We start from the raw sequence: 144,179 nt of genomic DNA on the forward strand, positions 1-144,179 counted from the left end.
CTGACTTAATTCTGACCTTAATTAGGTATTTACCAACTTTCCAACTGCAAGATTTTCTTTTAATGCAGTTTTCTGTATAATAAACCATGTACCTACTTAATTGATTTTGATACAAGAGAACAACTGATAAATTAGAAGCAGAGAGTCATGAAAAGCCCATGGCATACAAGTTGTGATGACTGCTATAGCATCTGCCATAGTTTTCAGGTCTGAATTGCCCTTTAGTAACATTAGTTTCCCAATGTGTGACTGTTTTTCCAGGCACTTTCTGAGATTGGCCATTGTATAAGTAGCTTAAACTTTTTTCATACAGACCCTTTTCAAAATCTCATTACTGAAAACAGGAACAGTTCAACTGATGTGGATTGAAATTCTTGGACTTTGCAAGTATATAATATTTCTGAATGCATAAAGTGACAACTCAGCAGGTACTTAGGTATGTGCATACTAATTGCATACTAATAGTATTTTTTATATCAGTGGAATTGACAATGTTTTTGAAACGGATCATCCACATACCCATAATGCCAAGTACGAGATCACACTAAACTCAGAGAAAAAAAGGGACACAAAAGGCCAGAAATATGATAAGTAATGGATATGTTAATATCTAACAGGCATTGCAAAAAAAAAAAAGAAAGGAGACAGAAGAATATTAGTAAGTGGTCATGACAACAGTTCAAGAACACATATTCAAGATGTACATAAAACCTTTAGAAAGATTTTCATTCTCTTTTGCCCCAAAGACTCAGCAAGAACTGTTGTGCTTTTTGAATTGGTAGCTTAGTGGCAGATGGGGATCTTGCCTTTAAAGCAATTTATTAGTTAATTAATTAATTAGAGAGCAATTCAGTATCAGATCACACTCCTGAATGAAGTTGAAAGCAGTCAAAGAGAGGATCTGGGATATGCCTTTTGCTTTTTTGTTCAGGAGGAATAGTGCAGCATTTAACCCATGTTCCTTACTGGACAATCTCATGGGAAAGAGAGTTCCAGTTCACACAGCAAAACCACAGCTGAAATCATTCTGACCAATGACGGAGCAAATGCATCAATATAATCTGTTGCATAAATGTTGGGACCAAGCCTGCAAAACCTCATTCTGTGAATAATCCCATCAATACAGAGTCTAGATTAAAGGATACACATCAAACCCCAGCAGAGTTAAGGTTTTAAGCTCAGCATTTTAGAGATAATGTTCATATAAACATCCAAACATCTGGGACATTCATTAGAATCCAAGTGCAAAGCTCTCAGGCTCTGACCATTGACATGCTGGCGCACAGCAATCTCTGTGAGGCAATCAAGCTCTTTTTCAGAATTATATGATCATCTCTATGTATACCCCACTTTTTAAATTTTTCAAAAGCTTTCTAGCTTTTGATTTACTACTTTTCTTCTGGGGTTTATCAACTGCTTTTAGCTTCCTGGCACACTCCCAAACTCATCTGGGTAGTAGCATGAACCCAGTGATCTTGGCATCTAGAATTCTATCTTTAAAAGACCAAATACCTTTGTTAGTGTCAGGGTAGGTTCAAGCTTTCAATACACAAACCTGCTCTCTCCTGCAGAGCACACACACAGAAATAACCATGCTCCCAATGCAGCCCACACACCGACAACCCAATTGCTTTGTGGTTGCTGTGTCACACTTAACCTCACTGTTTTAAACCTATGTTTCCTATATACAATGGTAATTGGAAATGGCCTTCAACAGCATCTCAAGAACACAATTATACAATATAATGACGTTTGAGAATTAGCACGACGCTATACCACCCTGTTTATCCATAAGTAACAGGGTATGATGAATGAGAAAACCTGATCCTAGCTAATGCCTTTCTGACCACCAAAATTCACTAAATGGATGATTCTAATTGCTTTCCAGTGCTTCTGAAATAACGCATTTGCTAAACTTTCCTCTTATAATCTATATAGATAGTCCTACTTAAAATAAAATCTACCTGTGTATGCTTTAGGCCCTACTTTAATGAAAGTCTACCCTTATTGTAGATATGGCCACACAGAAACCATGGAAGTGACATTACAGACCAGGATGTTCACTTATGTAAAATGCTTTTTTAATGAAAAACTGACATTTTGCTAAAGTAATCAGCCCTGAACTTATCAATAGGTAAAACACTAATCTCTCCTTTGCGAAACCCTGGGGATTGCACAACTGTTTAATCTTGCGTAAGTTTTCATTGAACTATTTTTTAGGTGATTCAAAATATTCACAAGCCTTATTTAACACAGGACACATTTTCACCTTTCTCTGTTAGACTTTATTTGGGGGCCCCCAAAAAAATGAATGCTTTCCCATCCCAAAATCATAGCATGGATTGAGTTGGAATGAACTTTAAAGACTATCCAATTCTAACCCCTGCTATGGGAAGGGACATCTTCCACTAGACCAGGTTGCTTCAACCCCTGTCCAACCTGGCCTTGGACACTTCCAAGGATGGGGCAGCCACAGCTTCTCTGGGCAACCTGTGCCAGCACCTCACCACCCTCACTGGGAACAATTCTAATCTAAACTTACTTACTCCCTTCTCAGTATGTGCATACAATTGGTAGCTAAGATCCATGCTAAAAGGCACTATAAACACTGATTTTTTAATTCCTTTAACTGATAGAGAAACTGAATGTCTTGAGGTTTCCCAGTTCTGATGAGCTCTCCTGTGCCCAGTATTCAGGTCCCAAACCAACTTCCCCTAAACAGCAGCTGGCACAGGTACAATGGTGCATGGACACAGAAGCACCAGTTTCCATGAAGATGGTCCATGTTAGTAAATACACTGCCCTGGTCATTTTGCTACTCAACCTGGTTTTCCCTGCAAGGGTAAAGTCTGCTCCGCTCCTCTGCCTTGAGGACACGTGGATCTACAACTCTGCTGCATAATGAAAGTGCCTGTTGCTGCCAAGATTTGGAAAATGTTTGGGCACAGGTGTCAGTCCCTTGTCAGCCTCCAGGGCTAATAAACAGGGTCTCTGCAATGTAAAATGAGACAATACATTCACAAAGTAATCATGTTTTCCCAGAACATGCTAAGCTCCAAAATAAATGCATTTCAAACATTATAACATTCCTGTATTCATAAGGCTCATTACTGTTTTTAATTTTGCTTGCTGCTTATTTACTGTTTACTCTCTTGCTTTACTACCCTGGTGAAATTGCTGTTAATTGATACCCCAAATGGAAAAAAAAAAAAAAAAAAAAGAACACAATTCCAGAAATGCTTGGTCCCTAACTAATCCTGCCATAGACTCGCTACTGCCAAGATGGCACGGTATTAAAAGGTTAAAAGAACGTCTTCCAAAATTTCTGTATCCTCTCTAATGTCTCTTGTCAATCTTTTAAAGTGGCTTTTTGGCAGTGAAAGTAGCCCTCTCTATTCTATGACAAAACACTTTCAACAGAAGATGACCTTACAAGCAAACGTCTCTCTGATGACTGCAGCTGTCTTAGCAGGATTTTCACAGAAACAAAGTCCCTCTGAAGAATGAGAAGTACTACAACATTTCCCTACAAAAAGATTCTATATCCCTCAAAAAGGTAGGATTCCCAGCAGACTCTCACACTTTAGCTTTTCAGGGAGCCTTCCCCACAATTGGCTAATAATTTTTGAATAGCATTCCCCAGGGACACACAGCCCCACTCCCCACATGCGGCACAGGCACTTGGTCTGGTTTTGTTCTGGTTAATGAATCGTATTCTACTTAGATGGAAAAATTTCTGTTGTCCCTTGAAAATCCCCCTGACTGTCCCTCAAGCTGCTTGCCTACCCCAGTGCCACCTGTATCTGCCTCCATTGATAATGGTGCCACTTTACATCTATCCAGCTACACAGATGCCAGTTTGCTCTTCAACAAAGCCAGTCTGTTCCATGCATAATTTCATGAGGCTGAACCCCTATATCTTATGATGGCTTAAAAACTGCTTATCTAGGCAGTTCTCTGCAAATTCTCATAGGCTTTTGTGCATGCCGCATTGTGAACATTTAATGTTTGCACTCATTTTAGTTCAGACTCATTCCACTGCACAGTATTTGCAAAAACCCCTTTCTGACTGGGAAAATTGTGCAGTAAAACAAGTAAAATCAGCTGATAACAATAAAGAATAGTGCACAGTTGCTCATTTCCTTAGCAAAAAACCAATCAATTTAGCAAAGCAACAAAATCAATTAAATATCAGCTATTCCCCAAAGCTACTGCTTGCTTTCTTCCATCTGAACTCTGGAGCCTTTCTTTCTGTGATGGCATAAATGACAACAGGAAGATTGGAAACAATGGTCATGGTGTTCCTTCACCTTTCTCTCAGGAGCAAGACCAGCAGAAAGGATTTTCTAGGGAAAATATCATGCAAAAAAAACTCTTCTGTCTGAGGGAAATTTACATTTGAACCTTATTGATAAGAAGAAGGAATGATTAATTTCTTCTGTAAATCGTGCACAATAGCTTGGGGTTTGGTACCGTATTTATCCACAGAGAGTGGGATAAAACTATCACTGTGTGCTCTACCAGGCAGCAATCTGATACCATCAGTGTAACTCACAATACTTCATATTGCATATGAAATAATAATTGACTGCTCCATTATGACAACATTTTTAGCTTTATGATTAAAAACATGAAGTTCTAAGTTGCAAAACTGATTTCTTTTGCCTGTCTAAAAAAAAAAATGCTCTATTAAGCCCAAAACAGATATTTATTAAAGAGGTATGCATAAATACTCATAGTCCAAGTGTGTGAAGTACAGTACTTCATCTTGACCACAAGCATCCTTGTATAATTTGCTAGGTTATATCTTAAAAAAAGAGCTAAATCTACTGACAGGTACCACATACCTTTATCCAAGATGCATCAGGATTACTGCACCCTGAAACTCCTGTTATTTTTCAGTCTGCACTATAATCATACCATAATTATCAATCATTATTTTTATGGCTAATAACAATTATGAATATAATTTAATACAACAGTAATTTATATCAACATCAAATAAATGGAAATTAATAGATTTACCTTTTTCTGAAAATTTTCCCGTTGATGTAAGTTATGATGAAGTCAGTACATTTTTTTAAAAATACACCAGTGATATGACTAGTAAAACTTATTTTTGCAGTTCTTTTACAGTAATTTTCTATCCAAAAAATCCCATCTTTTAGTAATAATCACCACCAGCTAACTACGTTTTATGAATGCCTTATTTCTAAGTATTAATACTCTATTCATTTTTTCAATTGGCTTTTAACGCTATAGCTTTAAGTGAAAAATCTTTCAGATTAGCTGACAAAAATAACAACCTTTTACAAGATTAACCCATTCCTTTGGAACCTTCCAAGTTAGTGAGATATGTTCCTTGAGAAATAAAATGCAAAAGCCTTTGACATGAAGACTTGCTATGCAAACTGATTGTTCACAGGGCTCAATCCTGCTCCATTAAAGCTCACAGAAATTATTCCTCAGCTGCAATGTGACTGTGATATTGAAGCATTTAGGGCAGCTTTCTAAAACATTTTTTATAAAAGGGTTTAAGCATGAAACTGAAAAATTCACATCAATGCTTTCTGTGAATCCTTTTAAATTGACAAAAATCACACACTAAGCTACTAAGAACAGTCTGAGAGTGTGAGGCAGCAAATGCAATGCTTTTTAACAACACATTTTCAGTTATTACTATAAAATTGTAATTAGATAGTAAATTACAATGTTAATATTCACTTTGAACAAATAAGTGTTTGTAGTTGTAGAACTGGGCATTATTATGGTAGCACAGGGACCTATTCACCAAGTAAGACATAGACTTTCTTCATAAAAGTTATTCTATTCTGTAGTTTTTCCTTATGAACTTGCGGGAAATGCTGGCTTTTTATGTGCACTATTTGCTGTAGTCATCTTCGCCAACAACAAAATCTGTATTTCTCTTTGGGGAAGTGCCAAAACAAGCATTTCTCTCATCTGGTTCCACTACTATCCAAATAATATAAAGACATGAAGGAATCATTCCTCCCTGCACAGAAAAATTATTGACACGCTTTAACCAGTTTTACAGGAACTGTAATGTTGCTCTCTCCGTTGTGAAAACAAAGTTACTCCTATAATGTTTACATTATATACTAAAAGATACTAAAATATCTAAAAACATACATAATATATGAAATTAAACACATTACATAAATATTTGTGATAAAAATAATAACAAAAACAGACTATATTATACTCTAATAGATGTGAATATGTATAATATGTATTATACCTAGAATATCAATAACAGTTAAAAATAGAAAATTCCTACTGTATTTTAATTATTTTTACTGACTTTTTCCCTCACCTTTTCTTTTTTTTCCAGTTAAGGAAGTTGTTTTGAAACACATACAAAGTTTTCTTTTCCCAGTTTGCATACAAAGAGAGATTGAAGAAACATTTTATTTATTATGTTAAACCATTTGCAATATATTTTGAATAACCACTGTTTATACAAGTTGAAATTTGATTTTAGAAAAGTCTCTGAAAGCATGGTAGAGCACAGCTCAGTGATAAACTTCTGCAAATTATGTCACAGGCATGTAAAATACAATTTAAACTATGATCCACAAGAAAGGATTCATTACACACAGAACTAGCTAGCTCCAGAGTAGGCACGCACGGAGATGTCTCATTCCATGTGTATAATAAATACCTTGCAGGAAAAGTGTGAGAAAGCAAAGTTTGCATCCCTTTGGAATGTCAGGAATCACCATGTTCCACGAGCAAAAAGCCAGTGACCATACAATGACCACAGAACTTCTGCACAGAAACCTGTGAGGACTGAAGCTGAACAAGGCAAATCTCCACTGGGCAAAAAGGGGACAAAACATTTCTAAGAGAATTTGATTTTAAAATTTCAGTGATTTATTGACTCTGCTCATCGGTTTCTCCATAAGTCCCAGGAGAGATGGATGAGTGAGCAGAGAGGAGGTAAAACTGCCAAAAGGTGCATGATAAGTACATTTATCACGTGGGTTTGCAATTTATCTTATATGTCTCAAATTTTTCATAGAGCCCCCATTTGTAATCACCATGTGAAAAATTAGGGAGGCATATGATAAATTAAGCCGTGAATTGTGATTTCTAATAAGTTAATTATTTATCCATGCAATTTAAATTTAACTTCTAATCACATCTAGTCTTTCAGGACACAAAAGACCAAACAGAGGAAAACACACAAGAAAGACCAAAATGAGACAAAGTAAAGACAGAAAATGTTTCATCAATGTAAATGCATTTTCATAACCTAGTTTCTGATCCAGTATTTCTGAAAACAATAATTTCAACTTGTCAACTGAAAAGATTCCAGAATCTCAGACCACATGAGGAACTTTGTGACCAAAAATGAAGTATCTCTTAAACCAAACTGCCTTTAGGTAGTACTATCACATTACTGGCCCATTAATCCTTTTCCTCAGGACTTAACACATTCCAAAATGTCTTAGCCATTTCATTTTAAGATCCCATCCAACAAAAAGCTTCTTTTTTTTTTTTTTTTTCTTAACCACAGCTATCCTGGAATCCTTAAGAATATATCCATCTACCTATCTCAATTAATCTTGTTCTTAAATTTATACACTGGTACTAATTGCACTCTAGCCACCCAGTATGTAGCTGAAACTATTGTACCAAAAACAAAACAACAACAAAAAAATAAGCTAAGTATTTAACTAGTTTGGATAAAATCCATTATTTTCATTAATGGGTCTCATTTTTATTTTATTGAGGTTTTTTACTATCCAGATTAAAAGCACATTTTTTATTGTTTTTCCTAATGCAATTCTGTGTGATGCGCTCAGAATGAATGGAATAGTTATTGGGTTTTTTTTTTGTCCTTCTTGCTTTTTTATCCTGGTCCTATTCCTATTATTTACTACTTTTCACGTTAGCATTATACCATATACTGTGTACACAAGTGCACATACACTGAATATGCCTATGTACAAACACCTTTACACATATATATGTGTACATATATATACACACACACATATGTGCTCTTAGAAATCTCTTGTAACCTGCATCCTTTCTACTGTTGGAAAGAAGTAGAGTAGCTCTAAACAATAAACTGTTACTAAACAGATATAAGCTTTTGCAGTATTTAAAAATTTTAAACTATCTTTCCCCACCCTAAATAATTTAGCCAATTTCCTCAATGAAATTAGGCAAACTCGTATTCCAAATCGCAATAAGAATTTGAACTCTATCCGATACTTAAAAGACTGTAAAATATTAAAACCACTTGTTTAAATATTTGGGTCATGTAAATTCCAGGAGACCTAAGTGTAGAGTTTCCAACATAAATAGTCATGACTGTCATTCTTGTAGGTGAAAGTAACGTGTGGGATGACAGAGAGAAAAAATCTTTAGAGCCAGGGTCTGCTCTTGATTCCAATGTAATTTTTATGTGAGTATTGCCATTCATTTCTGTGGAAAGATTCAAACATAAGACCTATAAGGTGTAATGGATATTAATGTAATTCTTTGCGTAGTCAAGTAGTTGTTTATGGAATATGAAAGTTTCCTATAATCCTTCTCTGTTGCACCTCCAAAAAGAGTGGGTTTTGAGCCTGATACCCAGGTACAGTTGTAAATTGTGCAGACAATCACTAGTACATAGAGAAAAAACATCTGTGGGGAAAAAAAAATCTCAAATTACTGTCTACAAGGGCAAAAATCTAGGCTTCAGGAAAGTGACTATAATTGCACACAAAACATGGAGCAGGACCAGTCTATGCCAATTAAACATTTGGTCTAAGTTGCTTACAGTAACTTTCCCATGACTACAGTTTATATTTCTCTCGTCATTGTAACTAATTGAGAGCAATACTTTGCATTCCACAGAGGTTAAAAAAAACCTCTTAGTGGAAGTAAAAGTTATTATTCGCAGCTAATAGAATACTCAGTATCACTAAAGATTAATTACTGCTATTTTGAGGGCTTCTGAAAGACCAAGAAAATGATATGCACTGAGCACATACAAGGAAAACAAAGAATTAAAGACAGAATCCACATATTTACAGGTATTGTGACTCTTCCTATGAAATAGACAAATAATCTCAATTATACCATTGTTTTCTATACAACAGACTCATAATGCTTTTCAAAGTTTAACTCTCATGAATTGCTGATAGATCTTTACTTACAGTATGCAAGGTATAAACAAGCAGGAAAAAGCAAATTGTTAGTTGTACTTACAGATTGACCACTTTGATAACATGGTGAATGCACTGTTACTTAAGCTAACAGAAGGTTTGGCCTTTTCCCAAAATTTCAGCCTGTATCAGACTGCACACAGTTGCATCACAATATATCATGATTAGTCTTCCAGTATCTGACCTGCCAAAAGAGGTGAGCTGCGGAGCTGTTTAAACAGTAGCCCTCACCCTGCTAGTTTTGTCACCTCAAGGCATCACTTTTTAAAGCATGGCTCTTTTCCTTAGAGAAGCCAGGCTAGAAACTGAGCCTACCACTTGGCTTGCCACAAGGTATTATCTGGAATTTCTTTTCTGGACTTGATAGTAGGCAACTCAACCTCCAAAGCTGAACAGTTCTACTTACAAGCTCAGCTTACTGCTCATGTCTGTGAAGCTTGATTTATTTTTACCACATCCCAACCTACCAAAACATGGATTGTTTATTTGACAGAAAGAATAAGGCACTTGCTGTCTGTTCCTGTGCTTCTCAGAAGTTGCAAGCAACGCCATCTGGAGCAGACTATTAGTTGGAAGGGTTCCAAAAGGTACTCCATTAGTTTCTAGGGAAAGTGGTCTTGAGTTGTGCACAAGATGTTTTGGCTGTATGGCAACCCATGAAATAAGATCTTATGAAGCCATGAAGTCCTAAAATAAATGACAGTAGGATTTAAAAAAAAAAAAACAAATAAATGCACTATTTACCTGTTTGTCCACTAAAGACAAAGGGACTTTTATGAGTCACACTATTTTGGCTAATATTGTGTGCATCTTGAAAATCTCACCTAAAAGACTTTATTGTACACTTTTGACAAAACTTAGAATAGAAACAATATTTTGAAGCTCAATTACATCTTTCCTGTTACAAACTGGCAATGGAAACAGGTTTCTTAATATGCTCTGGCTGTAGGAAATCATGATCAGATTTCAACCCACAAAAGTGGTTAAGGCAAAAGGTTTCAAAAGAGGAGAAATCCTAAATCAGCATATCATGCTGGTATGGTGATAGATGCTATAGGAAATGCACAGGTTACGATGTAGATTCAAGTTTTTCTTGCTAAATGAAGAGAGAAATCTTTCCCCCTAATTTTGGAGATGTAATACAAACCCTATGTGGTTTATCCCTTACCTGAAAACCCAGATTGTCTTTATGGACTATTTATCTCTCTCTGAAAATCTCATTTCAGACTCTTTGGCAAGTTTGGGAGCTGTTTTCCAATAGGATCATACTACACATAGAGTCAATCCAGACCTATCTGCAGAGCTGTCCCATAAAACATTCCAGTTCCAAGGAATGACCCCGCTCGAGCAACATTGGTTTCCATAACAGGAGACAAAATACCAGTAACGCTTGTGTTGAAAGTAAAAGGTTGCAGAAATATAGAATTAGTATCTTTATCACTTTCTATGTCATGGAAAGGGTTAATCTCTGGCAAAGCTGAGAGCTCAGGGAGGTGTGTCACTCTGGCCAGAAAATTCCAGATACTTTTTCTTTTTTTTTTCCTTCTTGATTTTTAATCTGAGGGGAAAAAAATGTTCAGTGAGAGGTGGTATATTTTTCTTTACCATTGTCTACACAGGAAATAAAAGAAAAATTTCCTTAGTGTTTGTAAGAATTAATGACAGAAGAAATTTGATTTACTTTCTCTTATGAGCAAAGCATAAGCATTAAAAAGCAGAAGATAACTCTGTGGATTTATGCAGCAAAAATATGATGTGGGACAATCCTGGTGAATGTACAGATGCTCTATAGGTCTGTACAGGTCTGAATATTCTTGCTGTGGACTGATCCTCAGTTCTGGACTGCCAGATGATTCAAGACTGGCAGAAGTTTAATCAGTTTCCTTTACTTGAAAAAAGGAAATTAAAATCACCATGTCTGGTGCTTGGCATGTGGATCTTCTAGCTTTAGGAAGCAGTGACACCAAATCAATTTTACCTTAACTATTAATACATAACTCAGTCAAAACCCTACATATGAATGATGGCACCACTTCCATTAAAAACAAAAACCACCACCATCAAAAAAACCAAACCAAAGTAAACAAAACCAACCAAAACAAAACCTGAGTTCATAGTAAGATAATGTTAAGGTGGAAAATCCAAGCCTTCAGAAATCAGGAGATACCAGGATTTAGCTTACACGTGTTGTCTTGCTTCAACTTGATACGTTTGGATACAGCCTTTTATTTTGTGATCTCATGATACTCTTCCATGCTGTAGAGTGCCCAGGAGGTTGGTTTTATACCAAGTTTGTTATGTGCAATGTACACATATTACATCCTCATGTTCTACATATTTAATAGCAGTTCTCATCTTCTAAGACATACTCATGGCTGAGTTGTTCATTAAGCAATTTTTAAAGAGTTTTATGGCCCTGTGAACAATAATTTTTTGTGGAAGCAGACTAAATTGTAGGCTGTGATAATTACACCAAACTAATTGTAGGCAAAATTAGCGAGGGGTCGGACCAATTTAGTTTCACAAGAAAATATATTCTTTGCTTACACCTTAAATGATCTTTAGAAAATTAATCATGTAAAACTGAATCTCCTTAAATCAACATATATAATTTTCTGTACCTTTGCTGTGAAACAGGAAGTCTTAACATTGCTTTAAAAAATGCAACTGACTAAATGTTTTTTTGATTACCATTTTTGTTTAAATTACCAATTAACTTTACCCTAGAGAATCAAGCAACGCAAGTCTTTTACACTCTATCGGTACATTAAAACCATACCTAAACACAGCATGTAAGGAAGAAACATCAATAATACAAGTACTTTTTCCAAATCTCTTTTACTACCAGCTATAACATCAGCCCAATAATTGTCTCTAATATCATGATACTCACATATAATTTCCTTCAATTTCCTGTCTCCAGACAACGTGAAGTCCATTGTGGAGCTCTTACACAGAAGCCTTTGATGTTTCAAGCATGTCATTCGGACAGTGTGGGAGAGTTGTAGCTGCCATTTCAGTCACCAGTGGTACAGCCTGACTCCCTAGCTCTGCTCCAGAGGTTTAGTTCATCCCTAAGACTCTGTGACACTGACCTAACATCCAAGCAGGTGGACTGCACTCTCACTGGGCAAAATTTCACACGTAATGAGCAATATACTCCTCATTTTCCTTGTTTGAGATAATTTCTGGCACTATCCTTACTGATACAAATTTGTACTAATTTGAAAGTTTTATCATTTATAAATGGTATTTTATGACTTTACAGAATAACACTTTGTAGAGTCAGTGACATAATTTACATCAGTGGTTGCTAAAGAGCTGGGAAACTACTCAATAACTAGCTATTCAATTATTTCAATTGAAAAAATGGAACTGCAATTGTTACAAAACAACGATTCTTTTATTTCCTAGTAAAATATTATCCCACCAAAAAAAAATCATGTGAAAATATTGTTTCTTTAGCAAAATTACTCTGATTCAAATAGTTTTAGATTTTGTAGCATGTAAAACATTGAGTTGCACATGTAATACTAACACTCACTAATTGTAATACTTAGAATGCACTGGAAGGACTTGAAACAACTTTGCCAAAACAAAATCGTTGAAGCCAATTATTTGGATGCAGTGTTCCAGCAACATGTTAACTGAATTTAAGTTTTTCCCATAACAAAACTATACATTTGAATTTTTCAGTAAAAAAATTATTCCGTCAGCTGCTTTTGATCAGCTACAGCAAACACCAGATTTTCCCTAAAGTATTTGAAAGGTACTTCCTTTTTAACTTGAGGACTTAAAAGATTATACAGCAGAGTTTGTATTTTTTGCTGGCATAAAGTATTCCTTGCATTTAAAAACTGTTTTAGCACAACTGTCTACAAGTAAAAGTACCAAAAACGTCGTATTTACAGTGACCTTGCTGAGGATTACATAATTCTTGTCTGTTTCATCACTTTTCAGTGATTTTGGAGCTAAAGCTTTTTTGCCATTCATGAAGCCAACTTTTTTCTGCAAAAGACAGCAATGCCAATCCAATCTACGCTGTCTTTTGCTCTTTTATGGATGCTTGCATGCATATATAGATTCCTGAGGAAGATTATAGAGATTCCTGAGGAAGATAAGAGCTGGTCTGTGGGATACGGGAGTCAGGAAACTTTACATGATCTTGAGTGCATGCCTGCTGAGGGTTTTTTCCTTCCCCTTATCCCAAGAAGGAAAAAACTCTTTTTAATGAATAATTCTGGGAAGTGCCATTTAACATTTGTGACTGTCAGTGAGGTGTACAGGAGACTAAGAGCAGCTCTGTGAAGTGAACTGTCCTGGTGAAGAAGTCACACAGGTGGGAGACAGCACAACCCTCAGCACAGCCACTCTCATCTGCTGTGACAGAGGAGAAACAGGTGGAATTACTTTGCATTGAGGCAAAAAGCAGGTACCTCCTCACTGGAAAGGTCTGAACACATGGATGATAACCACTTAACACTCCTGCTTATTAAGGTCCACACACTCATAACATGGATAATACATTACATCAGCTTGAAATAAAAATGAATCATGGGCAAGGAATATATAGACACAGACCCTGCACATCAAAACACGCCACTAAAGTTTAAGGAGCAAAGATGATGGAACAAAGACACAAAGCATTTATAAAATCTTTAAACATTAGCTTCAGCAAAGTAGCTACAAGAAATGCCCTCAGAGATAGAATATCTAAGAAAAATAGTACTGGCATCTAATTACAGCAGTAGAGTTTGCTGCTTTTATCTGTAATTGGACTGTATAGTCTTTCATTCTAATTTACTTTACATCCAAACTGTGATAATCAAGACAAGCAGAACAGAATGGCTTGTAACTGGCTATACCACCGACACCAGTTAATGCCTAATTATAACAACTAAATTAAAGAGGGGACTGTAAGGAGGTTGAGTATCAGTTTGAAGCATTTAATTCTGTGGAAAGAAATAGAGATTTTAAATCCTTAGTAAAAAAATCAATATTATGGCTCATTATATTGGTATTGCTAAACAGATTAATGAAATTAAGTATTTTGTTTTTTAAAGAAAAGTTTTATCATGATGTAAAGATAGCTTTTAATGAAAGACCACACTAGAGAAGGAAATTCACATTCCAGACCAATTTATAAACCAATCTAATCTAGAAAAAAACAGTAGGTAGAATTGACTTTCCCAGGATATCTCTAAGAGTTGCAGGACATGTTACATGGTGGTGGAATAACTGCAGCATTCTGAAAAAGTGTACACACAGTACAAAACAGCAATAAAACCCAGGATCCCAGGAAACATTTTGAAATAAATCTAATTTTTAGTTAATTTTTTTCTGAATGCTCTAAATATGAATTAATTATCTTTAAAAGACAGGTTAACCAAAATGAATATTGTTTCCTTTCAGAACCCATGCAAGTAAAGAAAAGGAATCTGGGAATGCTGAGCACTGCTGAGCCATAGCTAGCGTAAATTCTAAACACACTGTTTTAGGAATTACAACAAATTGGTCATCTACATCTTGAACTGACTGCACAAGAATTCATCTTCAGGGATTTGAAATAGGAGCAAGGGGAATAAAAATGGTGTCTGTTAACGATCTTGCTAAATTGACCCATAATATTCCAATGGCAGGTGGATAAAGAACTAGTTGGCATTCATGGGGCATGTAGCATAATTTGCTCCATTCAGTATCTTCGATAGAAGGCAGTAGAAAATATTGAGAAAAATTAAAATATTCACATTGTTAAGCTTATAAACTCAAAGAAAGTAGAATCTGCTTTCACATGACACTCATAATTATCTTGAGTCTTCATCATCTATAGATGAACCCACAGCTGGTGATTCTGAAGTTCTAAAACACTTAAAGACTAAATATGCTCATCAAATGACTCCTCTGTCCCTTCACTATAGCAGAATCCAGGTTGGGGAGGGGGATGCAATGATCATTTTATCAGATGTAAAATGAATATAATGGAAATTTCTTTCTAAAGTTTTAGAAATATTTCACTACTTCCTAAACTCTCTAAGGCTGAAACCACCCTCCTTAAGAAAGCAAGGCCTCTGCAACCACCTCTGCCCATCTTTGATGTGCCACTGACCACTGCACCTTTGGCCTATTTCAACCAAATTTGTAAAGTAGTAGAAGCCCTTCTCATTCCAGCTCTCACAGAAATGAAATTCAGCATATTTTAAGAGGAGGATGACTTCTCTGGGTGTCCTCATGAACCCGAGGTAATTCTAGCTGACAAATCAACCCACATGCCAGACAACAACTTGCAAGTCATTCCAGATTGCTCACGGCATTGTCTCCTGGAGCTTCCTACAGGGCTGATTGCCAGGACAGGCACAACACACATATTGTGTACAGGGCACAAAACCAGGGGCTCCAACAGCCACGCTTTGGCACAGAGGTGCTATCTGACTGGAGAAGGATATGCATTTCTGAAATTAAAGGCATTATAACCACAAACTAAACAATTTCACAAAGCAGAAAATGAAATGTTCTTCTCATTGTTATTTCTGCAAGTAGGGAACCGAACAAAAGTAAGGTACCTGATCTTCAGGACTGCTCCAGATTACTGAATCTTGCTTTAAACAGAGGAGCTTAGATTCTGATTATTTTGGTTACCAACAGGCGGATGAGATCTTTCCGTTATCTACTCTTTTTTGGAATATAATGTACATAAATTACAGAAGTAATGAAGCAGAATTCCCAGAATTTTACATGCTTGTGAAATATAAATGACAAAAAGATGGATACTCTAAAACTGTACATCCCAGTTCTGAACCACAGCCTGCATTTTCAAGTTTGAGCTAATCTCTATTGCATTTAATTACTCTCAACAGAGGAAAAAGAATATTCACTTTTGATGTTGTCTGAGCCTGTTGAAAGCCTAGTTTTGGTGCTGTAGTAGGAACATTGAACAATCAGACAAAGTGATATGTCAGAATGTTAAAAACTAAAGGGAAAAACCTTTTACTATGAAGTTAGACATTCTTTTTTCCTCCTCTTCCCTCCCAATTTCACCTTTGACTGCACCTGCAGAATTCTGTATCAAGCACAGATGAAAAGACTGAATGGAATTTCATCCAAATTTATTAATGAAGATTGTTCCCAGGTGAATGGTAATATTATCCATCTTTTACAGGCAGGCAGATACAACAATTTAAATTACTCAGAAAGAGTGGTTTAAAGACTCTTCTGGATTAAAGGTTTGTTAGATTGTGATATAGACCTGGATGTAAGTGCCAACCATTTCACACACCTGAAAAAGCACATGTTTAAGTACTTCCATAAATTTGGTAAGCAACTTCCTTTCCTTTGTGCCCAAACAAAACAAAAAAGATTCACCACTGAACTCTGAAGACCCAAGATATTTGCACCAACACTTTCAAACTTTAAAGAGCTCGTAAACACGCCCCCTACTACACCCTTTGAAGAGAAAGATTTCCTTGAGAGGAACGGAAGCAGGCTGAAATACAGGATTCCTTCCAAATGTCCAGAAATGTATTTGAAACTTAAATCACCTGAAAGACAAAAGTGTTTCTAGCAGTAGATGAAACATGAATGACATTTCCTGAATCATCACTCCTGCTGTAAGATTGAAACTCTAAGTGTATGAACCTCACAAATCCTCTGCTCATTTAAGCCCAGAGCCCTAAACCTTTTGCACATATCCAGGACTAGAATATTAATGAAAGGGAATAGCTTTTTTCTGTTTGAAAACAAAGCAAAAATTGCTAGACGATCAGCTTTGAAGATTCAACCTCTTAAAATCTACAATGTAGAGAAAGCACATGCTCCACAGCAGAGGAGTGTGGTGCTTACTGGGCATTCCTTCAAGCATGTGAAGAGGGCTGAAGGCCTGCAAAGGCAGACTCTGAGTTACGAACAAGCTGCCTCTTCAATACCCAAAGTAATAAAACATCTAAGGAATTCAAACAAGAATTATTATAGAAGAAAAAAACCAATCACTCGTATGCTTTTTCATTACTGTTTCAATGTGGATCAGAAAAGTGTGGAAAGGAAAGAACAAAGTCACATCACCATTTTCCTCCCCACATATTGTGAATAAATCCACTTTGTTTGACCCAAACATTAATACTACCCAAATCCTAATATCAGACAAATGTAAATTATCCATTTAATACCACTAGCAATTGAAACAAATACAAGTTGAAAGCACTAAGAAATCCATCACTTGTTTTCAGTTAAACTATTGACAAAAAAGCTACTAATATTTGCTGCTTCAGACCATTTTCCCACATCAAGCATTATGAGGATGATTTCAGATCCATTTCTTGTGATCTTAACAGGCCAGTTTGGGGACAGTCTGCCACCCACCTCCTTTGTGACAAGAAAGAGATGGAAACATGCTTTGGAAGTTTTACAGTGCCTGTCTTCTGTCACCGAGCAATGCATGGACCTACCAGGACTCAGTAGTTGGGTGACTGCATGTAGATGTGTGCAAGCAATAGAAAAGATATAGAAGAATGCAAATTGACACTTGGGCATAAATAAAAGCTTCCTATTTTCTAGCAGCATTTTACCACAGCCTTTGTTGTCAATATACGACTCTTAAAATAACAGATCATCAGATAAACTTTAGAATTAGTAGAACTTGATAAATAAACTGTTTTTAGACAATCATACATTATTATCTGTGGCCAAGCAGCCCCAAGCTAAACAAAACTGAGCTCCTCCAGGGAGTAAAACACAAAGCCTAATACAGAAGAAAAGGATTTACTATGTTATATTGCAAAGGATATACCTGCAAGCTCAAATTTTAGGTAAAATGCACACATACACACAGAGTGTTCTACAAGGATTCACCTTTTGAGGTTTTGCAGATATATTGATCTCCCAAGTCCCAGAGTGATCCTGTCCACCCCTAGGACTGTGCTACTTAGCAATCATCAGCTAAGGCCATGTATCTCAGCTTTGCTTCCTCAGTGGAGAGCACTATCTAGCCAGGAATAAGAAATAAAAGCAGTTTTGACTGCATCGTGTTGGTAGATCTCAACACCTTCCACACAGACACCTGCTATGGCAATATTTAAGGACCAAGGTCTCTGCAAGACTCATTAATTTCTGCCTATTTCTGTACATGCAGCTTGAGCAGGGTACTGCTACAGCCAGCTCTGTTCAGGTTCTCCCAGGCTTCCAACAGGCTCCTCAGATCCTGTCAGGGACAACACACCCCGAGCCCCTGAACCACTCTGGCTCCAGATGGAGTCCAAAGCACAGGCTCCTGAGGACTGGACATTGCTAAAACTGGAAGATATGCCATTCAGGATTAAAGACTTTCTGCTTCTGTTGTAACCTGTAGAGCAATTTCACACTCGGATTAACATATAAGACTCAACCAGATATTCCAGCAAGGCTCCTGGATACCAGACCCAGAGGATTCACCACTGCATTGCACCTCTACAACTGCTGAAGAAGGGGATTCTGCTGGGAAGAGGTTTCATGGCAGCATGTGGAAGAGGTAATATTGGCACAACACAAATGCACTCTGCAAAGGACCTTCTGGTAGTCACAGCACCACAGAGCAGCAAGAGGCTGCAGGAAGAACCTTGTAGAAAACCCACGACATCACTTACCTTTACCCAGTGTAGGAACTTTTCTGTAGCTTTAGAAACACAAAATACAATGTTTGACATGCCAAACAATGCCACTGTCCAACACCTTTCCCAAGAGATTTTTTTTATATCAGATGTACCCATAAAAAGATTTCCCAAGCAGATGTCAGTCTGGATTAACTTTATGTTGCAGAGGGAATTCCAGATAATTCCAGGTGTCAGCTTTTTTCTTTCTTGACTTTTCTTTTTTTTTTACTTTTTTCCCCTTAATTTACATGCTTGAAGAAAATAAATTGCCATGTCTCAGTTTATTCATCAAATGCAGTCTGCCAAGATCTTTAGCTATGTTCTTTGAGGCCCTTAGTTCAAATTAAACAACACGAATGTCAATACTTTCAAATTTCATGAACCATGCAGCAACTTTTGGGAAAACTACGTCAGTGAAAGTAATGCCAGTAATTTAAACCTGTGGCATCCAAATGGTGGGCTGGAAATCTCTACATTAGAACCTAACACACCTAAACTCTGCTTGCCAAAACATGTCTGGGTTTTGACAGCCACAATACTCTGGCTTCTTGGAAATCAGCTGACGTTATCATCATCATTTCACTTAACTCACCTTTAGCAGGGAAATGCCTTTACTTGAGCTGTTGTGATTTCTTCTGCATTCACTAGCAACAAGAAAATAAATATTAAATTGTTGCTTAGACTGATGTGATTTTCTATTATGTATATTTTTACTGACTACAATTTCTCACACAATCTACTGCTTATCAAAAATTCACCAGGAAGCTTTGTGTGAAAACACAAAATAAATAAATATAATTAGTTTCCAGATTACACTGCTCAGGTTTCCATAAAATACTTCACTGACTCCAAGTGTGCTCAGAACATCAGCACAGGTTTTTGCAAATATTCCAACATTTGTTTATGTTTGTATTCCTCCAAACCAGGAATTTTCTCAAGTTCTTGGGAAATAAAATAATTCTAGGGATTCAGGAATACTAATGGACAGCTTGCTAGCTCTGAGCAAAAGCAAAATAAAATGTATCTTATTAGCTTGAAAGGCTTTTTTTTATTAGAGACTGTCTCTTGTTAGGGATCCGTAAAGCTGATGAAAATGGGATTTTTTCCCAGTTTTCTGCATGAAAAACAATTTTGTACATGCATTAAATAGAACTAAGGTGTGGCAGCAGGGGTTGACACTGCTAAATAATCCAACACTAAACCATAAGCAAAGTAAAACATAAAGAAAAACCATGACAGCTGGCAAGAAAACATTAAAATCCAATGCAATAGAGATCTACACATTCACAGCTAGATAAATTGAGTTATATTGTGCCAGATATTTTTGCAAGAAAAAACATGTCTTTTTTGTGTATATTATGTAAAACATAATACATGTAACACAGGTACTATAGAAGAATATAAAACAGTACATACAAAAAAGTCACTCACATATCCCTAAACCAGGACATTTCAGCTGAGGCAAAAAAATATCAGATTGCAAAGGAGAGGAAAGCCAATGTGAAAAAGCATCAATCCCATTTTCTTTTCCTATATAGTTATGATGTTTATACAAAAGACACACAGCTCCCTTTGACACTGTGGATTGCCACAAGCAAAATGACAAAAACAACGAGCTTTTAACTTGTGTAATATAACAACACAATCCTTTTGATGACAAAATTTGCAACAAAAATAATTCTAAAAAGGCAGCATACATGTAATCCACTTAAAAGTGTTAACAAGGTGTAGCAGAGTCTTAGTTGTATTTCCAAACTCTGTTGTTAAATATAACCAGAACATAACAGTAAAAATTAACCTAAAGCTTAACGGCTTATGTAAGAGTGCTTTAATAAAAAAATCCTACTGAGGTTATTGAACTGTACAATTAAACCCCTCCCACTAAATACTTTTCAGTGCAATTTCCATCTAAAGCTTATTCAGCAAACCAAATGCCAATGCATTTCTTCAATTTCCACTTCTTTGAACCTGCTAATGTATGAATAAAAAAAGATTTATTTGTGTTATTAGCCACATATAACCCTCTTGTCTAAAAAGTAGATTTAAACACAAAATTTCTGAGATACACATGAAACTACAAAATATCTAAAGGATCATTTTGATTTTTTTTCTGCAAGCTATGTTTGATTTACATCAATTAGATCTTTCACATAAGGTATCATATAACAGGAAGGCTAATAACCCAGAAATAACCTCATTAAAAAAGACAGCATATCGGTCTAAGCAGAACGAACTCTAAGCAGAAAAATTAGTGACCTGGAAAGTAGCAGGAAGAGGTAATAGCAATACAGAGAAAAAATACATTCCCATTAGCTAGTCAAAAGTAGAAATCACCAGCAATAAAGTAAAAATACAATAGAAGCATAAAGAGAACACTTAAAAATATTTTTATCTTTTGAAATTCTGCAACAGAAAACATATTTCCCCAAACTAAGATGCTGTCTAAAATTATTTTATTACTATGGATTGGTCTGTGCTTTCCTTTTTTTTTTTTTTTCAGATGCTTAAACAGTCCTTGGCAGACTATTATTAGCAAGTCTAATACATTTATATTAAATTATCAGTGTATGATTCCAGTGTCTGTGGATTCATCTATTTTAAGATTAATGGTTAATAATGGAAACTCAAGTTGGATTTACATAGTCTTTATGTAGCCCTTGTCTAATGTTAGCTGCTTAGATTCAAAGTCTAGCCAAACCTTTTAAAATAATTCTTATTAGTGTATTGACAATATTTTCAGAAAGTAATTTTTAGGTTTGATTAAATGACACTTTCTTTAATTTTTTGAGAAATGTTTTGTTAAATATATAGGTCCTCCTACCTAATCCAGCTCAAATTTGCCAGTATAAATGAGGATAAAAAGTATTTAAATCACCATTAAATTGCAAAGTTTCTCTTGATTTTATTTGAAAAACTACCTTTAGTTTACTTTAATTTCCAAAGCAAATTAATTCAAATCAAACTATTGGGTACTGCACATAGAGTAGATTTCAGTGGTTTTCTTTGCTTTTCAGTTTAACGGGTTTGAAGTCTGATGAGAAGAGGAAAAAAAAAATCCCAGCATACATAAAGAAATCTTAATTATAGGCAAACCTCCATTTTTTATTTTCTTTTACTTTACTTCATAATTTTTAATCCAGGAAAATAAACCCTTTTTTAGACACTCATCTTTGGATCAATGATTCAGCTGCACAAAGACTTAATTAAACCATTTGGAATATTCTACTCCCCAAGTCTGTAGATTGTTTTAGGCCATGATTGCTCATTTTTAGCTCATTGCCTACAGAACTACAGCAATTTTATTTCTATACTGTGGCCCCGTTTCCAGCAGCTACTGCCATCACCAAGGGTAAAGCATTCAGTGATGGCAGGGGAGCCACGAAAAACCTGAAGCCTCTCTGAGATTGTGGAGCTGGGTTTACTCAGACTTAGCCCAGAACATGAGGGACTCTGGCCTGGTGCTTTCCATCCTTTCTCTGCAACATAATTCCACAATTTATACCAGAAGACAGTGATGCAAACAGACACGGGACTGTGGGGCAGAAAATTCATCAGTGGAGAAAGGGAACAAAACATTCATGATTTTTATAGCTTTTTACTTTATTTCCTAAAGCAAACAGATACCACCCCTGAACATAACTGGGATGGCCTTTCACGTTTTAGACACCTGGAAGAAACCAGGGTGCCACCTTCTACTACAGACTTGTCCAAAACTGCTTCCCCTCTCTTTTTGATAACACTGCCTGGCTCCACTACAAACCAGGTAAGAAACTGGGAATTTGTGGCTTGGCTAGAACACTTTTAAGCATCATCATTGCCCAGACTTTCCTTTTCTTTACCCAAGGCTGATTTCCCTATTTCACACTGGTAGGAGAGGCTGGCCCATGGAATGTGTGGCTACAGAGCACTTGAAAATGCACTAGTAAGAAACAATAGACATATCATGATCCAAAACAAGCATATTTACAGTCAAAGAAAATAAAATCACTAGTTCTGGGGTAATGGATAATTGCTCAAAGGCACACAGTATGTGACCAGACAAGCAGGAAGTTACACCTCTCTGCTCTCACACAGCCACCTCCAATGGCAAAGCCAGTACCAGGAAAGGGAAAGCAGGTTTTGAATGTCAACATGAAAAAACACCACAGTGTCAGGCATGGGCACATCACCAAACAATGACCCTCTCTGGGACAAAAAGAGTGTAACATAGCAAATTTCTTGCTCCTAAAATCAAAATACCCTCTCAACCACTAGTTTTGGAGGCATCTGTGAGAAATCTTCTGCAGATTTTCTCAGGCATCATCAAAAGTTAATGGGAGCTGGGCACTTAATTCCCCTTTATGATTCTTAAAAAAGATGTGGCCAGCTACTTTTAATTTATTAGGGAGCAGATTTGTAAAGACTCTTTTATTATAGAAGCAGTAAGGGGAGCTATTTTTCCATAAAATATATGTAAATATGATTTATGAAAGACAGAAGTATTACTGAAGTGAGAGATAAACTGTTTCAAAACTTCATGTTCATAAAAGCTAGGTAAAAGTACCTATTGCTTCAATATTTTTTCCCTCGTACACATTGGTATCTCTCCCAGGTAACTCAAAGGTGTATTCTCTGTATTCTGTTCACCTTACACTTGTAAGTACAATATCTTTACTGAAGACATCAGCTATGAAATTACAAAAGGAAACGAGGCTGAAGCACTTACTACTGCACAGTTACTGATCAGGCTGCTGCTTGAAGATTAAAAAAAAAGTATTACCACTGGAAATCAGATTTGCAAACCTTAAAGGAGAATTTACTCCTGAAACCACCAAATCGGAATACAACTATCATATGTAAGTGATTTCTGAAAGATTTATTAATTTGCTAAATAAAATGTTTCCTAGGAATAGCATTGCAGAAATAAATGTAATTTGGAATCTGTTAAGTGTAAAACAATTTACTTGAAATAGTCCTTTCCCAGTTTTTTCCTTTTTCTCTCTCTAGACTGACAGGAAACAGATGAAATTTTACTATTAAGATCAAAGGGTATGCAAAAAGAGAAGTTTGAAAAAGAGAATAATGCCTTTCTCTCCCTGAACATTTTTGACCACAATGCCAATGAACTCTGACAGCTCATGGTATCAGCTGTACATCAAAATCCAGCAAGAGACAAGACTGAGCATCTCAGCTCAGATATTCCAAGGGATTTCACTTAAGTACCTAACCCCTCATTTTAAAAGTCTCATTTTAATAGCTTGGTCAAAGATTATGATGAAATCACCTTAAACTCCTCCCAGGTTCCTTCAGTTGAATCCAACATTTACACTTTGAATTACACCTATTAGGAGGAAAGCAGATACATCTATGATATGGCTCATATCTACTGGGCTTTGCTCTATGGTTCTTATGGTACAAGTTCCAAGAGACAACCAAGACTCTTCACATGAATGAGAACTCAACACTCATTTTATCTCAAAAAGGCTCTGCCAAACAACACTGGTCTTGGGAAGTGCTGAAAGCAACTTGATGGGTTAATTAGTGACCTACAGTATCCCAGTTTGAATCACACTAAAGAGTTTGACTGAAAGGTTTTGACTAAAAAGCTCAAAAATCCAGAAATGTTCATGTATGTATCTCAAAACTAAAAGTCTTCAAATACATTGACAAAACTGATGCAAAAGGCAGCAAAAAGACTCAGCACAGGCATGATTATCTGCATAAAAAAGTATACTAGGTTTAAAAAAAAAATACTCAAGAGAAGACAGTGAGTCCTTTTTCTGGATACACGAGACTGCACAATGATGAGCTAAATGACCAACAAACATCTTCAGTCAGAATTGGACTTGAGAGCTTAATACATGCTGGCCACCCTTGGGCCCTTACATTCACTCTGTATGAGCTCTGAAATAATTAAACTGTGACGAACACTTTTGAAAAGCCAGTTGAAAATCCACAGCAGAAACTCACAATAGAAAATTTTCAATTGTTCAGTAAAGCAAACAAGAACATGGCCATTATTTTGCAGCCAGCACTTTGCTTTCACAAGGATTTATTTTGCAGAAGACTCTATGAGACTGCTCTCCACACTTGCCATGCAGATGAGCTGCTGGATGTTTACACAGAGGGAATGGGGTCTCTCTAATAAAAAGCACTATGTGCTGCAGTAGCTCCATTAATCTCCCATCACAGTCTTACATAAAACTGTAAAATCTGAGCCCTTACAGTGCTCAGTGAAAGCAGAGCCTTTCTTCTCCTTTCAGGGAACCAAGCTGTGCCCATCCATCTAGGCACTGGAATTGGGCAGTGGCTACTGGGACTGCACAGGGCTGGGGGTACAGGGATGGACAATTCCCCTGGTTAAGTGGTTGTGCACACAGCAGCCCAGCTGCTGACCTCAGAGTATTTTTCACGTGTATTGTCTTGCGTAGAACAAGGCTTGATCACCAACCTGAAGTGTTCACGTCTGCTGTTTATGCAGCAAAACAGTTCCTTCAAACACAGGCAGAGTTGTATTATTTAAAAAAACAAAAGAAAAAGACTTTGGTGTGACTGGTGACAGCAGATGATGGAGCACTTTCTAACCATGACCTGGTACGTCTAAAGAAGATTTAAGAATATTTTTCTCACAATTGGCCAATGAGATATTTGGAACAGAGAGGAAAGGAAGGAGAAGGGGTGAAATGTCAACTGTCTAGTATGTCACACATGACAGTCAAATGTCACCAGAACTCAATCCTAGAGAAATATGGACTTCACAGTAAAGGTTGCTTAAAACAAAAGCCCATTTATCTGAATACTGAAGACATTTAATCAATTTACATGAAGGATTTCAAAATTAGTCAGACTGTAATGAACTATGAAATACTGATTAATGAATTTTTGCAATGTTTGATTAGAAACTTAACATGTATGCTAGCACATTTTGCTATCATTACATTTATAAGCTAATATTTGTTTCTTGAAACTGCCAGAGTATAAATAGCCCCTGGGCTATGGAACTGAGCATGTTTACTATTAACCAAGTATTTTATTTCAAAAGTTGTGAGAATTTTTAAATTACTAAAATCTCTTCCTAAGTTCAATAAATAACAAAAGGATACTTTCATATTTGCCTCTCTTTTTTCCTTTCTTGTGCTAGACTCTTTACTACAACCTCTCAGATCTTCCTAACAGCACATTAAGCAATCTCTCACCTGCCATTTAGGAACCCTTTTCTTACCTCCTACCCAGAGTGAGCAAAAAGTCAAGTTGCATGTAATTAATAGCACTAAATATAACTTGTATAGAGTATATCTAGTACTTGTATGAAGTATATCTAATACTTGAATGAAATATATAGTGTTTAAACTTTTGCAGAAATGCATTGACCAAAAATTTTACTGCCTATAAAGCAACCCAGGAAAACTGGGACAGTGGAGTGTGTCACAGTCAGTGGGAATTTTACTACTCATTTCACAGGGAGCCAAGAACAAACAAGAAGTAACAGACACACCTCAAGACCATTTAATTCTATTGCCAAAACAGAGCTTCAACAGGGTATCATTAAAATACCCTGCTTTCATATCTGTAGTGACAAGGTTCACATAGGTAGGAAACATGTTGAGACACTTAAGCGCATATGAAGAAATTAGCCGTATGCAAAACGGCCCCTTCTATGAAAATTAAGAAATTGCTTCTGCATATTTGTCTTTATTATTGTCATTATCACTTCTGTGATACTAATTAACAAGTCAGACTGACACCACTTTTTGCCATTACACAGCAAGTCCCCATTAAAGAAGAGACCCAGAGAGTCCCGGCCTCACTGTGGTTTTTTGGCTAATTAGCCAAAGTGGTCTGGGACTCCTAAATGCTAACAAGTGAGACATCGAGTAAGTTCTAGGTATTGGTTCAGACCCCATTTTTTAAATTGCAGGTACTTCTGAAGAGACATTAATCACTCATTCCCCAGTTGTTACTTTTTGAAGGGCCATTTTTATATCACTTTAAAGTTTACTGTCAAAATACATTTCTTTTACTTGAATCACATGTACCAGCCACCAGGTAAATTATGTTCTGAGTCCATCTTAATTTTATTTTTTCTTATACTTTCTTAGAATAGCCTTAATCTCATTAATTAAGAGTCTCATAATCTGAGCAAGATATAACAAAAAAGAAAAAAAGCCTCCCTTTCATGACAGTATTATTCTAACTAGAAATTATAATTGGTAACAAAGTTAACAACCTAGAATTAGATCACATACTTCAGGAGGTCATCAACAAGTGTAACAGAATGTCAGTGAATGATTTTTATAAAGTATTAGTATAACAATCTGGTTTCATAATTGGTGAGCTGCAGCTTCTTTTATTGCATGTAAAATGAAGAGATCCCTTCATCCACAGTGAAAAATGGAAAATCATTCAGTTTGGGGCTTTTGGTTGCTAGTAGCAACAAATACTGGAATATTGCCATCTGGCCTCTTGTTTTAAATGAGATTTGAATAATCAATTTAATAATGGATAGAGTACATACTTAAAGAAATAATCACTTGTCATATCTTAAGAAAACTTTGGTATAAAAAAATCCATTGTATGAATTAATGCAGAGCACATAACAATCAAAAGAGATGAGGTAATTTTTATTTTTGTTACTGTTGCCTCAAAACCTTAAGCTTACAAGGTTCTAAATATCACATCAAATATCTAATAATGAGGGGAAACTACTAAGAGCAATTGGTTTGTTACAAGAACTCAAATCCAGTAATGACCAGAGAGATTAAACCATATAGAATGGCATTTTGAACACACTTGTAAGTCATATGGTGCCAACAATAAAAGGGATAAAACTAAACACAGCAGAGAAAAAAAGACAAAATAGGTAAAATATTCATGTTACTACTGCTGCTTCAGACAAGATGAAATGAGAGTTCGGAATATGGGAGCCCCAAGTTACAAGTGTTTTCTTCACTTATAAGATGTTTATATAGCTGGCAAAGAGTTCCTACACACCATGGTGAGACCAGGAACAGGCTCTGGGTGTTGGTTCTGTCCTGGAAACCCTGGACTCACAAAGACACTCTTTTTTTCTGAATTTGCATGTCAAACTGCCATCACAGGAGAAATCAACAGGAATCAGATGCTCAACCATGGCAAATTAGGAAAAGATACCACTCCGGAACAAACAAGATAAACCTTAATCGCAGATTTTACCAATGTTGATTTTGACTGGAAATCAAGGTAACTGTTTTCAACTATGTTTGTGTGAGTTAAGCTCATCCCTCTGATGAGAAATGATTCTGTTGGCAAGCCTCACCCTTGAACTGTGAATTTGTTGTAATAAATGCAATCTGTGCATAGAAGCACTTCCATAGCAGTAAATAGAGACGGACTCCATTTACACTTCTTCTGGAAAGAAGGTGCTTCAAGACAAACTGGTACCAACTTCCCTTCCCAAGTACCACACACTTCCGGGTACAAATACAAAAAAATGCCTGGATATGAAGTACAGTCTGGGAGTTGTTCAATTTTATAGATTACAGGCTTATAAGCAAAATAGACTTTACATTACTCATGGTGCCAACGATATCATCATTCCAGCTCTACTCTCACTGGTAACCTGCCAGCTGACACCAACACTGCCACTCCAGTGACAGGCTCTGTATTCCATGCAGGGCTCCACCGACTGGCAGGTGGCATTTACCACTTTCATTATCTGTGGACTAATTATGACTTTCTCCTACAAATGGTGAGTATATTTTGATAATGAATGATGTCAACATTATAACAAATGTATTGATATCATTTGAGCCACTGTATGGTGATACATATTTTTAAATTAAGTGAAAATATAGAAATGCCAGGTGGTTAGAAAATAATCTCAGCTCTATACATGAGCTCTTTAGCTTGGTCAGGTAGGTCCACAAGTTGTAGTTTCACCGGGAGTGAAATCACAAGAGGAAACTGGGAGAATTGTTTAAGTCTTTATTACAATACTTATTACTGTTTTCAGCAGTTCCTTGTGACCGGTTATCTCTGACATTTATAAAATACTAATCACCATGGAAATGCCTAGTATACATCCCAAGCAAGAAAGACAGAAAGTCACTGTCTCCTTTATTGTGTCTTTTACCACAGAACTAATATCTGTAGGTGGCTTTTCCATGCAATATTCTATTTTAATATAAGCTTCTCCCAGGAGCTAAACAGATTTTTAAAATCTTTAAATATGGAAAAGGACAGACTGTTAATTAACTTCCCCTAACATGCTTTTATATCATGGGAGGAAAAAAGAGCTGATAATGGTCTTTCAACAATCAAAAGGAGAAGGAATTTTCAACCAGGAAACATATAGGAGAAACCACTCTGCCAAGGAACTTGAGAAAAGAGTCCTGCTCACCCAGACAAGTTTTTAACGTATAAATCCATAAGCTCCTAAGGAAAACAGACACTAAATTTCAAACTTAACACATCTTATACTACTGAATTAAATAAAGTTTTCCATCTGAGGGAAACATGGTGTCCCAACAATTCTCAAAAAAGCCCACTACAAGAATAACACAGCTTATCAAAGAAAAAAAAATTAAAAGGTATCCAACAAAAGAGTACATGATTTCTAGGATATGATTTCCAGCTTATATCTGGGCTGGGAATTAAATGAAAGCTCACAGAGTGGGCTACTACAGAGCCAGGAATCCAGGACTACCTAACTCCAAGATTTATCATCTCTCAGCCACCTGGGTCTTATTTTCAAGGCCTGTAACTCTGCCATACAGATTGTCTTGTGCCCCAAGAGAAGGCACATCACAGAAAGGAATTCTCTAGAAGAGCAGGTAGCATTTCTCCTCACCAGATGTGACAGATATCAATCACAATAAAACCAAACACTAAAGATAAATCCTCAAAGAATAAGAAAGAGCTTTCTCTGTGTGACTCCAGTGCTGGTGCTTTTTGTGCCAGGCTGAGGTGCAGCAGTGAGCACAGGGTTCTGTGCTGGGTTTTACCAGGCAGAGCAGCTCATTCTGCTCCAACTCTTGCCAGCTCCCACGACCAGACACAGAAGTCAGACAGAGACCCCAAGGAGGCTTATTAGGAAGTTTACTTGCACCACACAAGTGGGATCATTGTCAAGCCTTCTTTTTAAAAATGCCACTTTCAATTTTCCATTGAATTTTCCATTCAAATAGCATGAATGAAATACAACCTATTTCTTAAGAAATTAGGTTTTCTTTCCCGTTGCTGAAGTTTGTATCTTTGGGTTACTAGCATTTAGGAAGGTACTCAATAACTTCTATAGGGGCATATCCTCACAAAGCCCTTTCATAGACAAAGTGCCTCAAAGAAAATACTTTTTTTTCTTTTTCTTCATTTTAGGAAGACAAGAAGCATAACATTACAATCAGAGAGAAAAGCTCTCTTTATTCTCTGACAATCATAACATTAGCAAGCCAGATGTTGCTTTCACCTGCACCCAGAGCAATCTATTTCTACCTCATTTAATAAAACCACAATTGGAATTGTGGCTCAGAAAGTGCTGGGAAAATACAAAAATGCAAAACAGATGTGAAAGGACAGTTATAGATGTGTGGACACAGTAAAACTCTTGATTTCATAAGTCTTCTTGTGATCTGCAAGCTTATCATGCTATTTAAAGCCAAGCACCATTCTGAATAATTTTTTGTCCCCAAAAATTCATATAAACAGAGTTCACCAAAAACATATGCTTACAAAGTGTTCTGAAACTCTTTCTCTAAAGTCAAAAGAATGGATAGTTTTCACCAGAGACTACTTCACTGAAATCTTCTGAGAATTAATGGAACATGAGATTATCAACACTGAAACCAACATTCACGGGAAAGTATTTGCATGGTAAACAGTAGTAAGGACACAAGAGTAAAGAAAAGTAAACTTTTTTTAAAAGCAACACAACTCCTCAAAGATGAGGGCCTGAGGGCTGACCCTGCACGGCTGAACATTACCCAGTGATGCCTCTCTGCATAGTACTTAGAAAAGGAAAGTACATGGAAAGAAAGGTATCCTCAAAATCCAGCCTGCATAATGGAGAGATGCTCAACACAGCAAATACAAAGCATTGCAGAAAAGTTGCAGTGATTTTGTCCGGTTAGGAATGCTGTGAAACTATTCACTAGCTTGATTTTATGTATCACTCTTTCAAATGAGTAAGTTTATGAAACCTTCAAACCACCAGAGCCGCTCCACACGATGCCGTCGCCTAGAGCAGAGCTGTGCAAACCCCATGAAGCAAAAATGCAAGGCTTTTTTCAAAAATGAGTACAAACAGACTTTACATTTAGATTTTTTTTCTTTTGGCACTCTTGTCACTTTGTTAACTTGAATGACAAACTTTACTAAAAATTTGCTATTCAGTCTAGTAATTCGCTCAGTATGTTTCCTGGTGCACATTCAAATGGTCCAGGGACGACGTTACAGAGTAAAGGACTTTGCATGGCAAACACTTAGTGACTCAGATCTTTAAAAAGGAATCTGGAAAACATCCCATGCAATGCATCTGCTCATCTACCATAAAATTCTGAGGCTAAGGTTTCCTAAGTAGGAGGGAAATATGATTATGTACTTGGCATCAATGCGAACTATACCACATTCATTTTCTTCTGTGGAAAAACAGAGGGAGATGTGACCCTTCTGATTCTCCCACATAACTCTAATAAACTACAAAATATATGGCCTGTTCTAATAGGACAAGATCTGTAAAACTCCATGTGAGCTGTTGCTGATCCAGAGGCCATGCTGCTCGTGTCTGAAACATGGGACATAAGAACATGGAATAAAAATTCATGGGAAACAGGCCTGAACAAATGACATGCAAGAGGGAATGCAGAGTGTGAATGCAAGCAGGGAATAAAGGCTGCAGGCTGAAGGGAAGGTGGAGTGGGAGTTTCAAAGCAAACAGGTGAGGAAGGTTCATCTTTTTTTTCCAAAGCTCCATCTTTGGATTCATCACTGACAAGTCTGTGGAAGTCTGAGGTGTTTCCAGATGTTTTCATTATGGCTTTTTGTAACAGTCCCATGGGCTTATCTTGGCACACCTTGACAGCACATGTTTTAAGTCTGCAGGAAAACGGAGACTTACCTTCATGGACTTCTCCCAGCAAGTATGCTCCGTAACTTCTTTCTGGAAAATAAGGAGGAAATCCTTAAGAAGCTTTTTCTTTTACTCCCTTCAGTGAAGTACGGAAAGTTTTGGGTCATGAGGGCCATTTTCTCAGGTTCTCATTTGTTAATCACAATATTCTCCTGCATTACATTATGTAAAATATTAAAATTCACTGTTATTAACATCCTAAACCCTCTTTTTGAGACACAAAGTAGACCAAGATGCTCTGCCCATCATGCAAAGTTAGTTTGTGACAAAGAGAATAATCTGATGGGTTTCCTCTCAGTTTACCATCGAAGGACTGCAAACAGCCCATTTGGGATGTTCTGTGGCTGGGCAGCAAAGGAACGCTGCGTAATTGCCCTGTTCCAGAGCTTTACATGCTCACTGAACCCTGTGCAGAAGCAAGGCAGGAAGCTTGTCCTGCCCTTGGAGAGCTGAGCTTCAGCCCTGCCCACGGGAACAGCCAGAGCAGGACACTGGGGACAGCAGGGGCATAACTTGCAGCAAAAGCCAGACTGGAAGTTTCCAGAAAAAAGAAGGGATATGCCAACTTCATGGATCCAAGCTTTGGAGATGAGGAAAAAAAAAAGAAATTTTCTAGAAATCAGAGAGACTCTGTGAAGTTCAGTTTAATCCAGACGCCACTGAGTCAATGGACTGAAGAGCAAAATAAGAGGACTATCTCTTTGCCAGCCTCTAGCAGGCAGGAGTAATTTATTTTAATCCCATTTTGTGGGGGTTTTCCATCATTCAGCAGTTCTGTTTGCGCCTTGTTACAGACTTACTTTGCTTCACATGATTATTAGTGCATTTTGATTAATACAGCTTAAAAAATGGGAAGCATTTTGGCTTGCTGATTTTAAAGGAAAGGAAAGGGCCAGATTCACCACTGGTAGTCCTATATTCCAGCTCATACTGGTTCTGCTGATAAAACCCAGCAATTAAATACAGCAGCTGGGCCTGTGTTTCAGCTATACTATAGAAACAGTGAAGGTATGGATCCAACACCTGACACGAAGCAGCAGTGTTTTAAGTCTATCATGAACAGAAGTGCACGAAACAGGTCTTGAATTTTCCATAACCAAAAATACTGTTTGGGACCTCAGAACAGAAGCATAAATTCAGAAGCACTGAGACAGAACCATGCCTGCCCAGATAATCCCCGCCCCATGCCAGAATTACTGATCCAGCAGTTTTCTCTTGAGGCATGTTTTCATAGAAAAAGCAATATATATTTGGGAACTACTAAGATAACAAAATAGCCTTTCTTCCAATTCTTTTACTTGTTAAATATGTCAGTCAGCAAACAGGACACAAGATAATGAAAGAAAATCCACTACACTGCAGGTGCAAGTCTTTTTAAGGTAATAGAATAACTAGAAGTCTCTGGCAAACTAGTATTTTCTTCCTACAATAATCACTATCCAAAATAATGGATTATGATTTCCAAGCAACAGCAAACATCAGGGCTTGATTCCTTTAGAAGGAGCAGAAGTCTAGGGCACACGAGAGATGGCTGAATTTGAGTAGTAAGGGCCAGCCAGTCTATTAATAAAGAGCAGAGCTAGGAGAAGCTTTAATGTTTCATGTATGCATACATGTGTTTATAGAGACGGGACAGGTCGATACACTCAGAGAAGCCACGATGAGGAAATGAAGAATATACTGCAGATAGAATTAGTACCTATTTGTATCTTAAATGCAATATGCAGAATACTTTTATAAGAAAAGTATTATGACACAGTAATTTGGCCATGAGAGGGTAATTGACTTAAGATATTCTGATAAAGATCGATTGCTAGGGTTTGGAATTATGACACCAACAAAGTTACAATGACATTAGCACAAAGAGAGAGACACAAATCCATTATAAAGATACAATCAAATATTCAAAAATGCCTGGCATGCTCATTACTTATTCATGCTAATACAAGTATATTAAGAAATCTAAACAGTGTTAGCATTCAATCACTCACAAACCAAATGAGGTTTTGCATTTATCAGCCACCAGTCATCAAGAATGTAACTTTAGCTGTACAAAGGTGGTAATGTGACATAACTGGAGATATTTATATCAGCCTACACAGACTGAGAGATACAGTAGGATTTATTAAAGTGAGTAATGCCTTCACATTCAGCACAGCAATAAAAGAAATAGCTGTGCAGAAGTCATTTCCCCAGACAATAAGATTTACCTTCATAATCACTTAAAGAAGTTGTGTATGCTTTTAAGGGTCCAAAACAATCTTCTCACCATTAATAAATAATTTGGAGCTTAAGTTTGCAAATACAGAATTGAGTGCTGAAATTTTTAAAACATACCCCCAAAATCAGGTGAGTAGTCAGGGTGTCTGTCTAGCTGAGGGTTTAGCACTTTTTTTTTTCTTAGGCTGGTTAAAAAACCACCAAGGTTAATTTAGGCTCAAATGGATGTATAGGTTTAATAAAACTCCCCCCATATTGCCCTCGAATGTCACACAGTTTCATCACCTGCTGGCCCCAACACCTTCAACTTTTCCAGTTGTCTATTTCAATACATTCCACTGCATATTTCTGCACATTGCACCTAATGCCTTTGCTTTTCTCACCAAGAGTTCAATCGTTAACATTTTTGGTGTTGGGTGAGAAGCAGAAATCAAACTCTGATCACCAACACAACAACACTGAAACAATTCCAGAACTAAACAAAATGCTGAGGGTTGCTATGTGGTGCACGACACAGCTCCTAAGGTAAGGACACTGCATCTGCAGGGATGTTTACACTTGCTTTACAGCAGCACTTGAGCAAGGCATTGCTCCGGTTTGATGCTGATGACATGCCATTTATAAACTGTGACTGATAAACCTAATGCCTCTGAAATCAGATAAAACTTTGATAAATGACTTCTTAGTGAGCAGGCTGCAATAGCCACTTCTGTCCACATTTAGCCACCCTGCTGCAATCAGCACCATTTTGTTTAATCAAGGGTTCAGACAACAACACATTTGAAAGCTATCACACCATTAAGAGATATGAAGATAATGTATTCTTCAGGAAAAGAGTAAGAGAGAAAACTACAAAAACTAAACTCTGTTACAGTTTTTATAGCATGAGTACTTGCTAGAAAACCCATGGAATTTAAGGATGACGTTTATTCCGACGGTTATTCCCATATTCTGCGGTGACAAGACTTGAGAGAGAGACCCTGTAGCAGAATCAAACACACACAGTAACACAGTCATTTTCTCCTTCACAGGTAAACTAAAAGACCACTGATGCTTTAACAAAAAGAACATATTATGCAAGAGTGACTTAAATACCAAAATGATAAAAGGAGCCCCAGAACTACAGCAGCATAGGAAAAATATAATATTACAGTTAATACAAAATAAAATTGTGCCAGGGCTGCCAAAGCCGTGCCACTTCTTTTCTACAGCTTCCATAAAAATACAATATGAATTTATGGTGATGTCAAAAAGCATGAGGTGCAGAAGATCAAGTAGACACTGATCTGTTTATACCCTGAGCACATCAGCCTGCTGGGCAGAATAAGCTAACAATTCATAGATCCTAAACACTGCCTATTTACACCTTCCCTCTGGATTGTGTACACAGGGCACGTGTGACTGAGTGCAGAAGGATAATATTGTTCATTTGATCTTCACCCAGTGGGACCAAATTTCCAGATTAGCATGTGATTTTTGAAACCGACGGGTAGCATTTTGTTTGTTACTTTCTGAAGCTGGTTAGCAGCCATGTGAGGTAAATTATTTCATTTTAAGTAGAAATATTATTCATATGTCAGGTTTTTTAATATAACTCTGATCCCAAACAAGGGAGCAGAACAGAGTTACAAGGCTTCCAGAGCTGACAAAGACAGAAGAAAAATCAACAATTAGGAAGGGGGTGGGTGAGCAATTACTTATCAAACATATAGCTCTCAATTATTCCAGGAGACCAGTTTACATCTCCAAACACAGAGCAGATATGTGTTCAACCATGTTTTGGAAGGAAATAGCTTGACCATCCTCAGTGAAGGAGGAAGCTGCTAAGCTAAGCAGTACCAGTATCTAGTAGCACTAATGAAATAATCTAGTGCAGGCACTGCTTTAGTAGTGATTTTCTTACAACCAGGAGACTTAAGGGAAAGCATTTTTTAAAGAAGCTGAAGGATAGGATAAGGATTTTAATGAATGGTGACAAAATCCCATTTCTCAGCTCTTAACATCCTCTGTGAGAAGAGGGCAGAAGGACTGACAGTGAACTGTGAAGCAACTGGACTGTGCAGCAAAAAGTCACAATTAAAATTAAAATCGTGATAATCAGAGTTCCCAGGTAAGGCAAATTAATGAAGCCAAGATCTACATCGCCCTACCTTGCCTTTCTCTTTACCTATGGTAAAAAACTGCCAAGCACAGAATAATGCAAAATCACTGGGTACAACTATCATCCTCAAAGACAACCTCCACTTTGTCTTTGGAAATTAAACAGGAAGCAGAATTATCCAGATAAAGATGATTTGGGTTGATCTAAATGAGCAACTTTTACCTTGTCAAAACAAATGACAAAATGACAAACTTCTCCAAAATGCAGGTATACAACTAAATCCTGCTATCGAATGAAAGAATTGGGACTAACACATGCAACATCACTCCAATCACTGTGTGCCTGCCTGGTGACCATTAATCTTTCTTTGCCCAGTTTCCACCTCATCTTAGAATGAGAACAAAATGATAAAGAGATAAATCTACCTAGTACAGTACACAAAATAATATTGTTTAACCCTTCCCTTATTGTTTTATGCTTTTCAGTATTTCCAGAGTACTGCAAATACAAATGGTTAAGATACTAAGTGACTGAACAGCTGGTTGAGAGTGGTAACTTTAAGCAGACCTTTCACCTTTTTTTGACATTTACCCTCAGAGCACCATTAAGACCCACCCTAAAAACACTGGGACAGCCCTACCACTGATCTCCACAGATCCAGCAGATAATGATTTGACATTAGGGCTCCAGGAGTTTCTTAGGGAAGAGTTCAGACTACTGCCTATCAACAAGACCTTTGGTTACTGAGCAGCTATGTACATTAGAATTTGGAAACTGAGCTAGACATGCCTGAGCTGCTCCTAAAACTCAGTCTGACTTTTGCTTCACACTTGTCAAAAAAAGAACAGGAAAGAGTAGAAAGCACTGGAAGCAATAAAATCAACTAGAGAGCAATATTTAATGCCAACTTTTTTTTCCCTGAGAAACTATAGAGTGAAATATGAGATTTCTTCTCCTCTCCTACAGACTTCTTGACCTAAGACTTCAGCCTCAGCTAAACAGATCTGCTTTAGTACAGCACACATTGTCCTGTATGTACATCCAAGGGAAGGATTGTGCACAGGAAAAGTGTGAGCCAACAGTGCTGGGAGCAAAAAGAGAGGAGGCATGAACTTACTGTTCTGTCTTGTTCAAGAAATCCAGGCCTGAATCATCCTGGTAAAGGAAAAGAAGTCAGGGACAGGATAAACTCTCCTTCAGCTTTAACTTCATTATGTTATATCTTATAAAATGATGATTTAATTTGAAACTTTTTGAATTCTCCAGACATATTCAGAATGCGGAGGGAGGGTAGGTGGGGATGGGGCATGTTAAAGGTCTGCTTTGTACCAGAGCTTCATAAACCTTTCTGGTTTGAATTCATGAGATGTCTTGATATTGACAGCCACAAGTCAGCACAGCTTTGCTTTGAATTCTGAAAAACTCCATAAATCATGGGAAAGCCATGATCTCCACCCAAAAAAATTTATGTTTCTTATCATTCTATCTACTTTCTTCCGTAATCTGCAAACTTCCCTTTTAAATTGCCTCTTCCTGTCTTCATCTCTCTCATGAATCCTACATGACACCTCTCTTTCTCAAATCTGCTTATGAAAGGACAGCTCTCCTTCACGCAGTTACTCTGAGAATCTCCTTAGTAGTTCTCATTTCAACACAAACTTCTGGTTGGACTCTTACATTCCAAATGAGTATTTCTCACCAGAATCTGTAGGCTTAATGCAACATGATCAGGAGAACAAAGTCACTGAAACTCATGTGTCAAGAACTATGCAAAGAAAATACTATTAAAAGGAAATAAAGGCATTAAAAGGCAACTGGGTATTTCTGAGTATTTTCTTTGCTTTTATCCTATCTCCTGATATAGTACAGAAAATTTTGGCAAACAACACAGATTTAATATAAATCAATTCATTGAGAAGCCAGAGTTTATGACTGCAAAAGATCTGTTCTGTACAGAAGTGGCTTTTTCCTGGAGAGGAAAGCCAAGATGAAACTGGCAAAAGTTTAACATGTTACGTTCTATCAACTGTTATTTTTATTTCATAGTACAAAAGGGTATTAAGCCCTTTCTAAAGACACAGGACCATCTCAGCTGAATGTCAGATATGCTCCATTTAGAGTCACTGAAAAGATGTCCATCAGTGTTAGTGATACTCCCAGGTGCGTTCTGATTGTCCATGGCAGCTGAGAAAACTGGGAGAAATACAATACTGGTCATAGAACCAGCACAGAGGAGCTGGTTTCACAAGTTCTGAAACATGCTAATATTTTAACTAATGTTAATGAAATCCTGAGACAGACTAGGGAAGCTTAAGATGTAGAACATACGTTATCCAAGTTCAAAAGAATAAACACTAAAACGTCTGGAATTTGGGGAAGCAAATTTTCTGCCTAAAGGAATCAGCTTTCGATTAAGCAATTGACTTTTGTAGTAAATAACATTAAAATAAAGCACTTGAATTTCATCAATATTATAACATTAAAATACAAAACCCACTAAGTGCCATAGACAAATGTTTGCCATTATATTTTAAGAGAATAAGGGGTGGGTTCTATGGGAATTTGGCATTTATCATTCAATCGAGAAGAGATCCCGTGAATCTCAAATAACACAGCTAAGAGCAAGTTAAGTGATTTTTTTTCTCTCACAGATGAAATAATGCTGCATCTTCCTACAGCCCATCCTGTATTCTGTTTCAGCTGTGTAACGACATGCAGAGGTTTTGGGAGAAATGTGGAAAGCAGAAAACCTGCTGTCCTCCTGAAATCCTCGTAGCAGACACCCCATAAACCTGCATAGTGGAGTGTCACTTACTCCCAGCTGACTCACACATCTTATGGCAAAAATAAAGGAGTGTCTCCGTCCTCTACACACAGGCTCCCCATGTTTTATCGGGCAGTGCTGCCTGTCTCAAGTTCAGATTTCAGTATTTTCATAAAATATGACTTAAGTGCACTCATATTTCATGAATAACTTCCAACTGAAACTAACCTACGGTTGTCAAAATAAGTAAATGAAGTATCTTTACTTAGTAACATGATAAACATTTTACTAGAGGTCTGCTAGTTCTTAATTACAAAATTCTTCAGCCTCTAGATAATCCAGCTGAATGAGCATACCTTGTACCCTTTAAGACAATTTAACACACAAACCATAGTACCCCCATGATTTCAGCCTCTGTAAATGCTTTTACACCTACTTACAGCAAGTGCTGTGCCTCTGTTATACAAGATTGCAAAATAAAAGTGTCTCTTATTACAAGCAATTAAATAAGACAGGTATCATTTAAATTTCTCTTCACACTTCTTAGCTGTAAAGACATAGGATTGATCCAAATTGGTCTGAGCCACATTACTGCAAGGTTTCTAGCTCAGTAGTCATTTTTTCCTTGACATTTTTCATTCATACCATCATACAACCTTCATACAGGGGATTATCAGAGATACTTTAATTAAGAACCACCATTTTCAAGATTCTCTCCTTTGACAGAACCTTTTTCCCCCTTGATTCCTGAAGGCATATGAAAATTCCTGCACACCACATATATGCAACGATCAACTAAAAGTTGGTAAACAGAAAATTAGATGGTTGCTCCAGGATTACTTTCATTTGCTCCTTGGATTTGTTCTTTCTCAGGTCTGACCATACCCAAGACAGTCACTGCAGAGGAGCAGTCCTGTGAAAACTGAAAATCATTACACAAGACTGGCAGAAAATTCAAGTCATGGAGTCAATAGAGCCATTTAAAAGATTCCTGCATCAAGAGAGTCTGGAAATAAGTGGTTTTTATATGGTTCTACCGATGTGTTAGAGTTATCATTGAAAACAGAAACTGAGGGCAACTGAAAAAGATAAGGAAGTTTTCATAGCTTAAGGAAAATAATATCCTCTTCCACTTTGCTTTGAATTATTGCCTAATTTGGAAGCTAATTTTCACAAATTTATAAAGTAAAACCATTGTCATAACAGAAAAGCACATCCACTGGAAGTACCAGGTCCTTTTTCCTGTGTGGAACACTCAGAAGAGAACCTTTCTTGACTAGAGCCAACCTACTGAACACACACAGACCTATTTGTCAATCAAAAGATTTTAAAATAACTAAATAGGATGATTAAAAGGACGAGATTATAAGATGAAGCTATACAAAGACACCTGACAAATTCCAGTCCTAGCCAAGGGAAAATGTACAAAAAGCATTCTAAAGTCAAAGCATTTTAAAGTGACCTTTGCTAGTCAGCTAAACGTATTCAAAATATTTCTTTTCTTGTAAAATAAAGACTTACTTTCAATTTTACTTTTTTGTTTAAATAATTCAAGCAACTAGGAATGATTTTCAATTAAAAAAAAAATCTATGTTTGTATTTGCCAAAAAAATTATAGTATCAAATACATAAAGAACACTGGACACCTCAGTGATATCTCAACTATTATGCTTTCCTGCAAATCACTAATCAACTAAGTTGGCACAATTACTTGGTCTGCTATTTAACCTAATCTGTAAAAAGTTCCTTATTTAATGGTAAAAATCAGATTAGAATTGAAACCAAGCCTTTTTATTTTTAGAAAACCCAAGGTATAAACTTTTAACAGGTTTATTTAAAAAACAATATAATAGCTAAATGATCTATGTTTTACCTGAACATGCATTCTCATTAAAAGCAAAGTAAATATCTTTGAATACAGACACATTCTATGCCGTTCTCTTTATTACCTAATTTCTCAGGTATCTCAGCATGATCTGAATAAATTATGCTGACAATACAACAGTATAAATGATAAATCAACAACACAATTTTAGTGATATATAGCATGAAAAGTAAATAATAACCAGCACTGCTAATTGGCTCACTACCTGGCAACAAATCAGTGAGCAAGCGACGCTGCTGGTAAAGCTTCAGCTGTGCACCACCCTGATCATTAAGCGTTTCTAGCTATTCTAAGCTATTTCTTCTGGTTTTTATACAAAACTCTACTGTAGCATAAAAATAATGCCTGAAACCCTTGTTGAAAAATTTTTAAAAACCCACAAACTTGCACATTGACAACACCTGGCTGTTATGAACCCACTCCTGCTACACTCTGTGGCACAAACATTCGTCAAGTCAGAATGTGTTTTATTTGAAAAGCTAAAATAGGACATTTAGAGACTGAAGTTATCTACCAGAAGAGTCTGTAGTCTTTACTTTGAGACTTTATTTATTGGCCCAACACAAAAGATGAATATGTAAGTGTAAATCCTACTTTCCATCAAAGGCTGAAGATTCCCCAAGCTCTGATGGGGAGAAGAAAATCCTCCTTCAGCACAAGACTTCACAGAGCTCCTTAGCTCTTGAGAGCAGGAGGGCAGGGCCAGCCTGCGATACTCTAGGACTCTGAGCAGCCTCTCTGCCTCCCCTAACCTGCACCCCCATGGCAGCCCCAGGCACTGGAGGGGGAAGTTGCACAAAGCACACAAGTGTGTGACCTTAATTCAGCATCCCACCCCATGACCTATAACAAACAGGTTCCAGGTTTTTTGAAAAAAACCAAAATCATCACTATCCCAAAGGGAGACTCAGAAAATGTTGTCGAAGAATAAGTATTACCTTGTCCTTTCTTACTTTATTTCATTGCATCTCTGAGAATTGCCTTACAAACATAGATGTCCGGTTTTGTTTTGTTTTCTAATCCTGTCACACTTTTCACTCCAAAGATTTCCTTCAGCTCTAGGTCCCATCCTGCAAAACATCAAAACCTCCTCCTTATCAATTTTCAATTTGTTGGCACATTTCTCTGTTTTCACTATGGGACAGAGCCAAGAAAGAAATTAGATTTACCTTGTGTAAATCATTCCTTTCCTACAAAACCTTACTTATCTTCTCATTCACTTAACCTAAGCTCCCCTATTTTTACTCTTTGCATGTAAAATTCTCTATGCTTCTGGATACTTTTTATGACTATTGCTTTACTCTGTTTATGATGTACATTTTCAAGCAGAAAGGTATGAATTCAGCAGCGTATTCAAGGCAAGAGGATATCACTGATAGGTATCATAATATTTGCAGTATTATTTTCCAACCCATTCTTTATTCACCCAACCATTTTGCTGGCTGCTCAGACCACCGCTGTGAACTGAGCAGCTTTTTCTATTGAGCTGTCTGCAGTAATGATGATTGTGGGGAAACTCTATCCCCATTGAAAGAAAAGGCAAAACTCCCAGAGACTTCAGTAGGATCTGAATTTCACTGAAGTTCTTTCTATCAAGTAGTTATAGCTAATTTAGCATTCAATCCATGGTTATGAATACCGCAAATAATTCTACACAATTTGCATTGCAGGAAATTTGTCAAAACAGTATATTTGGATTTCTGCTCCCTAGTTTCCTAAATCAGTTAGATCTCCAGAATACCTCAGAAGCTCCTGTGTACTTGACTAAGCAAAAATTGTTGTCATCTGTATTTTTGCCTTTTATTTTGCATTCCATACACCCCTCCACTGGAGTCTTTACAATGCAAATAAATCCAATAAATATACTGACTGCATCACTGTTAATCCTGAGTCTCTGGGAGCCCTGTTAACTTGTACCTGTACTCAACACTGGCCAGTTCTCCGTTCTCTGTTATTTTTCCGAGGGTCCAAATGCATTTCATTAAGCATTTTTTTTTCCTGTAGCTGCCCTTTCCTCAGCAAATACTTCTAGTTGCCTAAGAGGTACCATTTATGATGATTTCCCCATTCTTGCTGTATGTGCCCTCTTATAAGTATTTTTTAATTGTTGCTAGTGTTTTAAATCCAGATATCTTTTTCCCCATTTCTGCAGAATCTAAATTCAAAAATTGATGAAGATTTTCTGTTCCAGAAATGGAACAGAGAACAAAAGCTAAATTGACAGCTAGAAAACTGGAGGTTGCAGTCCTCACTGCATATCTAGAAGTGCATAGCTACAATTTACAAAGCTGCTCTATGGCACAGTCCCATACAGTGTATTTAAGTTAATTTGAAAATACCATTCGTTTGCAGAAGTCTCTACCATCTGCTGCTTATCCAACCATCAATTTCAGAATTAAGCAACGTAGGCAAAGGAGCAGAACACAATCTCTATTCCAAACCCTTAATAACGTTTCAACCTTTGGTAGCATTACCCAGAGCACTTCTTGAAGGACCACAGTGAAGGTTTACACTGACCCAGCCCCATTAGTGTGGGCCTCATTCAGGGCACACAGTTTTCAGGGCATTGATTGGTTTTGGATGCTTCTGCACAGTATCACATCAAAGCTACCACCTTGGTAGCAAATAATCTGGGATTTTCCCCCTGCGTTACAGTGCAGACACTAGGCAGGAAATCTGCACGTTGGTGTGTGCCTAAGTAAACAGGGAGCTGTGAGCCCTTGAAGCAGCTAGCTGAGTTATTCAGTATGGATCTTCCTTAGCCCTCTCATCCTATGGGGGGGGCTCTTCATTTCTTAAGCCTTCAATTTAATAAATCCACCAAAATTAACAAATCAGTAATTAATAAGGAATTAATAGGGTTCAGGCATTTTTAAAGTTAAATAAGCACTTAAGTGTTTTACTAATCAGGAGGTTAAGACAATACATACTACTTTATTTCCTCTAGGTCATGCTCCAAGTTTCAAATTGCTGAGGTGGCACTGGTACCCAAACTCAAACTCTGACCAGCCACAAATACAGGATGAAACATGTCTTTGGTGTTTAAAATATCCTTTGCTGTGACAGTAACTCAGCAAGACAGCTGGGTCCCTGGCAGTGATAAGGTCCTATCTAGTGAGGTAACAATAATACAAATATCGTGAAACATGATGCGATTATTTCCTAAAAAAATTAAAAATAATAATAATAAAAAATCCCTAAGCAATTAAAAAAAACCAACAAACAAACAAAAAAAACCCACTCAAAGTATAAAATTGTTTCTTCATGAACCTAGTGCACTGTGGCTGTGGTATCATAATTTCTCTATAAAAGACAAAATACAGTTGTGGTGCTACTTCTTTCAATTCATTTTCCAGAGGAGAATGAAACGTGTATTTGAAGCCAGAGGGAAGTTATGTCACTGTAAGTGGGTGGATGCAGAAACTGCTGTTACCTTCTTTGCAAATGAAGTGGCAAAGTTCTCACACACCTCTGCTCTCCCAGTCACACTTCCTTGCTTGAAGACATGCAAATATTCAGGAATGCACACAATACCTAGAAGCATATATGTTCTATGATTTCAATGACAACAGGTTTAATCTTGTTTAAAATTTTTAATTGAAGTCAAAATGTTTCTGCATTTGGCATAAGCTGGCAGCAAATAAAATGATCCTGACGAATAGCATAAAACTATTAATTATGTTTTGTTTGCTCTATTCTTACTGTAGTGCTTGTGTGGTTAAAAATTAACTCTATGATCTTATTTAAAACAATATATGTGTCATTTCAGACATTCCTAAAAAGGATGCTTTGTAATAATAAATAGGCGTGCTTGTCAAGAGAAATTTGCTAACAAAGTGAATTCAAGCATCTTAAACAGATAAAAGAAAGCAACTATAAATTACAGCAGGATAATATTTTGTTTTATTTCTTAAAGATTCCCCTCTCTGTTTTTACTCATTGATGAATTTTAGATATGCAGATAAAGACAATAAATGTTTAATGATTATTATGAGCATTCCAGAATCCCCAGACAACCTTAAATATTTCAATGTCTGGGAGAAGTGTCAGATTCTATCGTACCATCTCCATTGTAAACACTGATAGTATTGATAAGGATAACTTGAATGATTTTAAAGTAAAACTGTCTAAGTTATTCTTAATCCATTTAAACACACATCAGCATTTACTCTGAGGCTGACAGAGCACTGGAACAGCTGCTCAGGGAGGGTGTGGAGTCTCCCTCTCTGGAGACATCCCAAACCCACCCAGGCATGGTGCTGTGTCACCTGCTGCAGGTGACCCTGCCTTGACTCAATGGATGGACTCAATGATCTTCAGAGATCCCTTCCAGCCACAACCATCCTGTGACTCTCATCCTCACGTGCAACAGAAACAAACAGGACCGCGGAATTCAAATCTGTAGCACATCTGCATTTTTCATTCATATCTTTAAACAAGTAAATGTGCAAATGACTTAGGTAAATGTACAGTCACCCACTGTAAGTGATACAAATGCAAGTTTATATGGGTTTCAAGTAAAAATTGCCTGCACAGCCTCAAAAAACATTTTAATATCTGGCCTTTTGAACTCACCTCTGCAGCAATGTCAATGAGGTTCTCCATGAGTGCACATACTTTCCTGGGGACAATGTATCTTATTAATCCCCTGATCTAAAGAGATAATATATTTGTCAAAAAATATGTATGCTTTATCAGGATGAATTTGCTTTAACCTAACATTCACTATCTTTTCCCAAGCCAGACAAAATAACCTGCACAAACCCACAAAAGTACTGCCTTTTTTTTTTTTTTGGGGGGGGGGTGGGGGGGAGAGTTTTTGTATTGTTTTCTAGCAGTTTAAGAAATGTATTTAGGTTTCATTTTCATCGAGTATTTTTTTCCCACCCCATGTTTTTTTTCTTCTTCTTCTTTAGAAACAAACCTACATTCAAAAAATTCACAAACATTTCACGTTTCCCCAAAAGCCATTTGGGAGAAACAAGAAGAGAAAAGGTCAACCCCAGTCCCAAAAAACAAAAACAAAACAAAACAAAACAAACAAAAAAAAACACCCCAACACCCTATCTTCAGCTGGTGATAAGACCTAGAACTGGAAGGTGGCTGTGAAGGAGTGGCTGCCTCAGAGGAGATTCCCAACATGCTCCAAGTCAGTAGGTGCTGCATGACCCAGATCCCCAGCACGGTGTAGAAACATCTGTCCTCCAACACAAAGATTTGCCACAGCAGCCACGAGCAGCAAAGCTCTCAGAGGCAATGTCTGGGCTGACACTGCATCTACAGGAAAATGTAAAATCTGCTTAGGCACGGCCAGGAAAGCTGTCACTGAATTGAGCAATGTGTTTGGAGGTGTTTGGGAGCTACATTATGTGCAGAAAATTTGTGATGCTTTTGTGATGCTCATATGAAAAGGCTTGACTAGAAATTAATTTCCCTTTGGAAATTACAACTATTTATACATCGCATGTAATCCTAAAATTCTTAACAACATCCCTTTTAGCTACTTCAGGTTTCAGTCTACGTTTCCCTAATGATGGGTTGCTACACTCTTTCCATACAGGCAAACAACTGCCTACCAAGAACTTGCCACGAGTCTGTGCATGGACAACAAAAAGGAAATAAAGCTGTGTGTCCAGAGGGCAATCAATTCACTTTTCTAAGATTTTGCACCAGCATAAACATTGTTGCCTGAATTTCTGATGTGATGTGGCAAGTGGGCAAAAATATTGGCAAAGGGGAGCAGGCAAGCATTCAGTGAGACCGCCTGGCAATACTAGAAACACCTTCTCCAGGCCTCAGTGCACACAGAAGCTTTACAGGACAGTGCCTTTTATGTGAATTATATATAAATGCCTTCAGAAGTTGCAGGAAAAGCCTGGAGTTTTCTCTTTTTTCTTTTTAAACAGCACAACTACTTTCATCACCTTTTTGTAAATCCTTAATAGTGTGTTATCATGCTGTTTATGTGGGAAGACAGTGCTGTGGCAAAACTTGTTACTGATCATGGTTTAAATTGTCTGAGGAATTCTCTCTAAAACTTATGAAAGAACACTCTTTTGTGCATAATATCCTTTTATTTTCCCACTTCATTTATTTTGGTAACCGAAATGTGTGTTTACATCTAACTACATAATGTTTTAGCACCTTTGAACTATTTCTAACAATCTTTTTGATCCATATATAGACACAGGAATGTTGGGAATGTAAGATATATATATAATTTTAGACTACAACCACATCAGCCTAGTAAGTTAAATGTCTTGTATGCCCTAGAAAGTCAGATTTGAAAGAGAAACCATATTTAAGAACCTCTGATCTACCCAATGATTCCTTGAAGTATAAACATGTCATTTTACATATCCAAACTGAAGTACACACCAGCAAATATGAATTGAAAGCCTGGGGAATGTGATGGTTTACCTCAGAAACTCTTAAAATAAAAAACAAAACATACAGCCACATAAAGAAAGAATAAGCTGCTTAAATTTAATAAACAGGTATTTTTACTGTGGCTTTTGTTTAGAATTATTGATCCTGATGAAATTATGTCACCCTTCAAAGATACAAGAGCAGTTTTTGCTTTAGCTCTGAAGTCATACTTACAGCTATCATTGGTATTCAGGCACAGGTCTGAAGAACTGGCTTAAAAATTACCTCCTGCTTTTCTGTGGTTTGAAAACACAACTGCATTATCTTGTCTGGATATGGTGATGAGTTTGATCTGCACTAACTACTACAATGGCATTTTGCACATCAATAAAGAAATGTGATAATCCTCAAGCAAAAATTAATTTATTAATGAATGAATAATTAAATCCGCTGAAAAACACATTTGCAGGAAGTTAAGCAAAGGTGTTTTGAATAAGAATAGGGCTTTTTCTTAAATCTATAAGTACAATAGACTTGCTAAAGTAAATAACCCCATGAGTTACTTACCTCATAATGTATTTAGTTATAATATTAAATGGATAAAGTACTTGATCATCTCCCAAGATAATAAAGCTGGTGGTATGGAGAAAAGCCTCCATGGGATTAAGAGAGAGTTAAAACATTTCAAATATGCAATTAAAGGCATTCTAGCATGCCTGTGATCTCTGCTCTGGTTTCCTATTTACAGAGAAGGAAAACTGGCTCAGACCTCCTAGACTAAGACAAGGAAGTATGCAAAATCGAGCAGTCTCTGTGCCAGCTCTTGCTAATCCTTTTCAGTATGGTTTGCTGCTAATTTGTCATGGCACATATTTGCCTTATGTCTAATTAGCATCAAATTGCAAACTGCTATTTGCTAACAATTTGTTGCATCAATCTGCTTGAAAATCTATAGTTTAGGACTGGATTGCAGCTTATTCTGTCTATCAAAATTCTATTTCATACACATCACTGTAAACTATTTCCCTCTAAAAAAACATTGCAGTGCACTTCTGTACAAAGAAACATACATTTTAAAAGAAAGACTATGCAAAGTGGTAGTTTTTGTTCCTTTGTTTCACCCTCCATTTATATTTTGTTATAACTTGCTTATAACCGGAATTAAATAAAAAACAGCTTGCTCTTTGTTTAGTGTTAAATCTAGCTACAACTGCCTCACCCTTATAACAGAATAGGTACATACAAAATTATCATCCATACTTTGGAGAATACAGACAAGACCTTTACAACAAGAATTTGTGCTGGAACTGGCTCTCAAAACACAGGAAAAATTTCAGCCAAGGAATTTGCCAGGTTTAGGAACTGGCTAATCTATTCTGTTCGACATTCACAGGTATTATAGTAAACAAATGGCTAAAAATCTTTGTCACAAATACTGTTGCAGAGATGTTCTTCAATGGAATCGTAAGTGATGTGGGAGATGTTTATGCATAAGATTTCCTCCCCCGCTATGCCTCATTAGAAACAGATGGAATACTGCTGCCACATGCATTGCAGGGGATGGATGGAAATGTGTCAGTGCAGGGCCTGGGCTGTGGAATTCACTCCAAAGTGGCACAAAATGTTCTAAGCAGTCTCCTCCACTGTATTCCAGGGATGGCACAAGGTCATCAAACCAGCACAGCCACATGCCGCTTCTCCGGAAGTGGAACTTCAGCCCACATAAGATGAGGCTTCATGTCTAGATGTGGTACAGATGGAAATGAAATGAGTTTTGTTTCTTCCAAGCCACAAAACATTTGAAATTTCAAAAGTATTTCACCTGAAGAAAGCTGAATTTGTAGGGCTGACAGAGAGATGGTGTGAGTAAACAAGAAAATGAGATGAGAAATCCAAATAGCCAACATCCATACAAAAACTCTGGGCCTCAAACTGCAGTTACTTCTGCATTTTCCTTTGTCATTTTGATCCAAAAATCCATACTGGGTGCTAGACATGTTTTCCTCCTCAAGTCTCAACAAAATCAGTATAGTGTTTGCCTTTCTGTGAGTTGGTGTTTGCTATAGCAAACAAATGTAGCCAAATTATCTGCCCACTTCTATGTAAAGTTTGCATACTTTTTCCTTGTGAGAAGATGAGCCAAGCTCAGTATAAAATGTTGTCAAACAAAATGAAAGCTTTCAGAGCTGAGTAAGACGACAAGTCTGTCTTTGCTGTATCTGTACCCAACAAAAACACTTCGAAGGTTACAGGGAATTGAATGCAACCTTCTCGGGCAGATTAGACAGACATTTGTGCAGTGCTCACCATTAAGATGAACCCAGCTCCCCACAGCTTCAGTGAATGTAGAGTTAGAACCAGGTTCAGAGTATTAGACCGCTTAAATAAGAACAGTCATAAACACCAACAGACCAGCGTGAGCTGGAGGCTGACCGAGGTGACCTCCTGCTCCCCACCTGAATTATCCTAAGAACTGCCATCTTATTTGATCCCTTTTTACTAATTCAGGGGGTTTTTTCCTGTATTCTTCATTCCTTTCTAATCAGAGCAAAGTCCAACACAGATGGATACTGGTGGTCACTGCTGCCTGCAAAAGCACACTGAAGGGCCTCAGGAAAAAATTGCTACAAGTGGTGGAAACAGAATTAAGAGAACTCCCTGTTTCTGTTATCATGGGACATCCCCTTTATTTGTACCACAAGCAATAATAACAATAATTACACCTAAGGAGAAGCTTTGCCTTTCCTTCAAAAGTTGGCAATGTGTTACGGGGCTCACATTTCCCTGAAACCAGAAAAAAAACTCCACAGAAACATAACAATGAACAGGCCATTGTGAGAAGACACCGCTTTAAGCAATGGACATCATCCATGTCACAAATACGGGGAGAAATTCCCACTATGGAAAAGGGCTCCTGCTTTTTATGGATTGTACCAAAAGACTGCCCATATGAGCTGGACATGAACGGCAAAGTGAGAATACTCACTGAAGGAATACAACTTTTCCTGAATTTGTTTTATGATTATTAACATGTCATACTTATTTGCAAATGTGTTAATTTCCCAAATTTTATAGAACTTCTCTTTAAATGTATCCCTAATGGGCAATATTTTAGAGACTGCATTAATTTCTCTCTGTTTCAAAATGATATAAATATAGTAAGGGCCAATTTTGTGCATAGAAGTGGGAATGCAATCTGGGGAGCTAAGCACCTCTTAATCTTCCAATCTGGAGAGCAGAATTCAGGCTTTTTCATCTTGGCTGAAGGGAAACCAGTCTGCCTGTCCTGAATTCTCTCCAGATTTTATGGACATGGAATCAGCAGTATGTCCCATCAGTAGCCAAAAGAGCTCCATATCATTCTGCAAGTTGGTACACCTTCAGTGGGAAATTCAGGAATATTTTTTCACAGCTTCCTAAACTGAGAGTGATTTGAGGTCAGCAGAGCTCATGCATTCTACGAGCAAGGAAGAAAAAAGGATTCATTCATTGTCTTCTGTATAACAATGCTGGTTTTCCTGAACAACCGACGTGCTGTTTTTCCACTTATACATAAGTTTTTCATAGTTTCTATAAAATATAACCAAGATTTACCTATGTTAGGAGAGTAAGGGTCAGACACCTTACGACCCTATAACATAAAGAAAAACATAGCAAAATCACTTTCCCCTCACCCCCCAATTAAAAGGAAATAGAATAAATGTATTGGCAAAAAAAAAAAAAAAAAAGAAATGAAGCATGTAAAAGTGTGCAGCCTTGACATAATTAGATCTACCACATTTAGGTCAGCTGAGGATGCAGGATTCACACAGCAATTATTTATTCAAAACTTTAGAACACTGCATTTCGAGTGACAGCTCCTAGCTGTGACTCCTCCAAGAACTAGTAGAGCCACCATGCTACACACACACACACAGAGGGCTCCGGAAAACAGATCTCCACCTCATTTGAAAAACTCCAAAGGCATTGGATATAAAGCAGGGAATGCCATAATCACCACTTATTAGTGGCAGGTCTGCAGTTGAAAACAGTCCTGGGATTTCATTGGTTGTGGCACCAGAGAGGAGGACTATCCATGAACAGACTGAAAAACTTAGGTCTAAACTCACTAGGGAAGGAAGGGGTGGAGAAGGAGTGGCACTGTGTGTGTGAAACTGAAAGCTTCTTTCTGCCAACAGGAGACTGAATGACAACCTCCAGGGACTGCACAAATGAAAGGTGGCTTCGCCAGCCTCCCAAAACACCACCCCTGCCATAAAGTGCTTTGGGTTTAAAACCCCCAGAATTTAGAGTAACGTGGAAACAGAGCCCAAAGGTGAGGGACTGACATACTGTTAAGTGTATTCATATCAGTACTCTTGGAAATGTCTGGCACATACCACATTGCATATTTCATCTTATGCTTTTGTATAAAGCTTGTAAAATATGTTTTGCAGCACATGAAAGGGCTAATCCAAGTGCAGGGTAAAAGTCACTGCTGCCAGATAACAGACTTCCTCCCTTGGCACAAACAAGCACTACAGAGCTGTGTTTAGGTTCCCAAATTCAAACCATACTGATGCCTCAATGACAGACGTTTTCTACACTTCTTATTTTCTTCTTGAAGTAAAGACAATTGCATATCCAGCTGAGTAGCTAAAAAAAAACTATTGGAAATGCTAAGAAAATGTTCTAAGTCAGAACTAAGATTTGGGAGCTATTAATGGAAATGAATTTGCTTCGAAAAAAAAAATCAAACCCTACAGTTCTTGACAGTGTACAAGGCTCAAAATGTCACTGTAAATACATTTTAATCCTGATCCAATGACACGGTATATTCAATATACAAGGGGACCTATGTGCTTCTTTTCTAGTCCTCTAGAATGCCAAACAACAGTATACTTAAACATAAAACATGTTGCTCTTGGTTACATACCATAAATTGCTGTATATCCCTTCCCTCTTCTCATTCAGATTCTAATGAATGCTGCTCTGCTGGTCAACTATAACACAAGACAGAGAGTACTTTTCTCCTTGTCAAATAGCACTCTATAAAAAATACTATTGTCCTCCTGATTTAGGATACATACACATGGCTAGTAAGGAAAAAACAGCAGAGAATGGCAAATACAGTCTTGAGTGGGAATTTTCTCCCACAGCTACCAGAGAAGATAAATGAAATTTTCAGACACAGCCCTATCAAACTCCACAATACAGCATGTGTGGGGTTCATGTACAATAAAAGGAGGAACCTGAGAAGAAAGTTGTTTTTGCAACCTCAGTAATGAGAGCGAGCCTTGAAATGCTGGCAGTGGAGGAAGCATTTTCATTAGGTGTGTTTCACTTTCTTCCTCAGTGCAGCAATCCACTTACAGAAGCTGTGTGTTGTTACATGACACATTTCCACTTTCTTACAGAAGTGCCTGTGATTTTTTGAATGCTGTTTGTTGTTACTGCCTTTCTTCTCCGACACAATGCACCAATTTTTAACCTTTTCAGTAACCTGGTGACACCTCTGGGATATTACAGTATTCCTGTCAAAATGTCTGGTCTACAACAATAAACTTTACATTGATGTCTTGCTTTTTGGGAATAATTACACTGTTCCTTAAATGTTACCCTATTTACTATTTGTGCACAAAGATGACAATAAAATCAATGGAACACAATTCCCAAATGTGCATCAAAGTCTTTTGCAATGTTAATGGATTAGTGTGTCTACAGAGGTGTAAGATCATTTTGTCTTGATGCTTGGACTTGCACACGATATGCACTTACTCAAAGATAAACTTATTAACCCTTATCTGCTGAGCTCATCCCTTCAAAAAGTTAGTTTAATCTCCCCACATTTGTCAGAATTCCTTTTTTCTTTTTCTTTCTCCTTTTTTTTTTTTTCCCCTCTTCTTTTTAAGCCAAGCCTGGGAATGCTGCCCATCGATCAATAGGTGTATGATGAAGGAACTTCGTCCTGCTCCCTCTGACCAGCGGCGATGTTTTTTCAATGATTCCGCAGGAGTCAAAAACTCAACAAAGCGAATCGCGGATGCTGTAAAGGGAGCATGCTGCTCATGTCTGTGACCACTGTATGCAAAGCTTGGCATTAGTCACCGCCAGGCCGCCTCTGACAGCCCTGAAGTGAGGGAGATTAATGTGAGGCAGGGGCACTTTATTATTGTCATTCTGTTCTTTCACACTCTGCCTCTGACTTTCAATTTTGCTCCAGAATTAATTGTCTGCTCCCTACAGTATGACTGATGTAGAAGGATACAAGTAACATAGGCACCTGGTTCTGGCCTTGACAATCTGACTCGTTGTTGCAGGATGTATTGTGTAGAGTCAAAGTCAGGGACAGACGGGCATCTTTCAAAGAAATCAGCCAATGTTTCTTTTGACTTCAATCAGATTTGACTGTAGATTATCCTTCCCTAAGAACAATTTTTTTCTTGTAGATATGCTAACAAAATGCCAGTGCCATTATTAAGTACCACTACATGATACTATTGCTCTGCTCTATGCAGCCTCATGTGAGGCCTTTCTCTCCAAGCTTTGCTTTTTATGTTGTAAGGCAGTAAATTAGTCATGGAGCAGTGTTTAATCCCTACCCTCTCAGAGTAAAGCATTGTTGTGAGAACATTATATATGGTATCTTAGACAATAAAAATACATGGCTGTGTAAGTCAGTATCATTTACTATTTATTGGACTAACAGTTCCAAAGCAAATTACACATAAAGTAAGACAAATAGTTAAAGATCTTGTATCTAATAGAATATCTGACTGTATATCAGACTTAAAATGAACTGCTGTACTAAGAGATCAAGGAACATCTTTACTAGAGCATAGAGGATGCGAAAAAAAGAATCACTTTTCGGATGGAAAAAATCATACAGAATCAGTCTTTGCACATGCACCCCTATCTATCAGTCTGCTTTTTCTCACTTTAACATCTGATGGTGACAAATGTACAGGCATTCCTACACTGCAGCAAAACAAGGAGCTTCACCCTTTATCTTTAAACAGTAAGCATTTGCTGGTAGTCACAGACATTGCTACAGAAACACAGGCAATAATATCAACATTCAATGCTTCAAAAGTATGGGGAACTGTGGCATATTTGCTCAAGGCTTAGTTTTTGAGCCAAATACTCTCAGTGCCTGCTAACCCTTTCAGTTGGATTTTATCATTTTTGGTCAGACTTTGATCAGATAAGCTTTTCAGAGCTACACAACTGAGAAATTATCAGATGTATACAAAATGCATAGAAATAAGCAACACTAAATGTTCCATTGTTTACTGTTTGCCCTTTGGTACATGGGTGGGACTCCTCAAGATGATCTCAGGAATTTCGTCCCAAATACCCTCTATGAATAGAACGTGCAATAAATTATCGTGGCTTTAACTCATCTACTCCTTAAATTTGACCATGATATTATGTTAAAGGGTACCAAAATATACAATATGCTGAATTGTCTTTATCCTGGATACCAGAAGGAAAATTACCACCATTCAGTGAGGATGATCCCACCTCATTAAATTACTGATTTACCACAATGATTAAAATACAAAAAATATCTACCTGCATTTATGAAGGAAGCAGCTTTTCCCACTTGCTCCAGTTTTCCCAGACCTCTGGGCAAAGTAAATTTCAGGATGCATTTCAACTTCCTTGAAAGACACAAAAAGCAATGAGAAACTCTGCCTCTTTAAAAAGGTGTGCTAGTAAATGTTGTAATATCCTTCAAACCTGACATTAAGTATTTAAATGTTACTTAAGCAAAGTGTGAGCAATTAAATTAATCAATCTTCCCAGCCATGTACTGAACAGATGTTCAATAAATCCTGTCTGCTTACAGTGTGGGAGAAAGAAAGTCCACTTTTAGCTGTCCTTCAGTGATGACATCCCTCAGCCCGTCCTTTCTCTGGGCCTCATGGGCCACTGCCAGGCAGTTCTGCTGTGTTGTTTCTTTATTATAAATAACAACAGACCACCTGGACTACCTGCAGTACCTGGAAGCTGAGGTTTAATGATCCTTCAGGCTACATCCTCAGCTCTCTCCTGATCCCAGATAATGGGACTGATGGGAATGGCAGAGGAGTGACGGATGGCAGTGACGAATGACTCCAGACAAACATGTGCTGACAACTAGTGAATATGGGGCAGCCTTGCAGAAAGGTCAAGATAAAAGTATTTACTTGACTTTCAAAGTTTCTCCATGAAAAAACACTCAGAATCCTCAGATTTCTCACCACCAGGTAACTTTGCCAAGCAGATGTGTACAGCGTGCTATCAGAGTGTCACAAATCTGGCAAGCAGCACTGCAAGCAGGAGCAAACACCATCTTTTAGTGAAAATAAACTATCTGCAAAGCTAGAACAGTGAAATTCCATAGACATGCAAGAACCCGGATATTTGCAATTTTCAGTGCTAAGATTGCCAACAGCTGCAGACACAGCCTCTTGTTTTTTTAAGGTATCTATTCTGTTCTGACCAGGTTCCCACCCCAGCCACAATCCCACTCTCTCACTGCCCCTCCAGCACCAGGAAAGGCCACTGAACCACCCCATCTTTCTGCCCAATTAAGCAGTGAGGTCTTTTCTTAGCAGGACTTATAAAGTTTGCCTGGAAGTCCTGTGATGTAAAATTTGATTGCTACAAGATGCTCACAGGGTCATCTCTCTTTTAGAACCTCAGATTTCAAAAATTAAGGGACAACTTTTTACATAACACTCCCCAAACCTTAAACAAATCCTATTGGTTATAAGATGTATATGATGCATGCCATCCTCTTCACTTGTTACACATTAATATCCGCTGTGATCAAATGAGTCAACTGACATTCAAATATAATGGTTAAAACTTCTGCACCACAGATACACAACTTCAACCTTTTGAATGCTGCCATTCCATATATGGACTTTATCCACATTTTAATGAGGCTTTAAAATCTCTGAGATAAAGCTAGTATTTTATGTAGAACTGCCTGCTTTTTATGATATCCTGACATGTTGTACAACATTTGTGACTATATTGATCCTTATAAATTCAGCATCTGTATATATTCCTGAAAAGCATCCCCTGCTCAGTCTGTAGCACAAACAGCAGGGCAGGACACACAGAGGAGGCAGTTCTTGAGCCATTTTGCTCAGCAGAAAACAGACAGGTAAGGAATATTTTAGTAAAACAAACTATTTTAGTTGCGTAACACAGTCATATTTTAAAAAATAATTAAAATACCATTCTCAAAATGAACAATGAAGAAACGCTGGGGTTCTTTATCAATTTTACCCTGCTTCATTCTCCTTCAGACAAACCTGTTTCAAATCCTGAGGGGGTAAACTGTACTCTTTTCCCACCTGGGATAGTTATACATCTTCATGCCCTCACCTTTGCCTGTCTGCAGAGACAAGCCTTCTTGTGTTTCCCCATGCAGTTTCACGCTTTTAATCTGAAACAAATGATTGCAGGAAAAAAAAAAGCACATTATCACCTTGGCAAGGCATCAGGAGTATACAGAAAAAAAGAAAGGGTCTATGGGCAAATTCATCTTCCATTGCTACAATCAATCTCTCACCTAAAGAAATACACAATAACTAGGCAGGAAAGGGCCAAGATTTATGGCCTAGAAACATCTCCACTGACCAGCATACACCAAGCCTTCCTGGCTCCCTCCTTGCCAGAATGGCTTTTCTAACAGTTACAATGATATACTGTCTCTCCCTACTGTTTTACAAGTACATTAGCTTTATTTAATGAGATCTCTGAGTAATTTAACAGATGTATATAGGACATAAGACTAGAAAAACTCTTGCTACTTGAACACTTTTGCCAAGGTATTCTAGGGCTAGCTAATCTCCACTACCATGTTATATTCCATGAAATACTGTTATTGGAATTTTGGGAAGGTTTTTAAAAATTATTTTAATAGGAATGTTATATTATAATCTAATAGAATAGTGCCACATTCAACACTTGCTTGTATTAGGCCCATTAAAGTAAGGTTAAAAGTGATTACTTTAGTTCTTCAAAATTACTTATGTATTAAAAGGCCTGAGAGAAATTCAAAAGCAGAGATTGATATATCTGTTAAATCTTGCACCCTGTTCTTTCCTGTAACTTCAACATCATGTCCCAAGGGAAAAGAGACAGATTCTTCCATTTTAAAAACATATACTCAGCTTTAAAGTTCACAATGATTGGATCACTCAATGACAAAGCATTTCAAAGTACTGTATTCTGAGGTTTTGTTTAACATATGAAGGATAACCAGTCATTAGTTTAACACAATAGCTCTGCTTTCCATTATTTTTATTATTTCTGTTTCTGAGCAACAGACAATGTTTTGGATGGCTGCTGTTATCCAGCAAAGTAGTTTTAAATAATAGTGTTATACAATAAAATATTAAATGAAAGAAGCTGCAATAATAACTTTTTAAATAACTCTAATCAGCTAGCAATTAATAATACGGGGGTGGCAACAAGGAATTACCTGTTTAAAGTGACACTCTAACTTTTTCTGAGTAAAAGAAAGGTGGGCATAAACTTTATGCATTTGTCAGTGTGTTTTTTGCAGCAGTGAATCTACAAAAATCCATACAGTGTGTTGAGTTTTCTCATACATTATACTTTTTAAATTGATTAAAAATAGAATATTGCCCCAGATTCAGTAATTACTTCAATGAACTACATTAAAAAAAAATTCAAGAACTTCAATGCTACCCGCTGGTGAGACCAGTACTAATTGAGTTTAGTGGCATTTTTCTGTAAATAATATATAGTCTCATTAAAGAAGGTTTATTTTAGTTTGAAAACATATTTCTTTTTAAAATTCTTTTAAGCTGAAGGGGGAGAAAAAAGGGGGGAAAAAGGGATGAGGGTAATATTTACTGTTCTTGCAAAGTGTTCAATGTCCTTCTGGCTTATAGGATGTTGTGTTAACCTTGAATTGGAGCATAAAACACAGGTTGATATATAATTACTCATAGAAGTCTATGGAATATACAACAAACATGCTACAACATGTCTAATATTTGGAGAAAATCCCCATACATATCTAACCAAAGTAAACATTCTGACCCACCCTCCCAAATGTACCACACCTTACCCAGAGGCAAGGATTCCATGTTTAGAAAGCAGGAAACACCAAGCTGTGAGCAGAAAATCTGATATTTCTTTAAATACCAGAAAACACTGACAAATCTCTGCTTGCAAAATTATGGACGGTCACCATGTAAAATTATGCTCGAAATCAAGAACAAAATTACTCCCAGAGTAGAAAAGACTGGGGGAGAGAGAGGGACAACATGAGCTGATATAGAGCAAATTCATTGCATGAAATTTCATTTCTTGAGAGCTATACATCAAGGTGTATTTGTTTAATGAGGTTGACACTAGAAAGATGTATAGAACATATCAGACACCCAGTACCAGTGCGTTCTGGGAAAAAGATAACATCTGAGGATCTGACCACTCACTTCGTCTTCGAGCCAGACTTCTCTATCTACTGGTTCTTCAGGGGATTATAAATGAGAGGGCAGGAGGAGCAAGGAGCAAAATAATGAAAAACAACACAAAAAAAGAAAAATTATAACATTGTAGAGCCAAGTAAAGCCAAATTTATTGACCTCACAACTACATAATCAAGAGAAAGTTATCACTGTGGAAACTTTTACTAAAGCAGAATGATCTTAAATAACAAGGGAGTGCTATGAAATTTACAGCACTTTTAAGATATGCAAATTGAATGCAAGGTATAGACATAAGGGTAATTAATTGTAAATCTAAGAATAATGTTTCTTTGTCAGGGCTGTCTCCATGTTGTGGAATACATTCTAATGTGCCTTAACTCTGAATATTTCTTAAAGGCTGGTCTAATTATGAGATGTTCAGAATTTCAAAATAGTAGTTATTCTTATCGTTTAATATAGCTGCTGTAAAGTTTCATAACAAAATTTACTGATTACATGAAAATATTTTATTTTAATTTTCAAGAATAAAGCACTTGTTTAAAAGTCTAGGCACTGAGTATTTACCTTGAAAAAAATAATATGATGGAAACAGCTTTTGCTAAAACAGTGTTTTGTGGTGGGTTTTTTTTTAAGGAAGAGAAAGGAAAGTGGCAAAGAATCAACATAATTAAGTGTAAACATCTTTATCTCCTGCACTTTTAAAGTTATAATGCTGGTTTTCTAAGGACTTCATAGAATAAAATAGAATCTTATCATTCCATCATTTACTTAATTTTTCGTTTAATTAAAGTCATTCATGTGGCAATTATTCAGGTCAACCTTTCCATTGCAACAGGACTATAAAAATTCACTTTCTCATTTTAAAACGTGGTAAGATTGGAAAGAAAATTTTCCAAGTTTGAAAAGAAATTTATATAAACTTATAGAACATCTAAAATCATTCATAGCAATAATTCAAGCCCCTGTCAGCTTCAGTAACAGGCCTATATACGTGGCTGTGCTTCCTGATAGAAAACCCACTATTTGAGCTGCTTTTAGTGTTTAATTTAGACAAATTAAAATGAAGCTTCTTTAGGGGCAGCATAGTAAACAGCCTTCAACAATAATGCCATAATAGCCTGGATGCCTTGGATTTTTAGGGGAAAGACACTTATTAATCCTCATGTCTTAGCAGAACTTGCTATAGACCCAGGGAAGAGTTAAACAGTATTGGAGGGAAGAGCATGAGCAGCCAAAGCTCTCTTTGAGCTTTGGTGAGTCAGATTTTCTGACCACCAAACAGCAAGAGAAGCAGGTACTCCAGCAACACAGTGTTTGGGAACATTATTCCACTTGGTAACTCTTAAGTTCCAGGAAAACAAACTGTAATCACAGATATCTCACAAAGAAACTACACAATCAGTAGCATGTGATTTAGATACACATGCAGTAGCTCTGCAACAAAAATGTCCTTATTTTCACCAGTCATCAGTTACACTCCTACCACTGGAGGAATCATCCATAAGCCCCACATCCAGGATACACTTTTCATACTTCAAAGAGAAAAGAGCAAAACACTTCAAAAACTACCTATTTTAGAAGAGGTGCAAGTGAGGCAGCTGGTCATGGGTGAGTGGTCAGCTGGGAGGATTATAGCCCTTCAGGAAAACTGCCATGTGACATGGACTGGTTTTGTGGGAGCAGAGAGGAAGGAAAGGGGAGGAGAAGAGCCCCAGTTCCTTGAGCAGCTGGAATTTAATAGCAAAAAAACCCCAAATCAACAGTTCAAAATTTTGGCCAGCAGAATCAGAGTTTGTTATCTGCACGAGAAGAAATGCATTTCAGAAACACGTCAGAAAAAGTCTTTGGGAGATAGGGAACAAAGGGAGAGGTTAATCATCAGTGTGGAATACAAAAGTAAATGCTAACATAACTTTGGAAAAAGTGCACATCATCACTTTGTGTCTGCTCTGCCTAAACAATTAAAATATTCTGTTAATATTTTTTACCTAAGCATAACATACTGTAACTTTAGCTCCCCTTCAGTGACAGTTTGTGCTTGGAAGTTCTGTTATAGTTTAAACAGAGAGCTCGGGAAATTTTGAAATCATTGCCAGATATAGAGGCATATTTCATAACATGAGTTAAATGCATCAGATGCTTACATGAGAGGGTCTCTCCTATATAACACTTGCAGAAATTATAAATTCTCCATATGCCAGCAGAGTTAATAGCTTCCTTAAAAGAACTTTCAAAAATTATGCTTGCACAGGAGTAAGTTTCCAAAACTTTCTATAAGGAAACAGAAAACCAAGGCACTTATTAATGCTGGCTTGTAACTGGAGCAAACTGAAATTTTCATCCTTTCTTCTTTTCATGACAACTTCCCTACACAAGGCTTAAACTTCTAGGAACCTGAAGTATCAGTGGGAATTCCTACTGACACCTGCTTCTCTAACTTCTTCAGAAGGCAGAAAACTTAGTCTGAAATAACGAAGGTAGTGAGAGAACAGTTTGGGTAGAAGATGTGCCAAAGTTATGCAAGAATTTCTAAAGACCACTTAAGGAGGAATCCTAGGAGACAAACTTCATGGCTTTGATGGAAACAAATGATATGAAGACAGATTTTTCCTTTTCTGTACAGTGCAAATGGTATTACAGCACAGAAAAGAGATCCTGATGTGGAAGCACAAGGCTCTTGCTTTCTCAGGCTGCTTTTCTGTGATGTGACAAACAAAGGTTATTGTCCTTTTGGAAGCATTTTTGTACATTATAATTTGAATCGGATTTCAAGTGGAGATCACAATTTCTTTCGATCAATTAGTGCAAGACTGTATATCTTAAGTGTGTTGCAGAGGTTAACCACAGCTATGTTTGACCCACATTAATTTTTCTCATTAGTCTATGATACCTACCAGCAATTTTACTCACTGTTTTTGCAGGTTCAGTGAACTTTTCAAATTGTTATAATTTTGCCAAAATCTCTGATAATCAAACTTGTAACTGACTGCCCAGAAAATGTAAAATGGCAGAAGAGCCAAACTCAGCTTACACAGTAACCCTGACTGAAGGGTTAGAGCCAGCAAGTTATTCTAAGCCAGTTATTTCTGAAGTCATTAATCACCAAAAAAATGCATTTATTTTCTGTTTCTTGTCACTCCAAACCTGCTTCTCCAATTCAATTACTGCCAAATTAAACTGTTGTGAAAACAAACTGTGGCAAGCACTGAACTGTAGCATAACTTCTACTCTTGAATCTCTTCTACTCTCCAGTCAGACAACAGCTTTCTTCTAGCTTAGCAATTGAACAGGGTGAGCATCCTCCTCACCTGGAAATAACAATGGGAGGATCTGTGAACTAGACACAATTTACACATTGCACTGGTTTTTTTCTTTTCCATTGAAATTTTTCCTGTTTTCATTGAAATAATCAATGGTGAGGTGAACTTTCAGCACTTGGAAGTACAGACAACAGACTAATAAAAGAGCACTTCAGGAGGACCTATTCACAAAATCCACTCCCACACGATGAAGCACCACCCGCTAAACCAGTCCCACCCATTTCAGTTGGATTCCCTCACCAATGAACACACACAAGGTATGTGGTGGGACAGCAAAACAGGCAAATTCAGCAACTGGCCTCACACCCTCCTTGTTAAACAGACTTAGTTCTAATTACTGTAAGATGGATGGCCTTACAAAATACTTTTTATTTTTAAGGTCATTAAGTAAAGTGGAATCCTTCACCTTGTCCTTAAACTCAGTGGAAACTGCTCAGTTCACCTCTTTCACTTGGCGTGTTTAATTATTTGCACAGCTTGAATTAATACTAGGTCTATGTGTGAATGTCTCTGCTTGTCTTACTTGCTGCCAGTCACTTCACAATACCCAAAATTTGAGGTTTTCTTGCTGCAGGAGTCATCAGGGAGCAAAAGCAGAAGAAAAGACCTAAGTGAGAGGACTCTGATATTTCCAAAGATCCCTTACTTCAGTCGCTCTACTTCCTAGCATAAGATGTCATTCGTAGACCATTAGAAGATAGGAAGAAATATAATATCAGGCCAAAGAATACACTGACACTTTGTAATACGACAGCTTGATGGATCTTTGGTGACTCAACCCAAATTTAGAGAAGTCACATTTACACTGCCTATAACTTAACACACAGAATAGCTCTGAAATCAGAGCAACATGGACTGTAAAAAGGTCACTGAGAAAAGACAATCCAGATGCACAAAAAAGAAATAAGAACTGGCACACACTTACCAATTTAAGACTTACCAATTTAAAGAAACAAGTTCACAGCCACAATGAGATAACAAGTATATTTTACACAAAGGATATACATTATTGTGCAATATTTTCAAGTGCAAAGCTTGGGATTCCAAATGTGATCCAATACAAACCAGAGTTTTGGTAAACAAGCCTGTAGCTCTCTTATTTTTTGTTTTTTAATAAGAGTTCCATATCACATTTGAGATGCCAAGCAAGAGAGGGTGAAATGCTGCTATCTATAAACCAGCAATACACAGGCACAAGGTTCCTGTGCAGGAGGATCGAACCACACATAAACAAAAAATAGAAAAAAAAAATAGAATGAAGCTAAATAAAAATAATAAAACAAAAGCTACAGATTAAATTCTCTCCTTTCTTATATCCTTTAGAGGCAGCATGAAGTCAGTGCACTTGCACAGGATGTAAGTCAGGGCACAAATTGGCCCTTCAGCTCTGAGATTCCTCCAAGCTTTCCCAACAGCTTGCTGAGCATAATTTGGGCTGGGTTATTTAAAGCTACACTGGATAATACAGTGCAAAGACTGGTGTGAACAATAACTCTTGCACAATTTATCATGCAGAGAAGAGCTACTAATCTTTTTAGAAAACAAGGTATTCAAAATTATTTAATGCTAATATTTATGCATCAGAAAGCATTCTAAGCACAAAACAGCCCTCCTCCCCCTCCCCACACACAACATGCATTTGTGAACATCTTCAGCTACAATACACCATATTTTCAGAGAGTCTTGAAATTATCGTACTGTATGTTGGCATTTATGAAATTCTGTTATTAATGCCACTCTCATAACAAAGATAAGCTGTGTTTACAATACTAATACCTTCCACAAATAATTAGGTATGTATAGCTACACGTATAGTCTTATATAGCAGTGATGGCTCAAAACTGTAAATTTAAAGTATATTATTGTAATAAACAGTAATAATAGCAATGATTATAAAAATCAGTTTGGCATGCTTCTGCCTAGCAGAATTCTGTACCACACTGTCAGTTAAAAACAAAAAACCAAGACAAGAAATAACAACTACTATTTTCTTAGCTCTTCTTTTTTTTTTTTTTATTACATGCTATTATTTTTTAAAGTAAAAAACTGGAATTATTTCAAACTAAAGGTAATTATGAAATCAGTCTAAAGTAGCAAGTCTTCCTGACCAAGCAGATGGATATCAATCCATCACTGCACTTACATAATTACTGCTACATTCTTTTAAATTATAAGTTTGTAAAAGTACTGCTGTCTTTGAATAATTTTCAAAGTATCTCATAAGAACAAGGTTTTCTTTACATTTCAACTCAAGCCTAAAAGTGAAATTATAAATTTTCATATGTCAGATTTTTTTTTAAGTATAAAACATAATGTTTAAAAAAATCTTGGCATAATTCTATTGCTTCCTAGGAGAGTTGGATGCTTCCTTTGCCTTAGCTAGCATAGGTACAATAAATCACAAAACTTGCATGCAATACAGGTTCCATATCCAACTCAACACAGTATTTATTAGGCCAGTGAACTCCCTATCTGAATTTTTTGCTGCACTTCTGCTGCAAGACACTAAGCCTGTGTTTGTTTTGGCAATACTATGGTACGACAGAGAGTTAAGCACCTTCTGTGTGATCTCCAGCTACAACATTGCTGAAGGATAAGAAAGTTACATATACTCAAGAAAAGTAATTTCTGTAAACATTTCCAACTTTCATTTAAATCAAGACATTAAACCCCCACAATCTCCCAGGTCACACACAGTCAGGGGAAAATGGGCACTTAACTATCGTTTACCTGGATTGAGGAGTGTAGGAAATTGCCCAATTATTTGTTAGATTTAGCAAGAGGGAAAAGGACTCAATATCCCTATTACTGAGAACATTCAAACACATACAACTGCATTCAAAATTGATATTAGTTGCAGTGCCTTAGCCATCAGAGCACTCTCCACTAAGTCAGCCTCTCCAGACTGCTTAATACTAAGATCCATTAGACTGAAGTTCCATGTACAGCTTTCCAGGGTGCTACTGCCCACACATTCCCTTTTTAACAAGTTTATGTTGAAGATAGTTTTCCTGAAGCAAGAGACTTGGTTTGGTAAAAAGAAATAGCACTATTATCAAACAAGAGGCAAAAGCAAAAGAAGAGTTATCTGAAATTCCTCAAACTCTCTTTTCACAGTCCCTTTTAAGTTGTCTCAGACTTCATTCCTTATCTCTGTGTGCTGAACCTCAGTCTGAGTTTCTGCTTATTGGTCTTAGTTTCCCCAAGGAACCTCTGATGGTTCTTTAATGAAGCCATAAGAAGAATATCCTCTGAGAAGCTGTGTATTCACTGTTTTCTTATAAAATATGATTCTTTCCCCCCTTTCCCTTCATCTTTTAATTCCAAACCAACACTAAACAGAACAACAGCAGTAACAGAAACCTGGCTCAACCCACTCCTGTGATTACAGAAATTCCTTCTATTGGCCTCTTCTATAACTGTACATGTTTTCTATTAGTTTAATCAAGGCTTTTGGTGGCCCTAAGTTTCCAAAATATGCCATTTCTGTGAGATAACTTGCTAAATCTATTTTCAAGGCAATTATTAGTAGATTCAGCTATATTGCAACTACACCAATTTCCATCTTTTTAAAAATACCCCATAAAAGTATCTGTTGTGCCTTCCTCATACATTCTGCAAGCATTACTTTATTATTTTCTGAAAGAGACCTAATTTCTTTTTATTTTCTCCTACTCATTCAGTCCTGTATGTTTTTTGCAAGTCTTGTTCTGAACAAGTCGTGTTTTACTCAATATTCGCTGTCTACTAGACAGAGCTTGTGCTTTCACCTTTGCCATTTTTTACTGAGGTTTTTACCATGTCTCAGAATTCCAAAGTGTATTCTCTCCTTCAGTTCTAGTAGGAATTTTCTAACAATCTGCCTCATGTTTTGTACCCCACAGTGCAGAGCACTTCACCGTGTTCTCTCCATCCTTTATTCTCTGCTGGCTGTCCTGAGCCGTTTGCTGGGGCTTCTCTGTCAGCACTGGCACACCCAGCTCAGGGTTTCCCTTGTTTGGGACATGATCCTTGTGCCACATTTCTCTTTACACATCCCTCTGCTGCTTTTACACTGATTGCTTCTCCAGTTGATTTTTTTGTCTCTGTTTACTTTCTTTTAGTGTCTTTGGTTATCCATGTAAGCATATGATGCATTTAACTCATGTATTGAGCTCTTTGGCTGATCACTGCCTTTTTGTTCTCCTTCAGTCTCCTATTCACCAGTCACATTTCAACTGTTATTCAGCTCAGCATAAGGTGACTACCAAGACTGCCAAAAGTGGGCTCAGGTACAATCAATTGTCCAGAAGTTGTTGACGTCAGGCTTCCACACAGAGCTGGTTAATGAGAAAAAAACAGGACCCTGCAACTGGAGATTTGGGAAACAACAAGGACCTCGGGGTCCATGAGATCAAATCTTTTAGTTCTTTCCTAATCAGGCCATTAAAATAAAATCTAAAACTATGAATTAACCATAAATTAGGCACAGTTTATTTTCCACTTGGGATAATTTCTTATGTGTGTTCTGAAAAATCTGGTCTGTCTTTTAAATCTACACCATCCTTGCTGCTTGTAAAAGGGAGCCAGTGATCTGCATGACAACACACTTGATCTTCTTCCAATAGACAAAGTCATCCTGAGCTTTCTCAGCAGCAATATCAAATTCCCTTTTTTGTGTGTGCGTGTGTGATGGTTTGTGTTGGAATAGCTTCTTCATTATTAGAAGAAAGTTGCTAAAGAATATGTTTAGCAAATTTCTCTCTCATTTTCTTCACCAAATTAGTCAGTTGTTCCAGTCGAAGAATTCCAAATCAGTCTTTCTTTTCACATTTTAAAAATCTCTCTTCATCCATAAAACATTTCTTCTTTAAAGATATTGACATTTTCTTACCTTGCATCTCAAAAGAGTTTAGAAAATCCAGGTTGAGAGCAGCATATTGGAGTCTAGGCAATAGATTACAAATTGCTATTTGATCAAAATATAAGCCAGCTAATTTAAGTGCTTCTTATTTAAATATAAAAGCTTTCATATATTTAGAATAAAAAATGCCTTCTAAGTGAATGAACAAACCAGAAAAGTGTAACTAACACTGTCAGTGAAGCTACTGCAACAGGTACAAGGGGGCTGATTCCTGGAGGCCAAAAAAAATAAAAAAATAAAGACTATGGTGTGAAAATGCAATCTAAAAAGGTGCTACTTTATGTACTACACATATCTGCACTGCAAGAGATATGAATGCAAAGGCTGTCAAAAAAGCCTAAAACATACAAACACCTCAAGATCATAAAGCTTTCAGCTTTAAGATTTTAATAGAAAAAGCCAATAGCTGAACTCTCTACTCAGACCAAAGTTTCAAATAGAATCAAAAGATGTTGAATTTCATTACATCTGGTTAAAAGTGACAAAAGTGGCTGTAAAGGCTCAAAACCCTGATTACAGAAGCCCCTTTCATGTCTGCTAAGAGACAAGACAGATGTTCCTACCAAAAGCTCAGTGTCAGCCCAACAGGAGAGCATTCCAGGGGTCTCTGCCTCTCCCTCCCCCATCTGCAATGGCCAGGAAGCTGTGGCAGGATGACCAAGAACAGAGCGTGGATTAGGATCAGTCTTTACAGCAACACCAGGTAAAAACAAAAAATGCTTCCATTTTTCTGTGCAGAATCTAGTTAACTGGCTCCTTTTGGACCACCTTCAACAAAATAAGGAGCCTTTGTTTGAACATCCAAAGTATCAAGGTCAGGACAACAGCAAAGTACAACATCAAGCAACACATTTGAGGGGATGGCTCTGGAGCAGCTGGTTAGCTTCCATGATGAATGGGAATTACAGCAGTTTTCAAGAGACCAACAGAAGGCTGGCAGGGTCCTAATCAGCTATAACATCAGTAGTAAAGATCTAAGGAGACTAGAGCATTTCCAAAACTAGAAACTTCTCTGGGCTTTAGTTTCAATAATTATAGCTGTGACAGCTGGACGGTGTGGGTACATGACTGGAATGGGTTGGAGTTTTTGACATATGGTGCTATTGGAATCCTGTCTGTCAGGAAAGGAGCATAAAATTACCCCCCAACAACTGGGGGCTGCAGCGCATGTCATCCTGTCTCAAAGTAAAGGAGCAAAGATAGCGTTTCTGCAGGTTAACATTCAGCAAATGACAAAATGTCATTCAAGTAATGTTACAGCAGAACATCAGTGTAAAGCGCTGCAGGGTCGCAGGGGCAATTTAAGTTAACTGGAGGAAGCACATTGGCATGCCTGGTTTTCCTTCTGCTAACTAAATTTCTAGCTTCTCTTACCCTCCTGGAATAACCATTTGGTGCTGACACTGCGGGAAGTGGCCTCACATGGCTTGAAAGAGACTCCAGGTGTGCTGAACAATAATTTCAGATAGTTACTTCTTTCTAAGTGTGCCTCTGATAAGGTCTTTTTCCATCCTGCATGCTTTAGCCTGTTTAAAACTCATGCACACCCAGAGAGAGGGCAAGCTCTATCCTCCCCGTAAATTGATCATTCCATCAAAAAGCACTGTGTAGTGGCCAGTAATTAATTTTTCTTTACATTCTACTTTTTAAAAATGAATGTAAAAACTCTGAAGCAGATGATGTTCAGTATAATGAAGTGACACAGGCCTGTTTGTCAGCCAGACCATCACTCTGCACAAGGCCTATTTCTGCTAGGAAGAATAGTTGAACTATAGGTTGTTAAGACAGAATTTTATCTGACTTTTCCTCAAGCTCTGAATTGTGCATGCTGAAATTAAACCCTTTCATTACCACTCCCCATTCCCTATCATTCCTCCTTCTGTTGCCAAATTTGCCATTAAGGGCAGTTTTGTTTCCTAGTATACACACAGAAATATATTTGCTTACCTTGCAATTACCAGAACTAAAAACTATTTTTTCCCCCCTTCTTGGGGATTTTTTTTTTTTGTGGCACAAAACCTCCTTAAAGCTAGAAGCAGCCCATTCCAAAAGGCAGGAATTTGAGCATGTGTGTCTGAAGGCCACCATGCAAGAACAGGGAACTTCTGCTGATATGGAAAGGACACACACAGAAGGTGACAGTGGGAATGTGCTACCAAGCAAACATATTGCTCAAAATGCAAGGTTGGATTACAGAAATCAAACTGAAACTAGTGAGGGATATTAGGAAGGACAGGAAGGGTTTACTTAAGCACAAGATCAACAAAAGGAGGTTTGAAAAAAGTGTGGGCCCGCAGATCAACCAGCACAGGAGATTCAGTGACAAAGAGGGAGCGAAGGTACTGAGTGTTTTTCATTCCACTTTTACATGGAAAGTCTGGACACAGGTTTCCACATGCCTGGAACACAGGAAAACTTCACTAAATTGTTTGCTTACTTAACATGAGGGTGGTCAAATACTGACCCAAGGACCCAGCAAGGCTCCATCCTTGAAACTGCAAAACTGAACAGGCTGTGGTCCTGGGCAGCCCCACACAGCTGACCCTGCTTTGGGCTGACCTTTTCACCAACCTTCTGATAGGATTCTGTGCTGAAAACCAGCAAATTTTAGAAAACACCATGGTAACACTTTTAATTGGTGCTAAAAGACCTGCTTTAAACCAGTAAAATTACAGAATTAAACCTGAAATGTAGGGGTATTTTTGGATGCATATATATCTTGAAGGGCCTCCACAGCATGAGAAATTTTAGCTAATATACAATATTGACTCTAGTAACTCATGCTTATTTTCTACCTTATGTGTCACAATATGAAATTTTGGCAATTAATGATGACAGAGGAAATAGATGCCATTTAAAGGATAAGCAAAAACACAAATATATTTTAATCCCAAAGTATCTTATTAGATTTTTTTTCACAAAAATGTGGGCAAAATCTTTTTGAGCAGCATTTCTACAGGCAAGCTCTATCTTAAGCTCTAATATTTTGCTAGTTTGAAGTATTGTGGACCTCTTTCCTCACCATCCCCTCGTATTCTGAGATGTCCCCTCCTGGTTTTTGTTCATGTCTCAGAGAGCTTTCCTCATGTTCATTATGTTTAAGAGGGAGAGAGAGGATGAACCCTGCTATATGGTAACATGAAGGTCATTTCACACACAAAAAAAAAAAACCAGAGAAAGAGGAATACGAAAGAGAATGAGACCCAGAATTGTAAAACTAATGAGCAGGGTAAGACAGAAATACAAGGGTCTACTTTTTGCGCATTCTCTTGAGTGCTGAAAAACAATGTACTTTGGTTTCCAGTACATTTAGAGCTCTGCCTTAACCAGGGTTCTCAAATGTGTTAAAAAATACCATATGGGGCTTAGTGTTTTTGATTAGAAATGCATTAATGTGGGACAACTGGCTTTTTCAGAAGAAAGACATTTCTAACAGGAGAGGGCTGCTATTATTTATATGAGCTGAGATCATCCCATTTTACTGATTCATTTAGACTGATGCCAACTAGAGATGAAAACAATTTCTTAAAGAAATTATGAAATTACTGTAGACTTTGATCTAACATCACCCAAGTTTTCATTTACAGGGACTCACAGCACAAACATTAGTCACTGGAAATATGTATTACATTGCCTATCTTACAATACCGAAAAGGAGAGAGAAGCTTATTTGATCAAAATATTTGGAACCATAACCTGAAGTCAGGTTTGACAGAACTTCTGTTTTTTCTATTTCAGATACTTACATTAATTATTTGCCAATAGAAAGTGGATCACTCAGAAAGTAGCAAGACTCTAAACGCTCCTATCCCTTTGGCTTCTTTCCCACCACTGTAAAACATATCTGTCCAAGGAGCTGTTTTTCAAAAACACACACACATAACTACAAGCCCAAATAGAGTGTACATTTATTTGTTTCTATTTGCAAATATTTGTACTGTGCTTTTTACTACCAGATTTGGCATACAGTGTTTGCAGCTCAAAAATCTCCCCTTAGGCCTGTAAGACTATCCTGGTTAGGAAAAAATAAATATCAAAGAACAACTGCCCTCAAGCCACATCATGCAATGATTAAATATGAAATACATATAACACCAATAAAAGAAAAGCACAAAAAGTGGATTAACAAGATACTCAACTCCATCCAGTTTAACAGAAAGACGATGAATCAAGACAGTGGCTGAAAGTCACTGTTACAAGTCACCAAAGAGTTATAATAACGGCCAAGACAAAAAGGCTATGTCCTCGGAGCAGCTTGCTCTAAAAGAGAGCATGTTACCATAGTTTGATGAAGAAATGTGAAATATAAAGTGTCAAACAGAAGAAAATGCAATCAGTTTGCTGATCCTACACTGAAGAATTAAAGAAGGCAATAGCCTTGAGGAATGAAGGCACCTCTGATCTTTCGCACAGCATGGGCTGCCTGTGTTCCCCTTGTCAAACAGTAAATAATCAAAATCAATGGGCGGTATAAGAAGTCTAAAAAAACTCAAAGGAAAAATAATTTCCCAGATATACCAACAATAAAAGTCATTCCCATGTTATATATTTCTAATTATTAGCAAAATAGAAAAGGCAGAGACCCAGATTAAATTTTTTATTCTGTATTTCACTGATATCTGTGAGGGTTTGTGGTATTCTGGGGTTATATTTTCAGCTCAGCATATTCTTCTGACTGATCCTTTGGGCAGAACTCATCTGCAGCCCCGTGGGGAAACAAGTCCAACAATGCCCAGGAGAGCTCGGCTCAGGCAAAGGTACTGGGGGCACCAGCATCAATCCTAATACTTTGTGACCAAACACAGCCAGATTAACTTGAAGGCCAAAACTCTGTCACACATCAAAAGGATGGATAAATTTCTGGTTTATAAACCCAGTGCAACAGGAAAATTTACTACTGTGAATAGGGAAGCACCTTTCAGTCCTCTGGATTCCCTTCCTTATCCCACCTTCTGCCATCCAAATTTACAAGTTTAGGAAGAGGAGGCAGAAGTCATGACTATCACAGTGATGTCAGAGATCACAAATATGCCAAAGTCCCAGGCTTCTGAGTAAGACAGACACACAGGACATAGCAGAGAGCACCAAAAACACAGGTAGACATCTCAGTCCAAGTTAAAGGGGCTACTCTCCACCTTGCCTCCCTCCATCTGGACTTGGGTAGGAAAAACTTAAGAAAATTAATTGCTTAAAAGAAGTATATTCTTAATATTCACAGGAGGAGCTGCTAATTATGATCCTTATTCTGCAGTGGTACAGTACCTGTGTGTGCCATTTTGGTGGGCTGGACTGACATGAAATTCAGGAGTAACCCTGGGATTTCTGTTCCCTAAAGTCAGCAAAAGCTTAGAGTATTGCTGAGATGATAACAGCTGTCAGTCTCTCAAGGGAAAGGCTATGCTCATGTTACTCTTGAAATGAATGATGAATAACATTAGAAACATCCTCACTGGTACAGGCTGACAGCTGCCTTTATTTTCTAGAGCTAGAACTGCATCAGATACAAGACATGGCCCTAGAAAACACCATGGTCTGAGGCTGCATAGTGAGCCCCTCCCTATGTCAGGCAACTTTACACAGAGCCTAAGAGTGATGGAATGAAGGGAGAAAGTGGCTAATCCAAGAGGTAAAAAAGGGTTTCTTCCAGGAGACTCGTGTGGATCCTCAACAGTTCACTGACCCTCTCCTCTCCAAGGAGATGGTAGATGATCCACTTGACTGGACATACCTTTGTTGTCAGTACACCATTCACTAATGATCCTGGGATTGCTGCACTTGTCTCTAACTGCATCTGGGCATCCTGGTAAATGAATATCTTAGAAGGCAGAGCTCCTTAGTAAATGTGTTAAGATGACTGAGCCTAATACCGAACATCTAAATTAGGAAGCCACTTCTGCACTGTCTACCCAGAGCACGTGACTCCTGAAATAGCATGCAGGAGGAGTCTGAATAGTGCTGGATATTCTCAGAGTGGGAGACCCTGGATACTAAATACAGCATTGGTGCTGGGGTCATGCTGCCAGCTGGGAAAATACAGCTGTGTCATCGTGTTTAATACCATCTACATTTCTGACACATCAGCCGAGTCCTTGGGTGATTTCAAAGAGGCTAATTAAAACTACCTCTTCCTCTTACTACTGGTGCCACAAAAGAGTAATGACCACACTTGTTCAGCAGATCTGGCCTCTGGAGAACAGGACATTCCGTGACTCAGCAGCTTCCTGCAGCCACATATGCACCTCAGAACCTCCAACAGGCAAGGACTGAGATCCCTCCCTGGTGCACTATGAGCCACTCCATGGTCCTCCAGTGTTTCCAGGGACAGGCAGACACAATAATCTGCCTTCCCAGAACATGGGACCCCAGTCTAGACTATATCCAACAGCCCCCTACATTTTACAGCATTTCTTTCAAAAAGCTATTTTCAGTGGGCACAGGAATAAAAACAAACAAGATAACATACCAACCCCTGGTGTTTCAAAGCACTAAAAAAAGCCCGTAGACAATCTTTTCAAAAGACCAGCATCAATATGCAGTTTGTAATTGTCTTGTCACATACTGTATACTGACTTTCATGACTTTTCCCACAGTATTTCAGAGGTTGTTATAAATGCCAACACAGAAGGGAAGTGGGTGTTTCACCTCTGACTAATGGCAGCATTTACTAGCCTGAAGATCTCTTCTTATATCCATCTAATAAACTGGTTTGTCAGTAGATAATAAGAAATTCCATCTGACACACTTGAAAACTAAGTGCCAGACTCAGAGTATATTTCCATTTCAGTACACAAGACTTTATCCATGGAGCTCCTCTTAGCTTCAGTAACAGCATCCATGCTGCTCCCTTCACATATCAAAAGGGGAGCAAGCCCCCAGATGAACACAGCCAAGACTTGTACAAGGCCCTGGGGAGAATAACTTTTAAGACAACCTTAGGATGTTTCTGCCTGATTTTTCTTGCAAACACAATAGACCTGGAAACTACCGAAGGTCTGTTGGACATATCAGAGGTGGGTGGAATTTGATTTTGCTCATCCTTTCAAAATGCCTCTGAGGTTTGTAAATATTCACTGTGGTGCTAAGGTTTTGAGAAAATAGTTATACAGCAAATTTGAATGATTAATGGTCCAAGACATTTTAACACATTATTTCTCTATTTTCAACATAAATAGTGTGTAAAGGGTGTTTAAAACCTTAATGAATTGAACTATATGAGTAAATAATGTTAATCATTTTAATTACCCAGTAGTCTGAAATTAGATTTAACAGTCTGATAATGTATAACTTTAAAGGAATACAACCCTGCTCTATAAAAAATCCCTTCCAAGCCAATTCTAATAATTTCTATTTATCTTTTATGACATTAACTGTTCCACCAGTCTGCCGACAGACAGCCTTACGCTCACATTTAGTTTAAATGCAGTGCAGTATAGTTTTTCATTATCATTAACGTGCTCCTGGTGGGCAGAGTGCAATGCAGTGGCACTGGTCACACTTCATTGCTTTATCTCATATGACAAAGAGAGATGATGTGCTTCAGCCCAGGCCAGAAGATGAAAGCGAAAGGTGGCCATGGCAAACTCCCCCTGCTGCCGAGGAACCATGGCCGGGCTGCGTCGTGTGACTTGCTAACAGCACGAAGGGGCAGACAAATAGATTTTCCTCTATATTTATAACCAGCATCATTCTTCCTTTCAGGCCTTTCAGTGCAGGTAGCTGTTTTATATGAAATGAACAATCTTTATAGACGTACCAGAGCCATAACAAGGCTGATTTTCAGCGAGGCTGAGGTATATAACTCTTACAGAATTGTCAGGCTTCTTGCTCAACAAATCAAGCCTAACTTATGATGTTTGCAGTGTAATTTTTATTCCTGTTTGACTAGCCAACTACCCAGTGGTAATAGGATGTTAGAAAAGGGCAGTAGCAATGTTTGTACATGCCATGATTGATAGGCAAACTCTGCATTTTTCATTTATATCTCCTGATTTCAAATCAGTTAAGTTTAGGAAAAATGAAACAAAATGGCAAGAAAAATGCTTGCAGATTGCAGTCCAGCACTCTCGTAGATCTGAGTTCAGCCCACATCTGCTAGGATTGTCTGGAAACATTAAGATATCTAAATGAAAATCAATACTATATGTGCCAGCATTTACTACCAAGAACAAGTATCAAGAGACCTCAGCTAATCAGGCTTTCAAGCTTGTACTTGAGCCATAGTCTGAACCCCAGGGGTGTCCTAATTGGCCCAGACTAATCATAGAAGAGTTAAATTTATAACCAGCAAAGACATCTTGTTTTTCTTACCAGTCATCATTTTGAAAGGGAAAGCTTCACCTGTGTGGTACCGACGTGTGGTGAGAGCCACCGGTCATGCAAGAACTGCTTCTCACCTGTCAGAGGTAAAGCAAAGACTAATTTACTGTCCTCCATAAAACCAGTCAGGCACATTTAAGCTTTTGGTGGGTATATAGTGCTATCAAACCTTTCACATGAACTGCATATTTTCTCAACTTAAAAGCTCTGCACTTAACACTCCTGCACTGGGAGATAGAAGGTTTATATTTTAGAGGTAAAAGACCCTCCATGCACTCATCTCCTAACCTAATTTTTTGAGCCAGCTAAATAAATGTATTTCCAAATCAAACACTGTTAGTGGAACTTCATTTTCTTTTTCTTCTGCAGTGAAGGCAGATGTGCAAAGAAACCAACACACAGCAGTTCAGTTCATAAGGTACAAAGACAAACACATGAATTATTTTTCTATACAAAAAAAAAAACACCTTATTGTAAAATAAAAGTGTGCACAATATCTTTTGGAAGACTTAAATTGTACTGTTAAAAATTATACTGCATCAGGGGATTGGGTTCCTAATATTTGTATTCAGGATGCCAAATGAGAGCAGATTTTATCCTATTTTCAACAAATTAAACACAAATATGTAAAATGTTTATAAAACTCAGTCCTCTATTTTGGGCTTATTTTGAGCAACTTAATAATTCTGCATAGATTTCTTTAATCAGAACAAAATAAAATGATGAATTAAGCCTGGAAATGCAAAATCTAATGTTTTTCAGCTTTCTTCAAAAGCATATGTAAACATCCCTGGAGATTCACATCTACCAGAAGTTTAATAACATTATTTAGATTCTTTGTGTCCCATACGTTAGATGTATTTTTAATGTGTACCTCTTAAAACAAAACAAAAAGTTGTCAGATATCATATTCCTCCTCACCAGTTAATGGTTTCCTAGACAAGGCTATCATGGAGACATCCTGGCACGTTGTGATCAATGAAAGCTTGTGTCTCTCATGGCATGATGTTTCCCCTTGGAGTCTCATCTCCCACTAGTGCCTGCTGTGAAATTTTGTCAGTTCTTTTACCTCTAAGGAGCTCTCTAGTCCCCCACGTTGTAAGATACTGTGTTATCTTCCTGAATCAGTCTTCCTGTCTTTGCTGCTTCACCTCCCACTTCTTGTGGGACAAGAAGGCTATCTTCATCTTCCCCTTCAGTCCCGCGCCTGATAACTCACTGCTCTCACTCTGTGCAGCACAGAACAAGGTAATGAACAAAACAAAGCAGAAAGGGAATCTCAGCCAAACCCACACACATCCACTGAGGAGCAGAAAGGCAAGCACAAGACTCTCCTAAACAATTCTATTATCTCACTTTGTATTTCTAGCCTGGGTGCTACACAGACCAGTCTGCAAAAAGGTACCAAAAGCATTTCTAACACAAAATTAGGTTCAAAGATACCTTCTGCCTTTGCTGTACTGCTTCTCCCCTCAAAAATGATTTAAATATTAAACAAAATTACTTAGGACTTACTTATATCTTCAGAACACTTTTGGTACAAGCTGTTGATTTCTCTTTACTCAAAACAAGACTTCCGTATCCTCACATTTCAAAAACTTAAGAAAAAGTCAACAACTCTTACACCAACAGAATTTACCTCTTACACAAAATCACAACTCTTACAACCCTTACAACTTTCTAGCTCTGACATTGTTTAATAAATCCTTTTGGAGTCATTTAGGAGACTATCATTTCCAGTTCTCCTCTCTGCTTTCTCCACCAGTGGTTGTCACACATGACAAAAAAATTTCTGCAGCTGCTCCACTTCATTACCAATGGAGGATTTTAATTTTTAAATTAATGTGTTTGATTGTGAACTAAGAATCATTTAAGTGCAGTAACATTTAAGAGCACCATCGACTCTGGCAGTGGCCAATGCTCCCAGTGGAATGTTGAAAGAAGAGGCTGCAGGAGGAGCCTGGACCTCTGTCTGCAGAAGGCGAGCCTGGGGAAGGGCCCTGCAGCAGGTGGCTGAGCTGCAGGAGGTGGTGAGAAGGCTGTACAGCATCCGAGAGGCTGAGGAGGAATTAGCTCATTCCAAGCACAGCCTGCAGCGGATGCCCAGCCCACAGCCAAAACCTCCTCCACCAGCACACACAGAAGGCGTGGAAGGGGGGGCCAATAATGCAGGAGAATGGAAGCTTCCAACAGCAAGGACCTGCAGGAGGAAGAGACTTCCCCCAAAGCCAGAGGTGCCCTTGCAGAACTGCTTCACTGCTCTGCAGACTGAAGACGTCCTGTCACATCAGGAACAATACAGGAGATGAGCAAGGCAATCCTTTTATTAGTATTATTTTAATCTGGATAGCTTTTATTTTTGCCATCCCTTGTATGCTGCTGCAAATTCCTATGCTATCAGCAGTCTTATTCCAGGTGTGAAGAAAGATGTTTCAGCACCAGGAATCCATTACAAGATACATCTTACCTCCAGCTAACCAGTTAAAATCCTAGTCCAAACAAATCCAAAAGTGAAAAATCAAACTGATTTCAGTGGAATCCGGATTTTATTCCATGGGTTATCTGGTATTACTCTGGCTTGACCCCTCACATAAAAGGTAGGTTTAAAGAACCAGCCTTGTACATATTCAAGATGAATTGAGCAGAAACTTTACACTATTGACAGCGGGGTTCTGTTTCATCCACAGACAAACACAAAGAAAGGAAAATTTAGATATTAGATGATAAAAGTAAGACCAAATACTTCTAGATACTTACAGCACTACCATAAGGCAAAAAGTCAATTAATAACTCTTCTGCTGAAGGGTGTTTCCCACCCTTTCCCCAGTTTTTGCAGCTTTTTTGGGCTGACTGTTAAAGCTGACAATAAAAGTTTGATGCATGAGGAAGAGACATGATTGCCCCAAGGCAATGAGGACCACTCCCTTTACAGCAGCCTCTGTAACCCCACAGAGGGTAAATCAGCCCCAGCAGATGGAGGGTTCAGCAGTAAAAGAGGAGCCCTGTACCAATCCTGCTGGAAGGATAGCCTTCTGCATGTAGTAGAGGAAGGTGCACAAGTCCTCTGCAGAGCTGAGAGCAGGGCCCAAGTCACCTCAAACTCTCATTGAAAAGATGATTGATTCTGCTCTATTTTGCTTCTTCCAGCAAAATATTGCAGGATGTTTTCTCTGCTGCTTGCCTCCAACTTTGCTGCACTTGTTTGCCAAGTCCTGGGGCTGTCAAACGAACATGAACTCCCCCTGACAGTGCACACCTATTTTCCTTGTGTTGCAAATCCTCCTTTTCACTAGCAGTGCACAGTACAAACACACGTATAATTCTATTCATTTTCATGTGATACTGAATGAGACAACTTAAAGCTTATGCCAAATTAACAATCTTTTCTTGGCAATTTCACACCGGGATTCTATGCCAACTTCTGTTTAACAAGCAATGTTATTAACAGAGAAAATAAGTTTTTTTGTTTCTGCTTTGATTTGCCTACTTGAATCTTCTGGTGTAGTGAGTTTTCCCGTGCGTGTGCATATCTAAAAACCTAACAAGGGCAAACAGCTCTATTATTTCCCTAAAAATTACTACTGCACTGCAATTCTAGAAAGACTGGAGTTTGGGGGTTATTTCTAAGTATATTAAAATCAGTATTCAAAAGGGCGCTTCAAGGCACAAGCTTCAGAGTCTCCTCTAGACTGCACTATCACACACTCCAAGAGCTGGATTTTCTGTGAGGATCTCGCCTCTTAGTGCTACTCAGGAAGTAGAGATGAATCAGAAATGAGATTTAACCAGCCAACAGATTACTCCCCTGGCACAGGGAGCACACTGCTGCTAACGTGCCAGCTCTCCCACTGCCACCCACCATCTCAGCATATGGGGTGTGTCAAGAGTAAAAAGGCAGCAGAAGAGCTCAGTGCTGTATTTCTTCCCCCCCGTCCAGCTCAGTGAAGTCATCAACACTACTGGCAGCTCTCAGAACTGCCTACCAGCAGTGCAGAGAATACAAGGTCAGGCATGAACACAGGAAGGGAACGACTCTCCCTCTTCTCCCTGGGCTGTACATCAGTGCCTGATTCTAACAGTCCTCACCAGCTCAAGAGGATACTTTATACCATATGCAACCAAAAACAAAATTTAAAAAGCTGTTTTATGCCACTCACGAAGGAATGTACAACCAAGCCATGAGTGATCCAACACCTTCTGCTTGCCCATTTCTTTCCTTAGCTTTACTTCCAGTGCTGTTGCAACTGAGTTTAACTTTTTTTACACATTCATCACTTTTGTTACTATTTTAACTAAAGCAAAATCCATAAACATTCTGTGTATGTTTGGGGGTTTTCTGAGTTGTACAGATGGATTGTTTCTTTGAAATTAAATGATTTGGTAAATTAACACGTCATTTCTCTCTGTGTATATCTAAGATGTCTTCTAGAGTCCCTCTCTATGCTTTCTACAGCCACCAAGATTGAACATAGAGCACATTTTGAGCTCAGTGACCTGAAGCTGCTTCCTATCACTGACCAGACTCTTTCAACAGCCCAGGTTTCCACTTGTATTTAGAGCAGGTAGAGTTCATGTCATCTATCAGTAAAGGCACTTCTACTACTACTCCTTTGCTTGTATTCAATGTCTTTTGGGCATAGAAAAGATTCTTTATGGGCTACTAATATATTCAGTAATGAAAGCATAGTAAATCTGAAAGATTGCCAAACTTCATTAAACACAGCCCTAAAAGGAAAGAATAAAATAGGCATAAAAGAATAAAATAGGCATAAAAGAATAAAATAGGCATAAAATAGGCAGTATATTCTGCTATTATTTGCTGAAATCCATATTATTTTCAGCTTATGTTGTCCTGAAAAAGGTGGTCATCTACTCAGGCCATGTAAAAAGGGGGTTCCCAAAAAGCTCTCAAGAAAAGGTTTAGTTTCACTGAATTTCTGAAGACAAGGAAGACATTTGTCTTTCACAGCTCCTGGAGACTGAGATGCATTATTAAAGAACAGATACTGAAGTACTTGGATGATTCTGCAAAAAGGACATGATATGACATAAAAAGAATAGTGTCCGTTTAATATCATCATTAGGTTTCAGAGTTAACAATTCATTAATTAATTTTAAACAAGGTAATTCTGTACCTTTTACCTTGATGACCTAAGCGTAATCTGAAACATTTCCATACCAAAAGCACAGGCAAACAAAAACCCCTAGATACTTTTAATGGAAACTATGATTTTGCAGAAGTTGATGGTATATAAAAATGTTAGTTTGTTAACTGCAGCCTAGAGAGCTGATTTCTGGGGGAAAGTAAGTACTTGTACTTTTTCTTTCCTTGAAGGTTTTTAGTAAGGAGTACAAATAGTGCTCTTTGTAATACTCTAGAAAATGAATGGCGGCTCTCAAAATAATTTTGTATGTGACAGTAAACTGAAAATAACTGAATGTCAAGCAGTGACTTTAGAGCGACAAGTTTCCTAAGATAATATAAATTTCCTACATGTTCATTCAAACACTTGTACAAAAATGCCACAACTACTTTGATAAAGTGGATTTTACTCTGGGTATTAGAATAAGAACACAACATGGCAGCTATTTCATAGAATTTGCTTGAGTCTAAATATTAAGATTTTTTTTGCTCTACTTCTCATAATTTCTTATAAATTGTCTCTTTCCTTGTCCTTTACCTAAAAAACCAGTTCTTTGTCATTGGCTATACAAATGCTCCACACCAAAGATTCATTTTTTTCTAAGCAATCCATAGGCAGCTGAACTTCGCAAGTATCCAGCATTTCTGAAAATCAAATTCTTTCTTCTCCAGGCAATGCTTGTATGATGTTATACCAATTTAATTTGCACAGTCTAATCATACTGATTTAGCTATCCATATATCAAACCGAAGTGCAGCCACACCACTCTGCAGTGCCAGCAGAAGGTACTTCTGCTGTCAGTCATTGCACACACAGTCCCGAGTGGGAAATACCCACTCAGTACACAGCCCATGGTGCAGCATTCCACTCCTCAGCCTCTCCTTCCCAGCCCTGCCCTCTGCTCAAGCAGATTGCTCACAGATTTCCTGTCCTCTTGTGGGTAAATAAGGCCCTCCATGATTTTCAGGTTCAGCAGTGGCATCACTTGCAGAAATGTTTCTCTGCAGACAGCAAATAGAACAAGTCACATGAAGGGATTTCCATCATATCTTCTTTATTGTGCCCTGTTACCAACTCCAGGACTATCTCCCCTGCTTCATGTGATCATTCCAGACCTTGAAGAGTCGAGTTACAAAGAAGGAAAGATCTTTGTATGTCTCACAAATCCAGGGAACCTACACAAATTTCTACTCACACATTAAAAAAAAAAAAAATTCTTCTTACCCCTGAGCATCTCAGGAAAATCTACAAAGAGAAAGGCAGAGGTGAAGCAAGGGTACTGAACAGCAGTTTGAAAAGTGGGGAAAAGAAGCCATAAGGAATAAGTCCCTGTGAATCAGAATAATGGAGTTACTTCCATTCCAGAGAAGGTTATTCACAGCCACCCAAGTTGTCTTTTAAGAGAAACTCTAATGTTTTATCTCTTTGCAGAGAAGGTAGAATATTCTGGGCTTAAATGCCTGCAGACAGTTAAATTCTGTGTTACAGGAAAAAAAATAAAAAAAAGAAAAACAGTAAAGATGAATAGCTTTGACCCCTTCAAAATATTTTCTGCACTTCTCATATTACAATTGGCAACAAACACAAAATTACTAAGGCTTTTCATCGCTTTTTTTTCTTTTCATTAAAAATGTCCTTGGCTCCATTGAGTTTAAAACATCACAATGCTGAAACAAACCAAAAATTTCTTAGTAATAGCAGCCTGAATGACAGAGTATTAGCACCTTTATCAAACGGGAAATTAACACAACACTGGATTGCACACTGTTTTCAAAGCAGATTTGACTAAGGAATCACCATTCATTAAGCCAGTATTATAGGAGAAGTTTCTCCACAATTTTAAATGTAATTAAAAAGTTGACAGGACATACATTTGAAATAAAAATCACTGCAACTGACTTTGACTTCTGGATTTTTTTTGTTGATTTTTGGGTTTTTCATATGCCCGGTTAAAAAACTCTAATGCCATTAGTCACTGGATGTTTTTGTATCACTTCACATTCACAGATTTTTTTTGTTCTGCCTTTCCACATCACCACAAGCATTTCACAGTAGTTTGATCATACAGCCAGCCCTCTCAAACAGCACACTTTCTAAAAGGATGATAGCCCTGATGTATTTATAACATGCAGCTGTGCCACAAAGATCCTGTGCAGCATACGGGGATTTCCTTTCATTGTAACAGTCCCCTCAGAAATACTGTAGGAGGCCTTTAAAGTAACCTTCTACATTTCCTTTTGAAAAGGGGGAGGGAAGAGAAAATTTCCACATTGTGGCTTCAGTCAGGCGGAGGACATGACTTGTGCAATCCTAATAAATCAGAGCATTCCCGTGTGGCAGAAGCAACAGGGGAATAGTGTAAGAGCAGTGCTGCATGTTGACCTAAGCAAGAGCTTATCGAGAAATGATGTCCTCTTAAACAGACTCCTGTAGAGATGTTCTGCATTTCCTCTGACAAATTGTAAGTGCCCTGACTGTAACATTCCTAACAAAATAGGGCTGATTTAGCAATGCACAAACTGCCCATTATCCTACTGCATAAAAAGGCCATTTAAAGCAAAGCCCTAGGACACTGGCCCACTGGAAAGAGTACATCTGAAAAATTATCCCCATCTTGTGCCACCAAAGCTGTTAACTACCCTAGGGAATATACCTCATTTACAATACAGACAAATGTTAACTTTAATGAGTTTTAAAACTGCCATTTTTCTTGTTTGACTTTGACAACACTCGAAATCTTAAGCAAATACTTGGCTATTTTTTCACCTGGAGTACCATCTAACTGATATTGCCACAGCATTTGTTTTCAGCTGCCCCTGTCTTTCCCCCACTCAAGTCATAATGCTGTCCAAAAGTGCAATTAAAAAGTACATTCACTCCAAAACAATTCTGGAAGGATTAAACAATCTATTTCAAGAAACTGTTCCTGTCCGAAAACTTTGCATGTCAGGACTACTACTTGTCATTATCTTCCCAAGAGATGGAGTACCTTTTTTAAAAGTAGCTCTAATGAGATCTACAAATCTAGGTGCAAGACAGCTTACTTTATTGTGTTTATAATGATAAAAAATATTTTAAAAAGATTATGGCTCTTGGGACTGATAAAAATACAATGGGGGTAAGGTCATTCGGAAACGCTAATAAAGTTTTCATAAAATATGATGACTCTCCAAGAAGTAATGTTGGCCATGAAAAATAACTATGAAAGTCCATTTCCTGTGATGGTAAACACTCAATTTTTCTACAGCTGGGTGACTCTCCAAATCCTTTATTTGTTCTGTAGGAGCACAGTTGTAGCTGTTGGATTACCCAACGTATTCCATCAGCACAGTGTCTGTGCTGGAACTCTCTCCTCTCATTCAAGTTTCAAGGAAAGAGAAGAACATGCACCTGCTGTGGCCATTAAGATCATCTTAAATTCCTAATCTCTACCAGTGAGTGACATCCAACAAAGCCTTGTCCTAACCATACAAGAGGAAAATCCATACAAACCCTTTCATTTCTCATGGTATAATTTTCACGACAAGAAATTTTGAGAATACAGCAAGAACACGTGACATCCTTATCCTCCATTCCTTTACCCTGGTGTTCCCTTGCTTCAGACCAACATCCAGGAGCTGAAAGGAACTGCTTTTTTCCAGGGAGAATTTCTTAGACAACAAGTCAGATTACCTTAACAAAATAAATATCAAATAATGTATTTTCATGCTCAGGCAAAGTACTTAGGAGAAAGCCAATGCCCTCTCTACCAAATTTTCCCCACCTGTGACCTTTAAAAACAACAATTTAAGAACAATTTTGTATATACTTAATGCATGCTTATCAACACCTAGGCAACTACTCCATACAGATACAAGCGTAGCTGTAGACAAAAAACTTTGACCATAGGCAAAATTTTTCCTCAAAAAATTATGATTTTAAATTAATTTGATGTCAGCTAATATTTTTTCACAATAAAAATAATAAAATAAATGGAGAAATTGAAAACATTTAGAGCATTAGCAACTGACAAGATGAGAGAGTCTCAAAGGTGCCTCTGAAAATACTGTGCTCAGACATATGAGTTTAAAATAAAATGGTGAATTCTGCATTAGTTTAAAACTCACAAAACTGGTATTTCAAAACAAAGTCGTGCAAATGATTAGAAACTTTTGGTTATGTCATTATGTATTGTATATACTTACCTTTATTCCGTGGAAAAAAAAAAACAAACCTATTTTGAAGAGAACAGACCTAAGATTAGCTAGGCAAACACTATTTATTTACTTCCTTCAACAGAATCAGCAGAAATGAATCCAGAAAAAAATAAAATACGTATGTATTAAGGTTAATCAACCACAGACATAGAAATGAAGAAATACAGTTTATGGTGTATATGCAGCTTTCATTTTTTGACACATCTTTTTAATAAATAAAGGACCAAAAAGGTAAGCAATATAAAATACTAACACTTTGCATTAGTCTCAGATTTATTACTAGTCAGCAGATAGTGATTGCTTGACTTATTCTAGTTACAAAGCCATTAACATGCCCACTTTTCCATAAATCCAGGTTTGATTCCCAAACTCAGGTGCTCTACCTATGTCCCTGAACACAAACTAGGTAACTACTGGAAAATATTTATCATGGGAAAAGGTCTGTCAAACTGGCTCTGGGGGGAGGATTGTTTTTCCTGTATTATATTATTTTACTTTTCAGAAGGCAGAAAAGGCAAGGTGAGGATCCTTACTTACTGTGTGTCAGCTTTGCCTCAAGCTACTTTCAATTTACTAAAGAAATTGTGATGGTGAAGGACACCAAAAGGAAAAGGGGAAGGGCAGTAGAAGCAGGGGATTGGGAGAGTAAAAGTAGACAAGGCTTTTGGACAAAATGGATAAAGGCTCATTGCAACAAAGATCTCTGTAAGCAATCTAGATGCCAGATTTAGCAGGCAGAAATAGGCCCAAGCAGTACAAAGATATCAGAGTTGAATTAAACCCATTCCTGGTTCTTTCTGGTTTGCCAATGAGGAGGAAATCCCCAAATGCAAGGTCTTGTTGCTCTTGCCAAGCCATCACACAATGCAGCATCTCAGATATCTCAGTTGTTTGACAATAAAAGCTGGAGCGCCATACTGGCAAACATTTACAGCACCAAATTCCAATACAAAGACAGAATCTGTGTTCACCACAGGAGTGCCATGTCCTGCTCTGCTGCCTCCTCACCATTAGGGAGAGGCAGCCTTGAGTAATTCCTGCACATCCCTGCATGCGACGGGCAATCCCATTTTTGCAGGCCTGGTTCTGTCAGCCAACATGGAGGAGAAAGAGATGTTTTGAAACATATTTTTAACTCCCCCACCTCTTGTAGACCATTCACACACACCCCAGAGCCACTTTCAAATAGCCTTTCCTATCAAAGATCGTAAAAACAAAAAAGACAAACCCAAAAGCAATTCAAAGCAAACATTGGAAAAGTTACTCCCATTTGTTCCTACAGGCTCTGCAGTTTAGCTCTGCTGGCTAAACCTTTACATTTTCTAAGTTAAAGGCTTTGTACCACATTTCTTAATCTTTTCAAAATAACAAGACAGTACCTAAAGCAGCAGCAGAGTAACTCCACAGCCACTGCTCCACCCATGTGTTTTGGAAGCACATCTGCATTAGTCTGTGATCAGGTGCAACTTAAACATCAGCTCAAAGCTACCCCAGTTGGCAACAATCCACAGATGCTGATGGTGCCACTCACAGACTCGTGTCACCTCCTCTAACCGTGGGGCAGGAATCAGAGAGGGAGAACCAGAGAGACACAGAGAGAGAAAACACACAAAGCTTCTGTAACAGACCCAGAGTGGAGCCACTGTAGCCCCCAGAGGGCACATCACACAGGTTTCCAACTCTGATGAGCTGCTCAGTGCTCCTCTAACCTTTTCTCATCTCCAAATTCTCATCAGGCCTATGTGTGTACTTCTTTTAGGATAATCTGTAAACGCACAGTATCACCTGGCTTCCTCAGCCTCTGACAAAATCCCCCAGGATGTAAGTAAGAGAGAGAAATCCTCAGGATAGGTGTTCATGCCATGGCAAACATGGGAGGACTGGACAGCCATAGCAGACAGTGCAAGGGTAGCTTTTGTTCTGGAACCCGTGTTGGAGGTTTGAAACTGCCCTAAGAGCACAACGTTGTTTTGCATATTTTGTTTTTCAAATAGAAACATGCAATATTTTGGTATTAGAAAGGAGTTTTATGCTCTGTACCATAACACTGAGATACAGGAAAAAAACGGACATTACTGACCGTTAGCCTGAAGAATTATAAAATGCAGAAATAAAAACTTCATTAAATAGAGTTACTCTTATAATCTTTGAGTAATTAATAAATTACCAGGATTTACTGGTTGAAATAGATCCCTATAAGTGTCTGCTATCTTGTTTCATCCAATACTCACTAGTAAAAGCTGACTAAAAATGTTACATACTAGTTTTGCAGGGATGAGAGAACAGCTGTTTGATGTTCTGGCTTATAAAAGAGGCCAAGAGAGAGTGTATTTGTTGTGGAATTAATTGGTCCAAATTAAGCACATACTGTTTTTCCAACTTATGGTAGGAATCTATGTGATTTAATAAATATGATAAATGGCTTGTGAGAATAACAAAGGATGATTCTGGGCCACCCCTGTAGTGCACAGACTGTCAGCAGAGTTTGGGTAACTATCATTTCAGCCAAGAAAGAAAGGGGAGAATCTGGCAGAGAGAAAATTTGAAATTTTATCTCAGCTGAAAAAGAGAATCAGCCAAAACCATTCTGCAAAATCCTTTCCTCTAAAACAGCAACCTGAACCAAAGGCAGCATCTTTACCTCTTGAATTAAAAAGCAAAACAATCAGCTGTCCAATGACAACACATTTTAATTTGTAATATTTAAATTGGTAATGAGGAAGGTGTTTTGTCTGAATTTCCATTTCTTTCAGGGCCTAATTATGAAAGACAGAAAAAAAAATGTGCTATGCACTCTCTTTCACATCTCATTACATTTATTCGGTTTTATTACTAATTCTTTGTTAATATAATTTTCACCCTGGGAACTACATTTTTTGTCTAGTTACCCTGATACATGAAACCCTTAAAGCAGGAAGTCCTTGATCACCACATCATATTTCTCATGGTATTTTAAAATGACACTCACCATATTGTTAGAAGTAGGTTCTATCAGCAAGCTGCTCTCTGGAGGTGCTCTTTCTCTCTCTCTCTCTCAGGTGCCTTAAAGAAGTTTTATCTAGCATGGTGGCCTAGAGAGATGGGGAACAGGAGGAGAATTGAAATGCTCACGTAGGTGCACCATGCATCCCTCCCCACCCCAGGTTCTGCAGGGGCACACTGTGAATGGTGTGGCAAATTAAAGGACATGGCTGCAAACTTTAACCCCCAGCCCCTTAATCCTGCCACTTGCTAGAGGTGAGAGCCACGGCAGCATTTACAGCGCCTCATTCACAGGGAGTTTATACAAGTGCAGTGAGCAGGTCCCTTAAGGAGCTGAGGAGGAAAACTGCAGCAAATGTGTGTGTGCACTCACAATGAAATCCCAGCCCAGAGGACAGGCACTGTAATCCCACCAATGATGTTCCAAACCCATGATGGCTACCAGCCGACAATACCCACAGACCTCAATCCATTTTTATTGTATTCAGGCTGCAGTGTTATATTTCCTGCCTCCCCTTAGCACCACACATACAGTGTACTTGAAAACAAAAATCTATAATATTGATCCCACAATGTCACCACAATTATTCTTTTGAAACAGCCATTGAAAACAAATTACATCTGCACTGCCTTTTCATCCGATTGCTCTGGGTGAGCAATGCTCACTGTAGCCGCCAGCATTTTCAGTGTTAGCACTGTGTCACTAAAGACAGCACAGGAAAAGAAAAAAAAATCTTGGGGAAAAAAAAAAAAAAGCATCAGTAACATACTTAAAGGGGGGTTAAAGGAGGGGGAAGCCATCAAATTAACCAGACCACAAAATGCCCCTCTAACCTGATGCAGCATTTAAGTCTGTTACTTTTCTGTATGCACACCAGGATGATACTGGAACTGTTCAGTAGCCAGTTTTCCCTCTTAGAGCTCATAAGGTTGGCTTTTTCCTGCCCAGTAAGCCAAATATAGTTGTTACACTAATTAAATAGACAAAGATTCAAAGAGGGTCTCATTTTCAGGTAGTCTATTTAATACCTTATGATGACAAAAAATATTATTTGAAGCAACATAATTTTAACCTCATGTAACATAATTCTATTGACAAACTGTAAGACTTTCTTGAAAGGGAGAAGTGATTAACACAGAAGCGATGACTGTGGAACAAACCGACCCACTCGGATTAAAACAGAGACACTACCAAGCCTAAAGGAGTCTGTCCAGAGGAAGGAGAGGCCTTTCCACACAAATAGCAGGAACATCCAGCCAAGGCAGAGAGGAGGGGGAGGAAGAAATCCCCACCTTCTTTAATTCCAGTTTTCCAATACTTATTAATTTTTATCCCAGTAATGGTTTTGCTCAAAACATGAATCATCATATCAGTGAAACTGTAGTGACCCCCATAGCATATACAACCAGCATAATTTTATAGAGCAAATCCCATCAGCAAATGCTGATTTCCATGTGCTTGTTAATGGTCTGGTTTGAAAAAAATATAGACCTCATCAACAATTAATTTTTTTGCCATTTGCCATTTTGCCAATTGGTGGTTGGCCAAGGGAAAGTGCTTTTGTTAAGCTGTGACCACACAAGTCACAGTGGAAGGTTCCTGCAGCAGGGAAACGATAACTTTGGAGTATTAAGAAAACCAATAGCCTTGTTGACATGAACATGGGAGTCTAACCCCTGAAGCCTCCTGATATGAAGCATTGATTTTTCTGTCTGGGTACAGTTCTAAAGCCATTCATTCTCTATGGTCAGGACTCACAGGGCCAGAGGAATGGGGGGAAAAAAAAAAAAAAAAAAAATCTGTTCTTTCCACTTTTACCTCCAGGCAAAGTTGAGGAATAAATTCTACATTTTGAGGGATGATTTGTTCAGGCCATGTTTAGTAGAAGCTTATTGCATAAAAAAACATTTTGTTTCCTTGACCCTTGCAACCTGTGACCACTTATTCTTTTGTGCACCTCCTTCACAAGATAACAGCAGGGGAAAGTGCCTAGAGAAAGTACCCCTGGTTTCTTGTTATTCTCCAAATAATATCACCAAGCTCACTTATTATTCCTCAAATAATACTGTCATGTTCACTTGTCATTCCTCAAATACCACTGCCAGCTGACTTGTTATTTCTCAAATGCTTCCATGCCTACTCGTTATTCCACCTCGTGTAATTACTACATCCCTTACTTGTTATTCTCTCTCATATACTACCCCTGGCTGTACTTGGTTAGTGCTCATGTACTACTGATCTGCCTCTCTGCTGTTTCATTTCCACCACTCCTTCTACATGCTGTACCTCCCTGAGAAAGGAAATAATATTATCATTCTGTATATTTTCGCAATCCATACGCTGACTCCCTGTTTCCTCTGCACCCCTGTTGTGTTCATTTAGTAGCTATTGTAAATATACACTGAAAACCACCAAACCCTCTTGTGGAAGAAACAATAGTTCCACAGTTTGGAATGAGAGTGCAATGTGTTACCATGGTCTTTAAAAATAATAATTTAAAAAATAAATGAAAGAAAAGGGGGGGAAAAAAAATTAAAGCTCTTATAAGAGAAAACAAGCCCAAGTTTCCCCCTCCCCACCAGGACACGGTACTCAACCACACAATGGGATGTTTCCTGCTCTGGTGACAGAATGCTGAGCCAGTTTTTGCTGTTTGTCTCTTGTTTTCAAAGAAACAAAACGACAGCATTAGACAGGAGATGCCAGCGTTACAGAAGGCTAATGTTTGGACACTGAACTTGCTCTCTCTTTCACTTGGCAACTATTTAATTGATTTTTTAAAAACGTAAATAAATATTCGAACGCAATAACATGCAATCATCTCTAAGGGAGGCATAAAATATCAATGTCTACAGACAGGCTTGCTTCTTTACATAGTTGTACACACAGACACCCCAAACCCATGAAAATAAACACCTCTGAATATCTATCTTTATAAATCTCTGAAAGACTACACACACTCTACATGAGCATAATTTTAGCAAATATATATCTATACAAACACAGAGATTCATCCTAGGCAATATCTTGTGTTACTATTGCAGAAGTATGCCTATATTATGTTACAGTATGAATATGTTTGTATATTTATTATTAAAATACTTACTGTTCCGCCTTTTGAAGTAGATGGACAAATGATTTAGGAGTAGAAATAGACTAGAAACAAAATTAATGCAAATAATGTCTTGATTTTTTTTTTTTTTAGCTTGATTAGCCAAGCCAATGGAAAATTCTGGAAAACGTATACAATTATTTTAACTGTCATAGACTGGCAATTGTAATTGACATGATTTGTACGAGATGCAGTGTAATAACTGAATATATTAAAAAAAAATCTCATGGCTTGATTACCAGGAGAACATTACTAGTGCCACAATATTATTAACAACACAATTATCATGGCATCCCTAGGACACGCTCTTAGCACTTCAATGCATTAGCGAACCTTTGCTAACGAAGAAAAAATTAAAGTACAGCAAATTTCAAAGCACCAGTTGTACCCAACATCATTAAAAATTTATAAAACTTCCCCTGAACATGACAAGTGTTTGGTTTAAATGAAGATCAGCCGTAAGAAGGAGCAGAAATCTTGTTATTCTTTGTCTCTTTCTCTCCCTCTTTTTCTCTTTCTCTCAGACCTCCCCCAACCACCACCACCTCAATCCAGCTGAAATATGTAACCATTACAGAGTGACAGTTTGACACACAATGACCTGTCAGAACATTCATCTCTCAATGTTTTATTTTAGTGAGGAGCCAAACTGCAGAAAAAATAAGCAAGTTGTTTCAAGGCTTGGAATGAGATCAAACATTTCTGGCATCCCCACTTACCAGACCTTTGATTTACAATGGATCTGTCAGAGGCTGATTAGACAGTGTGTGTTTAAAAACCTATAGATGTTCCACAATTGTACAAGCTCTCCCCTTCCCTTCACAGAGAGCATTTCTGCTCTTTGTTTGAATGGAGAGAATAAGCCAGGTTACACTGCAGAACCTTACACCTTGCAAGTGGAAAACACCACACGCAAAACTGCAGGCAGCTGCAATTAAACCTCTTAGGCAGGAGCATTCCCATTCTCCACTAAAAGAAAACTGTAGCTCTCCATACTCTGTAATATTCGTTGTGCCAATTTCTATTACCTTTTCCTTCCAGGCCTAAAGTTATAATAGTCTGCAGAGAAAATATACCCAGGAATTGCTGCAATCTCCGCATATTTTCAATAATGTTCAAAGGCAACACGCAGCTAAAAATTAGCCAGACAACAAAATGCAGGTGGCTAAAATATTCCCACACTGTAACATTTTTTGCTCATAATTGCAACTAGGGGGAAAAAGGCTAGAAATATATTGTTTCTATTTGTACCTAGAACAGTTGCAGAAAGAGCAGCAGGATTTGTGCCTGGCATTAGAATGTGTAATTCCTTAATACTATATTGTGGCATATGGTTCATTGTAGCAAATTATGAATACATGTGTTTGGAGAGCTTTGGTAGTAAATTTGGGCTTTGTACATCTACAACAATGCCCAAATCTGACAAACATAATTTATATAATATTAAGTTAATACGGTATTATGAAATTAGCTCACTGTAGTAAAGCTGTAATTTTTAAATGAAAGACAATGCGATGAAATGAAAGCAAAATAAACATTAGCATTTTGTGAAAGGTAGAACAAATCTTCCAAAAGTCTGCTTTGTAATTTATTATAATGCCGTGTTTATGACTTCCAGTATATTTAAGACATGGCATCCTTTAACAGTATAGCACAGCTACATTCCTGTTCAGAATGATCTCAATCTTTCAACCCCTCTCAGGCAATGCTCTCAATTAATTTAAGAGAGACTTTTGAATGAATACTGCCTGTGATTAAGGAAGGAGCAGGTTGGAACTCTGGGATCTAGTCCCCATGATGCTCCTCAGGGGTTCAGCACTGCATTTGCTCCATGTGGAAAATTCCAATCAAGTTGATAAGGGTATAGGAACATAGGCTATTACTCTGTGTGTTATACAATTCAAGATATGAAATTATATTTCACATATCCATATGAGGGAAAGTGAGAAAAGCATTGCAATATGAGCCCCTTAGCTTGTAGGAAATTGAACGTGTTAAAACACAAAATTTTATTCTTTTAAGGGAAAGAGGAGAGCAATTAGCCAGAGCAGGAGTCAAAAAGGGGGAGGGGGGAAGTAAGTAAATAAATAAATAAATAAAAGGTGTTGAGGCCATCCCAGAAGACCCTGAAGCAATGCACAATTTCTGTTATCAACTTCTTAAGGAAAAAAGGGAGCATAAAGAAAAACATGTATTAGTATTTTAAAGCTGCACAGAATTTGCACTATACTTGCTCTTTAAAAAGATATAGTGCAATGTAAGCATTTCTAGCTCACCTCTGGTAGGCAAAACGACAGAAATTATCATCCAAAATCAAAATTCCTTTGACTCAGTCAAGGCCCAATTTCTAATATTTAATTTGTGATGTGCGGTTTTGGGGTTTTTTTTTAACAGAGAATATGATTTGCAGGATTTCTGAGGCTTCAAATGTCCTAAAAAGCAAAGCCCCTATCAAAAGGGGGATTTCCAGTAGGAGATGCCAAACATCACTTGCCCTCAATATTATGAGCCTGGGGCTCCATCAAGTTACAGTAACTAAAACCTAGAGGTTATGGCCCAGAAGAAAACAACTGTAGAATATATGGCTTCACATATTTGTGAAGTTCATGTCTCAGCAAACGATGATACGTCACAGATGAAAATATATGACCTTTCTTTGTGTAAGTGAAAGCCATGTTATACGCTACTGAATATTGCTACCAACCCAGAAATCCACTATTGGTATTTATCATTCTGCCACCTTATTTCATACTCTCTGAAACACAGAGAAAACACTTTTATCTGAGCAATCAGGGAAAGGTTAGAATTGCATTAACGGGTTAAATGTATGAATGAATCATGAAACATGAATTAGCACAAAAGGCTAAAAAAAATCCTACACAAAACGCCTCTACAAAATGCAGATAACATGCATGCCTGTACCCCAGCTACAGCTGCCTTCATCTCCTTTAGTATCTGAAATCCACATACTGTATCATTCCAAATTTTGCATGGGGAAATCTAATGCTGCATAGTGTGTGTGCAATTGCCAAGTGTCATATCCACCTGTAATTTGCATACCAAAAACTACACAACTCCAGCACAAAAGTTGACACACCTCAATGCTGCAAAAACCTGCATATCTCAACTCTGTGAACAGCCTTAATTTTAGATGCAGACAACCACGGCTTTGCCACTATCCTTAGGAAAGTGAAACCTGCCAAATAATTAAACTCAGGGCAGATTTCAGAGATGAGCCCTCTGCTCTCAAGGCCCAAAACCAACCTACGGCTGCTGTGTTAAAGGGGCAGAGTCTGTGAGCATTCAAGCCTGGGGCTGACACTGGGGCACTTCTTGGTAAGAGTAGAAATTAATAAAGTGTTTAACTTTTGGGGTCTGTTTTTCTACTCCTTAAGCTGAAAATCAGGGAACAAAGACCAGACTTCAACTCTCACACAGTGCTGTCTAAACACAAATTCAGAGCAAGGATTAACCTGTTCATCACTTTCCAGTCACACCCAAAACCAAAGCTCTGTCAGCATGGATTCTGTCAGATTGCCTTGAGTAGGTTGATTTCCTGATGCAAGAATGAGATCCATTACCAGAAAACAAGATCTTTGGCAGGAAAGTCTAGATCCTTCTTAGGATTCAGTGAGAATACTATTAAGTTTGAAGAGAGTGGCAGGTGACTTAGGGTGACAAGGGAGCAGCACAAACACCTTCACTACAGCAATTTTGTGTGATCACACCCTGCCTATGCATCTCCACCCAATAACTTCTGAATCTACTGGCCCGTTTCTATAAAGTTGACAGAAGGGTGAAAAGTTCAAAGATAATCAAGTTCCTACACATTTTTTGAGCATGCCACAACCACAAAGAAAAGAGAAATCCTTTTACTGACCTTGGGAACACTTTCAGAATGACCTCATACCTTATCAGATATCAAAGAATCTGTAGCAGTGTGATTAAAAACACACCAAATATAGAAAAAAGCTAGAGGACAAACAGCTTCTGGACATCAACGTCAAGTAATCATAATATATAAATGCATGGCAAACCAGACCTCAACAGCTTCAGTGAAACTACACATTTTGACATTTGTAAAATGTACTTAAGAATAACATAAGTCACATACATGTGTTATTCTACCATAGAGGGAAGGAGATAAGAACAGTCAATATCCCTGATTCAGTTATGCAGGGTATTTGATCATCCACAGTTTGTATACTTAATAAAGGTTGCAAAACTTTATTATAAGTTCCCAGCATTACTCAGCTTCACCAGCATGCATCTGTATTATATTCCTCAGCTATCCATATTAGGCATCCCAGATGGATTTTCCTTGTTTTCAGACTGCCTGCATTCACAATGCAACATTCTATGTTAACCTGAAGTATCCTCTCATGCACACATAAATGTATGTATATTTATACCCACATAAAATCTAACTCTGCCACTTTAATAAGTGACAAACTGTACAATAATTAGCATTGTCAATCATTAATTATAGCATGGCCACATAGACAGTTCTGAAAATGCAGCAAAGTAAGAGCCTTGATAATTTCAAAGAATTACACCTTTATTCTATCGCATTTGAATATTTCTACTTTTGTCTACTATTATAAATGCAGAAAAGAAAAATAGATAAAATTTTCTAAGCCAAATTTAAGTACACTCTGTTTGGACCCCTTATTGCCCAAAGAACGTGTCCCCTTCATGCTTTTTTTTAAGTCAGTTAAATATAAACAAATTAACTTCCTATGCGTGTTGCTTCTGAGAGAATTACTTTTCATTTTTAGAGTGGTTTTCCATCACTACAAACCTTTTCCTTTCCCTTATGCACCAGCAAACATACTGATACAATTTAAAGGTCATGTTCTTTTCAAACTGACAGGGCCCTCCAAAATTTTGACGAGAGTCCCTCCAAGAATCACAGCATACAAACGGAAAGGAATTAAGTAAAGCATCACTTGATGTAGGCTCAATCATGTGAACTGATTAGAAAATGTAACCATGGAGAGAGGTGATTCAAAGTGTGACGGACAACCTTTCAAAGAAAGGAGATGTCATGTTGATAATAATAAGCAAGTACCTGACATTGAAGGAGGGGGTAAACACAGAGGGTCAATAAAGATATAATTGCCTTCAGTTACTAAAAAAAAAAAAAAAAAAAATCAAAACAAACAAAAAAAACATAAAGCACAAGCAAAAATCCAAATCTCTTTTCTAACTTTGGTTTCTTCACACCCCAAGATAAATATTTAAAATTATCTGAGCATTTTATCTGTGTAGTTCAAGTTAAGTTTTAGCCAAAAAATACTGAAAAATGTATTAATAACATTCCAGTGGTGTAGCTTGTTCTTTCACCCAGTAAAAAGGATACCTTGAAGTCCAAAGCCAAATATATAGAGTTTATCTTAAAGGTTATATTGATGCATATTGATCTGCATTACAAGTTAGATCATATTTAAGAAAATAGGACTGCCTTTGCATTGTAATACCCACATCATTCAAAGAAATGATACAAGAAAAAGTAAATGTGCTGTTTGAAAGACACCATTTATCAGGAAGATGATATACATTTTAAACAGAGCAAGGCTAAATGATTTCAGGAAACACAGTACGAGCTGGGTTAGGACAAAAAGATCTCTCCACAAAATAAAAGCAACAGTTACCATGTGTTCTCAACTTTAGATGAATCTGCAGCCCAAAAGAATACTCCACCCTCCACCACATTTAATCAATTTGGAGCTAAGCTAAACTCAAGAAATGGGTAAAAGTAATTGAAAAGTATCATATTCCTGTCCTCTTTTTGACAGTAAACAGTATTTTACCTATTTTTTTGAATTATTTCTTTCATAGTTCTCTAACTGCTACTCTTTCCTTTCCCATCAGTTGCTATGATTTATGGCACTCAAAACAGATCCACCATGTAATGAACTATTATGGTAACAATTTGAAAACATTACATCCAAGATCATTTTAATGATAAGACTTGTCTTCTCTTGTCAATATTAAAATGCATATAATGTATATGAATAAATGGAATCTTAACTGATTTAGATAGTATATTCTTATTGATGTCAAAGAGGTCAGTGAACACATCTAATGTTTTAGCCAACCATGGACTGAAGATTACAGTTACATAAAAAGTAGATGTGGAGCCTTTCTCCTGTAGCACAAATTCAGCCGAAATTAGCACCAGGTAGGGTAACTTAAATAGTTCAGGCAAAATAAATCAGAGGTACAGCTCAAGTTCTTACTGGACAAATGCCCATTTCATCAAGAAAGTAATAAACCATGGCGCCCATGACAAACTCTGACGCTATTTGCTTGACACAGTGCCTGTTCAAGGCTTGTCCATGTGTTGCAGATTGAAAGCTGCAGGACACAACCAAGGTGACACCCCAGTCTTACAATCTACTGCCTGTCTTGGAGAGAAACAAGGTTTTACTGCAATCTAGGTCTTTTGCAATTGCTCCCTGGACTGCTGGCTAATGAGGTCAGACAGTACTGTCCATTCTAGACATATTCTTTCCAGGGTATCATCTCTCCAAGAGACATTCCATGAGGACATACCCTTAAATATGCCATCAAAGCAAATTATAATGATAGAATTTATTAACATTTTTTATGAGGCAAAAAGCATACTTCTAAGGAAACATGAAATAAAAATGAGATTAAATAGCAAATGAATTTCTGAAACTATGTAGATGATGTTGTTTATGCCATTGGAAAGTTTTTGTTACATACAAGGACAAAAGCTGAGGTTAAGACTTGCAGACACCCCTGACCAGAGATCTTAACCAGACCTCCTTTTTTCAGCAACCAAAAGCCTCCCCACACAAAGTGAATGACCATGTCTCTGCAGTCACATCTGCATGGGGGGACTGACTTTCCTTCTTTTTCTTACTTCCATACCTCTTAACACAACCTTTCTGAAAAGGAAAGCTGAGACTAAGATAGTTTAAATTAGTAAACAAATACCACAATTCCTCAAATTGCATGATAGGCAGAGCCCCAGAGGTGCTCAGTTGTCTTTAATGCAACGTACACTCTGAAAAACAGTGGCCAGTAGGTTTGTGGCCAACACTGGCCAACTGCATGTTTGAATGAATAAATAGAGAGCCTGCAGCAGCCTCCACTGGGGGAGATTAGGGGTGAAGTTAGAAAGTAAAAAATAAAATGGAGCAAGACAGTAGAGAAAAGACGAGGGACTTACAACACAAACAAGTAAAAAATCAGAAAGAAATGACACGCGTTAATATTTCACAGTAATGTCAGAGAGGCATAATGGGCAAAAGATGTAACAAAGAATTGCTCACCCTCTGTTCAGACACATCATGGCACTAGTCATAGGCTGTGCCTACACCAGCATTTTAGAACACCACATCCAGAATAGTGGCACAGCTTTGGATGCATTTATTCCCTCTTATTGTAGTTGGATCCTTTAATAAAACTGTTTTGATGATCTGATTCCAGATTCCTTTTGTAGGCCAAAAAAAAAAAAAAATCAGAAGCCCTACCAGATGTGTACCAGATGTACTCCATTAGTCAATGTAAGTAAAAGGTGCAAATCAACAACTCTTTTTCAGTCATCTCCAAATGTAGACATGATGGGGATGTTTGGTTTCAGTGACCAATAACCATAGTCTAAAGTTAAAGATCCCAAAACATCTTACTGTAGATACAAAGTCTCAGCACAAATCAGTTTAACTTTAACTTACGCACTTATAAGGAGCCTAATTCCTTGCCAATGCAGAGAGTGCCTTGGAAAAACTTAGGTGAAATAGAGATTTTAACTTATGTCAGAGAAAGGTAACATCCTTTTGGACATTCTTCCTTGAGCCTGTGCCTGATGACAAAGCCATTTGGAACATAAGACTTTATTTTCAAATTACATGTTTAATCTTCTTCCTCAGAGAAGATTAAATTCTGATACAAATGAAAGGGGATGGAGCCATCCCATCACTGCCTGATGTTCTCTGCTAAAAAAGAATGGGAAGGGTATAATGCAAAAAAAAAAAGCCAAGCATTTAAGGGAGAAAACATAAAAGCAAAACCCAGGGGTTGCAAAATCCACATGAACTAAACCCATGACTCAAATTAGTATAATTGAAAACCATTAAGCTCAGCTCTATTCAAGTAAAAATTAACTTTATAGTGACTATCATTATAAACTATTGCTTCATCAGGAAAATACATCATGGTTATATTTTATAGTTTTTATCCTCTCTTCCATGTAGCTGCTAGAAGGCAGTTACAATGAGAACTGGCTCTTTCCAAAGTTGTTAACAAGACACATTCCTTTTGGTTCATGGCTAGTATTATGAGAGTTTCTGTCTTATGTCACTATTTCTGACACATACTGGAGAGAGAATATCTTGGCTCAAAAAATACTGGACCATCATTTTATGGGAAGAAACTTTCTAGACCACAGAAGCAGTTAGATTTACAACTGACAACACAGAGGTAATGATAACCTACCCTTACATAGCCCAGAGTCTTACATACTGTACACTCAATTAACAATTCTTTTATCTTCACCCAGAACAGATATATTGAAAATTGCAGATTGAGGGCTTTTCTCATATAGCTCTGACCACAAGGAAAAATAGTGCCTTGCTTTAGCAGCATAATTTTTAGACCCTTCATTTTTCATCCAGTTCAAGTTGTTTGATTCTAGGAGTCCATATTCCAGGCAGGGAGAGCACTCATTTATGAGCACAACTCAGGCAAACGTGCATTTGTTGGAGATGAAAGGCACAAGAGCTGCCCATAATTTTGCCACAACTCCTCCTTTGGTTTATGCTACATCATGCCCTTCCACGTGAATAGTTTTGATAAAGACCTGTTACTCCCTTTTCTTTCACTATACACAGTGTGGATACATTAGATAAACATTTTTATATGTTCCCGTCAAGGAGAAATATCCCGCACAAGGAAGCAGACCTCATGAAATAACATTTCACTTATCTGTTATGTCTTTCTGAACCTTCCCTAAGAACTATAATTCTCTAATCCCAGCATACAGCTGCATATAGTCTTGCTCCAAGAAATTTCTGCTCTCAAAGACTGGCAAACAAATACAGACACACAGGTGAGGAAGGTTTCAACAGCAATAGGTACACTATTTTATAACTTCTTTTGCTTTCTTTTTTGTTACATCTAAAAGAGTTATTTTAATAACAGGCAATTTACAAGCACACACAGAATTTGAAGAGGTCTTCAAAATACTTTGGAGAAATAGATCACATACTCTAAGCCAAAAGTATGTATCATTTTTATCTATTGGGGTTTTTTTACATTTTTACTGGGTCTCAGTGATTTACTAGTATAAAATAAAACACAGAGCTATACTCTAGTTACAAAAACATGGCCAATATGAGAATAGACAGAGCAGTAAAGTTTGAAACTACAGTGAATGCAGGAGATTTGAGCTAGCATAGTACAACAATAAAGTTATTTTTTCAAATTTATCCCTTTGCTTGCAATAAATATGGTAATCAAGTAAATTAAAAACCTGTTGGTTTTACACACTTCTGTCCACACTTGTCAATCATTTTTCAACAGCAAATATTTCAAGACAGTGGTTATAACCTCTGCTAACAGAAAAGAACAGTCTGTTTCAGTGAAATAAAGTTGACATTTAATTTACTCTTGTAATTTAAGTTGTTAATTCATTGCTCTTGTATGGTGACAGATAAGATTCTTTTAATGTTCTTGAGCAAAACAATAAATACACTGTAGTTAAATTTTAGATGTGAAAACATTATGCTTTCTCTTGACAGCACCACAGTTAGGCATAAAGTTATAATGTTCAAATAGTCTCTTCTGAGACTCTTTGTATCATAAAACATGTAGTCTTTCAAAGTGTATATGTATGTTATTTGACTTTTCCTGAAATCAGAAATAGATGCATATTCTTCACATACAAATTTGAATTTCTTTCTCCTTCACCACCAACTCCGTGTGTTATAAATAGACACAGGTGTATGTGATAAAACAAAATTATTACTTGGGCCTGAGTGAAAACTGTTTCCAATCACAGAAGTTGTGTTAAGGAAAGTTTCCTGTCTGCCCATCCAGGAGCCACGCTATCAGCCACGCCCCTACCACCCCAGACTGTCACTGCTGGGACCAAGGGCCCTTTGCAGGGGTGGCCCTGGTAACCCAGCAGGTCTCCACACACCCCACTCACAGCCAGAACAGGCTTCCTCACCAGCTCTATCCCAAGTTCCCCACAGCAGCAGCTCAGCCCTCTGGATCCTTTAAACAATAGAACGACAGAGAGGTAACAAGAAACAACCCAAGCTGGTGCCTCTGAGGAGGGACCCCAAGAAAGGAACTGCTGGGCTTTTATGCCCTTGCAGTCTAAAACTCCGTAGTCTGGGGTCTTCCTGCTCAGCTCCAGCCCTGCCTCTGGCTGTCCCTTACCTGGCTAGGCCACAGGTCCCTGGGCCTTTTGCCATGCAAAGGGTTGGCAGGTCACAGGCTCTTACCTGGGCTCCACCCAGACTCAGCCTGCAGCCATCCCCAGCCACCGCACTGAATGGGGTCCTCACCAGCAGGTGGGTTGGGATTTTTGGGGGGAGAGGAGGTGGGGTCGTGGAGTTTCTGTTGCTGTTGGAGTTTCTTTGGGTTTTTTAATAAAAGCATCAGAGTAATGAACTTATTTCAAGAAACCTAAATTCTGTTCACTTCGGGGCAACTTCTCCTTTTGGCCCTACTAACACTGATGATATTTCACCCAATGATCTAGGAGCTATTTCTCTGATAATGAAGAAACTGATGCATCCATCACGCTTTGGGTACATAAAGTAGATCAAGTTCAGTTCTAAAGCTTCATATACACATACATCCAATTTTTTGTGCATTAAAGACCTAAGGTATCCGTTGTTCCTTGTTTAGCCCAAGAGATTAAGATCTTCACATTCCATAATCATTGCAGGTAATCTCTCCCATTTCCTACGTTCTTGAACAGTAATTGTCAAATATCTACGTTTGGCAGAGTTGCCTTGAAATAAAATTGCATATTTAAAAAAAGAACTTGTATGATGAGAATACATTCAGTGATGTAGAAGCTACAAAGAAAACCCCAGATGGCTCAGACAATAATAAGATATAATATTAAATTTAGACCTTTCATCAAATGTCCTCAAATTCATGCTAAGGTCTCTTTTCAGCTTTGTACTTTCCTCTTATTTTAAATGTTAATGGATTATCAAATCATCAGATTCTGCCACACATCCAGAATATCTGCTTTTTTAACCACAGAAAATGAACTGCACAAATTCTGTGGAGACAGAACACTATATTGAATTGATCTGCAAAGAAGCAGCCACCCTCAGCAACTACTGCACAGGTACATATTAATTTTATGGTGCATTATTAGGACGTACCTCAGCACGTTCATGATGGCCCTATTACTGCGGCCTCATACTCTAAAAGTCATTGTGCTTATACAATCTGTTATTCAAACCTCTGCAGACTTCCAAGCAAAAGGAGCAAGGGATGCTCTCAATCATCACAGCACACACCAAGGTGCTCAAACCACCACCAACATCCAAAGATGAGATAACCAATGCAATAGCTCACAGAACACTACTGGCTGCTGCAGAATAGACAGAACTTCTTAGTTTAGGTATTGTACACTGCCTTTTTCCTCTACATACACTGGTACAAAAAAGGAGCCATTGCAAAAGGAAAGTGTTCATAAACAAGTGTCTCTCTGCTTTAACACTACTGTTGAAAGAGAGCTTCAAGCTCAGTGAGAGCAGAATTGCACTTGGAGAAAGTCACAAGAAGCAAGCACGAGAGGAGGGATATGTGATATGTCAAAGGAGCTTGTTCCATATGAATTTAAGGGGAAAACAGACTAAGTATCCTAACATTACACATGGAGGGGAAAAATGAAAAAAGTATCATTCTTTATGGCTCAGATGTTTCCTGTTTTTATGAAACTCCTGGGTTACAGAATTCATAGTGGCCATCAGGCAGGCACAGGAGTTTCTATACATTTCCACAGATTAGCACATGGATCACGCATGCAAAAGGGAAACTTGGCTCATGCTGTGTGATAACATGGACTGTTGAACCAGTATTTTTAGAGCTATGAACAGCCACAAGCAAACTGAGCAGCACTGGCTATTCTGTCAGCATTCCTTGCCCTTGAGCTCTTCTTACCAAAACCCATATCCCACACCCAGCAAATGAAAGCAACCAAATGCCCTGCAGCAAAGCACTGCCTTCAGAAACTATGTTTGTGTCTGAAGTCTGAACCAAACTCTTAATGATCAGATAGTCTGCAAGAATAAGAGGAAGAGCTGAAAAGCACATAAACTTTGTGTGTAGAAGTCAATGTGTTAGTTAACTAAAAGGGAAAGGAGCCAAGTAAGTCATCCTCAGAGCTGCTATAATTCACCTCCAACATCCAGAGAACATTCAGACATACTATCTGGGAAATATCTTTTCTTTCTTTTATCTGCTAAATCTCAATCTGAAAATGCAGCAATTTCAATTAAAGTAGAATAGAAAGCATATAAAATAATGCCTGAATTTGAAATGCAGTGTGTGCCCTAAGGCACTGTATCATAATTCAGTCTTGCTTTCGTTCTGTCTAAATGTGTACTCACCAACCATAAATGCAGGCTCTGCTTTGTTACACAGGTGGAATCCTTGTCTCTCCACTCTCTTTGATTTGATCTCTTCTACTTCAAAGCTGGCATATTGCAAAACTTTTTTGCGAAGTTTACGCAGACTAACTTCATTTCAGCGTGACCTTATAACTACAACAGCTCTGAGCTCCTTGAGACATTGATCATGTCTACATGGATGTTTGTACAATACCCTCTGTAACAGGGCATTGTCTAAGGCTGGGGACTCTGGGCAATATTGTAACAAATATTAAATAATAATAAAGTTCTGTCAAGTCAGTGATCTGTAAACTACAGCAGGTTCACGTGATCATATATTATGGCTCAAAGGCAGCCCTCAGCAGCCATCATATCAAATCTCTATGGTCTAAAAAGTACTTAAACAATGATTTATACACAAGTCATAAAATTAATAGGAATTACATATATTCAAAACTAGTACATACACCAAAATTTATATTTGTGCTGGAGGTAAGAAACTTCAAGGGCTCATTTTTTGCTTTGTTCTTACAAAAACTATTTCTGTTTCGAACTCTGAAAATGTTCAGAGATACGTACATATACTATTAAACTACAAATCAACAACGGGGTTTCAAAACATTGAAATTGATTTTGATAAAATTTGTAAATACACTGCATTAACAGGTAAGTATAATTAGAGATTAGTTTAGAGTACTAAGAGAGTTCCACATGAAGGTTCTCAAAATAGGGTTAAAACTGATTTTCCAGTTCATCCATTCCATCCATTCCTAGTCAATAATTTCACCATTCTCACCCATGCCAAAAGAGCTATGTGGTGTGTTGGCACTAATATTTCGTTCTAGGAAAATGCAAGTTGAGCTGCCTTACTTGGAAAATTGAGTTTGCCCAGAGAGGTAACAAACAACAATGGGAAGAAAAAAGAAAATTACAAAGCTGAATTCAGAAAAACACTTTTTTGAGTATCTCATTAATGAACAGGGAGGAAAAAAAGAAAAGAAAAAATGACAAAATGAAACCAAAAGCACACTGCAAAATATCAGCATGTAAAACAAAATCTCAACACATATCTGTCTTTCATTTGGCTATGATGAGTCTTGTATATTTAAATGGAAACAAAACCTACTACAAAGCAAGTGAAAAAACATTCACTAAAACAGACAAATGTGCCCTTACCCCTTTATAAGACTAAGCCAATTATGGTTAAACCTGCTGTGTTTTTTATTTTCATGCTACTTCAGTTAAGCATAGACAATTTAAATGGCTTTGGAACAGGGGGTGCATGTTTCACAGTAAACTAAGGCATATCCCACCTTTTCCCCAGTGTAAATTCCAGGGGTTGGTATTATGCAGAGAATTATACGCCTTATATGCAAAAGGACTCCTATATTAAAAAAAAAAAAAAATCACTTTTAAAAGACTACATAGTTACCAAAGTGATACATATAACCTACTTAGAAGTATACCTAGTTATCAGTAAAAAACTTGACCTGTTTCCAACAGATACCAAATACAGGAGAAACACATGAAAGGAGACAGTTAAAAACTCTTGTAGCTAATTAAAAGAATAAATTAAGCGCTAATTAGCTTAAAATCTGAGCAACTCACCTGAGAGAGTTAAAGAAGGCTAAAGGCAATCTAGATTTTGCAATAGAAGTATGCTAAAGACCACATATTTGAAAGAGAAAAAAAAAATCCAAACGTTTTAGATGTTTTATCTGGTGAGGAAAAGAAACAACAGGCTCTCTAAAACATGCTCTGAAGTACACACTGCAAAAGTAGTAGGTGCTAAAAGTCTTATTTCAGATGAAACAGCTTCTCTATTTCATGTGTTTGTTTCTATCATCATTAGGTATCTTTTATTTTTTCCTTATTGCTGAAAATGAAAAGTTACTTCTGCTGACATTAAAAGCTTGATTTTACAAACTATTTAATGCACTCTAAGGATACTGTTAAAAGACACTGGCATGTTGATGTGAGCCGTACAAAGGTCAGTGATTTGGAGGCTCTTTCAGACAATTTGCCAGGATTTTGGCATTTTGTAAGCACACATAGGACAGCTCTCCAGCAAGCTGACCTTGACAGTGAATTGGATAAATAAACCTTCAATTTACCCCCTCCAGCTCGATGCTAGCCCAGCTGATCCCTCTGGAGCCTTCACCTGTCCATATCGTTCAACTGCCTGCAACTTTCAACTGACGAACATCCACAGCTTTACAGGTTCTGTGACAAACACCATCTAACAGATAAGGCTTCTGAAAAGTCAAAGTCAATAGTGTTTCCATTGAAAATTTAATGCTGCTTCCATCTTTACCCATCATTCTTCCTACTGTTGCATGTATCCCAGGAGGCACTTCAAGCAAAAGCACTACTCCATAACAGGTAATGACGTGGCATTTAATGATACTGTCCAAAGTGATCCAAGCCCATGGAAAGTAATGTGCACTCATGTACCAGATAAGCACAGCTGAATGTACTAGAACAGCAGTATCTCTCACTGCACTGTCACTAGATACAATGTGACATATGCTCTGCCATTGTACCTGGCTTTTCCTTTTACTTCACCATCAGAGGAAAAGAGCATTTTCAGATACAGAGCACCAAAGTGTTAAGGGAATTCAGTAAAAGGTAGGATGGCAACATATCCGTAATTAAGTATTCACAGCCTCTTTAATACTTCAGTGCTCTTGGATTCGCTACTAAAATCTGTGAATTATACCTCATTGAAGAATGTCCTTAATCGACTCTGACATGTTTTATTGGAGGCAGAAAAAATGTTTCAGTATGATAGATAAGGTTAAAAATGTTACTACTCTGATCATTTACTCTAGTGCCTTGCAAAAAACTCCAAAGCCAAAAACCATTTACATCATTCATCTGATGCAATGGAGAAAAAAAAGCATTATCTGACAGCCCATTTTAGCTGATGGGACAAAGTGCACATTTTCAATTTTCTGACAATATTATGTTGTTTATGTAGATAAGAAAAAGAAGGGAAAAAAACCACGACTAACATTTCTACCACATGCCATAAGGATCTGAAATTCAAGTTAAACAGCAAAGTACCTTGAGACCATGCAGAGCATAGCATGACAAACAAAAATCATTTTTATGGTTTCAAACCAAATAACACATTACATGTTTTCTACTCTAATAGCAGCACAGAGTTCTGAGGCAGCCCCAGAACGCTGCAGCAAAGCTCAGTGTGACATCTCTATGCATGTGTGAAACACTCCTCTGGCTGCAGCGGGACCACAAGGTAGTTCAATGAAAGCTACTGAAATATTTTTAAATAAACATTTTAACTGAGCTTTTCTTGTATTAATTTTGATACTCTCCAGATATCAATGGCTTCTGCTTACACTACTCACTGCAAAAGTGACGAAGAGGAATCTCATGCATATTCAGTTTCTATTATTAGTTTTATTAGAGTGATCCACGACTACGTAGGAAAGTTAGCAAAGAAAAGAAATTGTTTAAACTCACCACCAGAGACTTCTCCATGGAATGACACGACACTGCCAGAAAGAGAAGGTTATGAAATTATATTCCTCAGGACAGGGCACATTAAGTTTTCAAATAAATAACCTTTGCGTTTAAAACTTACGTGGAAAAACTATATAAGAGATTGTATGGTTTAAGAGTCCCCGTTTTGCTTTTTCATCACCAGAAAATACATCCTCTTTTTGGTTATGCCAATAAAGCAAAATTACTAGGAGTATTTTTACTTGCTGTGTAACCGACAAGACTATCATTTCAGCACAAATTAGGGAGAAACAGTGTTTAACACAAAAGTAAAGTAATCCCATTCCAGTTCATTTTACTACTCATACACCTAAAGGTAAGCACACATTTACAGAACGGGCTCAATTACCTGAGGCTTTGTGGTACCCACCTAAATTACTAAGGCATCTATGAGCTACACCATTGCCCATTAGAAACCGAAACAAAAACTTTCAAATAATTGGCTAAGACCCTAATTCTACAGCATGGACAAGGCTTTAAATTAGTACCAGATGCTGGATTTTATTCTTTAAACAACAGTTCTAAGGACAGAGAAAGATTCATCTTCCAAGCCTACTTCTGCCTGCAGACAATATGACCCATCCTAATGAGGCTGCTGAATGCTTTATGAGCAATTTCATCCACTAGTTACTATATTCTGGCACCAAAACTGAAATATTCATTTTAAATCTTGCCATTAGGACAGTATTGCATTCTGCCAAATTTCCAATGCCAATTCTTACGTTCAATTGTGATTGAGTGTTTCTCCAGAACCAAACAGATAACAGCAAGGTCTGCCTACGCATCCTGTGTCATAACCAGCTCATTAAGCTCCCTGTTCCCATAGACACTGTTTGGAAAAGAGACACTGGGAAAACAGTTTGCCATGATCCAGTTTCCTCCATGCTACCTGCTGCTGCTGCTATCAGCCACCTATATCTCTGCTTATGCTTTCAATCACAGTCGTAAAAATCCTGCTGAATAGAATGGTCCCACCTCTGAAAAACAGAGAGAGGGATAAGACAAGGAGAATAGAGAACTCAGGGTTTATTTCAAAATTTTGAGGAAAAATATGGCCACATGCTTAGGAAAATGCAAAAAATATATGGTAAAAGTATGTTTGCATGTCACACGAGGGTCTGTCAGTCACAAACCTGTTTTACTGTAATACCACACACAGACCTGTGACCTGGGAGAAACATCAAAAAAGCCATTTTCAGAAAACTACTAATTTTAAAGTACATGTGAATTTGAGGAATATGAAAAAATCTTTCCTACTTTAAGTTTTTTCCTTAAAGTGTGTTCTTTGGAAGACCAGTTGCAACCCATGAGAATGAGGTCCCTCTACTGTTGCATAAACATTTTCAGGGCTGAGACTGAGGTCATGGGAGATACCATGGACCACAGACAAACAAGTGTCCTTCAAATTAACTGTGGAGAAAAAAGCAAGAGGGTCTTTAACTCTTCTTCTCTGGAAAAAACCAACAGACTCATAAATAAGGTGAACTTTAATACAAAAATAAAATCATTTACCCCATAGAAAAAAAAAAAAAAACAAAAAAACAAACCAACAAACAAGTTGAAGAACATGGAGTCAGAATTTGTTATCTGGAGCTACCTAGCAAATCTTATGAAAACACAACATAAAGTTACAATTAACCCCAGAATGTTTGACTTGAAACTTTTATATTCTTGGTGAATGAATTTTTACGTATCAAATTTTTCACCACACAAATTAATATATAATCTGTCTGTATATCACTGCCATGCATGCAGAAGTTCACTCTTCTATGCTTCAGTTTTTGGCATCCTACTTTCTTTGCCTTTGAATTTATTTATTATATTGTTTCTGCTGCATAATAATTGCTTTTCTTTTATACATTGAAGAGTTCAGGGGGAAGAAAGGAGAAGGGAAGGAAGGAAAGAAAGAAAATGTACTTTCCTTGCTATTAATTTTCATAGTGTTTTTTTAAATTTATTTTAAAGTAAGATGTTTTGTTTCCCAGGCAGTATATATGCCTCACTCTATGAAGTGTGAGGTGCAATTGCTGCCCTAGCTCTGTGTGTGGCTGCAGCCTTAGAAGGCAAGGATAAAAGAAACAAAACATTTTTTTTTTAATTCTGAAGTGAAAAATCCATTTGATTTCTTTTTGTTTATTGCTGCATTACTTAGGTAATTGCTTGAGTTGAGTCAGACTGACGGCAGGGCTCTGGACCCTCTGACTCCAATCCTTTTGCTTTATTTATTAGTCTCACTTATTAAAAGAATGTCTTGGCTTATATGATGGGTACTATTCAGGCAGAAGTTAAATCACTTATATTTGCAATGTAAGTCACTGACTCACAAAGGCTGAGTATACCATGCTATGTATTCACAAAAACGCTCTAAACCATGAAAATCATAAGCTCAGCCCCAAAAAATGAGATTGTTCAAAAAGGTCTGTGAAGATTTGCAAAACATTTAAGTGAACCAAGCCATGGTAACTCGTACACAAAAGCCATTCCATACAAAAAAACACGTGCATCCCCAGATATAAAACCTGGCTGTACTTGAGCAGCTCACATGCAATATGACCTAATTTATTCAGCGAAACCTACGCAAAACTTAGCTTATCCTCTGCCTCTCAGAATGATCCAAAGACCCATTATTTCAAACAGCACTGGTTTTTTAGTATTTTCTAACATTCCTACTAGATATCAAGCTCCTGAGGTCTTTTATTATGTGGTGATTCCATGCAGAAGCAGAGATAATTCACTATCTGTTACCTCAAATGGTGTTGATGTCCTCTTCTAAAACTCAGGCTAGCTAACAATGGAATCTTTCATGAAATATTAGATTACAAGATAAGTTACAAAAGGAAAGGACTTCAGCCATTTTTTAAATTTTCATTGATGTTTTAACCTGATGGCCCAGGATAAAACTACACACACACAGTATTTAAGAAATTCATGTGTCCAAACCTTTAACCTTGTCATAAAATTTTCCATTCTTTTCATCACTAATGTTCAACATATTTGTTTTAATAAACTATTCACATTCCCAACATCTTCAAAGACAGAAAGGAGTTGTGGTCAGAATCATGTATTGAAAGACAACACTTCTGGTTGATGTTCCTGGGTTCACATGTCTTTTCTGTCTTTGCCAGATTTCTAAGAATAACTTCCTTGCTCAGATTTTCCCCACTTTCAGTGTTAGTTTCTCTTTCCGTCCTGTCTGTAGCCGAGTTACACATGGCCCTGGCACAAAGAAGGGTGCATTTCTGTAAGCCATTAGGGATATTCTTAGTGCTGTTTGTTTCCAGCCTATTAGTTTTTGTGCTAGTACTCTACTGGTTGCCTTTAGCAATGCAGTGTTTTGGTGTACGACTTCTGTATTTGCTTGAGGCCACAACAGCATCAGTGTTCTGTGTCGTTTCCGTTTGTCTCAGGCAGCCTCTACACTCACTTGAAGTAAGTGCGGTCTTTTGCCACTGACAATTGAGAATTTTAGTCCACATTATGTGAAAAACATGATCCACCTTGATGTTTAAAGCCAGTAAACTAAATGTTTATTGAGAAAGCATGAAAGGAAGTGGGAACCTAAGTGAAGAGTTTCATGAGCTCTATTGTTAAACAGCAGTGTAGTTAATCAAGGTAAGACCTTCTTTGTTATTTCTGGATTTACTCACCAGGCTGCCAGGAGACCATCCTAGAAATTCTTCTACAACTCTTCTGCTTCACAGTGTTCAGTATTATCAAACTCTTGCTTTCACTTCCATTCTTTGCTAATAACCACCAAATATCTCCCATAAAGTCTCTGAACTTACCCTTCCAAACTTCACAGCATCAATATTCTTCTCTCTCAACAATTAAATTCTCCTGAAATTTTCATTTCCACTTGCACTGAGTGGCATAACATTTTCTAGTCTCTTCCTAGGCCCCAACCCAAATTATTTCCTCAGTACCACTACTCTTCATCAGTTGCCTCTTCTCTTTTGGTTTCTCCTGTTATTTCACACTTGATTGCCTTCTCTCTAACATCTCATATAATGTATACTCTTCCATTATATTTCATTTTACTTCTTCTATATTTTAGGATAATCAGAAAGAAGCATCAGCTGCTCACTGTCCACTAAGCCTGTCTTGTACCCTGAAATTATATCTACATTGTCCATAATCCTGGCAGAGGCCTCCAGCACATGGTCACCTGCCAACCTAAAGTCAACGATATATAAGATGTGGACAAAACTGGTTCAATTACAACATCAAAGAATTCCTCTACCTTTCTCAAAATATCTTCATTGTGCAGCTCACTGGCCTTACAAGTATACTGAAAATTTCTGGGTGCACTGCCTTCGAACTTCAATTACCATAATTTCATCTCCTAATTAATAAATTAAAACTAGAAGCAGTCATGCTTCTGATTTACATAATTAGTATAAAACCTATGCATTGTTCAAACAAAATGCTGCAACCAAATTTTGAAACTTCATAACATAAAACTAAGGCCCTTAATCTATAATTAAATTTAAGAGAGATTGATTTTAAGGACATGGAATATTTTCATAACAGGTGCAAAATGTATGTGGACAACAAACCTATTAAAATACAGAGATGCTACTGGAGTAGGAACAAAATGTTCCTTACCCAAGTGTGACCATTTCCATTGGAAATGCACATAACAGAGCACTAATTAAATCCTTCTTTAGCATGACAACTCCGAAAAAGAAGGCTTTGAAGAGGGGCTTTACAGGCTTTTCCTGAAAAAGAAAACAGGAAAAATAAAAAGTATATAAATAAGTAAAATCTAAGCACACTCTTGCAAAACTGTAAAAGCAATTCTGCCCACCTACTCACTAGAATGTATCCCAGGAAAGCCAGGTGTGGGCAAATGTTCCATTTATGAAGAAGTAGGAACTCTCCAAATAAGCCTTTCAAAGTACATGGCTAAAGCTTTGTGGCCATAGTGTTATGGGTGAAAACTGATCTGAAATCCCTCTTCTTGTCTCTTTAAGGCTATCGACAATTATACTGCTTTTGAGAGATGACTCTGCAGTAGTACTGAAGAGCTTGGGGGTATTGCTTGCACAATGGAGAATTTTCACAGGAGGGCCGTATCACAGTTTAACAAACCTAAAAATGCAAACGTGTGTTCAGTAGCAAAAAGGTGCATTTCAATCAAAAAAAAAGCTTTATTTGAAACCACTAGTTACTTTCACATCCAAAATATTTTGTTTCAATTTTAAAATTTCTTTTAACTAGTCATTCACTGCTAATTTTATCCCCAGTGACAGCACGCAAATTTCTCTTCAAAATTACAGATACTGAGTTACCACAGAATTTTTATTATTTTGATGTTACAATAACACAGATGATAGTTATGTTAGCAGAAAGATAAAGAGATTAACTGAATTCTAAACCTGAGATGGAAACAAATTTCTTACTTTAAATGGTGTCATCCCCACTCCACAGAAAGAGTGATTATAATCTGCATGGGGGGGGGGGCAGGGAGGAGGAGGGGGCAGTAAAGACCTCCAGAAGCAAGCTTTTCATAACTTCACCATCCTTCACAGGCAAGTATAATTACAGTTTTGCATAACCATCTAATGAGAGGAAGTCCTTTCTTGCAGTGTTAATAAAGGACCTTGCATAACACGTTAACAAAGCAACGGTACTCTATGTAGGTAATGTCAATGTGTAATTAGCATGCTCATAAGATGATTTAAGATTACAGTTTATCTGAATCTAATAACTGCCTATCAGCTGCTTTACCATTCTGTCTTTTTCAATATATCTTTCCTCATGAATGGTTTGAGTACCCACCCGCTCAGTGCAGAAGCACAGAGGGAATAAAACAAGCCAGTAATGAAACAGAAACAAAAAACTGAGTTTGAGAGCAATGAAATGAATAAACATGAAAAATCCCAGCTTTTCACATGCCTAGACATGTATTTTAGAACACAGGATCACAAAAACCAGTCTTTGCTATTAATTTCTAGATGGTACAACATTTGAAACTATATGAGAAAGGCTACTGAAAATTATACTGGTCACTTCACACATGACATAAAAGTAGAGTTTGGGAAGAATTGGACAGTTCTCTAAGCCACTTAGCAGGCTCTTTCACAGGAGACTACCCTTGTCTGGAACACTCAAACTCAGTATTTACCAGCAGCCTGGTTGCTTCTCCTCTCCTGTACCCATGGGCTCATAGACAAAGTGGAATTCATCAGAATCTGGTAGTACAGCTGGACAAGAATCACCCTTCCAGCTTCCAGTTCTGCAACTTAGACCTCAGAAAGTAGCAATAAAGAAATAACCAGAAGTGCAAGAACCCAGCCCAGAACAATGTAGTATTGATTCATGGATCCTGATAGAGTAAATCCCTTTCTATGCCTTTTTTCTCTGTCAGACTCAAGAAAAAAAGTCAAGTAAATGAAAAATTAGAGGATGACAGAGGGTAAGTTTTGGCTTGGCATGTTCTTTATAATGTGTACATTTCAGAGCTGGAAGGGAGAGAAGTCACAGTTTTGGGGAACACAAATATTCAAGCTTCTGAGAACAGTGAGGACCTCGATGAAGACAGAAATTAGACAAAGAGCACTCTCTATCTCCCAACTTAAAACCCATTACAAAAGAATAACGTGTAAACCTTTCCTTAAAAACAAATTTTAAAATGCATCTCCCTGAAGTAGTAACTGTAAAACAAATTAAGACATTTCCAAGTATTTGCTAACCTACTTACAGGCATCATTGCTCCCTTGGGCCTTTGTAGCCTTACACCTTCCTTAACGGACTAGCTGAATAGGTAAATGGGTTATATCAGGCCAGGAAATCAATGTATATACTGTGTTCTCAGCCCCAGATGAGCTTGTCGAAGCCATTTTATTATAGCTGGAGGAGCTGTATTGATCTCACTGTTAACTACTCGGAGGTGGCGAGCAATCCGATGAAGATGCGTCCTGCCGTCCATCCAAATGCTTTCTCCCCTCAATAGTCCTAACAGAGTTAAGTGTTTGCAGATTGAATTAATTTAATGTTTGCTTAATCAAAACTGACTATGCTGGAGCCTAAATTCTATTAATTACTAAAGGAATCACACTAATGCTGTAACATGACGTTAGGCTGGAAAGGGCTTTATTTTACTATGACAAGAGGGAAGAAGGGTCATAGGGAGAGTGGGGGGATAAGTCAGGAGTTATTTCATTAAAATATCCATTTTTTTTTTTTATTTCATATTCCCCAAACAGGGAGAGTTCAGACTTCTCTGTTTTTTTCTGAAATGGGGTTATTGTCAGCCAGCAAAATTTCCTTTTAGTGAATTGACAGGCACAGCAAGTTAACTTTATCCTTGATGATGAGGAAGAAAGAAGTTGTAACACCACCCAGATTTATTTATGCAACAAAGGTCTTCTCTTGAATAAAACCAGATGCAACTTCTCTAATTTCTTGTTTCTATTTAGTCCTAAGGTTAATATAATGATTTCCTTAAAGTCAGAAGTAATTTCTTCTTCACTGTCTAATAAAAGAAAATTTTCCCAAATTTTCCACAAACGACAGCAATGGGCTACCAGTAAACAGAGATAGTAGAGTAAAACAAGTACTGTTTTACACTAATGTAACTAAAATATTTTCAACAATATTATTCAGGCATCAGCCAATGCACGTGCTGGGTTCAAATGCTCATGGGACATTTACCAGAGAAGCACAGGTAAGATTTCCAGGTAACTTTTCTCTAGGAAAACTTAAAAAACAAGGACAAGTGCCTGTTGTTTTGTTTGATTAGGTGCTCCCGATTATTTCAAAATCCATCGCATCAAGTATTTCACAAAGGGAAGGTCTCTTTAATGTGTTTTTCTTTTTTTTTTTTTTCCTAAAGTAGTTATTTCATACAGCACTTCATGGCACTGCATATTCTAAGCTAATTTTGGTGTTAAATTACCTGTCTTCATTTGCAATACCAGGTGAGTTTGCTTTTTCCTCTTCCTAAATAGTCTACAATTGAAAAGAGTAAGTGTTGTATGGGAGCAAAATAATGTTGATTTGATTAATACAACCGTCTGCTTACATAGCACACTCCGAGTGTTAAATAACAAACAGTAGCCAACTGCACAGATCAGCTACATATGAAACATATGTCCTGGAACAATGATTTTATTTCAAACAGAACAACAGTCTATGCTCTTTTCTTACAACCCAGTTTAACATTTCAGCTATGCTATAAAATACCTTCCTGATTACTACCTTTGTTATGAAAAAAGTTTAGATTTTTCTCTCACAGGCATAGAGAGACATCACTACAAAATAATTCTAAGAAAAAAAATCTTCTGTCTTCCTCTCAAGGTCTTCATCACTATTATTTTAACTTAATGTCAGTCTTGGCTTCAAGAGTTTCCAAGCTACATTTTAGTCTGAGTAGAGAAGTTCTGTGAATCATATTTAACCAGTGAACTTATTCCATCAAAAAATATTACTCCAAGAAACATTGTTCTGTAAGTAAGAAGACCAACACCCCATTACCTGTAGTGCAAAGCTAAAGCAGATCCCAGAAATACAGGAGCTTTCTATAACTAATCAGAAGGTAAAGAACTAACAGGAACAAAGTACACAGACTTGGGCAGACAACATCCATTTTCCACTTCAAGAAAGGTCATAAACAGCAGTTTGTAAATTTAAAAATTTTTTTTTTCCCCTTCTGTTAAGAGTCTTTGCGATGACATCAGAATTTTGCTGAAAAGATTTTGGTGTAGTCACTACCACTGTGTTTTATAGGAATTGAACCATTAATTCAAAGCTACCTGGGTGCTAAACACTGAGTAAAACTTTCTGAAAGCCAAACTTATTCCCACATAAAGGGATTCAACTTTGAGTCATATTTGAAAAGGATGCCTTTGGAGTCACTGAACTTTCTCCTGCATCAAATCTTCATTACACTTTGTGAAGCAGAAATATTTAAAACATAGCCACAAAATATTTAAAATAAATAACAAAAAAAGCCCAATGACAACCTGAAAAATAAGATTTTCATCTGCGAGAAAATAGGATAATTAATTTTCTGAATCATATACATATGAAACATAATTTCTTCCCTCTATACTTTGCCTGTTACCAGGATTACTGATATGGCCAGTCCTTCAAGAACAGGATCTTTTTCAACTTAAAAACTATTACCTTATCAAATATCATAAATGAGTTTGAGGAGAAGAAAGCAAACCCTGTGGTTATTACAAGAATTATAACTGATAAGTGAAGATGATAATAATGCTAAGATAAGGTTTGTGGCTACTGTAAGCATTTATACTGTACTTAAATTTCAGCTCATATATTCATTTAAAGCAAGCCAAAATTCTCATCTTGCTTCTCAGATAGGAACATTCCTTTTGCTAAATGATCATTTTCCATTGAGGGGTAATGTTTGAAATCTGCATTTCATGTCAGAGGTGGATGATCTACAGAGGGAGCAGTGAAACCCAGTATAAGGAAATATTGGTTTTTTACAAGCCATACCTTTGCACAGTATCAAGATCATTCTGGGTTAAAATACCAATAAAATGAAAAATTCTCATTACAATTGATTCAAACATGTCAAAATGCATTTTACTTTAATCAAACTACCCTGCCCTTCACTTTTCAAACATTTCTGAAACATAAATTATATCTCACATTACAGAAAGAAACAAAACTGGCTGCTTTAAACCATAATCATTGCAAATTGCAGCATTGACACCACTGAATTAAAATCGCAGGAGAATTCACATTTAGGTTGTTTGAACCACTATCTACAGTCATTTGACATATTATAAGATCAGAATAATTTTAAGACAAATATAATATTCTTCCCCATGTATTTCATTAGTGAGGATCATTTGGATAAAAACAGAGCTCTATTTTTGAAGTCCACTGACTTGCCAGAGATAAGTGTTAAGAGTTCAGTGTTTGTGGTATAACAAGCTCTGAATGACAGTGTTCTCTCCTATTTCTCAAGAGTACAGCTTTGTCATCTACCACTGTGATCCCAACAAAGAAAAATCCAGATGTCTGCAAATTAAAGGAGAGTTGGATGACATTCTGCTGTTAATGCTCAGCATACATAAATCATTGTAATAAGAGAAGATTGTTATATTAACCTTTGTCACGCAATTTTCTTTTTCTCTGTAAGAAATAGGAAAAACAACAAATTAGGTGGCACAATAATTCTATTTTGAAGCAGAATGGTGCAGAGAACTTTTATCCCCTTGCCAGTCACATGATTCCCACTTACCTGGAATTTTATATGTGCCCTATAAGAAGTTAATAGCATGCACACATACTTCAATTGGTATATTGCTAAAAAGATGGAAAATATCTTACAAATAAATCATAATTTTAAAGAAATAGGTACTGGAAGACAGGAAGCCATGAAATTTAACCTTTGCCCTACCAAAAATCCATCTTATGTTTTAGTTCCCTCTGTCACTTATCATATGTGGGAAATGGGACATTAAAAATCCCAAGCATTAAAAATGAATATACAATATCTGTGTCTATGCACCACCCCAGCTGCTGCAATGTACAAATGTAAGAGTATTTTCACACAAGGGACCTGGTAGGGTTGAAACTCCACCTCAGTGGAATCCCAGGAAAGAGTTAATGAGTTCCATTGAACAGAGCCAGTAACGTTTTAGGTCTGTGGTGTATAGAACACATATGCAGGGTGCATAAGAGTAATGCTGAAAACTTATCCTCATGCCAGAGACCTGCCATTGTTCCAAAATGTTTTGCTTTGAAAAGTTCCAATGACAAATAACCAGTGATCTAACTAACTAAATAGCTAAATAAATAGATGTTCAAATGAGCTGCCTTAACTTAGAGACGTGGAGTCATGGGAAACATCCTGTCATTCCACCCTGGCTCCTGGATGTTTTGCTGCAAGTTTCATCACTGTCTCACAAACTCTTTTTATCAAGAACATAATACAAATGTGCTGGGTGAATAGAAAGGTTGAGGATTGAGCTCTCCAAGCTTAAAAAATGACATTCACAAACAAATGGCTTCAAAGGAAGATTCAAATTGGTTTTGACCATTTCTGCAGTAGGCAAGAGGATAATTAGAATACTTATGTGAAATAAAACAGGAAAATGTAATCATTTGGAACTATTTTCCCACCATTTCAGTACATCCATATTTCACAAAGTACTTTAAAGTGAAAATAAATATTAAGAAAGCCATATAACCTAATCCTTACAGCATAGCACAGATAGACAAAGCTAATGTACTATCAACAATCTAAAAAAACCCAAGGCATTGCTCTACCCTAGTTCATGTTCCCCAGTTTGATTCATCTTAATCCCAACTTTTTTATTATTTGAACTGCATATCTAACTTTCCTTCTTGTCCTCCATACAGTCACTTAATCACTTCGTCACTTCAGGTATGACACTCCATACAAAATTAAGATACAAGTAAACTTATTAAAAATATAAGGGGGAAAGGCACCCTGGAAAACTCTTCACCTTATTTTTTGCAACAGAAGCACCTAAGAATCTAAGTACAATTTCAGAAAATTAGACACACAGTTGATGGTTTCAGTATGTTTGGAAATAAATTGCACATTCCCAAGGAAACACAGGCTTTAATCAAGGACAGTATTGTATGCTACTGGGATGTCACACCAATTCCTCTGTGGAAAGGATGATGAAAGTATAATGAACACATTCCCATGCTCCAAAGGTTGAAGAAGGGCTATATACTACTGCAGCAGTATTTCTGTTGTCTTGCCCATATCAAAGTCCCCAACTCCTACAGAATGTGACCAAGCCCAAACTCAAAAAGCTTCCCTAAATTCAAAGTTCACACTCAAAGACAAAGCACTGCCTGAGCTGTTGCTGCACCCAAAGTCTATAAAATTATTGTTTATATAATAATTATAGTCCACTTTGATCCACACTTTAAGACTTTTTTCCTAGACTTTTTTCTCTGACAAACAAAATCAAAGGCACCTATTTCAAGAAAATCAGGAAACATGTTTGAGATCTCACTCAACACCATTAACTATGGATTAAAAAAAAGAAACAAAACCACCAACAGCCCAAATAAGGAGTCGAGATAATATTTCTAAATTCACCTTGATGGGTACTTCCCATATGGATGGTAAACTGACAGGCAGCTGCAGTACCACAGGAGCCACTGAGACTGTGGAAGCTCCCAGTTCTGGCCTTCACTTTATGTAAAGATAAATGTAAACACATGGGATACATCTGCTAAACTACACTGGAGTTATTCTTTACTTTCTTTTTACTTCATCTATGTTACAAAACAGTACAGTTTTGTGTATATCTTCAAACTTTCTGACCCATTTTCTCCTGAAGTTATCTTTTAAAGTATGAGTTGCAGCAATTTTTTCCACTTTTTCCACAGTCTTGTTTGCAGGAAGCATAATGTACTTTATTTTCTTGAAAAGGGAAGTGTAAAGGGGGAAAAAAATGAAAGAAAATAACAAAAATAATTTTTTTCACATGATTCTCCAGTACTCCAACTTGTTGCTGCAGTCAGAAAGAGCATCAGCAAGCTGGGCTTGCCTCTAAACCGTTCCTCTGGAGCCAGAAGGCAAAACAGCTGGAAAGGAAAGGAGAGGAAACAGCAGAAGAAGGAAAGAGCTATGCAGTAATTCCACATGAGCAGGATTGCTCCACACCATAGAAAAGGTGAGTCTGCCACCATCATTAAAGTCATTCTCATTGAGTTTTGAAACTTCCTAGGCCAGAGTGGTGGCAAGTATTGAGCTCTGGTTTGCTAAAAGCTCTAGATATTTTATCCTTTTCTTTCCATTCCCCAGCTCACATACTTCTTCCCACTTCTACACAAAAAAAAATAAAAAAAAAAAAAAAAAAAAAAATAAAAATCTTAGCTTTTTTATTCACCCAACTGTAGAATCCTTCAGGAGCATCAGGGATATGCATTCACCATCAGGTTGACTTTGCACACCTTATATTACAGAATGTAAGAAATTTTTAGCTGTTAACTGATCTTTTCTAACCAGAACAAAAGGCAGGCCTTAAATTCTCAGCCTGTCACAGTCTCACTGACTCTGAGGTTCCCAACATTTCAGCCCATGTTTTCATCTGCATTCCTGCAATTTGAGGGGTAAAAGGGCACCAATTAAGGACTAACAATGAATCTCAGAAAAAGAGTTTTTGACTAAGACTTAGGTTGCTCTCTTTATCGTTCTGTTTAAAAATATTTGACAAAAATCAGTTTGAAATTTGCAGCTGCATGATTTCACAGTTATGATTATTAACTCATGGAAGTTTCTCAGCTCTGTGCTCAGCCCCACACACAAGTTCAGCTCATATTCTGAACTCAGTTTGCAAAAGATTGGTCCCCTGAAACTGCAAACAGTAATGCTAATGAGACAAAAACAGCCCTTGTAATCTCTCCCATTATTTTTTTATTTTTTTGGGGTAACATTTATATTCTTTTCGTCACCACAATCTCTTTTAAAAGAAACATTTCCGTTCTGAAGGCACCTAGCACTAGTCGGAAACATTATTCCTGCAATACTCAATATAGACCAGAAGTACAATTAATTATTTTAAAATTTTGGTTTTCTCAGCTCTCACTGCAATCTCTATCACTTCTTTGGGATAAAGTTACAAATAATGAAGATGAGTAAGAAAGCAATTTGTACTGCTTAAGAATTGACCAAAAAAATCCAAACAAACAAAAAAGAGAGTATGGGAACACAACCAAAACACCAAACTCCATTGCATGGACTGTAGCCACACTCCTTAGTTTACTATGAGGCACAGGCCAGAGGAAGCCAATAGAACTGCAGTAGTTTGAGTTAATTCAAAATATTTATAATTTATGTATCTGATCCATTTTAGTCCAGCCATTCAAAACTGTGCATTCTGTCAGTTTGCAGTACACACACTTCTGCACAGCTCCCTACAGGATCAGTAAAGGAGAAACACCCTTGAATTGTTTACCATGGCCTTCCCTTTAAAAATAAAACTTCTCCTTTTTTTTTCTGTGCTGCATATTAATTTATAATAGCAAGACAACAGTATCAGCTGTCCATTTAAGTTATTTTAGGTTAGTTTACAGCCTAGTCCTTGAAACTCTATCTTTTAAATATCTCAAACATGTATATACTGTGTTCTGAAGAGCTTTCATGGAGAATGTTTATTAGTCACTTTGATCTAATTCATCACAAAAGAAACCGTCTTAAAGTACATAATGTTCTCCTAAGTGACACATGTTGAAGCTGTTATCCTACTTTTAACCCATGCTTTCAAGGATCTGAACCTGTCCTTACGTCGTCTAAAACTTAATTAAAAGAATGCTGTCAATATCAATGTCAAAGTAACTTGTCGCCCTATGAATGAGAGCCTCAGCCGATTTTTCAGACTGTGCCAAACTTTCGAAGGGCTCTTTCACTTTATAAATCAACTAGCAGCTTAGAATATCCTGGCAGCACCTTCAAGGAACGAATCAAGATGACAGGAAAAGAGGGGATAACAATCAAAGCTTGACTGAATACAGGTGTTTGAGTTTACAGACGAACCACAAATGCCTGGATCTTTGACAGCTGTTGATGTTATCAGTTATGTGCAGCTATTATTGGCTCCGGTCTTAGGGGCTGTAAGGCCTTTCCCTTAGCAACATCTCTGTGGCTGATAACATTTGGCTGAACTTTCAGATCTTAACCTCCCTTCTGACTTTTTGCAGTCAAACCCGCCTAAACTGATCAGAGGAAGAGACACGCAGTGGGAAGACAAGTAAAATATTATTGACTGGACTGTTTCATGTCTATTAGGAAGAAAGAGCAAGGGAGGGGAGAGCTTTCCAACTTGACAGGCTTCAAGATAATCAGGGAAGGAATCAAGGCAACAGAGTAACCCTTAGAAAAGTAAGAAAGCAATGGCTTATGAGAGGTCATTGTTCTATACAAGGAACAAACATGGGGTGATATTTTATTAGGCTCCAATTTGAGTTCCCCCATTTTAGTACTTGCATTTAGTGCTGCCACTTAATAGGCCTAGAGCAATTTTATGGCACACAATACAGTATTATTGCTAAAGTCTTCAGCTTTACTTAAACCATCCACAGATGAGTAAATTGCTGAGATTCTCATCATATCAAACTGTGCTCCTGAGCATTTTCAGAAGAGTCACGTTTTTAAGTAGTTTTTTAATTCTGATTTGGCACTTGCTATCAGTGTTTTCCTGGGCAAACTTTCCCCTGTTCCACTAGCAGAAACCAGACAAAAGCAAACTTCAGTAAGCAGCATGAGCATATTTGTGAAGTTGTTTCATCGGCAATGGCAATTTTTCTGCCAGTGCCATGCAGAGCTAGAGGGACTATTCAAAATTCTCTGTGTTCCTCCCAAGTAAACACCAGGAAATTCTCTACACATCTATACACACAAATCATCAATCTGATGACCAGATCAAGCTCATCATTTCAAGATCAATAAATTACTAGGCCAATGAATTAGCAACATAACACATGGGGCTCTCTGATCTCTTTCGGGATATAAAGGCAGCCCCAGAAACTTACACAGCATCACACAGAAGTCGTGGTTTGGATCCAATGCTCCAAAAGATCTTGTTCCTCAGTGGTGCAGCACTTGGGTGTTAACATTGCTCATGAGCAGGAACACCTCATTTGTGCTCTTTACAACACCCTTCTCCTTTCTAAATTCTAGGTGGGTGCCACTCACAACACACTGGCTTTGGGTTTTTTCAAGATTTTCACATTAAGGCTTTCTCAACAACTAATCCACCTTTTTAATAGTAAAAGTTTTGATCTTTAATTGTGTAATATGCTTACTTTTTACCAAATACACTGTAAATCCCACAGGAAAACCCTGCTGAACACAGTATGTGTTATTGTCATGCCATATCACACAGCACAGATCATTAAGCGACATCCATATGACAGTATCAATAATAATTAACCAATGGGAGGAAAAGATGTAATTGAAGAAGGTTCAAACAAAACAAAAAGAGACTTGAGAATTATGCGGCATGACTGCTGACATTTTCAAAAATAAAATCCTTTTGATTAGTAGCTTTTGAAAGAAAGTAGTGCTGTTATACACGAGTTTCATCCCCAAATACAAAGTGAGGTGTCGACTGCATCTATAGATCAGGCCCAGCTACCCAGAAATTATCAGAGGTACCATGACCTATATTAGCAGACTGACATTACACTTTTTTATGAATAAAAATCAAGAAATAAGTCCAGTTTACCTTTTTAAATCCATTTAAGAATTTAAATATTATTACAGTTAAAGTTTATAATTCTATTTTTAAAAATCGTGTGCAGCCATAAAGATGTCACCATTTTAACCATCAAGTAAAGGTCACATCGGCATTCAGGATACAACTTAACTATTCTTTTTCATGCTTTGACTCTGAATCTTTGCATCTGCACTTACTTGGAGGTAACTGCTAGAATCATAATCATATATTTAAATTAGTCACTAGGAGGAAATTAGAATGTTTTGGAAGAAAATTAGAAATGAATGTATGAAGAATTCATAATATTCCTTGGACATTTTTTTAATATACACCTTCCTTATAATGCCTCCACTGAGAGAGGATCAACCCCTCAAGGAAGACATTCAGAAGTACACATATCAAAAAATGCTGTAAGCCTTCAGTCAGAAAGCAAACTGGGAAGAGTGACAAATCACACAAATTAATTACTGAACTGTGAGTATCAAAAAAAATTCACAAAAAAAGCCACACATGTAAATATTCACCATAGAACCTAGAACAATGCTAATTAATGCAAATAGCCGATGCATTCATGAGTTTACTGAAAATTCAAAAGAGAAAAAAAAGGATTGCTTTCACATCTCTCTATATATGTATCTCAGAATATATTCTTGATATTAACCACAATATGCTATAACATTATTAGAAAAAATTTAAAAGTCAGTAAAGGCAAGGAATTTATGGCAAACAACATCATAAACTAGCCCTAATTCTACACCTCTCTAGCACAGCAATTGAGACAGAACCTTAAAACCACTTTTGTGTCCTTCCCAGCTCCAGAAATTAGCTGGCACCTGGATTTTCCAATTTACACACGACATGCAACAGCCCTTTACAGGTCATGCACCAGCAGTACAACACAATGTGCTGCTCAGAACACTGCCTGCCCTCAAATCAGAGCTGCATTAGGATCCCACAGCAGCACCTCTTCCAGCCCTTACCAGACCCAAACAGAGAACAAGGACTGGAGCAGCCAATTTTAATGGGGGATGTTTTATCAAAAAGTGAAAGCCATATGGTACACAATCAAAACTATTTCATTTTGCCATCACTTTTGGTACCTTCATGTTAGTGTTTGAAGATTTCAGATTAGACAAACAGCTTTTTTGGCTAAGAAAAATAGAATTTAGAAAAGGGGCTCTATCTCAGGAAATAGAAATTATAACACTTATCTATGATTCACAAGAAATTACAGTACTATCCCTATTATCATTATGATAAAGTTACATGAAAATCAGAGCTCTTGCCTAGGAAACTGATATCAGTGTATCTTATAACGTGTCTTTCTTATCAAGAAGCCCTTAAGGAACAACTGCCAATGACAAAATTGAAGTTCTTTTTAGGTTGGAATTGTAATATTATGAGGCACATACTTTTCTTGTTACTTGCAAAAAAATAATCCATATTTGTATAAGGAGAGTGAAATTTATGTTCACTTTCCCAATATACTTTTGTATTACTGACTTTCTGAATGCTGAATTTCTCCTTCACATCTTAAGAAAGGATTTATAACCCATCAGAATGTCTAAAATGCCTAAAGAAAACAAGGTTTTCAAAGTAAAGATACACATACTTCTCCCTGGCTTCACCTATACTGTTTGGTTTTTCCCCCCATATTCTCTAAAAATAACTCTGCCCTTTCTGGATACCTTCAGTCCAAAAACTGCAGCACTGCTGCCCAAACCACCAGTTTTACTGATGATCAGCCTGTTGGTACCTCAAAATTCATTTGACCCTTTTTAAAATTTCTTTCCTTAAACTTCAGTCCAAACATGTCATATTTCAAATACAGACAGTGACCCCAGCCTTAACCACACCAGTTAAATTTGAATTTTAGAAGAGGATTCTGGTTATAACTTGAACTGCAGAGAGGCCATCCTCTCTTCTTAGTACATTTATCCTTAAGTCAGCAGCATTTAGGACAGCACTTCTGGTTAGAGTCGTTTGTACAGTGCAACATCGTTATGAAAGCCTTTTATCCTCAATCATTGAGCCAATCCAAAAATGGAAAACCATCCTCAAAAAACAAGCACTAATAAATCTCTTTCATTTGCTTTTAATTTTAGGCAGATAAATGTTACACATCCTGAGTTGAAGGCTCTCTGGACATGAAATCACTTAGTAACAATTCAAATAAAATCTAACCCTATTGCAGCTAACTCAGACCTCCTTTTGCATTCAGATGTTGGTTTTAAAAGCTCATGACCAAAAAATTAAAATACACAGTATAATTAATGACAAGTGGGGCTTTTAAAATTTAACCGAATTCATTTCATCCTTTTCTACGACACATTGGAACAGTCTGACCTCTGACACAAAATCATCTTCCCAGTCATAATTTGCAAAAACCAATGATAAGGTCTGTAGATGTTACATTATTTTGGGAAGAATCGTGAATAATGAAGGAAGAGATGAGATTACCTCCTGAAAAACTAAGATTATAGTGTAATGTCAACAGTCATATCCTTAAGCAATTGGGTCTTTGACCAAGAAAACTTTACGAGACAGACTAACCAAAGTAAATGTAGCTACTGAAGATGTAATGCACAGTTCAAAGACTGTGTTCAGTCTTTTAAAATGTTCAGTTCTGCCCCAGAAAATACGATCACGGAGCAGCAAGGTTACAGTGGTCCTAGAGTGAAACTATTTCCTTTTCCAATTTCATTCACTTTTCAGTAGGGAGAAGAAAAAAAAAATGACTGTATTTTAAAAAATCCTAATGAAGGAACCAGGGAAACTACTCCCTTTTTATGTTCCATTTTTACTTTAGAAGATGTTGAAAAAGGTTAAAAAATGGAGGACAGCAGCATTGAAATCTTTCTGTTACTTCTCTATTCAATTTAATTTTTCTAATGAAAAACAGGTGAAAATTATGATTGATTCTGCAACATTCTCACACTTTTAAAACTTAAATATTCCACCATTTCACATAGATAACAGAAAACTGTTTTCCTTACAGAAGGTAAGGTGACAAGCTATTGGTGCTGCCTCTGATGGTATCTGTGATAGTAGACTAATCTCTACCATCAGTTAAAGTGATTGCCAACAAAATCTTTATTAGCAATTAGCATTACTGCTTGAGTTTCAGTTTTGCCTCTACTTACTGAAGAAAGCAGGGAAAGGCAGCAGTCCAGTGAATGCCAGTGGATTTAAATGGAATATCAATTACAGAAAAAGGTAAACATTGCAATGGCCCAACACTATACATATGAGTAGCAGCAAGTTAACGGATAGGAAATCTGTAACAGAGAAAAAACTGGCCTATTGTATTTTGGGGACAAATTTTCTTCTACAACACCATTATTCATTTGACTTCTACAATAGACATTTTCTCAATTCATTTTTCCCACAACATGAAAGCTACAGCTGAATTTCCAAAACTAGGATCATCAAATATATGCAAAACCTAGCCAAATAAATTCACCTTATTACACATACCTACCAAGTCTTATGGTTTCAAAACCTTTGCAAAGTACAAGTGTGGTCCTTGTGTGCATGAGCAAAAGTGATGGATTTTTCTTACACTAAATACAGAAAAAGTTACATCAGCTCTAAAGGGACAGCCCTCTATTTCTATGGATTAAAAAACTTTATATCAAGATGTCAGCATGTTATTTAAAGTTAACTTGGGTCAGCTTTAAATTGCACTCCATTGTCAAAAACATACATTTCTTGTATGTTGGCCTTCCTCAAAAGAGAAGTTTCTTCTTTTTTCTATATTCTATCCCTGTGAAAGACACATACGCACCCTCACCAGAATGCAACATGTAGCTATTCCTAGTTTCAGAATTCCAGTTAGTGGTAAAACATTGCACACTACGATGGGAGAAATGAACTACAATTCCAGGTGATTTTACACAGCAATTTAAGCTACAGAATGCAGTGCTGAAATGAGTCATAGAAAAAGGGCTCTCAGGCTCAATTGCTTTACTCATACATGCACATTGACCTTCCCATGCAAACTTTGACCTCACAAGTGCCCTGAAGGTCTGGACTTCATGGTCTCCAGGTGTGCCACAGCTCAGGTTGGGCAACTGCAACTGTACTTCAAAAGGGAATTTTATATACAACTTTTTAAATGCAATTAATAACAAGTAAAGCGAAGAGGTATCTTTTCAGCTTTTTACCGGCTAGTGCTTGTAGTTCAATGCCTTAGAAAGCCTGGAGCAACCCAGAGAGGTAGCACAGGCGCAATCTAGCACTTTAGTAGCTCCAAAATCAGTAACTGTATCACCTGCAAAGCAAATACCTCTAGCAGAAGCAAAGAGGGAGAAATACAGCTCTCTGCTCGCTCAATTTCCTGCAGTTAGAGGCTTTCAAAAGAAACAGACGACAACAGATGTTCGGAGAAAGGGTAGCAGACCAGAAGAGGGCGGGACCTCCCTTGATCGTCTCTTTTATTCGGAGAAGGAGAAAGGGGAGGACCAGGGGCGGGTGACGGGCCAGTCAGACACTGCTAAAGAGTTTGAGTTACATTTGGTTTTGCCCCCGCTTGGAACAAAGGGGTTCAGTGCACGTGGCAGAGGCAAGTGTCTTTGGGAGGGGGAAGGGAAGCTCGGAACAGGCAGCAACAGTAAAGAATTTGGATTTACAAAGGATTACTTTTTATTCAGAAATGCATGTTACTTATCAAAGCTGCAGTAGAGATCTATTCTGAAATAGTATCCAATTCTGCACTTTTGTGTCCCCCAAACTTCATGCTTATGTAGATCTTAACATAGTTATGCAATCATCTGGCCAACATCACCCTCTGGATAGTAACGAGGTCCTCTCCAACCCTTTGGCTGCTATCAAGTATGCGCACAGATGAAAAAAATTTGTCTCAATTTCATACTTCTGCAAAATGGTAATTTTGTACTTAAAATGTACAAGATAGATGTTCAGAAATATAGGCTGAAAGCCTAAATTATACTTGGTCATAATTTATGTAGTACAGTCCCAAAGAGATACAAAAAAGGCAGAGCATAATTTATCTGTTAGAATCAGAGATAGCTTTACTAAAACTCCCATTTATTCTATCCCCCATAGTCTTAACCAGCCTTTGTCCTTAGGGCGCATTCTATTTAAGCTTTCCATATTGCTGTTTGATCACATATCGGAGCCTATAATTTCTCTATCATCTGGAGCAAATTCAGCTCACAAAAATTATGATCTCCATGATAGCAAACACTGCATTTCTAAGATACAAAGTATTTATAGCAATACAAAACTATTTGCATGTAAAATGTCTGTCAGAGGAACACGCACTTTAATTTTGAGCACAATACTGTAAGAACAAAGGTACCCAATACTTTGAGAGTGGCTTCACTGTGAAGAACCTAAACTGAGAAAAAAGACGTGATGATTATATCAGGCACAGTTTTCTCCATGGAAGTCTCCTGTAATCTCACCAAAGTCAATGGGACTAACCACGGCTCATGTCAAACCTGAATTTATGTTCATTTCTTAAAATATAGTATTTAATTTATGACAATAAAGAATTTTAAAAACAAAAATCAAATGGAAGTCTGATTTTGGCACATGTAGGAAAAGCCTGCAATTATCCTGTCTGGCAATAGTTTTTCCAAATACATTTCCATATAGCAAATTAGCTCAAAATTTACATCAGAAACATCCATGTCAATTAAGAAAAAACTCTTTAGCTGTAATACTTCCGTCTTGGCTTCCTTACTCCGTCATATCTGGTCAGGACCTCTTTGCATGGAGGATATGTAAAACATCTTCATGTTGGAGCAACACAGTTTTCTCAATATACAGAGATTGTTTTTACCTTGTTTGCATTGAACCAATATCTCGGAATGTTAAACACAATGCTGTTACTGCAGCTGACAGTGACAGCCTTGCAGTGAGATAAACTGTGGTTGCACTGACTTGGGCTCATTAAACATTTCCATGGTTCTTTTAATCATTAGTATTGCTATCATAAATATTCAGATTTTGACAATATATTTTTCACAATAAACACTATTCAACTGCAGATTGGCTGAATTCCAATTAGACTGCTTCTATTTTGCCTCCTAAATTTCCCCTGAAGAATATGATACTCCTCTCTCTTTTTTCCTTTATTTAAGAGTCATTTTATCCACTGTTTTTATACCAGGTTTATGGTTTACTACAGACAGTTTTGCACTTACATGGTCTTATTTGTCACAGGTTAATTTAAAACACAAAGCCTCTGAACTCTGGAAAACTTCTACAGAGTCACAAAGCACGTGGAATATGAACCAGCAGCTCACAGGCACCCCTGGGTTCAGTTCAGCCACCAAAAAAGACATCTCCACTTAATATTTGCAAGCCACATTCTTTGCTGGAATCTGATGGAAAGCATTAGGTATGATACACAGGTACTTTATAAATTGTTTTGATTTGCCTAGGGGTGAAGGGGGGTTGGTTTTTGATCAAAAAGGAAGTGTAGTTTAATTTCAACTGAAGTTGTGAAATTGCTTCCATTTGGTATGTTTAAGCAAAAGAATGAAAATAAACTACGCAATTTCACATTTGTGGTTAAAAATAGCTGCAAAACACTCAAAATATTTTTCTGGGTCTTTATTCAACCAAGAATGGGAAGCCAATTATATTTACTGCTTTATTCATAAGTACCTAGCATTATTCTTTATTAAAAAGTTGACAATACCTCCATTTTTACATCATTCCTGGTTAGCTGGGAGTTCCACCCATCCTAAAACAAGATGAGGTGACCTCAGTTCTTCCCATCTTCTATATTTCTAAACTGAAAAATAGAAGTGTGCCTTGTGTGACATGAGCTCTTCAATGGCTACAAAACCCCAGATACTGCATAAAGCTGCAGCGTTTCACCTTGTTGCAGGTATTTGAGGAAAAGATAAAATGGACAAACACACAAAGTGATCCTCTGCTTGGCTTCCCTACCCAGGCTCCAGCTGCCAGGGAAGCTTTGCCTTCATAGGGATATAAAGACTTAAATTTCACAGAATCCGTCTAACACTTAACCTTTAGACCAACTAAAACCTTCCATTCCTACACACAAGAAGCTCATTCAGTCTAACGATAACCCCTTGATTAAGCCAGTCATTTTTCCCTAAAACTTCCTGATACTTCAGCTGTACAGAAAATAGGGACAATACACACTGAGCAGCCACTACACTTAAAGATTTTCAATTCTGAATCTCACTAAAACCAAATAACATTTAAAATACCAGTGACCTGCTGGTAGTCTGCTACCAGTAGTTGTCTGATACTTAGTCTTGGTGAAGTTGCTTCTGTCAGCATCCCAGGGCATTTAGAAAAGGAAATGAAGGCTAGGCTAAGGCTCTCCATGTAGAATCAGGCTCATAGGAGCATTGGAAAAAATATGACTGCAGCTTCCCTTGTATGTTTAAAAATTACAGGATTGTTTACAGATGGTTTCTGAGCATAAAATCCTATGCTTATGGAAAATTCCAATAAAGTGACAAATACACAATAAAATTACAATTCATAGAAACAAAACAGGGATTTCAACAATTGTCACACATACAGGCATATGAAGAACAGCAGTGTCACAAAGTGGTTTGTACAGTAGTTTCTTCTCAGGGCTAAGTATTTTAAATGGGAAAAAATCACTGCAAAATAATTTAGCTGTAACCAGAATTACAAGTTTGAGGACTCTAACAGATAAAATTAGATTGGGAATCATCTCACTTCCCTTACAAACTGCCTAATACACAAAGGCCATCAGTTTCTATATATTAATATCTGAATAGGAGAGGTAAATGCCACATTGGTCCAATAGTTTTACATTCATAACTGCTGGTGACATATTGAAGTCCCTTCTGTGTGTGTGTTACTGGTATTTTTAACACTACCAAAAATGAACAAATTCAGAATAGAAACTATACTGGAGATGTTGTTTTCCTGTTGAAGAAATACGTTTTAGGTTTTAGTCATTTTCTCTTTTTATGGCAAAAATTTGGGGATACAAAAAGGAGCCCAGGTTGTGAGGATTGTTCTTAGAGTGATCACCCATAACAGAGTTCAGCAGAACAAAAGTATATCTGGAAAGTGTTTATGGATTTTCAAAGAGCTGAAATGTCACCAAACTGATTTAAGAAAAAATATGTTGACTTCCAAAAATTTAATTCCTCGGCAATGGAGAACTGTTACACACATTAATTGTCTATTTTAGCAATCAGTGAGAAAAGAAAACTGGACTTAGGAAGTAAGCTTCTGAAACCTGAATTCCAGATTTCATGACAGAATCAGAAAAAGATAAATGAAAAAAGACCTAGAAAGCCTTTAATATTAGAATCTGGGTATGTGGTGCCCTCTTAGCTCTGCAGATATTAAAAAAAAAAAAAAAACCTGCAGAAAAAAACAGCCACATAGAATCACTTATTTCAGATTATGAAATTGTCCCATTTTGAACAAGTACACAGCTGTAAAACGGACTGGAGTAGGTGAAAGTTCTACCTGCTATATGTAGGACAGTGGTACAACCTCCTCAACCTGAATGCAAGAAATTACTCAAGTCAGTTCAGCTTTCTGATTCAGCTTCTTCCCTTTATAAATGGGCATAGCACACATTTCCTTGGAATAATATTTCCTTGCCTTTCACAAACTTGGTGGGGCTGATCAGGGAATGGTACAATATTCACCACGTTGGGAGAGAAGCCTTTAGTGAAAGAAGCTCTTTGTGCTACAAAAATACAAAAACCTAAGACCCACACAAGGAAGTCACTTCCCAACTCCAAGGCTGAACCTGTCTTTGATGTGTAAAATCCTACACTCAGCATCATCCTGCTTGTAAGAAATTCAACTGGTCTTTTGTATACTTTTGGTATCAGACCATGTAAAGTTTTGAGGGGATATTTTAAAAATAATTTTATTTATTTGGCAACAACTTTTCTTCATTTTAAGCTATCTCTATTTGGGAGTAAATGTTAAATGGAAATGGAAAGGGCTCATCTGGGCAGTGTTATAACTTTGGCTCCTCCACAAACAGTAGAACTCTCAAACTTCCCCAATTAACTTTGGCAAACAACCGCATCCATTAGGATGCTTAGGGATGATAATTTCCTGGGGTTGGGGAGGGGGCTTGGGAGAGCTGAATCCAGAAAAACATTTTCCAGGTCCATTAAGCACCTGCATTCTCCATGTCCTTTATTTTTAGAATACAACAAGGGACTAAGAAAAAATAATATCCCAATCAGAAATAAATAGCCATGAATAAACATTCAACTATTTCCAATTGTTTCCTTATTCTGTTCCTTTGGAAAAAAAATAGCCATTTAAAAAAGGTATTACAAACCAGCTAATCATATACTTTTTTTATTTTATTCAAAGATGATTATGGTAGGTAAATTACTTAGGAACCTTTCATTTGCTATGAAATGGATTTTCACTAGTACCAGCAATATGGGCCCTCTGCCTCAGATTTTCACTTTAGGTGATTTTCCATTTGAAATTCTCTTGCAAAAACTGACCTTCTGCATTAAACATCCCAGCAAGAAACTAGCAGGCAAAGCATTTCAGATTTTTATCTCTGTTATACCGAGAAAAGAAAATGTTGACAAGAAAGATCCCAAAACACAGAAAAGGTACCTATGTCCATCCATCAAAGAGACTCAAAGGCATAAAAGTTGCTATGGGGACTGTTCAAAATACTGGGACAGAAAGGAGAGCAAGGCCTCAAAATGAAAGACAAGGGGAGTCTTGCAAACTATGAATTATCCACCAAGAAACCCGTGTGAAGTAAAGTGAGTAAAATGAAGAAAACATTATAAATATCCAACTGAACCCAAATCATAACAGGTACAGGGAAAATTCTTTGGAGAAAGGTTCTCTCAGAACGTTTACATGCTTGGCATTGTATGCCCCTCACACAGAACGGCTTAAATACAGAAGTAGGGAGGTAGCCAGATTACGTTGTCTAAAGCCTAATTTTATTGACTTAAACACCTTTTTATTTTCATATTTAAAAGCTATTTTCTAAACATCCCATAGAATTAGCTTCTTTTGCCCCAAGAAACAATACAAATAAATCAATGAGTAAGCTATGTCCACCCTTAAGACCTTCTACTGCTCATTCATTTTAATCAAATTTCCCATATTCTTTGACTCTATCTTTCGTTGCCTTGAGCTATGCATTGCAACTACTGATGATATACAAATGTAAATTTTGTTCAAAGTCAAACACAATAGAGAAGAGCCCATTTTAAAGACTACTTTGCAAACATCACACTTAAAATAAAAGAACTGAATTAAACGGACTACAGAAAGGAAAAAAATAAATTCATTCAAGTGGATCCCTATGTTAGCTCTGTCAAATGATTTTCAAGCTCTTCAATTCTAAAACTGATTTCTTTCCTTGAAACTTTAACAGCTGCATATTCTATTAAAACATACATAGAAAGAAATCCTTTAAAAATAAACCAGTTGTGAGGCATCCAAAGAACCAATGATAGCAAACTTCATCCATAGTAATTAAGGGTAATCCCCGTGACAGCAGACACACAGCAGCTGTGCAGCAGTTAATGATGCTTTTTGTTCTTCTTTTGTCATTTTTAATATTTATTTTATTCAGTTTCCCTTCCATGCTTTTTAAAAATAAAGGAAGTTTAGAGTGTAAATTAAAAGTATAAATGCTATTTTGTTGGAGAAAAGAAGCAGCAAGAAGTACTGCACTTACATTTTGCCTCAGTCCTAAGATAAACTGTGTTCCACACTGAGTTTGCAATAAAAAGCTCAGGTTTTTACTTCCTCTTAGATATGTGACCACTAATACTTTGCAGTCACTAATCCAAATACAGTATCATTGTGGTCATCATTTAACCAGAGATCTCCTGCTGGGTCTTGGTGCTTATATCAGATTTGCAGCTGCATAAAAACTCTTGGAAATCATATGGCAAGAACTTAAAAGAACATAAACAATTTGGTAGCTGTGGCAAGGCTTAGCTTCTAAACAAGGTCTCCTCTACCTCACACCTCAGGAGCATTACATTAATTCATAAAACTAACAAGGTCTAATGCAACCACTTCCATCTGAGATGAAACAAAGTTCCCCCACATCTCATCTCTCAAACTGCTGTAGCTTAATCTGATCAAATAACATTCCGTATTAAAAAAGCTCAAATTCCTTGGATCATTCAGCATCACCTCTATGGAATGCTTCTAACACTCACCACAGGCGAGTCTGTTATTCTGAGAAGCCTCTCATCACCTCCTATTTTCTACGCTGCTAATTACACTTATTTACGTTGTAACTGATTTAATAAACTTCCTCTGTTTCTTTTTCTTCCATACTCTTCTTTAACTTCTTTCTAGATACCTCTGCTTTTTCTGACAATGTGATTCACAGAGAACATACCTGTTCTTCCAAAACACACATGCAGGCCCCCCAAGTGTGTTTCTAACAATATTAGAAGGGTATTGTCAAAGCAATAAATTTTGTCAAAGTGTGCATTACTTTGATATTTGTGCATTCTTTATGCCTCAAGGCACAAAATCTTCAGCCTTATCTTTTCAAATAGAAAAACAACTTCCACCAGCGACCACTAGTGAAGTGAATCTATTGTGGTTTACTGTCAATCCACCTTTTCAAGCAGGTAAAATAAAAATCAAGTACCCATATTAATTCATTTCAAACCCACTCTCTAACATTGTCACTGGGCATCAAGGCATTATCAAGAGGAAAAATCTTTCTTGCAAGTCACAAATGTACTGTACATTTATTATAACTAGGAATGTGATCATTATAAATTAAGTACCAGTAATCATGACTTTCTTTTTAATTGGTTTTGACTAATTCCAGTTTCCAAGGCGTTCTTCATGCTCCTCCAATGGTTGACTGCATTGTTGGATACACAAGAAGAAAAATCAAAACTATGGTTTCAAGGGGGGGGAAAATTACATAATTATTTTGAACTGATTTTGAAACACAGGACCTGTTTCATATGGCTTACACAGTCTATCTTTTAACCCTGAACATGTTAAGTATCAGTTCTTCCTCTGGAGACTTGAAGATCTAGGGTTAACAGCCTTCTGTTTTAAAAATTCATTGAGGTACAAACAAATGGTATTGCTTCCAATGCATATGCATTGCAACAAGCCAAGGGAAAAAAAACCACGTTACCCCCTACAGGATACTTGGCAATTAACTCCAGCTATGTCAGCAATTTTTTGAAAAATTTCCTAAACATGAGGAAATCTCATCTTCACCGTATGAAAGACAAAGCTACTGCAGTGACTCTTCCATGCATTACAATGTGTGTGTCTTACTTCTTAACCAAGCCGCTAATCACGCAAATTATTGCAACTAATTACATCTGAAGGTCTAATTAATTCTTTCAGTACCACATCATTTAGTACGCATTCACAACACAGCACCTGTTTTGAAAATCCTTGCAGTTAATTTGTTTATAAACAAACACTATTTGCATAAAATGTTTAATGAATGGTTTAACAGTTAGTACAATACTCCAGCTTTGTCTTAGTAGATTTGAGGTCATCGAAGGCCACAATAAATTAATTTTAAACTATACAAATTAATTTAAATAGTATGTGTGAATTTCTCATTAATAAAGAAAACATTTCTAACATGTTAATTAATATCTTTGTAACAGGCCAATTACTGTCTGTACAAGTGCATCTTACAGTCAAACCCGAAAGATTTTATAGGGTTCTACTTTAGTGGACTAAAATATTCCTACTCACATATACATGGGACACATGTACAAGTCACAGTGGTATTCAGAACTTAGTTTTGGAAGTCAGATAACTTTCTTTAATGCAAGAAATTAGCATATTTCAATATTTTTATCGAGTATTTTAAAAACCACTTGGTCACAGTGGTATTCAAAACTTACTTTCAGAAGTCAGATAACTTCTTTTATGCAAGAAATTAGTATATTTCAATATTTTTATCAAGTAAAAACATAGAAGACTGATAGCTTGTATGACACTTCTCTATGGAAAACAGAAGTAAAATCAACTGATTTAACTGCACTTTCTCTTTATTATCGCTTTATGCTTGATAATGCTCTTCTCTTGCTTCATAAATAAAAAATAATATTTTATGTCATTACATGTTCCCTAATAATAAACATTCTGATTAGAGGATTAAAGCTTGTGTGCAGTGTTCTGACTCAGAAGTGTTATAATTCTCCATATACAATAATGTGTCAACATGCTCCATGTAGAAACTAAAAGAGAACGTTATTTCTTACTATCAAACATATTCTTTGCGTGAACTGTCATTGAAATATGTTTATAGTCCCAAAGTTTGTTTCTGATTTGCAAGCATTTTCACATTTGATAAGCACCTACTGTAAATTTACATTCACTCGTGAACTATTCTTATGATAGGAAGCTAAGAATTGTAAAATATATTTATATCCTTACCCTTGTGTAGTGTTGCCCCTTAATGCATGTTTTGATGAATTCACATCATTGTACTACACAGCACTAGGTACAAGAGTATCTGTTTCAATAGGACAAATAAGGAACAAGGGAACTAAAACCAGTGCTCATTTGCTTTTGAATGTGAAATTTACTGTGACTGTAATCATATACCCACCTCAGCCAGACAGTCAACAACAAAATCACTCAGGGAGACCAACAGCCGGTATTTGCTTCCAAAAACACTCTTAAGTATGCATAATCTAATCTTTTTACAGCACAGTTTGCTGTTTCAGAAGTAGGGATTTGCCAACAAGTTTCAAAAGAAAAAACTGGAAGCGTGATCAAGGACATCACACTGTGAGAAACATCTATGGATATGTGACAATCCGAAAACAAAGACGTATACTGGGTTACTGACCTAACATTGGTTACTTAAGAATAATTCAAATTCATTTCAACAGTAGGGGTTTGTTTGTTTGTTTTTCAACAGATACTTTCACTTTTTTTACTCTTTAAAAACTTTCCTAACCTGCAGCTATCACATGTCGAGTTCTAAAAACATGACCAAGAGACAGGATTTATTCCAGTTCCTAAGAAATACAAAATACTCAGTATGTTGACACCAACATCAACTATTAATCATAGACGAAACCACCTTAGCCAGCTCAGAATTTTAAGTGATGCAGACCAGTCAAAGGAGCAAGAATTAGTTATAGCAAGGAGAATGTGGCCTATCTGATTAATGTTCTGCTAAGTGCTCCTCAATCCTATCCATTCTCTCCTCACGTCTCAGATTTTACAACATATAGCTTGATTCAATTTAGCATGAGTTATTTTTAAGACTTATCAAACACACCAAGTGAAAGAACAGTTTTGATATGTACTTTGCTATTACATGCTTCTTCCCCTTTACAGTACACAAGTTATGATTCACAGAAGCATTTAAAATCTATTCATGAAAACAGATTATTAATTTTTTAAAGGAAATTCATAAACTTTTTAACATCCTTCCCCCACCTGCAAATTTTTTTTTGCATTTCAGATCTCCCTCCTGTAAGACACAGCCTGTTTTGAGAACACCTGTATAGCAATTAATTAAATCTGCATTCTCTATATCCTATTCCCATAGCTCTACATCTGCATGAGACAGAGAGAAAACCAGCAATACACACACAACTATTTTCAAAATAGTGAAGGGAGATAAGCTTGCTTCTTTAAATGGAGAGCTAAAGGGGGTTATCATTTGCTATGAAGACAAACACTTGTCTACACATCTTGGTTATGTTCTGTTCTACTGCAGTAGGAGTTAAAGAACCTTGAAGATTTGATACAAACAAGACAAAATTTTAAAGTCAAAGATAAGTTACTCAGGCAGCTGCTGAAGAAAACAAGGCCACAGCTAAACTACAAACAGTGTTAGTGCTGTGTCTAACTTAATAAGTTATTTGAAACATCCCATGCACTGATGTCCAAACTATTCCAAACAAACTTGCCTCCTTTTTCTCTTTTCCCTAAGCAATGGTTACACTGCACTCCTGAGATGGCTCTCCTAACATTAAGAATCACTGGTATTTCACAAATAAAGGAGATTACCATGTGAAAAATTATCTTTTAAAATGGAGTTTAATTTGCATATAAGGAACAGTAGATTTATGATGAGCAACACAGCGCAGCACTGCATCTGCCTAGTATCAGTCGTAATTTAGATTGTTTGTGACCGATCTTAAATTCTAAAGCATGGAGAAGATGAAGTGCTCTGTTGCTGTGTTATTGTCAGGAGTCTAAGACTTACCAGAGATTTATTAGTAATCTTATCACAAACATGTCTCAAGTTTTTGCTTTTAATATGTGCCAAGCTCCTCTGAGGAATTTTCCTCACTGCAATTATATTTCTCAATGCATGCATTCTGAAGCTTAGTTGATTTCCTTCCCAAAATAAAGCGACCTATCATTGCACTACAGTAGCTCTGCTACATTTTTCCTCTGCTACTTAATAATCAATGTATTCATCATTAAAATCTGAGCCCTGAAGCAATGGTTTTTAGCATATTCTAATGACTAGCGACTTGCAAATTACATTGACCTTTCATGTACATTCTGTAAGCACCTTGTTCTAATGTGTACTGTATTTATAGTTTGCCAATACAAACTAGCCAAAGATTGGATAATTACTGTAATCTATTAGCTCGATTGCTTTCCCTGCTCATTTGTAGCATGTGCCATGTAGACCATTTTCAAAAGCTGGCCTATCTTTCATCTCCTGCAAGCCCAGAAAGTAAGAAATGCTTCATCTTCACAATATATACACTTACTAATATATGAAGAGCACCCCATCTCAGCTCAAGGATATTTCAGGAATAAAGAATCTTCTTTACTATTAGTGTCATAATGCTATTTGTGACTGACAAAAAACACAGCTCACTGAGTGTAAACTTTGCTTGAAAAATGTCAGGCCAAGTTCCATTTTCTACCCCTCACCCTGACTTCCAAATAGCATTTAATAGGAGCTGCTTACTTCTTTTCTTAGGAAGAAAAAATGATGCTTTTCCTAAAGTACAGAACTTTTTCTTTTTTTTTTAAGCTATAAGATATGCTTCAAAGAAAGCTTTAAGTGCTTTTTATAAAGGCACACAGTTGCAAGACACATAAGAGATACTAGGTGGAAGTATTAAGTCTCCTTCCATTCTTTCTGTTGACAGTCTATTGCAAGACAGTTATGGATAGAAAACATTACAGACACTGGTAATTAAAACAACACTAATTTTGTCTCAGTGGCTGCGCTTTGTTGTTTGAAATCATCTATCATGGCCTTCATGCTTCACACAATGAGAAGACATCTGTCTCGTCACATTCTGCGTGGTCAACACTTTTGCTAATATCCCAGCATACCTGGGTGCTGCTGCACTGTTAGAGAGGGAGTGGGGCTTTTCCCCTCCTCCAAAAAAGACCCTATTAAATAAACTGCTTTGAATGCTTATTTTGAGAAATTCATTATTTTAGGCTACAATTTTTCAAAAATTACATTGATTCCTTTTCTTTAAAATGGTTTTAAAAATTATCACTCTTCCTCGCCTATTAACTGAGACAGCATCAGTTTGGCACACAAACCTCTATGCAGCACAGGAAAAAAGAGACATACTGAATTATCAACATATATTCAGGAAAAAAAAGAAATGCTTGAAATGCCTGGCTCCATATACTACTGATTATTTTGTATGCATTAGTTTAATTGATTTATGGACACTAAATTTTTCTTCCAAGTTCTTCTTAATATTCTTGAACATCATTTAAGTATTAAGAGAATTACAGCACACAGATGCTTTATATTTTGACCATTAAAAAAAAGGCAGAGAAAACTCATAACTCATTAGGGAGGATGAAGGAATCAGACATTATTTTCAGATTAAACTTGAACACGGTAACAAAGTAAACCAAAGCAGTTAAGAGAGATTGCAAGGGGTTGTTACTGAAAGACACAAGACAAACAGGCAAGACCATTTAACACAAAACTGAATTCAGCAAGGCCAAGAAACAAAGAACTGTTGTGTTGCAGAACAGACCTGATGTTACAGAATTGCCAAACGCAAAAAGGAGCCCCATCCTGCAAACCTTTACATGGATTAACCCGGGCACAGCTCTGGGTGCTTCTGCCTCAGCTCTCAGTGCAGCCTTGAGTAAAGCTACCATCACTGCCTAACTGCAAAAAAACGCAGCAGAAATTAAATATGCTAAAAGTTAATCATATGTATTATAAACTCTATGGTTTTTACCTTTTAAAGGCTTTCCTTTAATTAAGAGAAATTTTACAGTGGCAGAGACAGTTTAAAAGTCGAGGTGAAATCACAGGAGCCTGGCCATTCTAGCTGCTCTCTCCAGGAGGGTGAGACACAAACAGGTAGCCCTCAACTTTACATAGAAAGGAGCCCTACTCCAATATTGGAAAGACAGCATCAGCAATTAATAAAAATTGTAATTTTATCATACTTCTAGATACATAAAATTTTTAAAAAAGAAGAAAAGAATCACTAATTTGCAATTTATAGCCCTTACAATGAAACCTAAAACAGAAAAAGTTTAACAACTCTTCCATCTGCAACACAATTGCAATGTTCACAGCCTAAGACTTTTAAAATTCCGGTCAAAAATTACACTTCATGAAGACAGAAAACACATACTTGAAAGAAAGAACAAAATAGCAAGTAAGAAAGCATTAGTAAAACAAAGATTTTTTTTCTCACAACCTAATGACAATCCCTCAAATTTAACAGAGCTCAAACTATCTTCCCACAGGGAAAGCGCAGGAACTCCTCAGGATTTAAGTTTCTACAGCTTTACAAAAGATTTTGCTGGCAACAAGTGGTTTCCCAAGTCACAGAGACAGACCTGTCAGTCTGCAGGTTGATCTGGTGGGAAGTGCAGGTTGTTTCCTTGTGTGCCTGAAGGCAGGAGAAGCCCTGGGCTCTTAGCTTCACAACATACAATGGTTCAGCTTGGTATAACTTCACTTTTCTGTACGCTCGCAATTCTTCAGAAAGATCAGCATTATGTTTTTATTGAATGTTACTGGATTTTAATTGCAGTGTTTTACAGAAAGGCCCTAGAAAGCCAGTGGCATATTAAGTACTATAAACTAGGAAGTGTACAACTAACTCAAGAATATAAAGTTTCTCATTTATTCTAATTTTCAGATACTAGCAAAGCAACAGGAACAAGTTGTATCAACAATATTTGAAAGACAAGTGAAAAAAATTAAATATTTAAAGCAAGCTATATAGACCATGTATTCTTTCTTCATACCCTTTTATAAAGCCTTTACATATTGGTATTCAAAAGGTGACTTATCAATGGACAACTTGCATGAGACATGGTAAGCACAGGGTCCACAGAAGAAAAATGCCTGTTTCCAATAACTATCCCTGCAATGAATGAAGCAGCACAATTCTTTTCACTTTCCGTAACTCATTTGCATGAATTTACTTTTTTGCCTTAAGAGGTTGTTGTAATGTGTGTTAAAACACACAGTGCAATTTTAACTCCATAATATCACGAAAGAAATATAGTGTTAGTATAAAGTGTAAAAATGAGTGCTGTTAAATTCTTTGAACAGAAACAACCGCACAGCACTGCTCAAAAGCACCACCCAAAGGCAGAAGAGATGAAAAGACATTTACAGAATTTTCTTTTTTTTTTTAATTTCAGCAAAACCTGAATGTAAAAAATGACAGTGCAGTGAAACTTGACAGAGGCTTTTGATTGAAGTCACTGATTTCCACAGCTGCACCTGTAGGAAATTGATGATAATGCTGTCTAAACCATTCATTATGAATTGGAACTTTACTCAAATGAGCACTGGATTTATAAATTTTCTAGACATGTGTTGTAGATAATATGACAAAGTACTGTTTTCAATTGAAAATTCCTTTGACCTAATTTTATAAAATCATGCAAAACTGGGGAAGAGAATTTATTTCTAAAGCATTCTGAAACAGCTGAAGTTGTATTTTTGGAACAGCATACATGGAAGTGAAATATATTCATAGGATAAACTCAGCGATCAATTGTACACCTTCATTAGAATATAAAGATACAGGATAAGACTTTTTCACATTGCCAACAATCAGTTGCTTCCGCAACAAAAGAATAATTATCTTTCTGCTAATCATATGTGCAGTATTTCCAAGGTTGAAATAAGAAATAACATAGCATTTAAAAATATACCATAGGCATAAACTTTAAGTATAAACCATGGGATGCTAATCATAAACTGTTAACTGATCATATATTTTGATGGAATAATCATTTTAACAGCCTATTATCCAGATACTTCAAATGTGAGGAATTTGATACACTTTTGTTCAAAGTACTGCATTACACTAATATAAAGCAAATTAATAATATTATTTCTTTTAACTTTCTCAAAAAAAAGACTCCAGATATAAGAAATCATAATGCTGCCATAGACTGTCTGGATGTAAGTCGGGTAATTTGCTGGGGGGTGGTTTTGCCCTTTTTACTGACATTCATCACTCACAAAGAAAAGTTGAGAAACTGTGAAGCGAGAGATGCACCAAAACACCAATTCACTGGAGCACAGATCAAGCACCAGAAATGTTAGGAAAAGACAGCACTTGGCACGAAATACAGATCTCTCACCTGCAGTCACAGTTACACAAATACCTTCCACACAAACATTTTTGTTACTAAAGTTGCCTTTGTCTTCACAAGTGATTAGAGCCAAAAACATGCAGAATGATTATTTATTAATGCAGGAAGGATGCAGGGTAGAGTTCTCTGCATGTGTCTGTTGCAAGAATACAAAAATGAGCTAATTTACAGAACTCCCTCATCAAAGAAACAAGACTTGTAGTAATTCTGTTCCTGCAAGTATGCCTACACTGTGATTTTACCACCAACTGGATAACTTCTTCCTGGTTTTTATTTCTCTTTGTTGAGGAAGCCAGTGAAATAACTAGTTATTAGGATAAACACAACTGAATAGCAAAATTGGGTTTTCACAAATGTATTGTAACAAAATCACATTTCAGCCTGAAAAACATACTGAGGTTTGTTATTTCCACAAAGGATTCTTCAGTATGTTCCCTTTTTCTTTAAGCTGTGATATATTTCTGCAAGGCAAGCTTACAGAGGGTTTTTTAAGAATATTGGCGAAGTGATATATAAGGCCCTGGTACTTAAAACGTTACAGACTGCAAAATGGGAAGAAACTTCCTTTTGTTAAAGGAACTTAGGTTTCTTTAAGTGAAAATCCCACGTAAGGGAGAACATCTCCTGCAAGGCTGAGGAAAGCTTGAGGCCCAGGACTGCACCTGTAAGGACACTACAGGCTCAGGCAGGGACCTTCAGACCCTGCAGCAGAGGTCCCTGAGCCTTTCATCTCAATAGGAGCCAATGTCACACTCCAAAAATAACTTTAACTGTATAAAGGGGGAAGAAACTGAGTATACCCCAAGCTCTTCAGGAAAACTCCTGGCAATAGGAGAGACCTCCATGTGCCATGATAAGAATTCTCTCCCATCCATGCACACTCTGCAGGAGGCAGTTACTTGGTTCTCACTTCGTAGAGAAAGCAGCAACGCTTCAATTTTAAATGCCATAGTCCAGTCCCTCCTCCCTAAAACGTCAGCATATTCCACAATAAGATGTCACAATTTTAAATCAAACAAGCTTTACAGACTGTATGAACATTATTTACAGGAAAGGGTGCAGAAGGGAATACATAGCTCCCCGCATTTTCTCTTGATTCAAGGTATTGGCAGTGGGTATTTGGAGACTGTTTCAAAATAATTAGTAATTCTTTAAAAAGCAGTAAACTACAGTTTGAAACAAGCACATATATATGCACACATGATCTAGATGACACAAGTTTGCCCTCCACATTAGACTGACCTTAGCAGTTTATTGAAGGAGCAGGGATCCTTCTCAGGCAGCCAGCCGATACCTCTCATTGCAAAGCACATGCTCACTTTTCCTCAGTTGTTACCTAATTTGAGCACCAAAATCCCTTTCTTATATGGTATCATTAAGGAAATTCACTGGACAATGACCCTATACAGTATGTACCAATTCCAACCATTAGAAAAACAAATTAGTAATTAAATTACCCACAATTTTCAGCTTTCTCACCCTTTGAATGACAAAATACAGTTACAAAATGAAACAGTTCATATACAGATTTCTGCCAAACCTCAAGCCTGCTTGGAATTGTAACAAGATGGTCAGTCTTTTTTGATAAAGAGGTCAAATTCCCTGTTAGAATTACCCAAGAAGTCACATTCCCCATAGGATTTCAAGCAGACATTC

The 144,179-nt window shown here is 37.3% G+C and overlaps 1 long non-coding RNA gene across 2 annotated transcripts; it reads right to left on the reverse strand.

Moving 5' to 3' along the window:
- Positions 1 to 31,869: 31,869 nt before the first annotated feature.
- On the reverse strand, positions 31,870 to 87,612 carry LOC120410613. Of its 2 annotated transcripts, none has more exons than XR_005602914.1 (5): positions 87,514 to 87,612; positions 75,197 to 75,282; positions 56,586 to 56,646; positions 54,777 to 54,865; positions 31,870 to 31,913 (listed from the first exon to the last, which is right to left on the reverse strand). It is a non-coding gene; the product is annotated as an uncharacterized LOC120410613 (long non-coding RNA). The 2 variants fall into 2 exon arrangements; XR_005602913.1 differs by lacking the exon at positions 87,514 to 87,612 and adding an exon at positions 76,275 to 76,417.
- Positions 87,613 to 144,179: the final 56,567 nt, after the last annotated feature.

The sequence above is a fragment of the Corvus cornix genome, chromosome 11, assembly GCF_000738735.6.
Source record: "Corvus cornix cornix isolate S_Up_H32 chromosome 11, ASM73873v5, whole genome shotgun sequence".
Taxonomy (NCBI): domain Eukaryota; kingdom Metazoa; phylum Chordata; class Aves; order Passeriformes; family Corvidae; genus Corvus; species Corvus cornix.